The sequence below is a fragment of the Halichoerus grypus genome, chromosome 6 (assembly GCF_964656455.1).
Source record: "Halichoerus grypus chromosome 6, mHalGry1.hap1.1, whole genome shotgun sequence".
Taxonomy (NCBI): domain Eukaryota; kingdom Metazoa; phylum Chordata; class Mammalia; order Carnivora; family Phocidae; genus Halichoerus; species Halichoerus grypus.
In genome coordinates this window covers 77119024-77242673 of record NC_135717.1, presented here as the reverse complement: position 1 = coordinate 77242673, position 123650 = coordinate 77119024, and the positions used below count along the sequence as shown (strand labels likewise).

The window sequence follows — 123650 nt, the reverse complement described above, 5'->3', positions numbered from 1 at the left end:
CTTCCAGGACAGGCAGGAAGCTGGCCCCAAGCAGTGAGACCAGGCTGAAGAGAAAAGGGGGTGGGGAGCAGAGGGTCCCTGGGCAGCACTCCAGGGAGAGACCTCTAGGTGCCTTCTCATGGAGGGGGCAGGAATCCTGGGAGAGTCCCTTAGAAGTCCGCTGTCTACCTCACCTGCAGAGGTGGGGGCAGCCTGCAGCCTGCCTGGGTCACATCCACCCCAGCAATGTCAGAATGAGCACCTGGCTTGGCAGCCACGATGGGGGCGGAAATAAGTCCCACTTATTTCCGAAAAATTACAGAAGCTTAAATTTAGAATTAATTGTTTGGCCGTATTCCAGCAATGCGAGTCTCAGAACCTGGCCCTGTCATTAAAAATACCGGGGCCCGCGCCAGCTAGAGCAAGGTTCTGGAAGCAGGTGCCGAAACATAGCAGTGTTCAGCTAGGAGCCCCGATGCTAAGTCCTAGGGTGGCCACAGGCGGGGGGAGAGGGGGGAAAGCAGTGAGGGTGGGTGGTGAGCGCGGCTCCTGGCAGGGAGTGCAGTGTTTCCTCAGAGAGCCAGACCGGGTACTGTGACAAACACCTGGTCCAGGCTGGAAGTTTGCTCAGAAATTGCAGCTCGGAGCTTCCCAGGGACGGCATTCCAGAAAGGCCAGACAGGGCCTGCGAGGGCCCACTGGTGGCCAACCTCCCGGGGTTGGTGCTCTCCATGGCAAAGCAAAGCGAGGAGACCCTGCAGGAGCCAGGCCTGCTGTCCAGGGCTTTCTTGAAGCACTCTGCAAGGAAAGTATTGGCTCACCAATGGCACTGCTGTGGGATTGAAATGAACCCCACTGACCTTAGGCAGTTCTCATCTACTTCATTCTGAGTGGGGAGAACTCATGAGTCAGGCAAAGCTTTGTCAATTTACTCCGGTCAAGAAACTGAATGAAGTGCCAATACTCAGTGAAGAGTAACTTGCCCTCATTAATGGGTTCTCGCTCCACTGGCCAGCCATCCTCCAGAGGGACAGTCCCGTGCCTTGCCTTGTGGAGCTCATGTTCCAATTCACAGCGCCCTTGGGAATACCTCACAGGATCGGGGAAGGGGCTTCTGCCTCTACATTGGGGAAACAAAGTCACAGAAGGTCAAGCGGCAAATGAGAGTTGGAACTGCTCTCATTTGGAGGGAGGCGGAGCCCTAAATTTCCTCCTCAGTAGAATGAAAGGTAGTGATACTTGCCCTGCAGGTGTCGGGAGGATGTGAGATGATGCGCTGCCTGGCAAGTGCTCTCTGAGTCCTGTGGTCACCACGGTGCTCCATGTCATTGTCACAATCCCCATACCCCTGGCCATAGTCCGTGCTCAGTCACCCATGATGCAGGTAGGCGGTCTCATGGGAAGCCTGCAGCACATCCCTGGGGTGGGGGTGGGTGACATCTGTGCAGTCTTTCCTCTGCTGGCGTCAGCAACTATTCTGGAGCGGCAGAATGAGCGCTGGGGGTGAGGAAACAAAAGGCAGTTATTGGTTCTGATGAATCCCCAAAGCATTTTTGGGGACCTTAGCTAGAGCTACGCACAGCTAGAGGTTCATCCCTATAAGCATCAGCCATGTTCTCATTTCTGAGAGAAAGAGACAGAGAGAAAGAGAGAGAGAGAGAGAGAGAGAGGAGGTGCAGTGGGAGGAAGGGAGGCAGATGGGAGGGAGGGAGGAGAGGGACCAGATGGGCTTGCTGATAATTAGGTGTGTGTTCAGGCTCACTTGTCCATGACCACTGGCCTCTGGGTCTCTTGGGTCTCCATCCTTTAGTTTCACAGTCTTGCTTTCTTCCTTCATGGTCCCCACGAAGAAGCCATGCTACACACACTTTTCTCTGCAAATGGTCCTCTGGGACCCCACTCCTCACTTTCTCCCACTTCCCTAACCCTCCTCGATTTCCTCTCTTTGCCTCCCCATTCTGTTTCTCCTCTTTTCCTCTTTCTCAATGGCTCTTCGTGTCTTGCCAACACTCAGCAAACCTTTCCTGAGCACCTAGTATGCACCTGGCGCTATGCAGGGCCCTGAGGACTCAGAGCCACGAGGATGATGGTAATTTCTTGCTCCGGAGGAAGCTCACAGGCTGCTGAGGAGGCAGACACAAAAAATTCCAACCTAATAGGGGAGTGTGGGGACCCAGAACTGGAGAAGCTAACTCTCCCTGGATCTTTGCTCTTTGTTCCACACAGCCCACTTTATACTGCTGTGGTGGCAGATGAAGTCTAAGAGCAAGCCCAAGTGTATCCCAAATAGCTGGTGGTCTACTAGGCCCTAAGAGTGGAGAGTAGACTCTGCCTAGCTCCTATCTTCAGGGAGCTATTGGAAGGATGTCCTAAATATGCTCAGGGTATGGGAATGGAGTGGACATCAGTTAGTGCTTTTGGCCAAAAGTAACAGAAAACCCCTATTCAACTGGCATAAATGATGACAATTTAGTATCTTACAAAAGAACTCTAGATGGTTCCAGAGTTGGTTAATGCAGCGGCTCAAAGATGTCACCAAAGATCCAAGTTCTTTCCATCATTCTTCCCTGTCATCCTGTTTTTTGGAATGTCCTCAATCTAAGCTCCCTTCATGGTCACAAGATGGCAGCCATTGTTCAAGGCATGACGCTCAGACATGATAACATCTTGAAGGAGATGAAGGACTGGTTTTACCTGGCATCTCTTACCTGCGAGGCACATTTGCTGCAGAAATCATCCAGCAGACTTTTATTTTTCAACAGCCAGACTGCATTCCAGGCTCAGGCCCTGAAGGAGCAATGGGCAAGGGAACGGGGACTGCTACAACTGGCTTAAAGCAATCTTGGCTCCCTTCCCCGCTGGGGCTGGGACCCACCTCCCCAGAGGAACGTGGGCACCCGAAGGATACACAAAACACTGAGGTCTGATAGGATGCGGGAAGGGAGTGGTGGACAGGTATTGCGTGATCAACCAGCGAGGTGTGGGTGCTGAGCGTGGGCGGCGGGGCCTGCCTCCAGCTGGCGGGAGGCCTCCGCACAGGTTTGAGGGCTACTGGTCTGGCGAGGCATGCTCTGGGTGCAGCCAGCGGGTGAGAGGCCGCCAAGACTTAACAAGTAAGGGAGCAGCAGCTGTGTCCTCGCCTGGCTGCTCTTCACCTAGAGTCCCCCGGGGCTCACTCCTGAAGCTCCTTCAGGTCCTTATTCAACGCTTGGTTCTCACCAAGACCCTCCAGCAACCCTGTCAAAGACTGCGATCCTCGTTGGGAACCTGCTATTCTCCTCCTCTGCTTAATTTTCCTCCTTGGTGTGTGTCTCTCTCTCAAATATTCTGTAGATTTTACTTGTCTCTCTTGCTTTTTATCCATTTTCTCCTTGAAGGAGGGAACATTTGTTTGCTTTGTTCACTGCTTTATTCCCAGCGCCCAGATCAGTACCTGGCATTAGTAAATGCTCAATAAATACTTCGTGAGTAAATGAAACCTGGGTGTATATAGAATCATCTAGGGAGTTTGTGGGAAATGAAGGCTCCTAGGCTCTGAATCCAACTCTCTGGGGTGGGAGGCCCTGAGTCTCCTTAGGGGGCCCCAGTGTGCTGTCTGGAGGTTGGGAGCTGTTCCCCCTGGCTCTCCTGCATTGATACAAGAGAGCTCAGCTTCAGGACAGAAATACCTAAGCACAGGGGCGCCTGGTTGGCTCAGTCGTTAAGCGTCTGCTTTCGGCTCAGGTCATGATCCTGGGGTCCTGGGATGGAGCCCCACATCGGGCTCCCTGCTGAGCAGGGAGCCTGCTTCTCCTTCTCCCTCTCCCAATCCCCCTGCTTGTGTTCCTTCTCTCGCTGTGTCTCTCTCTGTCAAATAAATAAACAAAATCTTAAAAGAAAAAAAGAAATATTTAAGCACAAAGGAGTAAAGGTTAACACATCCTAGCATCAGTGGAGTGTGGAGAGACGGAGATTCTGTAGGACGATTTGCATGTTATCAAGTGTGAGAACGCAAGTGTCCTGGATCGAGTGTCTTCCAGCCCCCACAGTGCAGTCATAGGACACAGGAGGGAATGCACAGAGCAGCGGGGGGCTGTGTGAACAAAGTATGGGAGCACATAAGTGACTTATATGAGAATATACAAAGAACAAAGACAAATCAATATGGAAATGCAAAAAGGCCAATTAAAAAATGGGCAAGAAACCTGATCAGGCACTTCACAGAAGAACATATATGACTAGCCAATAACCACATGCATGGCATATGTACCTAATCCCCTTCACTATCGAGAAATGCAAATGAAAACCACAATATGACACGACACACACCCACCATGTCACAGAGGGGACAGCCTACTATCCTATGGCCTTTTTGTTTGTATGTGTCCTTATAAAATGTGTAGTTTTGTATGCATGCATTTATTTTTTAATTGAAGTATGACAGACACACATTAAATAATGTAAACTCTTAGGAGTACAACTTAGTGAGTTTTATAAATAACTGTGTAAGTGTGTCTGGATCCCCCACCCAGACTAAGATATAAAAACATTAGCATGGGTCTCTCATGGCGCCCAGAAAGACCATCATTCTGACTCCCACCATCACAGATCCCTTTCTTGAACTTCATATAAATGGAATTATGCAGTATGCAATCTTCACAGACGTTTTTATCTGTCTTCTTCCACTCATCATTATGTTCATTGTTTAAAATCTCTGTATGACATTCAGTCATGTGAACTTTGGAGTTGTTGGACCTATTGATAGACCTTCGAGTGTTTCCAGTTTTTTGACTCTTCTGAAAAAAGCTACCATGCACATTCTTGTGCATGTCTTTTGATTTCTTTCTTTCGGGTATACACCCAAGAGTGGGTCATAGGATAGTAGGCACGGTCCCCTACATGTCGTTTGACACTTCCTTCGACAGCATATGTGAGTTCTAATGGATACCCACCCTTGCCAACTCAAGATATTGTCAGTCTTTTATTTTCAGCCACTTTGGTGGGTGTGTGTGGAGTCACACTGCGGGTTTAGTCTGCATTTCCCTGATAATTAAAGGTGTTGAGTCCATATGGACTCAAGAGGATGGTTGTGGGGGCCCGTTAGGAAGGAAGGGACTGGAGTGTGGTTTGGATATAGGAGGAAAGAAATGAATAAAACAAGAAAGAGTTCTTGTCCAAACCAATAATGAAGGTTTATAGAAACTAAAGAGTATGATTAATTCAATTTTTCTGTGTGCCCAAGGTAGAAAGAGACAGAAGTGGACAGAAAAGGTGGAAACAAGAGAGCAACAGTAGCCGTGTAGTGGAGGCAGGTGAGCTTTAGAAACTTGAACCTAAGTGGGCCCTGGGAGTCTCTGCAGTCAGCAGGCAGTGGGCCGCTGTGGACACTGTCTCTGTCTGGGCTCATTGCCAAGAGCAGGCTGCCTGGTCTGATCAACGTCAAGAGTGGAATCCAAGACGGTGACAGGTGCAAGCAAGGCAGAGTCCACGTCTCTGGTCACTCAGGGCAAAGCTTCCCACGTCCAATGTCCTCTCTGGCAATTAAACCAGACCAACCCTGAGCTGTGTGTTTAGCAATGAGTACATATACACCAAGGCCAGTTTAGAAGAAACTCATACAAAGCTATGTTTGCGTTCTCCAGGTAAGGAGCCTCAGCCGCTCATCACTGGGTCATAAGCTCCGTGTCTGAACAGGAACATTTCTCATGCGAGTCACTCAGGTCGCCAGTGACAGACACTAATTAGCCTAGGACCCCTGGTTTCAGTGCTATGGTTGTTTTGGGTTGAACCGTGTGTTCCTCAAATTCGTATGTTGAAGTCTTAGTACCTAGTACCTCAGAATGGGACCTTATTTGTAAATAGAGTCATTGCAGATAATTAGTTAAGACAGGGTGATGCTGGAGGAGGGTGGGGGGCCCTAATTCAATGTGACTGGTGTCCTTATGAAAAGTGGACCCTCGGAGGCAGACATGCACACAGGGAGGAGAACATCATGTGAAGATGAAGGCAGAGCTCAGGGCACCAAAGAATGACAAAGACCGCCAGCCAACCACCAGAAGGGAAGCCGGGGGCCTGGAATGAATCCTCCCTCAAGGCCCTCGGGCTGGAAGGAACCAACCCTGCTGACACCTGGATCTCAGCCCTCTCTCCTCCAGACTGTGATGAATACCTTTCTGTTGTTACGGCCCCCAGGCTGTGGGACTTTGGAAGCTGATACAGTGGCCAATACTGGAGTGCCTTCCTTCTTGGTCCTGGCCTTCCTCTCCAAACCCCTCCCACCTTAATGGGAGGGGGAAAGGATTATTTCTGCACAGCGTGGGAGAGGAGCTGAAGTGTGCGGAACGTTTAGGAGTGGATTTTGGGAAGAGGAGGGGTGTGGGGTGAGGGTCCTATGGGGTGAAGGGACTCTCTTACCATGGAGCACCCACTGGGTACTGCTGGTTGGGGGAGACCACAAGGGAAAAGGCTCAGGGAGGCATCAGAGTTGCAATCAGGGACGGAGTTAGCAGAGGCTTGCAGTGGAGGATGCTAGAAAGCTTCTGGCAGTGGGCTAGGTGTGTGTATGTGTGAGGATGCGCGTGCGTGCATGTATGTGTGTGTGTGCACATGTGTGCGCATATGTGTGTTTATATGAGTGCACACACGTGTGTGTATCTTTATGTATGCGTGTGTGTATGTGTGCACACCTGTGTGTGTGTGTGTGTGTGTACTGAGGAGAGTGAGAAGTAAAGAAAAAACAGGGAGAGGCACCCAGCAGGAGAAACTGGTTCTTTAAAGAATCCCCCACAAACCCTTCCTTCCCTCCTGGGCTTGCTGTGAACCTTCCTTAATTAATGCCTGTAAAATGCTCTCAGATGCTGGAAGGAGAGCACAGCTTTATAAATAAACACAGACTTCTAAAGGTTGACGAGGGCCTGAGTCCTTAGGGGGAGGAGAGAGCTGCGCTGTGCTGGGGGCAGAGGCAAGTGCAGTCGAGGGGACAGCCCCAGCAGAGCAGCCAACATTGTGGTCCTGCTTTGGCTGTCCTTGGGCAGGGCAGAACGTGTCTCTGGGCCCCATCTTCATCAGTAAAATGAGCGCATCGGATTATGATCTTATGAGATCCTTTCTCATGCTCACATTTGTAACCAGTGAGCGCCCTTGGCCAAGGTCACAGAGTGCATTTGAGAGAAATAAGCAGGACCACCCCCAGGGTTCTTGAAGGGACGCTCAGAAAAGCTACATAACTTGCCCAGCGCCTCAGATCTAGTCAATGGCAGAGCCAAAAATGGGACGGCAAGGCCATCCGTCCACACTTCAGAGCATCCCCACCCTGGGCATGGAGGGGACCTGTCTCCGGGTGGTAGTGGAGGAGGGAAGTGATGGCCATTCTACCCTCAGGACCACTGGCCACCTTGGCCAGTGACCTCCCCTGAATTTCCATCTTTACCAAAAAGGAAGGACCCAAAAGGAGCAAGGGAGCCAGCTGCTGGAGCTGGAGGAAACCACGTTTAGTTCAAACCCTTCATTTGACAGAGGCAGCTGACATCACCCGGCTTTCGTGCCACACAGCAAATTAATGACAGGGCCGGGCCAGAACTCAGCCTCCTGACTCCAGGGCTGCCTGTCTGCAGTCTGATTTCTTTGAGGTTTAGTCTAAGGCTGGCGCTAATGGCGTGGCCGAACTAGGGGATCTCTGGCGATACACGTGGGGATCATTTGTCCCCAGGATGGTGCAGTTCCTGCCTATGGTTTGGTGTGATTATTAATAGTTCCCTGACCACTGGGTGACACTAAAGAAGAGAAAGGACTTGAATCTGTGGAATCCTTGGCCTTTAGGTCGGAAAGGACCTCCGTTCACCACAAAATCGCTCCAAGAGGTTCTGCAGGCTTGGGGCTGTTATGGAGATCCATTCTTGACTTTCTCCCACTGCAGTGGAGTGTGGTGGAATAAATGAAGGTACCCCAGTATCTGAGTAACCCCCCAAATCAGAGGCAGTCCCCACTGGCTTACCAGTTGCCCAAAGTCCTCAGGCACAGAATGGCCACAGAAATACGGGGTCGCTGAGTCTGGAACTGCAAAGAGCTCCTCAAATGTGAGGCATTATTTTTTTTATCATGTCTAATCATCTTATTTTATAAATAAGAGAAACTGACATCCAGAGAGGGGAAAGAGTCATGGAGCAAGTTCATAGCGAAGCATGAACTAGAGCCCGGGTCTCCTGGGCCTCGCTCTCTCTTCTGCATGCCCTGGCTGTTGGCGTTCACGCGGGGCAGCCAGGCCTGGGCAGTGGTGGGGAGAGGGGAGCAGTCCCCTCAGCATCCCATTTCAGCCCATTAAACCAGGTGAGTAGCTTCAGGTGCCAGTGCAGAGCGGCTGTTGTCTCCCCCAGGTTCTCCAGGAGGGAGTGATGGCTGGAGTGGGAGGACGAGAGCCTCCCTGGGCTCCTGAGAGGCCCACCTGGGAACCACTGCCAGAGACACAGCCCCCTCTGCCCAGGGAGGTGGGAAGCTGTCAGGGGAGACTTTGCTGAGAGCCACAGACCACAGGAAGGCTGTGGGGGCCCTTTGCTAATGCCCTGGGACAGAATTTGGGGTCAGCCCCTGGGAGATGGTCAGTCTGGGCCCAGGGGACCCAGATGCCCTCATTCCTGTGACCGGCCCTCCCTGCTCTGCAGCCATCAGCTCCAGGAGGGAATCTGGGTTTGGGGACGTACATGCCGTGGCTTCTCCTTTCCCCGAGCCTGGGCTAGCCTGCCCACACGACCGTCCCACCTCCCGTCTCCCATGGCCGTGTTCAGCTTGGGACAGCGGGGAAGCGCAGTTCTGCCTCTAAATGGATTCAGTAAAATGATCCAAGTAAGAAGAAATTCAACTTCTTTGAATTTCAGTTTCCTTAGCCATAAAATCGGGGATACTTTGCAGGATTCAGTGCAGGACAAATAAAATAATGTACTAAGTGCTAAGAAAAGTGTTTGGCACAGATGAAGAACTTAATAGGTGCTATCTGCTAGTATTAGTATTATTATTGCTACTACTATTATTATTAACTCTAGCCAGCATTTCCTCATTCAGTCTCATTATCATCCACCTAGTCAACCAAGCTGGAAACCTGATTTCTTCTCCTCTACTCTCTACAGCTGAGTTATTAATCATCTTAGTTATTACCAAGTCTTACTGATTTTGTTTCCTAAATATTTCTTATAACTGTCCCTACTTTTAAAAAAAATCTCGACTCCCCCTGCCTCGGATCAGGTCATCATCTTTTCCCACCTGGACCACGGCCACGGTTCCCAGCGGCATCCCCATTGCTCATCCTATCTTTCCTGCACAACCCACGCCCCTTCAGCTGCCAGGGATGCATGGAAAATGAAGATCTGACCATGGCCCTTCCTGCCCGAATCACCGAGACTCCCTATTGTCCACAGAGTCCAGCCTCGGCTTTCTCTAGCCACATCTCTCTAGCTCTTCACTGAAGTTCCAGCAACACCAAGTGGCTTGTATTCTACCTCCCTCCTTCCCATCCAGCTACACACCATTGCTGCTTCTGGCCTTTATATCTTACACCCTCTTTTTTTGCCCTGAACACCTGCCTCCTCCCATTTTGTCAACCCTTACCAGTCCTTTGTGAGCCAGCTCAGGCTGGAAGCCTTCTCTACACTTCCCATTTGCTTTAGGTGTGCTGGAATATCCCATGCTGTCAATGACTACCCTGACCACTTCTTGTAATTAGTCTCCCCCAACGTGTACTGTGAGATCCCTGGGGGCAGGACTAGATCTTACTCGCCTTTGTGTCTCCCCACACAGAGAGCTCAGTCCATGTTTACTGAGTGAATGAATGCAAGCATACATGAATGAAGTGGCCCCAAAGTTGGCATGTGGAAAAGAGTTTGGGGAAGAGCAGCTCATCTCCAAAGGATAGGAAAGATGGACATGCTTTCTGGATATATGAAGCTGAATGAGGCGCATTCATCGGACATCTCCCAGGGAAAGAAGGCTAAGAGGGAAGGGAAAGCGCTGGGGAGGATGATGTTTTTCAGGAATCCGAAATTAGGTGTAGCTGTCTTTTTAGCTGCCGTTACTGTGTTTGGCCTGGGAACGACAGAGGCATCTGACAGGTGACAGACGTTCACACATAGGCTGGGCATTTCACCACAGAACAGAGCCCCTCACCCTATCAGGGTCTGAGATTTATGGATTTTCTGTCAAGCCACAGTTTCTCAGCCTCTGGGCATGCTGGGTGAGCTCCTATGCACACAGCAGGGAATAAAACTTGAGGAACTCACAACCCTGGGGAAGTGCTATGGGCAGGAAATATGAAAGCATCAAAAAGAATTCTGGACAGATCTATGATGGAGCCATAAATAGCAAAAAAGAGAAGCTGGGATACACCTAACCTTTGAGGCTGATGGGAGTGAAGAGTAAGCTCCTCCCTTGGCACGTTCCCTGGGCCTGCTGTCCAACAGAAAATGACACTGTGGAGCATGGGTGGCTCTGACCCAAAGTGACAACTTCTATATTCCCACAATAAACACACAGAACATGAATTTTTCCCCGTTACTCTCTTGGTTGAGGAAAGAGACAGGAGGTGGTGGGATTCGAATCCAGAACTATTTGGTTCCAACTCTATGTTCTTTGCACTTTGCCATATGGGATAAGATGTTCATGGCAGCCTAAATGGTGGGAGTGCCATGTCAGTCTTTTGAGCCCTTAAGTTGATTGTGCAGTTCTAGCTGTGCTGAGAAAAGACATGGTTGGCATTACCTATCAGCCTGGTGGCAGGAAGTGAGAACAAATCTCTCGAAGGAGCTGTAGCTTCTTTCACTGGGTGTGTCTTCCATAGACTCATGCTTGGACACAGCTGGATGGGACCTGCAGCTTCCGTCATGGGGCCACGGACAATATGCAGTCTTCTAGACCAGTGGTCTTATTGTTGCTCAGCATCGCTAAGCTGGGAACACCCACCACCTCTCTTGAGCGTCTGTTTCAGCTCCTGTCAGCCTCCGTGTGTTCTTTCTACCTTGACTTTCACCTAGATAGTTAGTGCCTTCCGTCTTGGTCCTTAGACTTGCAGAGAAATTCTCAGATTTTGGCTTATAACGGTTGGGTCTCCCGCCCTTTCTCTTGCCTCTTTATGTCCTTCCTGATGTGCCCTTAGTTAACTTGTCCTTACCCGGCTGCATGGTTTGGTCTGTGCTAGCTGGCTCAGAGCCACGGCACCTGTCTGCACTGCCCAGCCCCTGGGGAACATTACCAACAGTGCTCTGCCTGCCACCTCCCCGCTGAGGTTTTAAGACCACAGTCTGCACATGCAGTTTTTATTTGTGTACTTTTCTCAAGGCTCTAAGTTGTTGGAAGGCATTACTCATAACTCAATTTGGGGAATATCTATCTAGATACTCAAGGTTGAGTTAAATATACCAAGTATTTGTAACTGCCTCTCTCACTATCCTAATTATAAGAGGGAGGGGGATGCCAAGCCTTTGAAACCTGAAATCAAGTATTCAACAAAATGCTGGGGAGACCCACCAATCTGTGCAGCCAGGCAACTTTACATGTCGAAGTGTTGCTACAACCTGCTGGCTGCAAATGATAAATTTAGCCTGAAAGATGGCTCAACGTTCCAAAGCCTAGGAAGCAAGCTGACTGCTTTGCACAGGGAGAAGGAGGCACACGTCTGAATAGAGCAGGAGCTAGGAGGAGCAAGCTGCCAATTTGTCCACAGTCTGGAGACATCACTCCTAACCCTGCACCCTCTGCCTCCACCCCCACCCCCCAGCGCTGCCCCTGCCCTGCCCCGCCCTGCCCTGCCCAGCAGAACAAAGAACTGTCTTCACAGTTCAATTCAGTTGAACCCAAGTGAAGCCTGGTATTTAGAGGTCTTTGATGTGACACCTCCCATGTTTAGTTTTACACACCCAGGGGCGTAGGCTCTAACTGGTGTCAACTGTTGGTTTTAAAACCCGAGAGAATTGAAGAGGGCTAATGCTCTCCAATAGTTGGGGTGTCTTTAGGAGGACAGGCACCTTCTTCTCTGATTAGCACACTTCTCATTCAAAAGGAAGCAATTAGAGTCCTGTCTGCCAGGACATAAGAAATGTTTGTGGGCTAACAGTGTTTGAGGGAAGGATGAACTTACCAGAGGCAAACAACCTGTGCCTTTATGGGAGAGCCTTCAGCCTAGAATTTTTTGCCTTGGGCCTACCTTTTGAAAGGTTTGGAAGAAGCCAGTTGTGGGTGTCAGCTGGATTGGGTACGGAGACTAGGAAATTCTTAAAGATGCTGACGAAGGTTTCTCTCACTTTGCGATTACCTCCATGCCTGGCTTTCTAAATAGGGAAACTGAGCAATGTGTGTCTTTTCGTAAGTCCAGGGACTACAAATTCTATTAACGGCACTGTCTTCTCCGGCTTTACAATTAAAAGGTCGCTTTGCCCATAAATGCAGGGGCAAGAACACTACTATCGTGGGTTACACTGACGTCTTTGTCTTAGAGAGCTCATGACACTTCCTTTGGAAGGGGCAAGTGTTACTGCTTTCATTTTACTGATAAAAGGTGAGAAGGTGAGAAGAGAGTAAAGTGACCACAGATACATAAGCGGCAATGTAAGACTCAATACTTAGGTCACAGTGGATGACAAATGATGGCAGATGAACTTCCCTCCAGCAGCTGCAGGCCTCATCCCAACGGCCGGGGGACTGAGACAGAGCAAATGACACGGAGGGGGCAGGAAGGAACTCATTACTTCTAGAGTGTGTGGCACAGAGGAACTATCTTCCATAAATTGCTTCCATCTAAGGACCCTGTGGGGTGGGTATTCCTTTCATTTTACAAATGAAAACATTTCATCTCGGAGATGTTCACTTGTGCAGGAACCAAAGGCAAGTCTGTCTGACAAAGGCTATGTGTTCTGTCCCCTACACCAGGCAGAACTGACTTCCATAACTTCTTCAAGGTTGAGATCCACTGCATCGGATGACACTGGCTTAGGAAAATTATCTCAGGGTTCCATCTGAAATTCAATTAGCTTAAAACTGCTGCTTGGGAGCCAGTGACCCCTAGGAGTGGCATCTGTGATGGTCTCAGAATTTGGGGTGTAGAGTGGGAAAAAGAAAAGTGAATTTATCTATGAAATCTAATTTGGGGTGCCTTAGATAACCCTTTTTATCTCTTTCTTGGCCTCTCTAGAGAAAGCTCTTTGTACAAAGAAGCTCTCCTCTGCTTTGCCACATAGAAGGGATAAGCACTCAATCACCAAGCGTCCTTTCAAAGGGTGACTTAGTCTTTGGTTGAAATGAATTGGGCCTGTCACTTTTAAAGTGATTCATTCCAGTAAAGGATGGAGAATTTATTACTTTTCAAAACAGATCACTGTGGCGTTGACCTAAAAAGGCCCCAGTGAAGCCTGCCGTGCAGGTCTGACCATGCTGGGCTCAGGCTCTTCCTTCTGTCACACAGCGCAGCGCGCCTTTGCACGGGGGGGACCGCAGCTGAGGTCTCTATTCTGGTTATTCAGTGCTGAGGTTCAAAAATAAGTATTTCAGAAATTAGCCATTTTCTACCCCCAGATATATTAGCAACATTTAAAATGGAATTCATTTCTCCCTAGTTCAAGAAGCTACTCTAAACATGTAATTAGGAGCAAAGAAAGGTTTTTAAAGAAAAGGTTGGCAAGCAGTTAAGTGTACCATTGATTTGGCTCCAGTTTTAGTACGTGTGTTGCAGAAGTGAGCACCATCACTGATGTCGGGATAACAGATCCACGTGTGTGTCTCTCCTTGCCCCATTCTCCTTATAAGAATGTGGAGATATTACATGTGCAATTATTAATGTCAAGTATTTTGTTAGAGCATCACATGGGTTTACATCTGTGTGAGACGATGGAGGAGATGACAAAAAAAAATGACAGAAGTCGTTCCTTCCTAAATGTAGGAGGGTAACAGCAGACTCCTCAGCCTAGTGGACAGCACATCACGAAGGGTCAGTAAGAGTCCAATCCTTTCCTGCCCACCTTTTCTCCGTAGAAGAGAAAGCACGCTCCTGCGGGAGGTGCGGGAGGTGGTATGCCGAGAACACCGCTGATGGCGTGCCTGCACGAAGGCCCAAAGCTTGAAGCCCAAGTCAGAAGCTGCGAGGAAACCTACTTTTCCCATGCCTCCTGGATGACCTATAAAATGAGAATAAAACCTGTCTTCCGTGCAGTAAGCTACAGATTTTTTTATGATCTAAGAATAAAAAGAGTTATAGAAACACAAAGCTTTATTTATTACTAATACTCAGCAGGGACTAATTCCCATATGGACACTTTGAGGCCTTAACAACTTGGCAAGGGCTCTTCTGTCTCCCTCCAAGATTAAGCTCCTCATCTCTGGGAACATAAAAACCAATCTGCTATGTAGCTTGAAGAGTCCTTATCCATCAGGCCCCTAAACAGTCTACTACCTCTCTTCAGAGGCTAAGAAAAAGCTTTAAAATCTTCTGTGACCTTCCTCTCAGCATGTTTGGCTGAAAATGACAAAATGTTCATTTGGAAGCACAGGCAGGCGTATTCTGCTGGTCAGGTCCAAAAGAAATAACAGGAGCTGGGATAAATGAAGTGTTACTGGAAATCTGGGCCACCTGTGGACTCCTAGAACAACTATCCTCTAGAAACTAGCTATAAATACCTTTAGAAATAATTTCCCTTCAAAGGCCCAGGGAAAACATGCCAACTGGATTTTTACAAATGAAAGGTTTACTTTGTCTGGTCAAAGAAAACCTTGACTTCCAAAGGCTCGAAGGCTTGAAGGCTCGAAGGCTCGGGCAGGGCTGGGTAGGTTAGTCTGTGGGGTGACACTGCCACCTGGTGGCTAACACGCACTATGGCATGAGGAGCTCAGCAACAGGGAAACCACTCCCGCGCTCAAAGAATAACCAGAGCTATTAATAAAAAAGAAACCAAGTTTCCAGGAACAGCCCTTCCTACTGAGAGGCTAATTCTTGTAGAAGTGGCCCCATACATGCAAGGAAAAAATAATTTAAGCTTGGGATTTACTGTGTGATATGAGCAAAAGACTTTTTCTATCCACTGGATTCTTAGTACCAAGTGTACTGAAGGATAGGATTAAAAAAAACCATCTTGACTGAAGAAAATTCTGAAACATTTTACTTCATATTATATATACTTTTTTTTAAAAAAAAAAAGGCAGAAACATTTAGGGTAACGCCATTGACGTGAAAGAGCCTTGAGCCACAGGACCTTGAAAATCAGTCTTAAAATGTTTTGCTTTACATCGTCTTTTTCATGGCTGCTTGTGTCATGCTGAAGAGATAAGCTTCATAGATGATATTTAAGAAGTTGTCATCGTTCTGGAAAACAAAATCAAAAGACCCAAGGGAATGTGATTTGGTTGGCAGAAACCAAAGGAGCTGAACTGGCGTGCTGACCCTGGACACTCATCTCTACCTGTCTGCTCCAACGGCTGGTAGTTCTTCACTGCATGTGTGAATTTTTTTTTTAAGATTTTATTTATTCATTTGAGAGAGAGAGAGAGAATGAGTGGAGGACAGCGGCAGAGGGAGAAGTAGACTCCCCGCTGAGCCAGGAGTGTGCTGTGGCGCTCCATCCCAGGACCCTGGGATCATGAGCTGAAGGCAGACGCTTAACCATCTGAGCCACCCAGGCGCCCTGCATGTGTGAATGTTAAGTGGGACTGGAGGCAAGTGCCAGAGTCAGCTGCTGGTTTCCAACAGTCAATAGAAGCAGCAAGTGCTCATTACATACAGTCCAGATGGGTGGCCCAACCACATGGCAGAATGGAATGAGGTTCACTCAAGAAAAGCCTGGGTCTGTTGTGTGAAAAGACACAGGTCCTAACAGAAGGCTGGATTGGGAGGCAATGATCCAGATCAGGGGTTCTCGAAGTTTGGTTAGGAGATTGCTGGTGCTTCTTAAGGGTCCACCGAAGTCTCCCACAATGTGTATACTTTGCTTTTGGCATTAGTTAAGATTTATTTGCAATATGCTGCATTTATATCATCAAAACCAGCATAATTCTCCCATTAGTTACAGAAAGTTTTTGGTCTTGGCAAGCAGGCAGCCGTGAGACTGGTAGTCTCTGGGCTCCTCTGCCTGGCTAAGGGCTGAGGGAGAATCACGGGTCTAAACAGTGGTGCTCTTGGTTTTTAATTCTAGAGACTTCTCCCTCCCACTCAAATCCTTTAAAGCTTTAGCAATTCACCCACATTTCACATTCCCCCTTCATTCCCTCTTGGCACCCCACGCACAGAGCTAGCATTATTCTCATGCAATGAAAGACAGCGATGTTATCCCAGTTTTTCCTTATCCCACAAAGTCCCTGTGCGTGAGATTGTGTCCTACCAACAGGCGAAGGCTAAAAACAGATTGCATGAGTGACTTCCAAGAGTTCACCAGGAAGACGATGTCTACAACACTGGGAAAAGTAAAGCGAATGCAGAGAGTGGAGGGAACATAAATGTAATTTTCTACCTAGCAATAGACAGGGCCTGCTCTAGACTTTCAGAGTCTTGGCTCCTATACAAAGATCTATGGAACCATGTTTTTTAAATGGAATGAACCAGAGGATTTTTTCTTTATTGCTCATAGAAAAATGAAGCTTAAGATGTCCTAAGTCCTCACAAACTTATCACGAATGGGTTGACAAGGTGGGAAATACTTTTATCCTAATTGTTCATGAATTAGTATGGCCACCCATTTGTGGTTGATCTTTACTGGACTGCTAATCTGCTTTCACACTCAGACGCTCGTTTCCAGCCCCCTCTCCTTCCCTTCTCTCTAAAATACGTGACCTTTAAAAAATGTTTTTAATAATAGAGACCACTGTCTTTTCAACCAGGATGAGACAAGTGCAAAGTGCTAGCCAGCACTCTGAAAGTCAGCTAAAGCTTAAGTGAAGTTCTACAAAAATTTTCTTAAAGATTGTATCTAAAGGACACCTAGCTTTGTTCACTGAGGTGCCTGAAGTCTGTCTGGTTGGAAGTGCCCCACTTTTCAAGGCCTCGCATCTATTTTAAGGGTGTGCTTCGCTAGGTGGACGGCCAACTGGCCTCCCGGGGCCTGGCCCTCCCACTCCCGTCACTACCGCGGCCCCCAGTCCGGCGCAGGGGAAGGAGCATTCTGCAGCCAGACTGGGGTTGAAGCCTAGCTCTGCTATTTACTAGCTGTGACCTCAGGCCCGTCACTTAGCCTCAGTTTCTCTGTCTCTAAAACAGAAAAAAAAAAAAAAATAGGGTTGTTGTATAAGGATAAAATGAATTAATGTAGGTAAAGCATTTAAAACAGCGCCTGGCACAAAGGTCTCCGCAAGCGTCAGCTGTTACGTTGTGATCACCTCCCAGAGCCGAGTGAGACACATGGCTGACAGAGAAGTCCTGTCAGTCTATCCTGTCCTAATTAGCAGGTTTCAGAATTATTTGTAAAATATGCCCTTCGTAGTCACAGTCATGACTCCTTCCCTGTTCCCTCCTCCTTCAGCAGTCCGCCGGAGCTGTCCCCGAAATGCCGCCGCTTGCTCAACGTGGCTCTGACCTCTATTGCCCAACGGTGAGCTGTCTGGGTGCCGCGCGGCACCCGGACTCCTCCCAGGGGCTGCTAAGGATACAGCGCATGCTTCTTTCTTTTCTGGCAGGTGACAGCCTGGAGGACTCAGGCAGTCCTCCATGTTACAAAATCCTTCATGTCGTGACACACCCAAAGCCACAGCTAGTCTTCCGAATCTCCTCCAGTTAACCAAGCACAGAAACCATGGGCCTAGTTTAGGTCGAACTGTTACGTGGTCTCCTTATTCTTGGGGAGTACTTAGCAGGCGTTAGCTAACTGACGCTTCCTCTCCTACAGCCCACAGGTCGGCAGAGCTGGCAAGGGCAAGAAGGGAGACGACACGGCCCTCCTACCTGAATGAGGTACAGCAGTGCTTCCTGAAGTTGTGGCTTGGTAAGTGGGCTGCTGGTGATCACGGGGGGCTCCGGGGTCCGCAGAGGCAGGAGGAGGCTGGCGGAAGTGGTAGCTGGTTCTTGGCTTCCCAGGGGCAAGAGCCCAGCATCCCTCTCCTTCGGTGGGGCACAGGTGGGTTGGGTGAACACCATGGGGGACATGAGCAGAGAAGGAGCCCATGTGGCAGGGACGCGCGGAGGCGAGGTGCCCTGCTCACGGCAAATACACACAGAGGGCAGTGGTAAGTAGCGGCTCACCGAACACCGAGGGAGAGGGAGAGAGACGCCCGTCACTCGCAAGCGTGGAGAGAAGTGAGGCTCAATAGGAACTGTTGCCAGTTCTCTTGGTGGGCAAAGCCTGTGGGAGCCTGATTCCTGTTCGCTTCTCCACTTGCACCTGCTGGGGGCACACACACATTTCCTCCACATGGAGGAAGCTTCCCAGCCTCTCTCTGCCTGCTCACTGACTTCTCACTGGGATGGAGGCAAGCTTATCGGGGTCACCCATCTTGGGTCCCCCTTCCTGAGAGGATCTGCCCGCTTGCAGACAGCATACACTCCTGGCGTCTCCGGCTCAAGTTTTGGGTGCAGGGAGGGCTGGTCCTGCTCAGCACTGCCAGTGACTTGACTGTCCTCACGAGTATGTCTACCTCGCTTGGCTACAGACCTAAAACCAAGTTTTCCAATAGCCTTTCCAGTTATGCAAGTGACATTCTGATCTTCGTCTGACTCCTACGGCTAGCTCTCATTTGTTTCTAATGCAGGCGAGAAAAAAGAATGTTACTTATCAGCCTTCTAATGCCCCAAAAGAACTCACAAGAAGGGGGACATAAGGCCCACAGTCTAGAAGCTGCTGTGATTTCACTCCCTCAGTATCTTTGTGGGCAGAAGGAAGCTTGGAGGAAGGTAGGTTGCTTGTTTCCTTTAAGTGTCCCTATCTGCCGTTTGGAGCCGTTTGGAGCCGAGGAGCTAGAACGGATGCCACCCCAGTGGGGGTCCCAGCACCCGCCGTGAGGAAGAGCGCATGGTCCACACATGTGGGTGCTCAAGAGAAATGGGAATTGTGTCCGCAGAAGCCGATGTCAAACTACTAACACCGGTTTTCCCAGTGTCCCATCTAGTGTCCTAGTTTCCCTGGTGTCCCATGCCACCAAGAGAAAAAAAGCAGGTATGAAAGAGGGGACAACACGCACTGAAATGGGGATGCGGGAGGCTAACAACCGTTCCTCTGTGACTGTAATAAATAATGAACAAGAACGCTGGGACTCAGGCTCTCACATACACAAAGACTTATGCTACATGCCCAATATCTTTGTTTTCAAAAAAGTGAAGGCTTGTTGAGGACCTGTTGTAAGCTACTTGCCAAAACATGACAAAAGGGCCAATGATGACATCTGTAATAAACAGGGAGAATGTCCTAATTATTAAACCCAATGCCTTTTCAATGCATTTGTACCAATCCAAATGGGAAAAAAAAATCAGATCTCCAGATGTTCCTCATAGGCCATGAAATAGCTGTGGTTTCATAGCTGTTCCAAGTTACTGATACATAGAGAGTCACCTTCGTTGAGGGACAGAGTGTTTCTAAAAGTCACAGTATTTTCCCCTGACTGGTACTCTGTGTGTGTGGTGGGGGGTGGGGGGCGGGGAGTCAGGTGGCATACTTACTTACCCCTCTCTCAATCTTCATTAAGCTACAGTGGTGATAGAAATAAAAACAGCCTGTACCTTTGAGGAGTTGATGTGTTTTTCCTGTTGACTTCAAGCACCCCCGGGACCATGGGCCCTGCAGAGGTGTGAGTATGTGAGCCTCTTCATGAACAATGAGGTATGTAACCTCAAGTAGCACAATGCCTGGCATGGAGTAAGTGCTCAGAAGTATGTACTGAATAAATAAACAGTAATGATTTTAAAATAATAAGAAGAGGTCAGATGTCTGGTATCTCAAATGATTTCAACGCGGACAGGAAGTGTTCTCAGTCAAAGATTCGGGGGTTTTCCTCATGTCTCTGTTGTTTCCCGTGTCCATGTGCTTGTCTCAGACCTTATAACACCATGCCGATTTAACTCGACAAATAAAGTACCTCTAAAAGGAGGGAAGCCCCCAGATGGCTAAGCAAAGAAAGGCTTGTCTCTCCAGGCGTAAAGTTATGGGGATAATCCGATGCGCAGATGTGGCTTGTGGCGCCCCGTTCTGCACAGAAGGGTCCCCAGAGCACCGAAGCTGATTCTAGGTCTCACCGAGTATTCACGAAGTACTAGAGCAGTACGACTCCCCCACCCCCCCACCCCCGAAGATATCTACCTGAAAAAGAGGAGTCTGCTTTTCTGCGCCGGCTGTGCTGTGCATCCAGGGCTCCAGCACCTTCCCCGTCCCGGAGCCCTGGGTTACCGCGGGGAACTTGGCTGCCAGGGCCGGTCGGTTAGAGGCATGCAGCTGCTGTTCCTGCTGTACCATCTGAAGCTCCCTCAGTAACTCCTGAGGGGAGATCACTCCGGAACTGCTAGTCTGACTGCCAGAGACAGGGAGCGGGGGTCTCGGGTGTGTGGACTGCTCTTTGCCGCGAGCCTCATGTCCTAGTGGCTGAGCTGGAAGGGAGCCATTGAAATACCCCGCTTGTGCCTGAGCCAGCCCCTTTACTGGGGCGCCAGGGGTGGCCGCGGGGGGAGCGGAGCTGAGGTTTGGGGCCGCTGAGCTGGCAGGTGCTGGTGTGCTAGGGTCATACTTATTTGCTGGCCTCGGGGCACTCTGAAGCTTCTCCAGCAGGCTCTGAGTTCTGGAAGCACTCTGTACACGCTGAGAAGTCCCAAAGCTATGGGGAGACCCTGGCTGCACAGGTCCCAGGAAAACTTCCCCAGCAGAATGGGTACTGCCGTTTCTGCAGGGCCGGTTTTCGGGCAGCTCTGACAAGGGGTGGAGGTCTGCGCTCCGGACCATGAGTTTCTGAATGGCTGGACAGAGCTGCTTCTCGATGGGGGGCGAGTGTCTTCTGGGTTCCTCATAGGAGAGGGAGCGTACGACCCCCTGCCTTATTGGAAGTGGCTCCTGGTGCTGTTGCTGGTGGATGGTCTGTGGGGACCCCACAGTTTCCTGACATGTAGATTTGTCCTGCTTCCCAAAGAGAGCTGTCAAGGACAAGTGTTGAGGTTCAGGGTCTAAGGTCTGGAAAAAATAAAAATGTCTGAAAATGCGTCTACATACAATTTGGTTATATGGCAGGCTATGAAACATTACTAACCTAACTGATGATTTCTTTATTTACATAGGATCAATTATAGAGGATGAAAAACCTATAATTCTAATCAATTTTACAAATTTAAGATCTCCTTTCCAGGTAAAAAATTTTCACAGCATTCTTCACTCCCACCCCCAAGACAGCAGTTATATTTTAGCATCTGCTGATTGATGAAATAGCCCTTGATGGGCCTGGGGTTCACAGACTGGGGACCACTGTGGCGTAAAGTTCTAGATACTGAAAGGGAAATGATCTCTTCAACAGGAAGTCCGCCTACCCCTGCAGAGTGTAAGAAGATGCTGAGAACACACAGGAATATGAGGATGTCAGTAGCTTTTCGTAGAATTAGAGAAATTTAGGATAAGTCATTTAAACTAACTTGATCCTTTCAACTATATACCAGTAGCTTTAAAAAAAAAATCATCATATGCAATCTGCCCTGGCCTAGTCAGTCACAAAGCTACCTCCTTCCTGCCCTATAGCCCCTCCTGCTCCTTCTGGGGCTTTCCGTGTTGTTGGGCTAAGAAAACATGAGCTTCCTTCTAACATCAACATATTCCAGTTTCTTTATTAAAATAAAAAATTTCCATGGAAGGCAAAGAATAAAAGCAAGCTAAAAGATAATTAGAAAAGACTTATTTTTTCAAAAATTCAATACAAGACTTTCATTAGGCAGTCTTTTATGTCTTTTGGTTCTATGTTTATTTCCAAAATTGATTTAAATGAATTCCTTTAAAAAAACCCAAACCCTTAATGAGGAATAACCATAGGAAGTGGAAATAGCTATACTACATTGACAGTCAATAATGGGCCTTGCAGATGAACAATTTTGTTAATGCTGCACTATTTTGGAAAATACATATACTCATACCAAAAAATGCTATCATTTTCATATATTTAGATGCAAATACAATGATAACCCAGCAGGTCTACAGGGGAATTTTATATCACTCCTTAGAACAGGAATCCCATTCTATACACACCATGCCTAGCACTGTACCTGGGACGGAGGAAGTGCTCAGAAATGTTTAACTGAGTGTTGCCTTGGCTGTCCTTCTCCCAGGCCTTGGGAAACCAGCCACCTACCACAGAAGAATGCAGGCCTGGCAGGTAATATTCCTGTCAGCTCTGACAATGTTATGAGTTTGCTGTTTTTAAAAAATACATTATCCTCTAAGAAGTTCAAGTCCACAAGAGATGAACACAGAATACGGTAAATGCCAAAATTAAAAATTTCAACCCCCTTCTAGGAAGAATACATTATTAAAATGAAAACAATCTTGAAGTTGAAATCTCTCTTTCTTGGATTTACCCTGAAGCATCCTTGAACAGCACCAGGCTCTCCCTTGACTATACTCTGGGTAAGACTTCTTTAACAATCCTTTAGAGACATTGCAAATGGAAAGCAGAGGACTTCATACCTGGCTGGGCCGAGGTATGCGCTGTTGCTGGTTTTCACTGGGCTTCACTGGAATTGGTTTGATGAGATTGGGGTTGTCATAGATGGCAGATGAACTCGTTATCTGTTTTGGCTCAGAACAGGTTTTACACTGAAATGGAAAAAAGAACCTAATTTTTAGTGTAAAAGAAGCTTTAATCTTTTTAAAAGAATGTAACTTCTCGCTCTTTATTTTATCTAATTGGTAGCTATTTTTTGATAGACTTTCATGCAAAAAGGAAAATTACTTACTCTCCTCTGATATGAGCTATATTTGAGTATAAATCAAATTCCAATTTAATTTTTCTTAGTTGCACAATTTTGGTGCCCTAAAATATTACCAACAGCATCAGCCTGTAAGACCCAGAGGCTCTGAGATACTTGGATATTTGAAAGGCTATAGATAGGCTTAAGAAGCAATTGTTTTAAAAATATGGAGTCTAATGCTTTTCAGTGATAAACAGTGATAGAAACAATTCTTTAAATGCCATGTCTGGATTACAGTATGGTTTTATTCACCCATTAGCAGTTGACTTAAAATTGGAGAGTTGCATCACCAAAGCAACTGACCCTTTTCGGTCTACAAACCAAAAAGTAAAGCTGACTCAAACCATTGACTTAAAAGTTACGAACATCATCTTTATTTAATAAATGACTTTTAACATAAACAGGATAATTCAAATCTGAGTGTTCTGAGCCACTCACTACAAATTAGAACCTCACAGAGAAAGAGATGAGAGACAAGACTCATCATTTCAAATACTGAATCATTATCATACATTAATCTAACCAACCATACGATTGCTAACACAGTAGGATTCATAACACAAAGAACACAGCGATGATGGCAGTATCTATCTTGTTAAAACACCAAATAAAACTGAATATAAAACCACTGCTTCTATTCTATACTCTCTATAGCATTGCTAGTTTCAACTGTCAAGGCCTCAGGTAGGAAAATATTTCACACTGTCCCTGACATGGAATGAGCTATAAACACAATCTCGTCCCCCAGGAACGCAAGGCTTCCAATGTATTTTACAGTTATCGGGTTGTATTTTCTAATTCGAGGATGTAGGAGTATGGGGTCAATCACCACCATGTTCACTTGGGTTTGTAAAGTTAATTGTACAAAAGACTAATCATTTTCGACCGAGAATTCTATCAGTAATTTGGATATCTGGCACTAGATTAAGTGGGATGTGAAATCCCTTTATGAGTCATAAAATGCTACTTCTAATTCTTAGGTGAATGCTGGTGGTTAATGGTATGGATGCATGCACCAACTGGCCTGGCTTTCCATGGCCATAACCAACACAAGACGAGAAGACAGCCTAAGATAGAGTCACTTACAAAATTTTAGCATGAATTTCTGCTTGCTATGTAAAAGAAAGTGGATGCTCAGATTACATTCGCTGAATGACACTCTCTGTACTTTTTCTTTTTCTTTTTAAAGATTTTATTTATTCATTTATGAGAGAGAGAGAGAGAGTGCAAGTGCGGGGGTGGGGGCGGAGAAGCAAAGGGAGAGGGACAAGTGGGGAGAGGAGCAGAGGAAGAGGGACAAGCAGACTCTGTGCTGAGCGCGGAGCCTGATGCGGGGCTGTATCTCACGACCCTGAGATCCCAACCCTGAGATCACGACCTGAGCGGAAATCAGAAGTTGGATGCCCAACCGACTGAGCCACCCAGGCACACCCCTACTTTTTCACTCTCTATGTTCAGAGACCTTGAATTTCAAACAAAGAAAAACAGATTTCCCCCCACCTTCGCTATACACATATCTACCTGGCCTGAGAGGCTGCTCTGTCTCTTGCTATGTATAAGCCCTAGATAGCCTTTCTAAGTAAAATTGCTAGAAGCTGTTTTCTGTGTCACTATCTATCACTGAAACCTTGCTTTCATGTAAAAATTGCTCTCTATCAAATTGCTCAGAATTAAATATCATCTACCTCAATAGTTTGTAGCTCATTTTCCAGCTGTTTAATTTTCTTTAAAAAAAAATTTTTTTTTAAAGATTTTATTTATTTTTTGACTGAGAAAGAGAGAGCGAGAGAGGGAACACAAGCAGGGGGTGGGAACACAAGCAGGCTTCCTGCAGAGCAGGGAGCCCGACGCGGGGCTCGATCCCAGGACCCTGGGATCATGACCTGAGCCAAAGGCAGACACGTAACGACTGAGCCACCCAGGTGCCCGCAGTTGTTTAATTTTCTATGCTTCTCCTGACCCAAGTAACTTTAAGATACTTGGAAAAAAACACAGAGTTGGAAAAAGTGTATAATGGGTTCTCCATAGAGATCCCGAAGCACTTCTTTAAAGCCTTAAAAATTATGTCACATGATCTCATTTTCTCACACAAAACACAAAAACATATGTACTCATGCCAAGAGAAAAGTCTGGAAGAAAATACACTGAAAGTATTAAAAGTAGACATCTACTTTTTTGAATTTTCTCACTAAGCATCAAAAGACATTTAGTAATTTCTTTAATTTTATAAATAAATCACAGTATATTAAAAGAGAACTATTAATTCTTGCCTTAAGCCACAAAACACAAAATAATCCACTTCTGCACACTCAGAACTCAACTATGCAGCCAAAGACCCTTTCTGGCCCTGGTTCTTTCTCTTACTGAGAGTTGGTGGTCTTATTGTTCATTTGCATCTCAACCATGAGTCTAATAGGGAGGAGGTAAAAGGACGTGAAGTTCAAATTAACATCATGCTACTTTATAGCAGATTCACAGAAAGTTGTTTCTTAGGGGAAAAAACATAAAATATTGGCCAAAATAAGGTTTTCAGATTATTTTATTAACTTCATGTAAACAGTTGCATCTGATGTCACTAGGCTTCACTTTACCAACATCATATGTCACCATATGTCACTTCTAGCTGAAAAGTTTTCCTCCTCTTACTTTTTGGGATTTTCATAAACTGAAGCATTTTAAAGTTGGAAAAATCTCAGAAGTCACTGAGTTTAGTCCCTACCCAGAGAAGTGAGATTTTTTTCCTAATACCCCAGTATGTCCTCATGCAGTTTCTTCCTGAATACTCCTGGTGATGGGACAGCCACTTCCTCTCAAGAATTCCCAGGGAAATCTTGTCTTCTTCTCTTTTGCTTCTGTCTGTGTTCCCCCTTTCCCGTACCTCAGAGCCATTTTACTCAGATCTCCACATCTTCTGAAATGTCTGTGTGTGGGAGAAGAGGTAACACAAACACAGGCAAATATAAAGCAGGTTTGCACAATGCAGTGGAAGTTCACGGGGAAGCATATACATCTGGTTGTGTAGATCAGAAATTACAGGATGGACAAAGAACATTTGAAATGGGCCCTGAATGACTGATCATACGTTGACAGGTAAAGAAGGAGAGGGGACAGCAAGGGAAGAAGTCCATGAAGGCCCTTTGAGGAAGCAACACTGTTACTCAGTTTGGCAGGAGTTTCAAGTATTTGTAGAGGGAAGTGTGGGGAGAAGGTAGAGACGTTAAGAGAATAAACTGGGGCTATGTTATATAATCCTTGAAGAGTCCGAAGTTCATATGCTAGACAATGAGAAACCAAGAAGAATTTAGACCAGAGAAGTAACAGGATCACACAGGTGCTCCTAGAAGGTTACATCCTCTGGTTGTTAATGGCAGAAGGGATAATTTCTTCTGTTGTTTATCACACAGTTGGAGCAATTAACATTATGTATATAACATGTATTTGATTATATAGAAAAGCAAGTCTATATACCAATGAAACATCTGTACTTCATGTCAACATTGTAACAACCAATCTGGGGGGGGGGGTGTAATGATGAACAGAACACTGTTTTGACCTCAACAAGTTTATAGTGGGAGAAGTTGACCTAACTGTAATAAATGAGGAAGAGCAAAATAAATTCCAAATAGTAACAGACTGGTGAGTTCAGTGGGAAGAATAATTAATCTGAATGAAGAGATCTGGGAAAACTCCATGTAAAAAGTGGAATTTTAACTGGGCTTGAAGAATATGTAGATTCTGAAGGGCAAATAAAGTGAGGGGGAAACACTGCAAGTTGTAGGTACAGTATAAAGTGATGGCTTAATTAAGTCTCCGAAACCACATATGAGTGTTTCTGTGTGTGCGTGTGTGTATTCTGTGTTCCTTTATTAGACAGTCAGGTGCAGCTAGAGGGGAGACACTGGAGGGGCTCAGGAAACAAATATACTCATAGGTCCTATAGTAACAGGAGGCCAGATGGGGAAGCCTCAGGATGGGCAGGAGACAGAAAGCAGGAGCTAGGGGAAAGTCAAGGCTAGAACCTCTATTGGGGTTTATGCACTTTAGGATTGGCTAGTTTGGATAATTTTCAGTAGGCTTTAAACTACAGGGTGGTCCCTAGTCCCCGACCTGAGATGATTAAGGCAGAGGAGTATTGCCTCCTGGGGTGCCGGGGGCCAGATGGAGAAGGGATGGCTCTGGATGGCTAGTTTGCATGGCAAGGGCAGCCTCTGGCTAGGACCTTGGCTAGCTCTAAGAATTAACTAGCCCAGGGGAACCTGGATGACTCCGTTGGTTAAGCACTCAGCTCTTGATCTCAGCTTGGGTCTTGATCTCAGGGTCATGAGTTCAGGCCCTGTGTTGGGCTCCATGCTGGGCGGAGCCTATTTATTAAAAAAAAAAAATTGGCTAGCCCAGGGAGGAGGATTCTGACCCCAACCAGAAGACTTTTAAGACGTCAAAACATCATAAAATAAAAATAATACAATATGTGTGTGCGCTGAGAGGAAGGAGGGAGAAGAAAGAAAATAATTTTTGTTCAGTATTTGCATTTATTATTTATTGGCCATTGTTATGCTGTCCTCACAGAACCTAAGTTCCTGGAGAGCAAAAATATCACCATTTAAGATTGATCTTTAGGGCGCCTAACATAGTACAGTTAGGTAAAGTATAATTAATTGATAGTTGCCAAGTCATTAGGATGTCTCTTAACAGCTGCTGAAGAATTAAGCAAAATGGAAAACTAATACAGAAATCGTTGTTACTGACCGCATCTGGGATTAAAGTGTCTCTGTCCAGGCCCTCTGGTTGAAGGACAATGAAACTGTGATTAATTCATATTCATATGCATTCAGTCAATCAACAACCATTTATTTAGCACACATATGCCAGGAACATTGGAGACTAGGCTTATGAAGATGAATACAGGGTGTTCTCTGTGCTCAAGGAGCTCACAGTCTACCAATCAAGGGTAAGCCAACCATCAGGTCAAAGGCATGTTGGAGAAACTTGGCCAGTTGTCCTTTAGCATGTCCCACTTCATTCAGGACTTTTCTGATTGCTTCCTTGTGGTGCCATTTAATTTGTTTTCTGCCTGCCCTTCTCCCCTCTTCTCTTTCATTTTCTGTAAACTATTAAGTTTAAGAAAGCTCACAATGGGGATGGAACTAGAGGGTATTATGCTAAGCGAAATAAGTCAGTTAGAGAAAGACAAATACCATATGATCTCACACATAGGTGGAATTTAAGAAACAAAACAGATGAATATAGGGGAAGGGAAGGAAAAATAAAATAAGATGAAAACAGGGAGGCAAACCATAAGACTCTTAACTCTAGGAAACAAACTGAGAGTTGCTGGAAGGGAGGTGGGTGGGGGGATGGGGTAATTGGGTGATGGGTATTAAGGAGGGCACTTGATGTAATGAGCACTTAACTAAACTGAATTTAGATAAAAAAATTTAAAAAAGATTCAGGATCAACAATATAGATTTCAAGGTGGAACTACATAGTTCACATTATATCACATTAGGAGACACATGATGTGTGATTATCCAACTTTTAATGGTGCTGGTCAGTGGGCTCATGTGGTGGTAGACTGACTTCCATGGTCAAGTTTCCATCATCCTTTCTCATAACATTTACATTACTAATGATCAATGCTTGAATCACTTATTTGACTAGTGTGGCTTTAAGTTCTACCATTTCATCTATATTTAATAGCTGGAATTCTTCGGTAGAGAAGAACTTTCCCTCATCAACCAGGATTATATGGTTATTCTGAAAAATTGTCTCTACTGGTCAGGCAGGATAAATGCTTAATTCCTTCCCATTAACTACTAATTTACAGAGGAAGGAGTTGGTGTCTTAGTACCTCTAAGCATAGCCAATAATTACTTTTTTGTTCTGTTTTATATTTTTGGTCTGCTTGCTCACTCATCACCATGAATTCACATATTATATATGCTTAGTGTGTTTCAATCCACTGTAGTCTTTCTTGTTGATGTCAGAATTTGATGTTTTAGTCAGTGGTCCCTTAAAGTTGACTACTGTGCCCCATTCACATGACCCTGTTTGTTTGATTTTCCTATCCCAGACATGGAATTGGGAACTTCTTTAAACAGCCCTGATACCCGGCAAAGAAGAAGTCAAACTCTCACTCTTTGCAGAGGATATGATACTTTATGTGGAAAACCCAAAAGACTCTACCGCAAAACTGCTGGAACTCATACAGGAATTCAGGAAAGTGGCAGGATATAAAGTCAATGCACAGAAATCAGTGGCATTCCTATACACCAAAAACAAGACAGAAGAAAGAGAAATTAAGGAGTTGATCCCATTTACAATTGCACCCAAAACCATAAGATACCTAGGAATAAATCTAACCAAAGAGGCAAAGAATCTGTACTCAGAAAACTAGAAAGTACTCATGAAAGAAATTGAGGAAGACACAAAGAAATGGAAAAACGTTCCATGCTCATGGATTGGAAGAACAAATATTGTGAAGACGTCAATGCTACCTAGAGCAATCTACACATTCAATGCAATCCCTATCAAAATACCATCCACTTTTTTCAAAGAAATGGAACAAATAATCCTAAAATTTGTATGGAACCAGAAAAGACCCCGAATAGCCAGAGGAATGTTGAAAAAGAAAACCAAAGCTAGCGGCATCACAATTCCGGACTTCCAGCTCTATTACAAAGCTGTCAGCATCAAGACAGTATGGTACTGGCACAAAAACAGACACAGAGATCAATGGAACAGAATAGAGAGCCCAGAAATGGACCCTCAACTCTATGGTCAACTCGTCTTCGACAAAGCAGGAAAGAATGTCCAGTGGAAAAAAGACAGTCTCTTCAACAAGTTGTGTTGGGAAAACTGGACAGCCACATGTAGAGAATGAAACTAGACCATTTCCTTGCACCACACACAAAAATAGACTCAAAATGCTTGAAAGACCTAAATGTGAGACAGGAGTCCATCAAAATCCTAGCGGAGAACACAGGCAGCAACCTCTTTGACCTCAGCTGCAGCAACTTCTTCCTAGAAACATCACCAAAGGCAAGGGAAGCAAGGGCAAAAATGAACTATTGGGACTTCATCAAGATAAAAAGCTTTTGCACAGCAAAAGAAACAGTCAACAAAACCAAAAGACAACCGACAGAATGGGAGAAGACATTTGCAAATGACATATCAGATAAAGGGCTAGTATCCAAAATCTATAAAGAACTTATCAAACTCAACACCCAAAGAACAAAGAATCCAATCAAGAAATGGGCAGAAGACATGAGCAGATATTTTTCCAAAGAAGACATCCAAATGGCCAACAGACACACAAAAAAGTGCTCAACATCGCTCGGCATCAGGGAAATCCAAATCAAAACCTCAATGAGATACCACCTCACACCAGTCAGAATGGCTAAAATTAACAAGTCAGGAAACGACAGATGTTGGCGGGGATGCGGAGAAAGGGGAACCCTCCTCCACTGTTGGTGGGAATGCAAGCTGGTGCAGCCACTCTGGAAAACAGTATGGAGGTTCCTCAAAAAGTTGAAAATAGAGCTACCCTATGACCCAGCAATTGCACTACTGGGTATTTACCCCAAAGATACAAATGTAGGGATCCAAAGGGGTACGTGCACCCTGATGTTTATAGCAGCAATGTCCACAATAGCCAAACTATGGAAAGAACCAAGATGTCCATCGACAGATGAATGGATAAAGAAGATGTGGTATATATATACAATGGAATATTATGCAGCCATCAAAAGGAATGAAATCTTGCCATTTGCAACGATGTGGATGGAACTGGAAGGTATTATGCTGAGCGAAATATGTCAATCAGAGAAAGACATGTATCAGATGATCTCACTGATATGAGGAATTCTTAATCTTAGGGAAAAAACTGAGGGTTGCTGGAGTGGGGGTGGTGGGAGGGATGGGGTGGCTGGGTGACAGACATTGGGGAGGGTATGTGCTATGGTGAGTGCTGTGAATTGTGTAAGACTGTTGAATCACAGACCTGTACCTCCGAAACAAATAATACATTATATGTTAAAAAAAAAAAAAAAGAAGATAGCAGGAAGGGAAAAGTGAAGGGGGGGAATCAGAGGGGGAGACGAACCATGAGAGACTATGGACTCTGAGAAACAAACTGAGGGTTCTAGAGGGGAGGGGGTGGGGGGATGGGTTAGCCTGGTGATGGGTATTAAAGAGGGCATACTGAATGGAGCACTGGGTGTTATACGCGAACAATGAGTTATGGAACACTACATCAAAAACTAATGGTGTAACGTATGGCGATTAACATAACATAAAAAAAAAAAAAAAGAGCCCTGATACCTTTTGCGGGGCGGATAATAATAATCTGGGAGCCAGAAGTGCTTGTTGCTGCTGCATTGTCACTTATTTCTAGGTCTCTTCAGGGAAAAAGTCAGTAACTACGTATTTAAGAAACATTTCCACTTAAAATTTAACATTAAATGGCTTTAACTTAGTATTTTTCTCTTACATTGAAGGTTTTGTTCTGACCACATAAACATACTCATTTATTATATCCACAACAGCTGAAAACTTACAATGCCAATATTACCATTAACAATGAAACCACAGAATGACGTTTATAATTTCTTTGCAGTTCTTTTTTTCTAAGGGTGCTCAGTCCAAATATGGGGTTCTGAAGTCACTCCCCAATTTCTTTTCTAAGTAATTATGTCATAATATGATATTCAGTTATGTACACTTATTTCAGCTAGTTTACAAATTCTAGGTTTTAACTGTCTTTTTTTCCTTAATTTTCTTTTTTCCCATATTTCTAGAGAGTGTTAATCTTTTACTTCTCAATTCTTACAATAGCAGTTTATAAAATTGGGAAATTCACCCTCCTCCTATTACTTAGGTACAAATATTTCTCAGTTTTATATATCTTTTCACTTTGCTTGTGTTTTTTTGAACCAGGCAAAACATTTAGTTTTTGATTATTATGTAGTTGAATTAATTGCTTTTGGGTTTTAAGGCAGAGTTTAGAAGATTTCCCCTTTCCAGATTACAAAGAAATCCATATATATTTTCTTCTGGTATTTGGTTTTATTTTTAATATTTAAATTTCTAATACATTTGGAATTTATCCTGGTATAAGGTGCAAGTCCAATTTTCTATTTTTCCAAATGGCTATCACTTGTCCCAATATCATTTATTTAAAGATCCACTCAAACAGCTGATTTGAGACTTTCATCTTTATCACATCCTAAATTTCATATACACTGGGGTGTCATTTGGACCTTCCCACCTGTCCTATTGGTCTGTCTGGCTGCTTATGCACTGATACCATCAAAGCCATACTGTTCTAAGTGCTTAGGCTTTAATGCCTTAATATCAGATATGTAGAGCTTGCTCCCCCTTCTCTCCCTTCCAATATTGCTCTTGTTCGTCAAGGTTTTCCCGCTATTCTTTCTTGTATATTTCTCCATATGAACCTTATATTCAACTTGTGTGGCTCCAGGAAAGAAGAAACCAGTCTGTATTTGTTTAGGAATCATCTTAAATTTGCAGATTAAACAGAAGTGAGAGTTTTAAGTTTTATCTTCTTATCTAAGATCAGGACATTTGTTCAAATCTATTTTTATGCCTGTCAGGAGTGTTTAAAAGTTTTCTTCATACAGGCTTTGCTCATTTCTTGCTAATTTTATTCCAAAGAATGTTATATTAATAGTTGCTACTGTAAATGGGGTCTTCTACTTAACCTTCTGATTGGATACTCTTTGTATATAGGAAGGCTGCTGATTTCTTAGGCTATGTTTTAATCCACTTAAAACAAATGGTCTTCATTAGCTTGCTAAAAGCAAATAGAGATTTAATTTTTCATTCGATTTTGTTTGGTGGAAGGAATAGCACTCACCCTTTTTCCACAAGCATATTACCACTGTAGGATTTAAGTATGTTTCACAAAGGAAGACAAAAACTCACCTTGGTGTATTCATCTTTGGCCTTGGTGAGCATTCGTAAGATATCTACTTCCTTGCCCTCTCCTGAATTGAGGATCATTGGGGAGTTTCCTGCTCCACCTCCCTGATGGGCTTTCAACTGTTCATATTGAGTTAGGCTAGAAAAATAGAGGGGAAAATCCACACAAGAAAAACAAACTCAATACAAATGGCTTTTAAAACCATCTAATTCCCACCCACTTGATTTTATCTTTTTTTTTTTAAGATTTTATTTATTTGTCAGAGAAACAGAGAGAAGGAGAGAGAGAGAGTGGCAGGCAGAGGGAGAGGGAGAAGCAGTCTCCCCGCTGAGCAAGGAGCCCAATGATGTGGGGCTCGATCCCAGAACCCTGGGATCATGACCTGAGCTGAAGGCAGACGCTTAACTGACTGAGCCTCCAGGCATCCCCACTTGTTTTTATCTTGTTATAGTCATGGTAGAAGTAAGACTGCTTAGGAAGTGAAAGAAGAAAAACAAGAGTTGAAGTCCTGAGTATAGTGAGTACATGTACGAACCCAGAGGAGGGGTGGCCAAACTATGTTCTGCAGGCCAAATCCGGCACACCATGTGTTTTTGTAAAGAAAGTTACAAACAGCCACACTCACTGGTTTTTGTATCATTTACATTTAAGGCCGGCTTTCACACCATGACTGCAGAGCTGAGTAGTTGTGACACAGACCTATGGCCTCGCAAGGCCTGAAATACTGTTTTTTGGGTTTTTTTTCAGAAAAAGTTTGCCAACTCCTCATTTAGAGCATTTGAAAGGACTCATTAATTGCTAAGGAAACCCAATTTAGAGTTCTCAAACATTGAGCAAACCTCATGGCAAATCGAGATTCCCCCCTTCCTTGTTTCAACGTGCCTTGTAGTCAAAGCAAAATTGATCTCAGCAACTCAAATCCTATAGTCCTCTGGCAATTTATAAACAACAAAGATTCCATTCCAGAAGAGGGGGCATTAAAACAAACAAACAAACAAAAAAACCCAAAAACGGAGCAATGAAGAGTGTCTTCTGTTTTCCTGAAAAAAATACAGGAGGGAGACCAGATGGCTCCTATATGGTGCCAGGGGACATTAAGAAAAATACTTTTTCCTTTTGTGTGCTTTGACTTTCAGCTCAAATTTTTATAACGGCCATGCCATTTATGGTAAAAGACATCTGAGAACTTACTGGGAGATTTAATTCTAACTGAGGAAGGGCTCAGAATCCACACATATCAGCTGCTTATTGCTAGTCAACAATCAATTTCCTGCCCCAGCTGTTAAGTAATTACTGCAGAATGCTAACAATTTGAGCACGGTCTCTTGGCTGAGCCACAGGGTATTTTTTCATCTATATGAAATCCTGCTATTATTATCCGTTGTACAGTTTACAATAACATGAATGTGTTAGGAACTAGTTGTTATGGGGGTAAATACCAGTTTGAACACACTTAATCACCATCTGCAACGTGAGCTGGTTACCTACAATTAGCTATCGCAAGCTAGATTTTCAGAAATCTATTTATAAAAAAGTGTCCCACACATTTCATTTTTGGGGGTCACTTTTTAGTCATTTCATTGCCCCAGGATTTAAAATTGGAAACCAGTCCTTTCACAGATGGAGACGTGTTGTCAGATTTGCGTGGGCAGAAGCCATACTGTGTGTCTGGCGGAGCCCAGTCACCGGCCGGGACACGGCATGTGTAGGAAACGTATTTCATTCTGAGGCTCTAAACCGTCCCCATAAAGCAGGGAAATACTGCGTCACAGGGAGCAGCCTCGGGGCTCAAGAACTGATCAGGGATTTGACCGGTCACAGAGGAAACAGCACGCTTACCTGGGCCTCCCTTTCAATGCAGTCAGGGGGCCAAGAGTAGGACAGTCAGACCCTGATTTAAGTTTCCCAAAACGCAGGTGAGACAAACCACAAGGTATCAAGAGATTAAAAGAAAAAGAGAATAGCAGCAAAAAAAAAAAAAAAAAAAAGGGACTGCCTACCAATCACTAAACTAATATTAACTCCAAAATTTCCAGTAAGATTGAAAATAAAGTCTATCCTAAGTACTCACAGCATTTGAGATGTGAGGAAACTCTGAGCTTCCACAACCATGGAAATGCAGTTAAAGGAAAGCGTTTAGGGTGGGAAGGAAATGAAAGATTTTAGAGAATGTGTAGCAGCCTTTAAAATGTTCCGAATGTTCTTTTTACTGAAAGCTATACTGATGACTTTTCAGAGAAAAAAAGCCCCGCTAATTTACAAATGAGGAAAATATTGAAGAAAACTGCCATCTGGAACAATTCATATTATAGATATTTCACCCATGCAGAACAAAAATGAGGTGAACTATTCTACATGATAAACCTTACCTAGTGAAAACGTAAAAAGTTGTGACTATGTTTATTTTTCATTTAAGTAATAGTAAATGTTTTCCTAGCCATGGAGGAAAGGGCTGCTGTAAGAGATACAGTCTGCTAAAAATATAGTGGAGTTACTCTTGAGAAACACAAACAAATGCATCACGTCCAGAAAAATACTTAGCCTTTCAGCACCTACTTTTTCATAAGCTCTGCAATTCTTTGGCATTCTTCCTTATCGTAAAACCAAATCCCATAAATGGACACTGCAAAAAACACATCAAACAAATTATGAGCACCTTTGAAACTACAAAATGGAAAGAAATTCCCTTTCCAACTTGAAGAAAATACATACTTATGGATAAACAAATCCAATCACTGGAGTTTAAGCTTGAAAACCTAGTGTTGGAATTGTCTAAGCCCACAGAGAACTCTGGAGTGGTCTTATGCATATGTGGGGACACATATGCCCCCCAATAATCTGTGCTATCCTTAACAATATAGCACCTGAACGTAACAGGCACTTGGCAAATGCTTCTTAAATGAATGAATACAGATTGACGTGAAATCAGAATTTCTAAACTCCTGGTTTTGAAACGTCACTGTGTCCAGGGAGTCTGGGTGGCTCAGTCGTTAAGCTTCTACCTTTGGCTCAGGTCATGATCCCAGGGTCCTGGGATTGAGCCCTGCATCGGGCTCCCTGCTCCGTGGGAAGCCTGCTTCTCCCTCTCCCACTCCCCCTGCTTGTGTTCCCTCTCTCTCTGTGTCTCTCTCTGTCAAATAAATAAATAAAATCTTAAGAAAAAAGAAAAGTCACTGTGTCCAGACTCCAGTTGCACATTTATACACATATTTCATCTTTATTGTGAAGTATCCAGAAACCTGATGCATGAAATTAGGCCTAGAAACCTCTCTCCCCCCTCCCCTTCCTCCCAGGAATATGTTCACCGAAAAACTGGCTTTGTAAGCTGTAAGTTAGGACACAGTGCAGGAAAAAATAAAATTCAGTAACAAATCTCTGACTTCAAAATGCCTGTATGGAAAATTTATAACTGTTGAAAGATGAGATGTGACCATGACTTAATCATTTAGTAATGAAAGAAAAATGTGGTATAATGGAGCTATGGATTCATTTAACAAGTTTCAAAATAAATTGTATACTTTAGTATGTGCCTATCTACATCATTTTTATAGCAAAGGCTAGACAGTTCCAAAATACATTTATAATGATCGAGTTGAGGATCTGGTGGTAGTAATCATATAAATAATGCACTAGCTACAGATACATTTTCAAACGCTTCATTGAAACCAGCAGCAATGTTACGATAGGGCAATGAAAAGCAACAAAATATATTTTTTAAAGGAAAAACTTTTTAAAATTTGAACATTCAAAATATTTAATTATCTGAATATTATTTGGTCATTAAAACAGCTATGATGCTTTGACAACTTCTTTCCCCACCCACCTGACCAATGCCTCAGTGTGAGATTTCTGCTTCTTGTCAGTAGTGATTCAGATAACAAAAGCTTCAGGAAATGTCTTCTCAGTGCTATTTTAGGCAGATATTTTTAAAAGGAACCCCATAAATCTGAATTACTGACTTGCCAAAAGGTGGCAACGGGGTTTTAAACTTTTTGTATGATTAGTGTGCCAGGATATTTTACCAACCTACATGTGAAGAGGGGAAAAGAAATGGAAAGAACCCTCCAGCATTTTCTTGAATAGGACCATCTTATCCTCTTAAAAATACATACACATATTTCTCTTTACTACACTGATAATCTTTTGAAAAAAGAATATCTTAGTTCTGAAGCCTATGTGCTGAGAGAGCCTTACTATCATAAAGAAATTATTTCGTCTCAAGGTCATTAAATGTGTATCTTAAAACTTTTCATTCAAGATTGTTAGCAGCCCGTCCACACTAACGTCCTACTCTGCCTGCCTACACACACTGTGACACACTAACCCATCTCGGCTCGTGTCCTTGGAAGCACAAGTACATTCAAAGACAATAAATCTGAATACGGTTGTGTCTTACGGTGGTTTTAATCTTAGTTATAAAACTAACAGCTCAGTCTGCTTTTTTGGTTACAGTGATAACTTCCTTTCCTGGGAGACTGGGTTTTCCAAAACTATCAGAAAAGAAAGGTGGTAGGTAGCAGGGGGAAAAAACACAGCATGACTAGGAACTTGCAGGCCCAGTCGCAGCGGGGAACCAGCCATTTGTACCTCATCTGTAGGATATATTAGTAGAAATGCTCTGAGTGTCATTTTGTTTGTTTGTTTGATGTTACACATTTGTGGCATTTGACATAAGGAATTCGGTTTTCGGAAGAGCGGGATGCCAAGGAAACTGTTGATACAAACAGAAAAGCAGTTTGACAATGTCATTACCATGAGATAAATGAAATGTAGATTTAGGGAGGAAAAATGCTATGAAAACATCTTTCAGATGTCAGCGCAGAATGAAGGGAAGACCAGGTTTGTCATGACTATTTGAGACATTGTGGAGATTTCTTTAGGACCTGACCATTTATCATTAAAACAACATGACTTCAAGCATAAAATGGGCTCATTTTGAAATAGCATTTTCATCCCAGTTAATATTTGGTTTGAATGTAAAACGTAACTCGTCAGGGGAGAAAAAAACAGATTTACCAACAGTCCTGGCTACTGAAGAGTAGCACCAAGATAAAATGTTGAACTGGGCCTAAGTTTTTTCTCCTTAAAATAGTTTTGCGGCTTGCGTTACATTCCAGTGGGAGAGGGGCCGCGGTTCCATGAACGTGCACATTCCAACCGAAGTTTTCTGCCTCTTAGGCCCAAGGTCTCCCAACCCCTGGACAAACCTATCACTTCCCGCACAAGAGGGTATATCAGAGCAGCTCGTGGTGATATATAAAAACCAGAGATCATCATGCCTCAGGGAGGTGATGAGCTGACAGGCTGACAGAAACAATTAACTTCACATTTCAATCCCAGTTTTCCTGTAAAAGCCACTGGGTGAGGGAGGCAGTGAGTGCGGCAGGCAAGGAAGAAAAAACTCGGTTGAGAAGAACCCAAAAAGAAGGTGTGGTTTTTCGAATTCTAAGCCTGAAAAAGTAATCACTGTGACCTGAATTTGCAGCGATGGTGACGTGCCGTGTGGGCCTGCAGAACGCTGAAACGTTATTGTGGGAATGACCTCTGGGCTTTAAGAAATTACAAGGAGGGAAGCTCGCGAGGAGGCTATTTATTTACTTGAAGACAGTGACCTCATAGTACACATCTGGAGGTTCCCCATGCTTCGAGCCTTCGGCCAGCCCTCCGCGCCTGCATACCAGCCACTTCCCCGTCACCCCGCCCCCGAAGCAGAGGTGAAGTTTAAGGGCACTTTGGTGCATGAAGCTCAACTCAACTGGTTCTACATCCCTCCTGGAGGTAAGAAACCCCAAAATGAATAGGAAGAACAGGTTGAAATGTACTCCAAAATATTCTAATGACGTCTAGAATGTGTGACATAAGGACTCATCTTTTTGGCAATCCTCTTCGTATTTAATACAGGACTTTTCAGCAGCACAGTTGGGAAATTCTGCCTAAAATTGCACTGTCGTGGTCTATCTCATGCTTTGGAAATTCTCAATCAGAAACAAAACCAATGTTTGGGGCAACAGGCAAGGTAATATTGCCTTTACATAGCTATTGAAGCATCAGTCTTCCCTTTTCCTTTTAAGTCTGCATGGATGATTAAGGAAAGCAAAATCTCCCTATTAGATTTCATGTCTGAATGTCATAGGTACACACAGATGACAGACAGAGCAAGCTGATTGTATCTGATAATGGTATTTTCTTCTTTTTTAATTTCTTCAGCAGAAAAATCTAAAGCTGGTAAAATGTTAAGAGGCTAGTTAAAAGGTCATCAGAGGCAATATCAAAATGTCCTTAAATCACATTCATTTAGAACTCTTGGATTCTTTTTAGCATGGAGCATTCTGGATGTTCTTTGGGGATTTACCTCATCTAGTTTATGCTCCTAACAAATATTTCTATACAATCTGTTCTTTTAAGATATTTATCATTTGTTCCATATTTTACCCAAAATATCTTTCAACTCCAAATCATGAATGGTAGCTTGCAATCTTTTAACAAGGACTCATGCTAATATTGTGCAACTTTAAAATATAAGGCATATTTCCATGCAGTTAGGAAGTAGATAATACATAATTACATAGGTAAAGTTTAAATAGGCATGAGAAGGATATCTGATTTGGCAATGCTCTCCTTTCTCTCTCTCTTTAATAGTAATTTCACTCGAAAGCATAGGGATATATATTTCTTAGTCAGAATGCAGCAAAGAAGGCATTTAAATTCTCTTTTTTTTCACCAGGAAAACTATGGAAATGTGGCAGTGTAAATTACACAAATCTCTTCTGCGCACTTAAGGATAAACCAAAATTTTAAAATTTCTTCAAACCCCATTCGTCTCATCAAGTCTTTCCCAAATGAGTGGAATAATAATCCCAATGTAAGAACCAAGAACATCTAAACATACATTTGATGTAAACACTTGTTTTTGAGATTCGCTCAAATATCATATGTCTTGATTTATGGTACCATTTATCTATTTCAAGTTTCTGTAAGATTGACCACACTGAGGATGACTGGTTACTGGTATTTGGTAGTAAGCATGCACACACAGCTACTACCCCCTGAAAGATCACAAGGTAGCTAAGAAATTAGAAACTTAGAACCGTGAAGTTTTAGAGCTGGAAGGCAGCTGAGATGTGGGTAGTTCAACAGCCTATTTCACTAGGAATGTGTGGTCTCACAAGGTGAAATGACTTAGCCAATGACATCTTGACTGGTTCCATCTGTTTGCTCTGAAATATGCTCCTCCCCCAGCCTTACAAATGAAGTAAGACGGAAACAAGTTTTACATTTGACTGAGTTGTAGGCTTGGTTATAAGAGACGGAAATGAGCCTTTTCTAAAGTCAAGCTTCATATGGAATCTCAAGAGGAAAAAAGGCGAGAGGGAAGGGAGGGAGGAGATGAGTGTGGACGGAAAGGAGAGGGAGGAAAGAGAGAGGAATCTGAGATTTCTAGTATTGGCCCTACTTTGATGGCAGTGAGTGCTAGGACAGCAATCACTCTGCCCTTGTCCTGGCAGCCATAGATGGGAAACACAAGCTATGTTTGGCGGCTCCATGTTGACTCTGTACTTCTACCCCATTTGGAATGCTTTGCACTAAAAATGTTTTTCTTCCTCATGTTCTTTAATGCCTTTAAAGTAATGTTCTTTCATTCACCTACTGCCTTAGCTCTACTGACCAAACACGGACACGATCTTGTAAAACAAAATCTTCACTGGCCACAGAGAGCATCTACATAGCACTGTTATCTTTGGCCCCTGGTCTGGTTCTTTTCATATGACATAGTTTTACTGCACCTCACAAATCAGTGATCCCATGATCTCAAAATATTGGAAAGTTCACAGTAGATGAGAAGCAGTTTCTATTTTATGGGTGACTAATCCTCATGAAACATTTTGGGAGAAACAGTAGAAAACCTAAATAAATACTGTGAAGTATAACAACCTTTTTTCTAAATAAGTTAACTTCATTAGAAAGTTAATGCCATAAACAGCAACGACAAAAACAATCTCTCAACTAAAGCATTAAACTAATTTGGGTTAAATTAATATGTATCTCCAACTATAAACTAGCATTTATTATTTTGAAAGAAAAGGATGGATTTATCTTTTAAGAAGTTTTTATTTATAACAAATGCATGTTATGTCATTAGGCCTTCCTAATCTCCACAGAGGTCATTATCCTCCCAAAATGAGACCCCAGAGGTCTGCGGCTGGCCTCAAGTTCATGAAAGGCCAGGTGGAATCTTTTTCATGATACACTAACTTCCTAATTTTATTTATTTCAGGGTAAAGTTCCTTTAATCTAAGAGATTTAACAGAGTAAATAACCATTTTAAAAAACATTAGGAAGAGAAAAAGTCTTCAGTAACAATAAATATAAATAGGAACAACTTATTCTGTTTTGTTGGTCATTTAAATTTATATTTTCTTTTTGTTCATAACCCTGCTGATAAATTTCAAAATCTCCTAGACCACAAATAACAAACATGGGTTCCCCAAAGTGTCTTTCCCCCTCTCTGAGCTAACAGTCCTCCTGAAGACTCAGGTTTTCCCATTCCTGTAGGGATAAATAGCCTCAACTTTTCTGTTGTTCCCATAGTTTTTTTGTATATCCTTGCGCCAAAAAAAAGAAAAGAAAAAAAATTGAGCACACATTATAATTAAGTATTTACACAACTGTTTCCTCCACTAGACTATGAGCTCCAGCATAATGACAAGCACGTGGTTGATATTCAACAAATATTTGCTGAGTTGAACTGAAATCAGACTTTAAGATCTTATAGTATCAGTACGCCTTGTAATGCTAATATTAATAGTTACCACTATTCTTGGCTAATTACACATCACAGACTAGATGTCCTAGATCCTCTGTATTCAATGATCACAACCTCTACCAGGGATTACAGCATGGGGATTCTCCTTACAGTGCTCCTTTATTTCTCCTTCTAACTGGAGTTTATTTAGCTTTAAACATTTGGTAACCTTAGGCATCAGTAATGTTGATGGGATCTTGTCACTAAGGGACAAGCTCCTTAGGATTGTATATTTCTATTGATCCAGCACTATGCAAGCATTAATATATTCATTTTATGTGTATTTATTATTACAACAATTCGACCATATACCAGCCTTCCTGATTGAATACCTGTCAGGCCCTGGCAACTAAGAGCTCAAAGAATGCAATTAATCTGCAAAATCACATGCATTTATCTTCAGAGTATAACTAATAGTACTTCGATCTAGCAGAAAAAAAGAATTCAAATTCCAGTCATGTCTGATAATAGTAATCTGAAGCTTACATATACAAGTACCTAAATTATCTTAAAAACATAAGATTTATATGCAATGTCAATTATTCCAGCAACACACTGAAAACATACTATTTGAAGTGAATCTCAATGTAGTAAAATAAGTCTTATCTCACAGAATTGTAGTTTGCAAAAAATACATGTTTAACCTAAACATAAAAGAGTATTTCTACAAGTCAGAACTTGTTCCAATGAAAAGCAGACTTCTTCATATTTGAATCAGATTATTTAACCAACTGTTTAATAATTATAGTAATAGCTTTACTGAAAATACCCTACCTATAAAGTATATGATCAATGAAAAATTTCTAAGATTTTATATAGCCGTGGCCTACCAAGAGGAGCTGAATACTACTTCTTGATTGAAGGAAAGTGAGCCAGAGTTTCTGTACTTTTTCCAATTTGACCTTAATCTATAATTACAGATATAGGAGATACTACTTTTCCCAAAGCCCTTTATGTTATACACAGTTGAATCATGTTTTGGTCCCACTTAAATTAAATTAGAGCTCTAAGGCTGTATATAGGATAATTCTAATATAAATTCTTGGCTAAAATTGTTTTCTTTTTCCAAAACCCATAAGAACATGAAGATTTGCAATTTTTCCTTCTGTGGGTTAAAAAGAAAATTAATCCAACAGTTTCAAATTGGTTATTTGAAACTATTTTCTAAATGATTTTTGGACAAAAATCAGTAATATAAAAGATAGACTCTAAAAGAACAGATATGAACACTCAGTGTAGCCATAATGAGCACTTACTATATGCAAAGCACTGTGTTAGCGTAGGAAAACTGAAAGATGCTTCACACATTAAGCATTTCAGAAAGTGTTTTGGAATCCAGTTTTTGCTCTGCCAAGATTTAGACTCCTATCATGCCAAACTGGGCTCTCAGAAACAAAATATAAAATACAGTCTATCTCCAAGCCACAAATGTAGTGTATGAATCCAAATAGCATCACTATGCAGATGTTTCTTTGGTAGAAGTTGAGAATCTCAAAAGTTCTTAAAAATCTTATGGTTCATGGGGCACCTGGGTGGCTCAGTCGTTAAGCGTCTGCCTTTGGCTCAGGTCATGATCCCAGGGTCCTGGGATCGAGCCCCGCATCGGGCTCCCTGCTCTGCGGGAAGCCTGCTTCTCCCTCCCCCACTCCCCCTGCTTGTGTTCCCTCTCTCACTGTGTCTCTCTGTCAAATAAATAAATAAAAATCTTAAAAAAAAAAAGTGTTTATGGTTCAGGATAAAATAAAAGTGACTTCACTTCAATTTCATTCTCACATAGTATCTGTGTATCACCTTTGCCGCATGGGTTCTTCATCTAAGCACACCAGATTGCTAAGTCAATTAAGTTTAGATATGCTTATACAGTTTCCCATTAAATTCATGTGACGGTCCTATATCCAGTGAGTCCCCTAATAATATATGATGAAAGTCTGGAGGCTGTGTAAATTGGGTGGTTAGGTGAAGAGAAGTATTGTTTATCTAGCTCGTGTGTGTGTTTCAAGGAGCTACCAGGTATCACAACACAACACAGTAAAAAAACAAAAACATGAAACCCAGATGTACCATGTGGCTCACGAGTGAAATTTTGCTTTACGTGAGGCTTTTCAGAGCCTTCTTTAATTGATAGGATGCCAGTTATTTAGATTAATAGTCTCCTTTAGAGTTTAGATCTTTTCCTTTCAGCATGAACTGAGCATTGACAGAACAAAAGAGTGATTCTGGGTTAAGGTCAGAGTGACAAGTTTCATCACTCAAGTCACAGTAGATGTATAACCCTTAATCATATATTAAAACACATTAGCTTTCTGAGCAATGATGCATAATAAATAGATCAATTTTTCAGTTAGAATGGCAAAGGAGACTTATACAGACACAGAGTAAGATTCAGTGACCACATTATAATTTTTAAATTTTGGTGGTCTTTCTTTCTCACTAAGAATCTTCCAGCTGGTAGAAAGAATCCTTGGTTCTCTAGTGCAACCAACGGTGCTCTCATGTACAGTAGAGGACAAGACTGTATAGGTTACCTATTCTAATTGCATATGAAATGTCAAATTCCTTGTCTCCCATCCCATATTGCACATGATTTGAATGAATTTACTTTAAGGATCTTATATCACTGGACAGATTCTTAATAGAACATTCTCTTCTTATTCCTGTGAATACTAAGATTCTGCCTAGCAAGAATGTCAAGTATTTTTGGCCATATAATTACTTTAAAGATGTTTCTTGACTCTAGAGGGCTTCAGGAGTTCAGTAAAATCCCTAAAGTTGTATGCATGCAAAATGATGTGTAAATATGCAAATAGACATGTTTGGAGGTAGGGAAGTACAAAGCATAGACCCCCCAGAACAATGCCTGGCACATAACAGGCAATTAAAAAATATTGCAGGGGCAGGCAGGAAGGAAATTCCTCAGATTCTCAAAGGGATTTGTGACCCAAAGAAGGTTAAGAACTACTATTTGAGGATCAATACACCACTAAATACCTTAGAATGGAAAAATAAACTCTCAATTATCTGTGGAGAGATAATGTGACTTTCATTTTCTTAGTAATAAATTTACACAGAGTTCACTTTTAACCTTTCAAATTGCTTTTGTAGTAATTGCCTGAACTGATTCCAAGGTTAAGAAAATAGATGATAAAGTCTTGAGGTCTTAGAATTTGTTAAGCTGTAAGACCTTTTATTCCTCCACGTGGCCTGAAGTCTAGGAGAGGGCTTAAAAAGGAGACTTCACATCCTTAGCCACAGCAAGGGTGAACCACACAGTTCAGCTTCCACTACTGTTTCGCATTATTAGCTTGAGAGGTGGGATTTTCTTTCTTTCTTTTTTTAAGTAGGCTCCATGTCCAGTGTGCCCAACCTGGGGCTTGAGCCCTGAGGTCAAGACCTGAGCTGAGATCAAGAGTCGGACACTTAACCTACTGAGCCACCCAGTAGGTGGGATTTTCAGTCTCTACCATAAAATGGCCAACAGGGAGGAATTTCAGAAAGCTGAGCTACTTTTTGGCTCTTTCTCAATTACCCCAAGCATAACGTCTTCAAACCTGGACAAAAAATTAGACATACGTCCATAGGGGACAATTCTAGAATATAAATGATTTGGGAATTACCTTAAGTACATTGTATGTGTCTATTTCTTATCTAGATCTGTTCATTTTCGGTGGTTATTTGGTACCACAGAACAAAATATTAAGATGTAGTCTCTGCCCTCTGTAATTTATTACTCATGCCACTGCTTTCTCGATAGCCTAGATAATCAATAATCAACCAATTAATGCCAGTATAGTGAAAGAGAAAACATTTCACAACATGCATCAAAATACAGTGAGCAATGTTGTTTCCAAATTATGACCTACCTCTGTTTGCAAATTTGGCTTTCTTACTGCTATTATTTATGATGGCTATGCCCAAGTACATTTCAACTGGAGCTTTGGAAAAAATTAAAGCCCACACCTCGTTATATGCTTTCTAATAGCCATCAAGAAAAACCTTATTAATTGCTCACCATATATTAATGGTTTACTATATATTAGGACTGCAGAAGAAATGCTAGGGCTTCTCTCTGCCAGAAAATTGACTTTAAAAAAATGACTAAAAAAATGTCTTCTTTGATAAGGTCCAATTATTTCTACTTTTAAAAATTGAACAATACTTTATATATGATAGAAGGCACAGAACTTAAAGTGTTTTGTTTGAAGAATTTTGGCAATAATACACTCTCAGGTAATCAACCACCCAAAACAAGACCTAAAACACTGTCATCCCTCCTTTTCAGGCAACAACTATAGCAGTTCCACCACTAACCCAGCAGACACAATCGTTTTCTGCCTTCTATCACCATAGACTGGTTTTGCCTGTTCTTAGACTTCATATAAATGGGATCATACAGTATATACTCTTTTGTAGACGGCTTCTTTTGCTCAGGATATTTTTGAAATTCATCCATGTTGTTGAACCGATTGGTAGTTCATTCCTTTTTATTGCTAAGTAGTATTCCCTTATATGGATACACTGAATTTGCTTGTCCATTCACTTATTGATGAATGGACATCTGGGTTATTTCCAGGGCTTTTTGTTTTGTTTTGTTTTGTTTTTGGCTATTATAAATAAAATTGTTATGAACATTTGAGTAAAAGTCTTTGTGTGGACATGTTTTCATTTCTTTTAAGTAAATACCTATAAGTGGAACCTGTTGGATTATATGATAATTATGTTTAAGTTTATAAGAAATTGCCAATCCATTCTCCAGTAGTTGACCATGTTACCCTCCCACCATCAATGTATGACAGTTTCAGTTGTTCCACATTCACATTAACACTAGGATAATGTCAGTTTTTAAAATTTTGGCCACTCTACTAAGTTATGTGGTATCCTCATGCAAGTTTTAATTTGCATATCCATCCAATGTGCGATAAGCATATGAAAAATTGCTCAACACAATTAGTTATTACAATATGCAGATTAAAACCACAATGACATATCACTTCAGAACTCCTGGAATAGCTCAAGTTAAAAGGAACAATGTCAAGTGTTGACAAGGATATGAAGCAATTGGAACTCTTATACATTATTGGAAAGAAAACAAATAGGCACACAACTTTAGAAAACTGTTCAGCAGTATCTATTAAAGCTAAATATTTTTATACTATATATAAAGTGGTTGGTAAATACTCAAAACAAGTAAGTGCATATATCTACCTAAAAACCATGGGCCAGAATCTTCATGGCAACTTTACTCACAATAGTTCACAACTAGCAATAATTCAGATACCCACCATTAGGAGACTAAGTTAATAGATTGCACTATTCTGATGCTACTGTAATACTACACAGCAATAAAAAGGAATAAGCTATTGCTACAAACAATAACTTGTAAGTTCCTGATGATTATTGTTGAGCATCTCTTTATTGGCTATTCATATACCTTCTTTTGTAAAGTGTTAAATATTTTGCCGAATTTTTAAAAAGATTTATTTATTTATTTGAGAGAGAGACAAAGAGAATGCAGAGGGAGGGGCAGAGGGAGAGGGAGAGAAACAGACTCCACTGAGCACAAAGCCTGATGTGAGCCTCGGTCTCAGGACCTTGAGATCATGACCTGAGCTGAAGTCAAGAGTTGGACACTTAACTGACTGAGCCAACGAGGCACCCTAAATATTTTGCCAATTTTTAAATTGGGTTGTCTGTCTTCCTATTATTGAGTTTTAAGAGTTACTTATATATTCTGGATCTAAGTTCTATGTCAGATATATGCAGTGTGAATATTTTTTCCCAGTCTGTGGCTTGCCTTTTCATTTTCTTTTTTTTTTTTAAAGATTTTTTATTTATTTATTTGACAGAGAGAGACATAGCGAGAGCAGGAACACAAGCAGGGGGAGTGGGAGAGGGAGAAGCAGGCTTCCTGCCGAGCAGGGAGCCCGATGTGGGACTCGATCCCAGGACCCTGGGATCATGACCTGAGCCGAAGGCAGACGCTTAACGACTGAGCCACCCAGGCGCCCGCCTTTTCATTTTCTAAAAGGTATCTTTAGAAGAAGAGAAGTTTTTGATTTGATGAAATTTTTCCTTTTGATGGGGTACAACTTATCATTTTTTTCTTTTATGGTAAATGCTTATAAGATTCAATTTAAATCTAGTGTTTGGTAATACTACCTGGTTTTTTTTTTTTTTTTTTTTACCATTTTTTGATAAAGTGTTATAGATTTGGTTGCTTCTACAAACATGGAAAAAAGGATTTCTTATTTAACTCTCAGATATATCTATAGTATAAACCTTACTGTTTAAGCCATATGATCGTGGTTTAATAGGGCCATTGGAAAATAGGAACATGACCTGTTTTCATGTATCATAATTAAAATACCAACTTTGGTATAAAGTGAATAAACTTAAATATCAAATCAGAATGTCTCAATAAAAGTAAAACAATTTGAAGGAAACATTCTATAAAATGTTTTTTAAAACTTAAAGTTTCATGAAGAACTTTCACATAAGATTAAATTAACATTTTCCCACATTATATATCTCTTCTTAGAATTATTAAATTTCTCAAGATGAGGATACATGAATTCTCACAACTTGCAATAATTTCTAGGAAATTTTAGGTAAATGCTACTATTATCTATATAAAATCAACCTTGAGGAACAGAGGAATTCCTATGTAAGCTGCTGAAATTGTTTAGTATTTTCAGTTTCTGTCCGGGAACCACCCAGAGCTTTAAGTTACGTTTACTGTCTGCTAGATAATGTCCCAAAAGAAAAAAAGATTGAAGAAATAGTTGTGAAATTGTTGGTTAAGCTTTATAGGTTGCCTTGAATAAAGAAATCTAATAAAAACAGTTCAGAACTCATTGCAAATATTTAATGGTACACATTTAATGCAAAGAATTAAGTGTTGCAGGCGAGTAGGATACCTTGCCTTGTAGGAGCTTACACTCTAATAGAGAAACTAAGGCATATATATAAGATAAAATATAAGTACTATTAAGTGCCTGTTGTATATTTCCAGCTCAGCATTTAGATTATTTTGAATATTTATATTTATTTTTCTGTCTTGTGTGCTAGGATAGTAAACTCTAAGAGGGAAGGAATGTGTCTTATTCATTATTGAACCTCGAAACCCAGCACAGAATCACTATCAATAGACAAGTGCTCAATAAATACTAACAAAAGTCAAGGTAAGAGAGTATATGTTGCAGCAAGAAATCACAGCTAAATAGAGGAATTATAAAAACATTAGGGAGAGGTCCAGTTTCAGTTGGGTTTTGAAATATGAGAATTTATATGGTAGAGATTAGTCAGGGTGAGGGAGAGAATTCAAGGAGGAAAAATGAGAAGCATGTTTAAAAGCATGGAGATAAGAAATTAAAGAGTATTCTGGGAAAGCATATAGTTCTGTCTGGTTAGAACAGAAGACAAGTGTGTAAAAGTAATGGTGGACTAGGCCAGATAGGTAAACTGGGACCTGACTATAGCAAGCTTTAAACACCTGGTGAAAATGTTTACTTGGTAGGCATTTAAGATTTTGAGCAGGAAAATGACTTGATCAGTCTTACGCTTTAGGAAGATAAATCTAATAGTGGTTTTGGATGGAGGGGATAAGCTGATTGCAAATTATAAGGCTAATGCTATATCATCCTTTTTATATGTTTCTGGGCTCAATTTGCTAGTATTTTGTGTATGTGGTAAAATACAAACAACATGAAACTTACTATTTTAACCACATTTAAGTGTACAGTTCAGTGATTAAGTACATCCAGGATGTTGTGCAACCGTCAGTACCATCCATCTCCAGAACTTTTTCGTCATCCCAAACTAAACCGCTGTTATCCATTAAACACTAACTCTCCATTCCCTCCTCTCTCCAGCCCCTGGTCATCACTATTCTACTTTCTGTCACTATGAATTTAACTATTCTAGGTACTTCATGCAAGTGGAATCATACATTTGTCCTTTTGTGTCTGGTTTATTTCACTTAGCATAAAGTCTTCAAGGTTCATGTTATAGCATATAACAGAATTTCATTCTGGTTGAATAATATTCCAGTGTATGTATATACCACATATTGTTTATCCATTCAGCCACCACTGGACATTTGGGTTGTTTCCACATTTTGGTTATTGTGAAGAATGTTGCTATAAACATTATTTTGTTGATCATTTCTTATATCTATATTTATGTGAGATATTGGTCTATAATTTTCTTTTCTTGTAATGTATTTGTCTTGTTTTGGTATCAGGAGAATGTTGCTCATAAAATAAGTTGGGAAGTATTTCTTCTTCTTTTTCTGGAAGAGATTGTGTAAAATTAGTATTATTTCTTTTTTGAATGTTTGGTAGTATTTACCAGTGAAACCATCTGGACCTGGAGTTTTCTTTGTTAGAAGGTTTTAAACTACAAAGTCCACTTATTTAATAGATATGGGATTATTTGGGTTATTTACTTCTTGAGTACATTTTGGTGATTTGTGTTTTTCTAGGAATTAGTCCATTTCACTAACCTGTCAAATTGATGGACATGGAGTAGATCACTGTATTTCCCTTATTATTCCTTTAATGTCTGTAGAGACCTACTCTTTCATTCTTGATACTGCTCATTTGAGTCTTCCTCCCCGCTCCCCCATCAGTCTGGCTTGGGTTTTATCAGTTTTATTGACTCTTTTCAAAGAACCAGCTTTTTGTTTCACTGATTTTTTTCTATTGTTTTTGTTTTTTGTTTCACTGATTCCTGGGCTTATTTTTATTTTTTCCTTCTTTCTGCTTCCTTTGGGTTTAATTTGCTCCTCTCTTCAAATTTCTTAAAGTGAAAGCATGAAGTATTCATTTGAGAGCTTTCTTCTTTTTTAACCTAAGTATTTGATGCCATAAATTTCCCTCTAAGCCCAACCTCAGTTACATCTGACATATTATATTTTCATTTTTATTCAGCTCATATATTTTCTAATTTGTCTCCCTCTTTGACACATGAGTTATTTAGAAGTGTGTTGTTTAATTTTCAGTCATTTGGGGGATGTTCCACATATCTTTCTGTTATTGATTTCTGAGTTCAAATGCTTTGTGGTCAGAGAGCGTACTTTGTATGATTTCAATTTCTTCAAAAATTTTAAGGTTTGCTTTATGACACATGATGAAGTTTATCTTGGGGAATGTTCTATGTGCACTTGAGAAGAATGTGCATTCTGCTCTTGTTGGATGGAATGTTATATATATGTCAGTTACATCAAGTGAGTTGATAGTGTTGTTTGGGTTTCTATATCCTTGCTGTTTCCTATCCATTTGTTCTATCAATTATAGAAAGTAGAGTACTGAAGTCTCCAAGTATAATTGCAGATTTTATTTCTCCTTTTATTTCTATTACTTTTTGCTTCACGTTTTTGGAAACTCTGTTATTAGGTGCATATTAATGATTGTTATGTATTTTGGATAAACTAACCTTTTTATCATTACATCATGTCCCTCTTTATCGCTGGCAGTTTTCTTTGTTCTAATGTTTGTCTGATATTAATGTAGTCATTCCAGCTTTCTTTTAATTAGTAATTGCATGGTATATCTTTCTCCATCCTTTTACCTTTAACCTATCTGTATCATTACATTTAAAGTGGGTTTTTAAATAAACAGCATAGGGTGCCTGGGTGGCTCAGTTCGTTGGGCGACTGCCTTCGGCTCAGGTCATGATCCTGGAGTCCCAGGATCGAGTCCCACATCAGGCTCCCTGCTCAGCAGAGAGTCTGCTTCTCCCTCTGACCCTCCCCCCTCTCATGTGCTCTCTCTCATTCTCTTTCACAAATAAATAAAATCTTAAAAAAAAAATAAACAGCATATTGTTGGGTCATGATTTTTTATCCAATCCAGCACTCTCTGTCTTAATTGGTATGTTTAGACCATTTACATTTAATATATCTAATATGGTTAGATTTAGATCTACTGTTTTATGTTTGTCTTTCCTACGTTTGGCTCTGCTGTTCCCTCATTTCTTGCCTACTTATGTATTATTTGAAATGTTTTTAGTATTCTAATTTATCTATTGGTACCTATATCTCTTTGTATTTTCTTTTTTTAGTAGTTGCTCTAGGAATCACTATATATATATATATATATATATATACACACACACACACACCTAACTTTTCAGAGTCTACTAGTTTTCATTTTACTACTTCAAGTAAATGTAAAGGCTTTACACCTATATAGCTCCGCTTACCCTCCCCCTTTTATTATAGTTGTCACACATATCACATCTACATACACTAACTCACCTCCTAACAACATTACAACTTTTGCTTTCAATAATCCTGTGCATTTTAAAGATATTGAGAGGAGGAAAAATAACTTTTATTTACCTATATATTTACTATTTATGTTGCTCTTCCTAAGGAATCCTGCAGTTCCAATTTCCCCTTTGGTGTCATTTCCCTTCAGTCTGAAGAACTTCTTTTAGCATTGATTTTAGAGCAGGTCAGTTAACAAAGAGTTCTTTTAATTTTTCTTTCTCTGAGGATGTCTTTAATTTCACCTTCATTCTTGAGAGATATTTTCACTGGAGATAGAATTATAAGTTGGCAGTTCTTTTATTTCAGCACTTTGAAAGGTTGCCCCACTGTCTTCCAGGCTTTATGGTTCTGAAGAGAAATCTGTGGTGATTCAAAACATTGTTCCTCCATATGTATCATTTTCCTCTGGTTGCTTTCATAATTTTTTTTTAATTTGTTTTTTGGCAGTTTGATTATGATGTTTAAAGAGGCATGGTTTTCTTTGGATTTATCCTGTTTGGGGTTCATAGAGTTTCTTGACTCCATATATTTGTGTCTCACCAAGTTTGGAAAGTTTTCAGCCACTATTTCTTCAAAATATTTTCTAAACAAGTCTTTTTCTCCTTTTGTTGTACTCCAGTGACACAAATTCAGACCTTTTGATATTGTCCTACAGGTTACTGAGGCCGTTTTTGTTTGCTTGTTCTGTTTTGTTTTGATCTGTTTCCTCTATATTCTGCAGGTTGGATAATTTCTACTGATCTGTCTTTGAATTTGCTGACTCTTCATTCCTCTGTCATCTCTATTCTATTAAATAGGCTATCCAGTGAATATTGTATTATTCAGTTCCAAAGTATTCATTTGGTTCTTTTCATACCTATTTCTCTGCTGAGAATTTCTCTTTACATTAATTTTAAGAGTATTCAGTTTTACCTCATGGAGCATAGTTATAATAACTGTTTTGAAGCCACTGTCTTATAATGCCAACACCTAGATCATCTCCAGGGTAGCCAATATTGACTGGCTTTTCCCTTGAGAGTTCATCAGATTTTCCTCGTTCTTTGCATAATTAGCAATTTTGGATTGTACCAAATGCCCAACATTTTGGTTACATTGTGAGAATCCAAGTACTCTTAAAACTTCCCAAAGAATGTTTATTTTGTTTGAGAAGGTGTCCAATTCATTTAGATTTAGATAGGAAATTCTCTCTTGCCTTTCATGGGAAATGGTTCCCATGTCAGTTCCATTTCAAAGCTGTGTCTGCCCTACATATATACCACTTAGGATGGTGGTTTATTTTGTAGGTGAGTTCTCAAAGCCTTTGTTATGTTTGTCTTTGTTACATGTATGTGAACCTCACAGGTGAGACCAGGACTTGTGTCAGTTCATAATCAGAATTAGGAGATCTTATTCAGCTTTCTCCTCTACAATCTCCCCAACTCTCCAGCTTGACTCAGGGGCCCTTTTCCCCAGACCTCTGGTTATAAAGTCAGCATATCTCTTGAGTTTTGGCTTATCAGAGTCAGGCAGTCTGCATAGTTTGGGCTGCTCACAGGGTGAAACAAAGGAAAGATAAAATATATAATGGGAACTCCCTGCTGTCCCTGCAAGTCTTTAGACCACAGGGGCCCTGGTTTCCAGTTACTGTGGCAGAGACAAGCTGTTTCTTGGGATCTTTAGGTGACTGTGCCACCACCATCATTGCCACAGCGGCAATTCAGCTTTGCACTGCAACTGGTTTCAGGGTAGGGCTAGGAGAGAAAAAAGGGGGAAACGGGGAGATTCTTTTCATACTTTGTAGTTCACAGGAGTCCATTTCTCCAATTACCAAACTAAAAGGAGAGGTTTCTCTTAGTTTTTGTTGTTCTTGTCCATGGTTCTGCAACTTGGCCCACTCTTGAGTCACCATCAGCAGATAAGAAAAGAATGAAATGCAGAAATTCACCACCATACTGGTTGTTCTTCAGGTTTTGATTTCCCTTCCCAATATACCTTTTGTTTACCTTCAGAATCTTCACTTAGTTGCTTTTTGTATTTAGAACTTTTAGTTCTAAACAGTGAGAGATGTCTGATAGTGAACTTACTTTTTTGTATTTTGGCTAGTGCTGGAAGCTTAATCCCTTTTTGTCATAAGGAGAGAGCAGCAGAACCACTACTGAACTAGGACTTAGCAATTGTCTGAGAAAACTTCAGTTAACTTTACTATTACCAAACATGCTAAAATATAATTTATATGAATATTTAGCCTTACAAATAATCTGTTACTACAAATGAGCACTACAAGACCTCTGCCCTGCAGCTAAGGAAGTTATACTTTTGGGGATATATGTAAGTTTCACTCTTGAGTGAATTTTCCTACAGAAATAATGCTATACATGCTAGTGCTGTATTTCATACGTGCACCATTATAATGTTACCGTGCGACTCTTCAGTATGTGCACAATGGGCTAAAAGACTCATGAGTTGACTCACGGAGGAGTTGACTCACCACCAACTAAAATATTTTTTCTATGAATGTATTCTGCTATCCAATTTTTAAATTTTTAATTATCAAAATAATACATGTACATAATTTAGTCATATACTATTTATATAATTTAATTATTATAATCTGCAGAGCCATATAGTGTACTATAATTATATTTCCTTTCTTTTACAATATTTTGTTTTCCCAGGAATTAAGAATTGCCTCCTTTTGTTGTACTTTTCCATCCCTCTCTCAGTTTTCAATGTTTCTATAGCATCACCAAACTTTCTTAACAAGAAACTATAAATGTCCCGATAGACTCAAGGTATTAGTTGTAAAGTTTTTCTTGGACACCCTTCCTGAAGCCCTTTATCCTTATACTTTAATTTAGACTGACTGATCTTCCGTTGCACAGGGGTCATTATGGGATTCCTTTTGACCACTGTTCTCAGAATTCCTTTACCTCCATCCAGTATTTGGATCCCCTTTTTCCTGGATGGCTATGTATCCATCATAACAGGCCCAATTATGCTTCAGTAACAGATGACCCCCAAAATCTCAATGGCTTTCAGTGATAAAGATTTATTTCTTGTACACATTACATGTCCATCATAGGTCACTTTTACCTCTGTGTCATGTTATCTTCATTCCGGGACCCAGGCTGACAGAGCAGCCTCTGCCTAGAACACTGCTGGTCATCATAGCAGAAGGAAAAGAGAATGGTGAATCATGAACTAGTTCTTAAAGTATCTGCTCAGAAATGACACAAAACACTTCTACCCACATTTTACTGGCCAAAGCAATTCACATAGCCATACTTGAGTTCAACAGGGTACATATCCTACATATCCTACATATCCTCCTGGAGGGTGGATCAGTGGGAGGAGGAACCAAATCATGTAGTCAAGTCTGACATCAACAGAGCAGAGATATATAATCTTCTGCAGGGAGGCAAAGTTAATACATTATGAATAATAAAGCTATCATGGCATGCCTTCCTCTTTCTTGTTTATTCCATCTTTTTCATGAAATGCATCCTCCACCCTTGTAGGTTTATGTCTCTTTTTATTCCTTTGTTGTCATTTCAACAGTTTTAGGAGAACAACAGGAATGTATCCAATATGCCATGTTTAACCAAAGTCCACCAATTACTTTAAAAGGGAACTGCTAGGACATGGCCTATTTGAAAGAAGAGGGCTGTCTGTAATTATCATTTTCATTTAGTGTCCCATATTCCATTATTTATAGCAGTTTTTCCCAGATCCTACAAATGTCAATAAAGGATTTAAACTGTATTTCTTTCTGAATACAAAACTATCCAATATGGTAAATTCACTTTAAAACTGAGGCGGAGTTTCTAAAACAACTTTGATCTTAAATATCTTGATTTTGCCTTTTATCATTTCCTCTAAGCTCCAGGTTTATGTCTGCAATGAAATCAAGCAGCTTAAAAGAATTTCATTCTACTCCTGTAGCCACAGACAATGGTATATTCAACATGTTGGTCTAACTCTGAAATCTACCTGCCTCTGCTGTCTGTAACTTATCTTAAATCTTATATTTGGGAAAATACAATCTTATTTAGTTATGAAATGGAAAATACAGAAAATGGTTGCTAAAGGGCTCTAATAGAAAAGAAACGGTCAAATTCAGCTTTTTATTACATTAGTTTTTATTTGATATTCTCCTAATAACTGAGATATAAGAGATTTTCAACTTAAAGAAAAACTTCCTTTTTAAATTTTGGAGTGTGCAGTAAAAAGATTAAGTATTTCTTAAAAGGTAAACCTTGCTCAAATGCATCACTCATATGTGTTAGTACTATCACTGCTTGGGCCTGGGCTTTTAAAGTTAGGCTTTCTCAGGGTGCCTGGATGGCTCAGTCAGTTAAGTGTCTGCCTTCAGCTCAGGTCACGATCTCAGGGTCCTGGGAGTGGGGAGTCTGCTTCTCCCTCTCCCTTTGCCCCTCCCCCTGCTCTTGCATGCTCTCTCAAATAAATAAATAAAATCTTAAAATAAATAAAATAAAAAACAGTTAGGCTTTCCCAGTTCCAATGCTATTTCCACCTCAAAATTGTCATGGACCCTGGTAAATGACTTAAATCTCTTTAATCCTCATTTATAAAACAAGTTCCTCATTTATAAAACAAGAATAACAGCATTTCCAAGAAAAAGTTACAAAAGTTAAATCACCCATATAAAGCCTTGACATAGTGCCTGGTGGACAGTAAATGCTCAGTAAATGTTTGTTGAATAAATGAATTTCTGTCCTTAATTGACAGCTATCTTATATTTAAAGTTTATATAAGCCAAGTCCAATTATAACCAAGCTTAAAAACTATAAATCCTTTAATGTAATAAAACCATATATTTTGTGTTTGGTCAAGTTCAAAGTTACTTATTTATTAAACATCTTTTTTTTTTAATTAAATGAAGAAATTTTAAGATTTTGGGGCGCCTGGGTGGCTCAGTTGGTTAAGCGACTGCCTTCGGCTCAGGTCATGATCCTGGAGTCCCAGGATCGAGTCCCGCATCGGGCTCCCTGCTCAGCAGGGAGTCTGCTTCTCCCTCTGACCCTCCCCCCTCTCATGTGCTCTCTCTCTCAAATAAATAAATAAAATCTTTAAAAAAAAAAAAAAAAAAGAAATTTTAAGATTTTTACTCCTTGATTTTGTTTTTCTAAATTCATCCAATCCAAGACTGGGATAATTGACTCCCTAGGTACTAATTTTTTTTTTAACTTAGTAAATCTAAAACACTCCATGAGAAAACTCACCACAAACCTAAATCAACTCTACCTGTTGACATGTCCAAATACGGCCTATGACATACCTAGGCCAAGTGAAATGCCAACGCTATACAGAGAGGTTCTTAATTATACAGGTCTTGAGGGGTACAGAGTCTTAAAAGCCATTCTTCAATAAAGCTGGCTTCATTGTTCAAAGGACAATCTGTATGTTATTAGAGAATATGTAAACCATATAGGATTATTACATAAAGTATTTGAATTCTTTATAAACATCTGAGAAGTATCTGAGACTCTGAAAGCAACCTGGGGTAAACTCTCCTGTGAACCTTTGATGACAGAGACTGAAAAGGCTTTTACAAATAAACTAAAACCAAAGACTATGGCTGCAAAGGCAATTAGTACCAGATATTAAGGACAAAATCAAAAGCAAATAAACCCAGAAAGGTAAATAGATCCATTCCCTTCCACTCTTTGCTGTTCAACTGATTTCACTTCTTTCTTATGGAAATTCATTAGAAATATTTTGTTATGCATCCAAAAGGCTGCTTTCAATTTGCATTCATGTTTAATAGTGCAGAGAATAGTACAGATGATGTAGAAAAAGCAAAAAAAAAAAAAAAAAGCAGAATTTACAGGTTTCTGTCAGGTCTGTCATCTCATTGAGCCTACTTTTCTCATCTGCAAAATGACAGTGAAAATGTCTGCCCTACAAAGTTGTGATTATGAAATATGGTAAAATAAATGAAAATGCCTAGAACAGTGCTATTCGATGGAAATATAACGTGAACCACAAATGTGACCACACATGTAATTTTAAATAAAAAAATTAAAAGAAGCAGGTGAAATTAATTTTAATAATATATTTTATTTAACTCAATAGATTCAAAATATTATCATTTCAACAGATAAATCAATATAAAATTATTAATGAGACTTTTTTTTACATTCTTTTTTGCTCTAAGTCTTTGCAAATCAGTATGTATTTTACACTCACAGCAGAGATCAATTCAGACTGGCCACACGTCCAGCACTCCATGGCCACTTGCAGCTAGGGGCTACCATATTAGACAGGCGAGGCCTGGAGCCAAGGCGAGGCTTGATATGTTTACTACACCCAAACACTATTTCCTACCAGATAAACCCTGTGGGGCGTAGAAAGCTATTTTTTAAAATCAACCACATTAAAGAAAGTTTGTATTTTTATATTTTTGATATAGTATGTGATATGATATATAATATGTAATATTGTGATAAGAATTTAAAATAAAATACTATCTATACTGACTAGACCAAGTATTTAACCAAAATAAGAACAACCAAAAATGGCTATTATAAGTCACTAATATTCATTTATTTTATATTTATTTTTGTGATATTATTAGGATTTGAATTATATATTAATTTGACATAGACTCTAATAATCTAAAAAAATAAATAAACCTGACATAACTATAAGCACACAAATAATTCAAAAACTAACAACTGATTTAACTACACTCCTAGCAAAGAAATAGAGGAGAAAAGAACAAAATATTTCCCTATATTACTAAATTTTTATTTCACAGGACTTAGCACTGGTAAGTCATGTTACAGTTTTAATGGCTTTTTTCTCATAAAAACTTAACTGTATTCTCTACTAAATAACGGATGACCACCTATCGTGACAACTTGATTATATGTGACTATAATTATAAGTTAAAATGCTATATTTATTTCAAAACAAAACAATTCACTGGAGTTAAAACATTAAATATTATTTGTATTACATTCATTATTAAAATTACACTGAATAGTATACAGTTGGCCAATTCTTGTATCTTGATCTCAAAAGCAGGGTGGAAAATGTATGGAAAACATTTCTTAACTGCCAGGTCTTCCTTAAAGTTATGCACAAAGCACAGATCACGTGCACACACATACAATTTATATTTAAGTATGCTCTCATTTTCTGTGTATGGAGATGCTCCTGCAGTTCATATATTTTTCATCAATTTTTCTCTGTGCTGCCCAGTAGTCCAACACAAGTGGTCAGATAATCACAAGAGTAAAATGGGGACAGAATATTGGATAGACGATTGCTACACCTCACTTCAAATCAGGCAAGGACTATTTAGTTACCTAATATAACTTCAACATTACAAAGTTTACGAAATTCTAAATGACCAAAACTCTTTGGACTTTGGTTTTTCATTTACTATGTGTTCAAAAGATGGCAATCTAGAATATAGGCCCTCTTCCTCCAATTTCCTATGTGGATGCTCAGTCTGAAGTGATGCACAAGGAAAAAGTACCACTAGCTAAATCATTCATTCTGTATCTGTAGCCCTGCCCATGTGTCTGTCCCTCTGCAGTCTCCTGACCAAGAATTCGCCTCATCCAGCCCTACCCAGGTTTAAAATCTACGATGGGTTCACACAAACAGGGCTAGCAGCAGAAAACAGGGTTCAAATACTTACATTATCATATTGACATCATTTTCATTGAAACTTTCACGAGGAAGAAGCGATTCCCTCAACTGGACATGCGTATTTCCCAAGTTAACTGACGCTGACCCTAAGAGTCACTGATACTGAACACAAAGACATCTACTATACAATTTTAAACACTTGGCCAAACTGCAGAAATAAAACTACCCAATGCATTAAGAAAGACTCACATCTGGCATTTCTGTAGAGAAGGAAAGGATCCTGGAGCTGGAAATCCAGGTCTTTAGTAATGGGTTCTGTCCTGTTTTCCATGCTCAACCTATTCATAATGGTGAACCCATGCTTTGGAGAAGCAGACCTAAAAATCACAACGGGTGGGGAGGATATCAAAAGACAAATTATTCCACAGAAGTACACTTTAGTAGAACTACTATTCGAACGTGTCTCTCAACCTTTTTGTATGTATAGAGAGCTTTGTGCAAGCAGACTGTACACATACAAAGCAATGATTCTTTACTATTGGCTAACAGTACGAATGTACTAATTCATGTACTACTTCATATGTAATACATCCAGCATGACTGCCCTTGCTGTCCCTTTGGCACAAGTCCTACCTATTTAGCTATGTGTATATAGATATCTTGCTTCCCTATCTAGGTTGTAAATTCCTTTAAGGCAGAAATATTAACCACTTTAAAAAAAATTACTAACAGATACTTTTAAAGAATCTTGATAGTTAATATAGAGTGCACATCACAATCATACAAAGAAATTTTCCATAGAAAATATTAGTGTTGGTTTGAAATTGAAGTTGTAAAATTTCTTAGAGAAACGATGCCCCTCTGGTCAACGAACCTGTGATGAGATACAGTATAATTAAAAGATCACAGAATTTAATTCAAGCAGCAGCTATTTATGGGGTGCCTCAATGGCCCAGTCGTTAAGCGTCCGCCTTCGGCTCAGGTCATGATCCCAGAGTCCTGGGATCCAGCCCCACATCGGGCTCTCTGCTCAGCAGGAAGCCTGCTTCTCCCTCTCCCACTCCCCCTGCTTGTGTTCCCTCTCTCGCTGTGTCTCTCTCTGTCAAATAAATAAATAAAATCTAAAAAAAAAAAAAAAGCAGCTATTTTGTTTTCCTCATAAAGGAAACAACTTCATAGATAAACTACTATAAAAGTTTTTCTCCATAAAAATGTGTCATTTAGTGACTTTTTATTTTTCATTTCATTGAATAAACCTTCAGTGCCTACTCTCTGTCAGGCAGAAAGAGCCCAAATTACACAGAGTGTAACTCTAACAACTACGTGTGCATTTGTCTACTCTTGGGTGACAGCCATATAGTAATCCAACTGTGCAACTTCTGGTGACAAATGAAACACCAAATGCTTCTACGCTGAAACTGAAGCAAGCAGAATTCATTTATTTACTTTAAACTAGGGCAGCAGGGTAACCAACCCACAGAAATGTTCTGAGCAACAGGAAGAAAAGGTGTTTGTTTTAGTTTTATTTCACATTAACCCTTTGATGCTACTAAAGAAGTAAAATACAGCTACAGTACTACTTACAGAATTTTCTTTTGAGACTTCCAATTTTAAACTTGATGGAAGGCAATCCTTGCCTAACTTATTTTACGAAAAGGTAAAGCAGTGGTGGGCATATACTCAATACTAGAAAGCATCATGATAATCATTTCAACTTAAATTCTGAGGAAGAATGAAAAAGAGTTCCCAAGATCTCTAACAGAGGGTCCTCCGGAAGTGTCAAGTTCAAAAATCACCAGTGGGTGTCTCTGAACTCTCTATTACAGAAAGCAAGCCATGGGAGGAAATAAAGAAAAGAAATAATTTTTTAAATGGGATTAGGTGTTTTTATACAGAATCAGAATTTGATTCTTCAAGTATTTCATTATCACAACAGGACCTTACCTCTCTAATAGTATGGTTACTATACCATCTCATAATTTATAAAATAGGCTCAGGGGATGAATGTGCCAGTTCCTCTAAAGCAATATCTGTAACAGAAGTCAAAATATTATCACCAGCAGCTCCATTACCTGTACTAAAAATTCCCTTCTGACTTCTTTGAGCTTTCTGTCATTCTCTACTGAGGAAAGACCTCAACATGCTAGAATCTGGCAACTATCTGACTGGGGGGGGGGGGCTGGCCCACACCCAGGGAAGGGTTGGGGGTGGGGGTGGGGGGAGATGGGAAAAGCCCCTATTCTTGAGGAGTTAGATTTGGGGAAGAGATTAAGGAACAGGGAAAAGAGTTGTTCTCAGCCTACTGTTGAACTGACAGTTCCATTTGGAACTCAGAGTATATTAAGAAATACTTGAAAATGCAAACCTACATTTGGTTTGGGCACAAAAGAGAAAATACTTGCATAATTTGTTAATCTTCTGCAGTCAAAAAAAAAAAAAAAAAAGAGAGAGAGAGGGCCTACTAAAAATCCCTAAAACAAATCATTAGCATATATTAGTACATCTTTTCTTTCACATCTCAAAAGAGTAATACTTGTATGAAATGAATGAGAAATGCACTCTTTGTGTGTGCTTGGAATAAGTCAGAGGTCATCTGTTTGGTTTTCTTTTCACACTTCAGAATTCTCAAGAGGAGTTTATACTCACTTGGCGGTATGCTCTGGTGCTTTTGGAATGTTTGTGAACATAATGTACACTAAAGTAGCCAATGGCTCTTAGGCACTCCCACCACTTTTCTAATAAACCAATGTCCTCTACCTACTCCGATGGCCTTGCTCATCCATTCCTTTCTTTCCACGCCCACTGTAGCTTCAGCCTCCACCTACACACTCTTCCGCCATGCTTGCACTGGGCCTGCAACTGGGCTCTCATGTTGCTTGTATCTGTATGGCTGACTCTTCTCTGTATCTCTGGGCCCCAAAAACTCAACCACTAGCCCTCATCACTTTCTTCTCCTTCAGAGAACACTTGTACTCTCATGGCTTCAATGACCAGTTTAAGGCAGATGACTCCAAGCTCGGTATCTGCATCCCTAACCTGTCCTGAGGGACCTGACATCTTATTTGAATGCCCTGCTATTACTCCAAAATCATTATTTCAAAATAAAATTATCTTCAAACCAGATTCTCCACCTCCTATCCTTTCATACTGCTCACGATTCTGTCATTCGTCTTCTATTTAAACATCTTAGTTTTTTTTAAATATTAACATTTCCTCTATACGTGCAATCTTTCAAGAAATTTTTTCAATCTCAACTTCTACCATTCTAGTCCCATACTCCCATCATCTCATACCTATTCCCCTGCAATAATCTTCTCATTGTCGTCTCTAAGCCCAACTTCTTCTAGAACCAGTGCATCCTCATAATGCTAATACACTGACTTTCCCCACACGTTTTGCTATAACTCTATTACTTCCCTGTTTATAAACCTTCAGTGACTCCCTACTGCTAAGAAAATAAATTTCAAAATCCTTGGTCTGACATTCTAAGCCAGCAAAATTTCTTTACCCTTACTGTCTTCTAACTGATATAAACCAGTATAAACTCTCAGCAGCCAAAAGTAATTTTCCTTACTGTCCCTTCACCAGACTAGGTCCTATGCCTCAGCTTCCGCCATTCTTCCTGTCGAGACAGCCCTTCCCCTCCTCTATGCAAGTTAAGTGCTACCTTATTCCTGAGGCCTACTCTGGACGCACCAATTCTATACAGCCTTCCATAATCACAGCAGCCCATTCATTGCTTATAACTTTTCAACTGGCCCTGAGGATAAGCTATCTATTGGGACTTATCTTTATTTTTTTATTATTTTTATTTATTTGGGGGGGTTTATCTTTAAATGTGAATGTCTAAAAAATATATGTGTGTGTGTGTGTGTGTGTGTGCATTTTCTGTCTTCCCAATCAAGCTGTTAGCTCTAGAAGGGTTTGTACTAGGCCTTTGTATTTTATCTTTGTCCTCCCAGTGACAATGGACAGTTTATGTGAATGTTTATGTGAATAAAATGCTTAAGTATTAAGACAATATACATACTATGTGATATTAACAATTTCTGATACAAATGACAAAAAACATGAATTTATTAAATTTATCCGGAGATATATTCTATATTAGCTATATAATGGAGGACTCAAAGATATCTTTAGTTTTGGAGCACACGTCTTTAAAGAGTCAAAGGCAGGTGAGTGGGGAGGTGACCAATAAAACCTTTTTCCAAATAGTGATTAAAAAATCTAATATTCTTAATAGTGTACTTCTAGCTTCTTGCCAATGCATTATATTCAAGGACTCTGTACCATTCATTTGAATTAAAGGATAAATATTTATTTATTTATTTATTTATTTTTTTTAAGATTTTATTTATTTATTTGAGAGAGAGAATGAGACAGAGAGAGCATGAGAGGGTCAGAGGGAGAAGCAGACTCCCTGCCGAGCAGGGAGCCCGATGCGGGACTCGATCCCGGGACTCCAGGATCATGACCTGAGCCGAAGGCAGTCGCTTAACCAACTGAGCCACCCAGGCGCCCTAAAGGATAAATATTTAATACTGTTTTAAAAAGAACACAGAGATTTAAGCTCACCAATACTGGAGTTTAAATTACATTCTGAAATTAGTATTCCTCGTACTATACCAGGTGACATTATTCAGTATTCCCTTCCTTATATCACTAATAACTTCAAACTAAGATTCAGGATTTTTCACTTCTCTTTGAAATAAAACTACATTTGAAGAAGAGTGACACAACTGAGTTAAAATATTCTTTCAAAGACTGTCAGTTTCTTCATAAAGGTAAACACTCTTACCTTGTGTAAACAAATAAGGTTCCTTCCACATCAGTCTTTTCCTAAAAAAAAACAAAAAACAAACAAACAGCAAAATCTGTATATTCTCTTCATTAATAGTGACTTGCACAGAGGTTAGAGAACATTCAGTTTCAAGTAAGGCCAATCCATGTAACAGGAGGGATTATTCTTAGGGAAAGGAAAAAAGCAGTTTCTTAGCCAGGTTGTGGCTCCGCTGATTAGGCAGCAGGAAGCAGCCATTCTCCTTTTGTCATTCACGAAATAAACCATCATTACCTCTCTTTACCAAAGACAGAGACAGCAACACACCTCTGGCTAAAGTAATACAAAAACAAATACGCTCCATGGATTTCCTTTGAAAGAGGAGATGCTAAGTGTGCTGCCTTCTCCTCTACCCTGTGACCTGGGTACGTGGCTGCGGCAGTCGCTGGTGTTCGCATTTCATTATCCCTCTCTTTATTGTCTGGGTTCATTTTCTCTTGCCATATCCTGTCACCTAGGAGAGCAGATGATCTGTCAATAATCCTACTTTGACTACAACACAGAAGAGAGCAACAATGCTGTAGTTTTCAGACAAATTAATCACCAACGTGGTGTGGAATATTTAGAGTCTATTTTGCATCTTTGAAATCAAGTTAGAAACATTGCCAAGCTTGGACTCAAGAAATCTGCCTGAGAGAAACTGGTTAAATGGTAAAGTGAAAGTGATAAACTATCATTTCAGTTCATTTGGAAAGGCTCTCTTCCATCTCTCTGAAGACAGGAGCCCAGGCCCTGATGAAAATGTTCGTCAGTACAATGCATACTAAAAAAAAAAAATGTTTTGTTTTAACAAGTAATCAGATTATTATAATTTGGAATTTAAAAGGTACTTTTGCTACTTACATGCTTTAGTTTCACCATTCTATCTAACCTCCTAATATTTTATTATTAATCTCTATTACCAAAATCATTCAAAATTTAAGTACTCTATAGTTTTGGGGAAAATACACTCTTTAAGAACAAGGGTATAATATTAAATGGTAATTTTTTTAAAGGCACATAAAACATTGGAAGCATGATCCTCTCACATGCTCAAGTAATTTCAGCAATTCTCCTGGTCACCTTACTTCAGTGGGTCTTAAGGCATGGTCCCCAATTCAGCAGTATCAGCATCACCTGGGAACTTGATAGAAATGCAAATTCTTGGGCTCCTCCCAGACCTACAGACTCAGACTGTGGGGATGATGACCAACCTCATGTTCACTAAGCTGTCAGGTGATTCTGATGTATGCTATGTGAAAACTGCTGCCTTTGCCCAGAGAACTGTACTAGGAGTCCTGAAGTCAAAATCCACGATGTCCCAAATTGTGTCAAACATCACCAAACATTGTTTTTTAAGAGCAAATGGATATTAAGAGTAAATCACTTAGCAACAATGAGGATTTTAATCCTCATCATAGAATATGCAATTAGAAATAAAGAATTTATAACAGTTAAAAACAATTTTAGTCAGTCTTTTCTCTAATACATAAACATTGGGAAGAAAGTTAGAGTTCATCCTTAAAATGAATTTATTATAAAGTTCGTATAAATCACTACAGCGTCCTGTGAAAAATATCCTTACTTCTCAAATGTGGCCCTTTTCCACTGTGCTTTGAAAAATACTGAGTCAAAATAAAAAAAAAAATACAGAAACATTATTACTTATCTTTCCTTGTGTAAACAAACAGGGTTAATTCTTATTGGTTGAGAAATCTATATCCTGGGTGCACTTTAAGTGCTAAGAATTACCTACAGACTTCCACAATATTAATCATTGAGAAAATGGCCGCTATAGAACAATAAATACTATCCAAACAAGTCTAAAAATTTGTGGGCATTCCTAAAGTTCAACTGGTATGGTTGGCAAGTATTTACAGTCCACAGAGCCTTCAAGAAAAAATGTGTAAAAATGAAATATTTGGTATTATTTATTACATTGATAAGAAGCTGAAACAGAGATACAGATTAAGGAACTGGAGAAGAGTCTAGGTGCATCGTGAGGACCACTTGCTCCAAGGCCAAAACACTTTCCTGTCTTCCAGTATTTGATCTTAGACTGTTTTATCTTAGCGATCCAAACCTGCTTCTATGGATCAGTACACATATAGCTAATAGCTTATGACTGTTTCCCTTCTTCCTCCATGAAGTAGCAATGGAAATTACCTTTTCTTAAAAAAAAAAAAAAAAAAAAGACCTTAATGCCCAATTTTAGTTTTGAAAAATCCAGAATCAGAAATGTAAAAGGCATGTTTCTCCTGAAATTCTCCTCCAACTTGTAACAAGCCATTTTTTTTTTTTTTTTGATTCCACATATTAGTGAGTTCAAACAGTATTGGTAACTTTCTCTGACTTATTTCACTTAGCATAGTGCCCTCAAGGTAATGGACCCCAGTTTTTGATTGAAAAGTGTGAAAGAATTTGTGGCCATCTTCAATTGCAACAGGTCTTTAAATAAAGTTTGAACTTCCCCTGACTAGCTAGGGGCCAGACTCCCACAGCCCAATACCACAGACCCGGTCTCCCTGTACAATGAACATCAAGCAACATCTTTGGAGAGTTTTCCTTGGGATCCAGACCCATAACTGGGAAAGTCTGCACCAAACAAAATCCACTCCGTACTTTGCCCACCAGGAGCATTGTCATCACCACTAAAGTGTATAGGGGATTTCTTAAATCCTGATTACGAATACCTGGAGTGGGGTTCTTGCCAGGTCATACTGGGCTAACTAGTTTATTATTCTATGTCTCAGTTTCTACACTGAAAAGAGGTAACTAGCCTATACCACTGTGATCTTCTGATTAAAAAAACAAAAACATATTTTAAGTGGTCTATTACACATGGATAAAAGGGGCTTTGGAAATGTAAATTCTGATCTATCAAGGCTGAAACAGCTCACATTCATGCATTTTCCTGGTGCCTCCAGATCCAAGGGTAACCAGATTTTTTTTTTCTTTCTGGGCAAAGCTCAGGGTTGGGGTTCTGCGGTATAGTTAGAACAAGATTTTATTAGATCCTCCTTAGGTCCTCCAGCCAAGGAGGACTTCTTTGTTAAATTATTAGTTTATAGTTCTGGGGAATTTTAGCTAAAATTTTAAAAGTACAATTCAATGATTTAATATTACACTCTATTATAAAATCTAACATGTATTAAAAAATTAAGCAGTTCAAAATTTAAAATAAGATGATGGAATATAAAATAGTGCTAGTTGGCAAATTATTGGGATGGCACAGTATTTGACACTTTTGAAACAACCCAAAGCAAGCTCTATATTACTAATTATCTATGTTAATACAATGAAAAAGTAGGTCTCCATTTATCCCCATAAACCTTTCTCTCTCAATCATGCACATAGCATCTAAGTCACCTATGAAGCCTTTAACAAACAGCAATGCCTGGACTTCACATCCAGAGATACTGATCTGGCAGGTTACACTTTTCAAAACTCCCAAGTGATTTTGATACACAGGAAACTTAGAACACCAGCTAGAAACAGGACAATAGTCACACTAAGGCAGTTTCTCAAGCTCAGCACTTTTGACATTTGGGACCAGATAAATCTTTGTCATGGGGGCTTATCCTATGTGTAGGATATTTTACAGCATCCCTGGCCTCTATCCTTTGGATGCCAGTGGTATGTTCCCTGTTAGTGTGACGACCAAAAATTTTGGTCATACTGCCAAAAGTTCTCTGGAGACAAAATCAAAACTAGCTATGAACCACTACTCTAAGGACTAAGAAGTGAAAATATATTCTTCAAATGACATGTAGGTATTTTGGGGGAGAAGTCTCCAGATAATGAATGGGAAGTAGTTCTAGATCTTAAATTCCTATTCCGGTCATGACATAATCTTTCTTAATCCTTCCTTCAAGCACCTCATTTTCTGTCTACCCTTCATTCCTAGTATCTCCTGCACCGATGCCTGAAGTCATTCTTCATCTATTTTAGTGTAGTAAGAATTCCCCTCCTTTACCTTCCATCTGCTTTCTTGCATATACTTTCACCACCAATCTCAAGAATGTTCTTTATAATTCAGTAGGTTTATGTTCAAAAGGCTCACATCCAGAGGCCCTGAGTGATGGCATATGGAGACGGTGGTGACAAACTGTTTACCCTCAGCAACTGCTCTGCATCTAACTAGGTCTCTTTTTTCTGGCTACCACAGCCTTGAAGATTAGTACTTTGAAAGAATGACCTTTTACTGAATGAATTATGCCCTGTCTGAAGGCAACAAGTCCAGGAAGCAGGAAAACATAACTCCTGTAAATAATGCATTGTGACACTTCTGCCTTTTGATGAGGCTTTAGAAGGACTTCACTGGCTATCTAATAAACCTCTAACTATTTGAACAGGTATCTATCACAGAGATCCTGTCAAAAGCTTATAGGAGACAATTGTTTTCCAAGAGGAATTCTTTCCTCTACATGTTAACAATTTCTCAAGATTCTCCAGACTCTAATCCCACTGTCAAGTAGGCTCACATTACTGTACATCCCTGATCCTTTATCTCCTACAAGATTACCTTGACAGAATTAACACATTATGCCTTTGGCATTTTTTTTGTAGAGCAGTATAATAGCAATACAATATGTAGAATATCTTTGTATTTTTCCTAAATTGCCATTGATGAAATCATCCAGTATATTGCTCAATGTCCTTTATATAAAGACCCAGGTGACAAATTCCCCTGAAAATTAGTAGGAGATAACCTCTCTGCTGACCAAGTGGTATACTTTCTATTACATAATGGTGAATACTGAAGATATCTCCGTTTTCCTTTTCTGCTTGACAACTAGGAGTACAGGCCGAAATTCCTTGCTCTGTTCTAGCAAATTTCCTCACTTAAGAACTTAGGGCAAAACTATTTTCTTCTCTCCCATTTTAGGACCTCCTTTTTAATCTTTTTATTTTTGTTAATGATTTTCAGGTGAATTTTTTATTACAGACTGCTCAAGGTCCACACTAGACTAGAGAGACAGGCTATGTAAATGTTAAAAAATATATGAATTTGTTCAATATGCATGTTTTCCTTGATTGAATTTTGATGTCTTGGAGAATACATTAAAAAAAAAAAATCACCTGAAATCCATTCATCCACCCTCCGTTCTTTACACTGTTTTCGAACTTATTTTAAAATGATGGATGGTTATATAATGGATGGATTATTATTTGGGACAAAAATCATTAACGAGGAAAAGAAAAATTACATCTCTCTCTATTCAAGTGGGTGGGTTACAGAATCACACGCAGTAATTCCTGCAAAGGACTCAAGTGTCTTATGCTCCTACCCCATTGTAATTGTGAGGAAAATTAAATTTCATCCCATTGCTATTTATTGGGTTTCTGTTTTGAGAAGTGCACTAAATAATTCGGCTCCCAAATGGACTCAAATTTCAAACTCATTTTGGTCTTGGTAGGCTGTAGTGTAATGACCTTTCCAAGAGCGTCAGCCCCCTTCGAAGTGTTAGACCCAGCCCCCATTTTGTCCTCTATTTCCCGATGTTTGCTCTTTTCTTGGTGTATTTCCTGAGTTCACAAGTTCAATTTCTTCCCTTCTATCAAGGTTTGACTTCTCTTCGTCCCATCTAAGACTGATGTTCCAGAACCATAACTCGGCTTTTTCATTCCTCCCTACCCCGCCTCCCCTGCAGCCACGTTTCACTGTAACAGAATCCCGCTTTACTTTCTCGGAGTACATCAGTCTTCCGGCCTCAAATCATCAAGCCCCCTCCTTCCTTCAGCTCTCCGGGTCCCGTCCCTGATCGGCCCGGTCTCCCCACGTGGGGTATCGTAGATATTTAAGTCCTTTCCCCAACTTTAGGTGGCTTCTCAGAGCGGCCTCCCTCTTCCCCCAAACCCCCGGCCCAGGGGTCCAGTTGCCACAACTTCGGCCTCAGGCCGCGATCCACCACCATCCACCTCCATCCACCTCCAGGGCGTCACCGTCTCCTCCCCCTCACTGGGTTCTGGAGCCCCGAGTCTGACGACCCCGTCCCCACCCTCCCCCTGCCTGCACGGCCCCGTCGCGTCCGCACGCACCCACTCGTTGGCCCGATGGCCGAAAGTGTACAGAGCCACCTGGCTGGCCACGTCCACGATGCGGTTGATATAGGGGTCGTGGCGCTGCAAGGCCGCCAGGCTGATGTCGCGCCCCTTCCCCGCCAGGCCGCCCGCCGCCACGGCCGCCATCTTCCCTCCCTCCCCGACATCAACCCAGGGCTGTCGGAAGCCACTCTCAATAGATCGCAGAACGAACGAGCCGCCTCGCAACCGAAAACACGCGGCGACCGCAAGTCCGGGGAGGCCTTCCTTCTCCAGCCATGCCCCCGCCCCCACGTCCGGTGACGGACGCCAGACATTACTAATCGATGGCCGCACTCCCTCCCCCGACGATCGTTGCCGGGGGCAACCGCAAGCCCGGGCTGGAGGTCTGAATCCGGGTCCTCCTCCCCAGACGCTGTTTTCTTCCTACGCGAGCCTTGGAGCTGCACGCGCGACGGGGTGTATCTCTTGGATGTGTTCGACGCTTTGGAGTGTCTTTTCTTTGACGCTCAGTGATCAAACCTATAACAATAAACTTCAAGAATTAATTAACTGAAGAGAAGGGGAACCGTGATTTCTGTATGTACAAATACCCAGTGGTTCTCAAAGTGTGGTTCTCGAACCCCCTGAGAATTCCTGAGACCCTTTCAGGGGTCTACCGTGTCAAAACCATTTTCATGACCATGCTAAGATTTATTTGCCTCTTTCACTGTGTTGATGTGTGCACTGATAGTGCAAAAACAATGGCGAGTAAAAGTTCAGGCGTCTTAGAGTGATTCAAAGCGGGGTACCGCGGTAAAAGCGTCACTTGAGAGTGTTCTCCATAAAGCAGTAAAAATTATTAGTTTTATTAGAGTTCAGCTCTTTGGTTCACTGTTTAAAGATTTATTTTTTGGGAGCGAGAGAGCGAGTGCGTGTGTGAGTGGAGGAAGGACAGAGGGAGAGAATCTGAAGCATGACTCCGAGCGGAGCCCAGAGCCGGACCTGCCTGGGTCTCCCCACCCTGAGATCAGGACCTCAGCCGAAACCAAGAGTCGGTGGCTCAACCAACTGAGTCACACAGGGGCCCCACACTTTTTAAATTCTGTGTGAAAAAAAATAAAAATATAAGAAAAGATAAGATAAAAAGATAAATATAAGAAAAAAATTAAAAAATAAGAAAAAATAAGCACATGTGCTGAATACCGGAGTACCATATATTTGTCTCTAGGAAAACACTTCTGTGCTTGAGTTGCAAGCTGAACTAGTATTTTTATTTTCACGGGACACTATTTTTACTTGAAAGAAAGATGGACAAACTATGGTTATTCAGACAAGTATTCGATAGACATTTTTTCGAAAATAAATAATGTGCATCTGTCACTTCCAGGAAAACAAGGACAATTATTGTTGCCAATGATAATTTTTGAGTTTTCAAGTGAGAAATAGAAGTTTAGAAAACATGTATCCACTAGCAGGAGTTGGACAGCTTTTCAGTACTCAGTCTTTTCTGAGTGAGATCAGCGGGCATTTAGAAAGTCCGTGATGAGGGATTTGGTTTTTAAACCTTCGGAGAATGGGAATGTTGTCAGTCTAAAACATGCATAACTGGATGTACATTTTTGTTAAAGTCTTTTAGCAAACGTTTATCATTTCTTTTGTAAAGGAATTTACCTTTGAGTCTTGGGTCCTATGGGCAAAGTCTACCTTTCCCAATATTTCAGAAAACATAGATACCCTAGTTGGCTCCCTAGTAGTTAGTCCAATGCCTTGTGAATAGAGATTTAGTAAATGCTTATTCTGTTGAACTACACCATGAGTTAGTTGAATTTACTCATTTAATGTCTTTTTTTTTTTTTTTTAAGAGCTTGTGACATAGAATACTGAAATCCGAGTTGGGATAAAAGAGCATACAATAGCAAGTCCTGATCTTTCAGAATTTACATTCTAAGGAAGATAGGAAAAAATGGAAAGTTCTTTTTTTTTAACTTTCTATATTGTAAGAAAAAAAAGGGAAAAACCTTGAGGATTATAAACCACACAGAAAAAAAGATACATAACGTCGCAGTGATTTCAGCGTTGCCATATTGTTCATCTCCTGGCCCACAGAGCTTTGTTGTCTTTTTAAAAAATTATTTTTCCCCAAATTCTTAAAGCTCCATCCTTCTAGGATGAAGACAGACTTCTGCCTACTTTCTACTTGAATAACCTGTGTAAAATCATGTCATTATTACTTATCCAAACATACTAAGTTGCAGGCTCTATGTTAGTAAAAGACCATTTACAATAGGCTAATTCTTATTTAATCCACATCACATTAACTTCCACTGGCTTCCACATTGCTGGCATACTTCCACTGTGTTTCTGGAAGTCTCATTATGATACCTTGAATAGCTATTCATGACTTTGGGGTTTCATGATGATTTTATAGTTGTCATTATGAGATAAAACATGTGCTAACACTTGGTATTTAAAGTTGTATACCAGAATTTAAAACAAGTTTGTAGTATGATAAAAAAAATAATGTCCAGGTCTATGATTTTTATACCATTGCAATGACTAAGATAAAATTCACCACCTAATCCATCAAGGTAATTGTGGGAACATGGTATGCCTCAGTTGTTTGAAAATAGGGATGTAACTGAAAAATGTTTGGTTTTGTAGCTAGGTATGAATGCTTGTATACAAATATAAACTGACTTCTTATGGCATAACAATCTGAAACATAAATACACAGTCTGCTTTACTAGTACTCTTTTGTTTGTTGTGTAAATGACCTCTAAGATTTGCATTTGTCCTAGAGTAGGATGTGTTGAAATGGAGGGGAAAGAGGAGCTTCCAGGATGCACCCTAAGAGTTTGTGATTCTAAAACGACTTAAACAACCTCTGATGGTTTGCTTGTGCTACCTGTATGAATCATCCTTTTTGCTAGGAATTTTGTACTAAAAGATGATAGAAGTTAAGAATTAATGAAAGCCCTTTTTCTCCTAGTGGCGGAAAATGGTTTGAAGCTTCTTATCAGTTGTTTTCAGTGCATGGTTCATTTCTTTTGTAGGCAGCAGTATACAGTGGAAGAGTCACCCTTTAGAAAGGGAAACCACTTTAACCTCTTTTTATCTATGTGACCTTCAACAAGTGACCTCACCTTTAACTTGGGGATCCTAACTTATCTGTCCTACCAATTTTGTGGGATAAATGAGATCAAGTTAGAAAGCGAACTTGAAAAAAATTTGCAATCTATCAAATGTTTTGCAAATGAAAAAACTTATTATTATTATTATAACTACATCATCATTAGCATTTTCATCATTGTTATTATTATTTCTTTTTTTTTAAAAGATTTATTTATTTATTTTAGAGAGAGAGTGTGTGCTTGAGTGGGGGGGGCGGGGCATGGGGGGGGTGGTGCAGAGAGAGAGAGGGAGACAAGCAGACTCCCTGCTGAGTGCAGAGCCCAACACGGGGTTCTATCCCAGGACCCTGAGATCATGACTTGAGCCAAAACCAAGAGTCGGATGCTCAACTGACTGAGCCACCCAGGCGCCCCTGTACTATTATTTCTAATAGAAGCCCGGAAGGATCCTTCTTGTCCAGTTACCTAGCCAATGCTCAGTTCACCTCAACAAAGTTCTGTGTGACAAGGAGCTCATTAATTCCCAAGGCAGTTCATTCCCAGGATTTTTATAAGATGGAAAATGTGAGCTAAAACATACTTATCAGAAACTTCACAGAGGAAGAAATAATATAGGAGACAGAGGTCTGTGTTCCATGAGATTGCAAAGCAGTTAAGATGTGAAACAGCCATCAGAGAGCCTTGGAGCAGAATGAGAAGGGGCAGATGTGGGGAAGAAAGGGGCCTGTTGGGTGAGCCTTTGCTCAAGCCTGAATTTCTCCAATCTGGGCCCAGCTGCTGCCTGGATTAAGCCTCTGCTAAACTGGCCTGGAGTGGACCTGGGGTCATTGGAGCTCTTTGGACTGGGGAGACCGCAAATATACATTCTTTTCTAATCTCACTTTGCCTCTTTCTGCCAGTCCCACTAAACCTATTCACTTTACCTCATTGTCAGGCTTAGTGGGTGTAGAGGACCTCTACACGAAACATGTCTTTCCAGTTGCTTCTCAATGCCTGGAACATACTAAAACATGAGGAAGTGCCTTTAATTCCACATGAAGAGATTATAGGCTTAAAATACAATGACCACTGTGATAACTAAAGTCTGTGAGTCTCAGCACCTGAGCGCTAAGAGGGAGGGGGAGCAAGATGTGGAAAGGGCGCATTGGGATGGCAGAAGACAAATCTCCCTGTTTACAAGTGCGCTGTGGAAGGGACCATGGACGTTGCATAGACCATCTGCCCTGGCTCTGCAAACACAGGCAGCTCTGCATCATGTGATTCAGGAAGCTGTTATCGGATGTGGCCGATTTCACATAAAGGAGTTTTGTCCTGGGGCAGAGTGGGGGTGTGGGGGGTTGCTAGTGGATTGCACATTAGGACAGCAAAAGTTGGCTCTCACGTTACCTAGGTGTGTGTGGTGCTAGCCGGTTCACTGTGGTAGCAGCAACACCATAGAGGGATGACCTCAGGATTATTTGATTTGGGTAGAGTCCACTGTTCTAGGCAAGCCACTTCACTTCTCTGTGGATAAAGTGATTGAATTAGAAGGATGCTTCCCCATTCCAGATTGCATGGCTGTCTATTGAACCACCTCCATTCATCTCAAATGCAGCTTTCTTTACAAACACGTAGATGAGCCCAGAAACAATAATGACCAATCTGTTTGATGTGCATTGAAATTAGGTCAAAATAGCAGCCCATTAAGGACTTATAACATTATGTCAAAACTAAGGGCTGAATGTTTTAATCAAGAAAGAGAAAGGGTGTCTTCCTTCATTCATTGTGCTCTTTCCTTCTCAGAGGGAAGCAGTCACTGTTGGGAGGAAGGGATGTTTATCTTTACTACCCTTTAGGTGGCCTACTGCCAGGGGTGATCAGCTCTCCCTGCAGATTTTTAATCCAGGTGAAATGCATATTTCAAGTTACCTTGATGATTTACATGGCAGTCTATAGGAAGCGGTCAGAAAAAAAGTGTCCGGGACTCCTAGATGGAATACAGTTGAAGAATTTTATGATTACTTATTATCGATGCAAGCTACCATGTCAGCTCTTCACTTTGTGATTGATTTTTCTCTTTTTAAACTGATGTGTGAAGCCCCAAAGGAAAATGAACAGCAAAATATTGTGCTGAACTAAACTGAAGTCCAAGGTAAGAGGCTTTGGAAAGACACTTGGCTTGGTCAGGAGCTAGGACTCTAAAATGGGCTAGAGGCCAGAGGGGAAGCATAGAAGCTGCTGATAGAATGCTGAGATTTCAAAACATCTCCCAGCCTGGACCCTCAAGCCTATCTTATATACTCTGTATTGAGTTGACAAACTATAGCCCACAGGCCAAATCTGGCCCTCTGCCTGTTTCATAAATAAAGTTTTAGTGGGGCACAGTCAGGCTCAATGTATTGATAGACAGCCAGAGGGCTGCTCGCACCTTAAAACAGCACAGTTGAGTGGCTGCAGTGGAAACCAGATGACCTGCGAAGCCTAAAATATTTACTCTCAGTTCTTTTTCAGGAAGTTTGCTGAACGTTGGTATATTTGTTAAACAAATCAGTAAATAACTTATATCAGTAGGCACCCAGTTTGTGCACATTATCAGCACATAATAAATTAGAAAGGGCAACAAAGTATGAAACCCAGTTTTATTCTTAAGGATCTTAAAATCTAATTGAGACAAAGCTAAGCATACATGAAAAAATGGTGAACAATAAAACATAATATATAATCAAAGGTTAAATTGTGATGTAGAGACAAGTACCAGAATTTGGAGAAAGGGAGGGAGGATCCAGGAGTCCTCTAGTAGTTGGAACGGGCACTGTTCAATATAATAAAGTTCCAGGGTACCATAAGAGCTTGGATGTTCCCTTGAGATCCTCTGTAATTGGATTTGACCTGTATTTCTACTCTAGTATCATTTAAGTCACTGATATTTTTGGCCCTGTGCTTTGGGGATACCTTAATGACCAGAAGTATTTCTGAGTAACTTTCACTGACTGATTTTTCTGGGATTTGGGATTCCTTCAATATCCCTAAACTACAGAGAATTTAATTCGGTCATAGTGGCATAATGTCTTTCTTTTTTGGAGAAAATATAGTATAACGACGAAGAACGAGTATTGGAGTCAGAGACTCCCGGATCTAAAATCTTGGTCTCATCTCCTCCTAGCTATGTAATCTTGGGGGTTCTGTTAAGCTCTGGGCCTCAGTTTCTTCACCCACAAAATAAGGACAATAATAGCACGTACCTCTTCAGGTTGTTGCGAGAGCTAAATCAAATAATGCATGAGAAGTGCTTAGAATATAAAGTGCCTGGTACAAAGATGGGGCTCTATCAATGTTTTATCATTGGCCATTGCTTTTGATAAGGGCAAGATTTATGCCCTGGACAAGAGTCACACTTACATCCAGAACAAAAATTAGTACTTTATCATTCATAAAGGCACCTTGCGTTTGGTAAACAAATGTACTAATGCAAAGTGCAGAATTATTTCTCCCCCTTTTTAGTTTGCTAATGATTGTGATTCTTAATTTTTAACATTATTGCCATTGCCAGTCCCCTAATTTATTTCTAGGATGTCCTTGGGAACTCGGGGACAGGGAGCACTATATAAAACATGCAAATACAGATCTACACTCTGGTGTACTGTAGGAGTCTTGAGTGCTTTCAGGGTCTGTACTGACTGCCTTGGGAGGTGAGGCAGGTTGGCAGTGGTACTAGCCTTGTGGATCAGGGATCAGCATCCCTAGGTTTTCACCTATTTCCGTGATTATGGGAGAAATCATGTAGAAACCAGACCAGTTTTTCTTATTTGTCATAGAGGATAATGACGTTTAGTTTTGTAACTGCTGTGAGTATTCCTGAAAGAGTTCTTTGAAACACTTTAAGTATTTTGATGTAATCATAACATATGAGGTTTTAAAATCAGGAGTGTCTGAAGAAGACTCTGCTTCCTCTGTGGATAAAGCCTGATGATAGCATTGCTTTTTGTTTCCCTTGAAGTAATTTGAAGATTAAAGGGCTGGGTGTTTTCTACATTTCTTGTTGGTAATAAGTGGCCTTCTACAGGGCTTTGACCTTCACTGCTGTTACAGACTCCTAGGAGCAGTGGCCATGACCCCAGCCAGCCTGTCTCACACTGTGCCGGGGTCGCTGCCTCGGAGGGCCTTAAGTTTTAATACATTTCCAAAGAACTGTAAACACTGAATCCATTGTTTGGTTTTAGTTGCTTTTGTTAGGAATTATATGGGCTTTATAAGAAAACAAGAAAATGTCAGGAAAACAAACACGTTTATTTAACCCAAATAAGCCACAATTAGTCTAAACTAGGAGAGCTCTTGTACTAAGTGGGGCAGTTCCTGTCTCCTAGGTCCCTGTGAAGTAGGTAGCAAGGATTGCTGTATTCAGTTGTCAGATAGCCTTTGCATTTAATCATGTATTCACTCAGTGAACATTTAATAAGCTCTTATAATGGGACAGGCACCGGGCTGGGAGCTGAGACATTACTGCAGTGAACAGGACAGGCATGGCCTGCCCCTCTGGAGTGCAGAGTCGACCTGGGAGGATGTCCCGAGAGGACAGACTGTATTCTCTACTTCTTCACACTTGTCACCCTGAGGCAGGGCAGAGGACCCGCTGTCAGCTAGGAAAGGGCTTGTTTACTAGTCAGTAGCCTCTCCTATACCCTGCCCTTCTCCCCAGGGCTAAACAACCCATCTCCAAGTAGGGCTAGCAAGGTGTACTCCTTGGGCTACATTTATTCTTTCTTATTCTTCCTTAGGAGCTACACAGCTTTTACTCCTTCACTGCATTTCATGAAGTACACTATAGTGCTGGCTTGTCAGAGCCCCAGTTTCCCTTCAGTAGGGGCTAAAAAATCCAGGAGAAGGATGGCTGGAAGTCCACATATGGGGATCCCAGGAGACCCTCTTTGCCCTGCCTGAGGTTAAAGATGGATGAGGGACAGGGATAATTCCTAGGCATTCCAGCTTGAATTATCACCAAGATAAGTAGTTTCAGCCACTTCTTTGTAGGGAAGAAAGCTAAGGAAGTGGCTTTTCTGAGGTTACATCAGTTAAGAGTAGAGAGAGCCTAGAGCAGACGTTCTCAAGCCTGGCTACACATTATAATTGCTGGAAGGCCTTTGAAAAGACATACCAATGGCCAGGGCTCATCCAGACAAGTTAATCAAACTCTCAGGTTGGGCCCTGGTAAATCTCCTTAAAATGAGTCTAACTGCTGCTGGGTTGGAGAGCCACTGGACAGCCTGGTTGGCAGCCTTGTGGCAAGGACAAGCTTCCTGGGTTTGAATGTGGCTCAGCTAGTGTGGGCCATTCCTTATCCCATGTCAACCTCAGTTTCCTTCTCTATAAAATGAAGTTTCTAATGAATCTGACTTTGTAGGATTGTTGTTGAGGATTAAATACGAGTAAAACATCTGAAATCTATCAAGTGCATAATAAAAAGGGTAATGACAGACCAGGACTAGACCAGGCAATGCTCTGTCCACCGTGATCATTTATGAAGGCCTGTGGTGATCAGTTCAGTGGCAAATGGGCTGCTCCATCCTTTAAAATGATTCGCTTTATTAAAAAATGACATGAATGGCCTTGTTTCTCAAATAAGGAAGAGTATTCCTTATTTTAAGCTTCTTAAACCTTGTTCTGTTTAATGTCTCCCTCTTGGTATAATTTATTTATTTGTCCATGCATTTGTTCTTTGATTTGACAAACATTTGTTGTGTTCCTATTAGGCTGCCAAGTACTATCTAAATATCATCAATATGACAAAAAATTAAAAACAGACCCTGCTTTCCAGGAGCTTAAAATTTGATGCACGAGATACACAAAGACAAATCACTGTACACTGTCTTTACTATGACAATAGGTTTATAAAAATAAATAAGTAACATTTCTAAGAACAGTTTCTGGTCCTCCAGGCAATCTGGGTGACCAAAATACTATTACAGTTTTGGCATTACTTAAGGTATCAGATGATAGCTTCAGCCCAAGACATTCTGATTTAATTGATAGATATGTGACCTGAGCATCAGGATTTTTAAAAGCTCCCAGATGATGTTAATGTATGTTAAAGTTTGGGAATCACTGATTTAGGAGATTCCTACTCATCAAGGATACAACTCTAGATAGACTGGAGCTGCATGCTTAGGAGGCTTCTGGACGTGCCAGACTTTGGGCTTGGGAGTTTATTCTCTAGGCAACAGGCTGCAATTGAAGAGAGAGGTGACATCTGATTTGCAGAAAGATAATTCTGGCTACAGTGTAGAAAACTGGTAAGGCTGGAGACAGGATAACCCACTGGGGGAAGGAGATGACATCGAGGGCCTAAATTACACTGGGATGGTGGGACTCTGATACCAGGTATCAAAACCCTGGGCACACAGGGGAAAGGAAAAGGGGTCGGAGCAACGGAAATATTTTGCTTCTGCTGGTTTTCATCTTTGAAATTGAATTACCATCTTGGTAAACATCTAAAGAATTCAACTGATACTTCATAGGTTGGTCTTTAAATGATGACAGCTCCTTCAAGAACTCTCAAACATTTATGGATTTCAGAATGATACAGAGATGGATTTTCACCCTTAAAAAATAAAAGGATGCAGATTCTGTAATTACCCAGTTAATTTTGGCAAAGTAGATCATTAAGCTCCCAAACAGACTTTTTGGAGGGGAATGGAGAATGGTCTGGCTACTTACATTGATCCAATTACCTGGATAATTGCCAAATATCCACTTACTATTGTGATGTGAGGATTTGTGTGTGTGTATGTGTGTGCCTTATCTAATGCTTCTTGTAATCAAAACATATTTTTACTGTCATTGGGTCTGTGGAGCTAATGTGACTCTGGTGGCAAGATGATTGGGTTCATTTGCCTTGTGCTTCATGAAATTCAGTTGTCAGTCAAGTCTTAATGCCAGACTCATCACTCTCAGGAAGGAGGTCGAAGAAAGCAAGAAGAGCCCAGCTGGAGGTTCGCATCTTGGCTGGAAGACATAGCACAACAAATCAGAAAGACCTTTGATTGCCTTCTAGACTGACACAACACAATATTAATGTCTCAAACAAAGTGACGTTCTGAATATTTTTCACAGCCCTCTAAAATATAAAAAATCATTCTTTTCTCAAGAGTCATACAAAATCAAGCCCCTGGCCAGAGTTTACAGACCCCTGGTCTAAACAGTGCACAAAACAACACATTGAAGACTGATATGTAGCATTTGCTGATTTCCCTGCCGTAGATATCTTACTCTGACTTGATTTCACATAGCAACACTAATGTCACCGGCTGCAGAGTAGGGAAGAGATGCTCAGTAGCCCATGGTTTTCCACCATTCAACAGACGTAAGTAACTCCAAGAACAAAGATAATGGTAAAATGTAGTAAAGTAGTTAGGAAGTAATGAGGTTTTGACTGTCTCTCCCCTTTGTTTTTGATGTAACTTATTTAATTGTAAGTTTACATAATTTGATACCTGCTATGTTTAACAATTGGTTCACAAAATTTCTGAAAATTTAACAATCTTCTCTCACCAGCTGGTACAAGCTGGCTCCTGCACACCACTAGTAGGAAAAGGGAATGTAGAGTGTTGAGAAATGGCTGGGGTAAAAGTGAAGGAGTGAGGAAAGATGAAATTCAAGGCTGTGGGCAAACACTGGATCCATCGATTGAGATGTAGCCAAGCTTGGGCATTGCACAAGACAGTAGCTGATTTTACAGAGCTAATTTGGCCTCTCTGTCTTAATAAGCATGACTCAACTAATTTGGGAAGAAAACTCAGTTCAGTTTGACCAATACCTGGCAGAGACAGAACTCGATTTAATACACAGCAAATCTGATTTAAAAAACACAGTACGCGAATTTACATGTGAGTAAAACTGTGATGGTAAAACAAAAGATCGAGCTTTTCCCTTACCATCATGTTGGGTTTCCTCTCCCAATCCAGCTTTCTTACAAACATGCACATGTACTGAAACCAGCTAAAGCAGCAGTCCCAAGTCCCTAACTAAAAATAATAATAATAATAATAATAATAATGATAATAACAACCCTCCTTTAATCATTGCCTGATGAGGGAGTAAAATTTGTCACTCTCCAGTGAGAGATGGAATTCCTGATTTCTGTGGATGCTGCTGGAGGGAAAAAAGTAGACGTCAAATTGGGTGGTTCCCTGAGTCATTACTTGGGCTCTAAGCTGTGTGAGTCTTTAACTGCCCCAGAATGGTGCAGAATGGATGGGTTGGTAGGAAGGAAGGAGGAAGGAGAAAAGCAGAGGTTGAGATGCTTGAGGATGGAAAGTAGAATCCAGATGGCCTCTAATGTAACATATTATTTTGGGGAGGAGGTACTGTTAACGACAGTTAGAGTTGTTCACAGATCGATTCAGTTTTGTGCCCATACTATGTTAAATATTATTTAAAACAAACTATGTAACTACACATATTTAATATTTACCACCTAATGGTATCCTTAAGATACCAATGGTAGATGGTTTTACGTTTCTATTGATTTCTCATGTTCTTTAACTCTCTGTAGGGAGGAAGCATTTGTTAAATTTCTTCTTATGTTTCTTACTATACAACATCATGGCATGAACCTGGTGGGCCATCTTTAAAATAGTGTTAAAGACAAACATTAAAAGGTATATGATTCTTTCTGAGAGCTTCTTTCTCTCTCTCTCTCTCTCTCACACACACACACACACACACACACTTCTCTTAGAAGCGGAAGGAAAGGCAGGAACAGAATCCCATCAGCAAACACCCTTTGATGGACATCAATAAAAGTACTTCCTTCACTGAGGACTCTCTGTATGTCAGATACCATGCTAAGCACTTTACATGCGTTACATCATTTAAATTTCAGAATAACTCTGTGGAGTGGGTACTAATATTATCCAGATTTTTCAGATAAATTAATGAGGATCAGGAATATTAAGTAAGTTGCCCCGAGTCACTCACTGTAGTTGGGAGAGCTGGTTGGGGTGCCTAGGACTGCTGTTCTCCACATCTCTGCTCTGCACCTTTACTTCCTCGTAACTTCCTTCCCAACTCATTAATCAGGGTAGGTTTCCTGAAGTCGATTTACATGGAGTTAACTTCAGAATGAAGGAATAAAAATAGAAGGCACTGGGGGATGGGGAAAGGTAGACTCCTTAAGACATACAGTAGAAAAGGAGAAGAAAAATTCTAGATGCTTTAAGCTCCCCGAGTCTATAAGTACACTTGGCTGGAATGAAATGGTTGAAGGGGAAAGAAGGGAAGACAGAAGGGCTGATTTGGTGGAAGGCCATGGAAGAATAAAATTAGACATTGTAGTTACAGAATAGAAACACTGAAACTACACTGAATCTACAGCATCTCAGGAATGGAAGAGAACTTGAATGCCATCTGCCTAATACATAAATTTGCTCTGTGTCTTGACAAGATGGTTGTTAAGCCTCCTTGAATGCCCTTGAAGATGGAGAACTCATTAGACAGTCTCAACAGGTGGTGTATTAGAAAGTTTTTCCTTCTGTGAAACCCACAGATGCCTTGTGTGAAACCCAATAATTTCTCCTCGATGGCCAGGAACTGACTTCTTAGGGCAATACACAACAAGTCTCAGAATAGTCCCTAGGGGAAACACAGAAATATCTACCCATTGACTACTTTTTTCCCAGTAGTAAAATTATTCCTAGATACTGAGTTCACAGATCCTCCCTAACCACTGTTTATCATTCAGATCATTTCTCAATCAACTGGCTTCCTCCTAGGTAATAATAATAATAATAATCATAGCTGATAATAGCTGATTGGGTGTTTATATGCCAGGAACTTTATATGTATCATTTCCTATGCTATTATTTCTATCTTATAGCTGAGGAAATTGAGGCTCAGAGAGCCTGAATAACTGGCTCAGGGTCACCCAGCTTACAGACAGAGGAGTTGGGATTTACATACAGGCAGCTTGGACCCCGATCTAGAATACCCAATAAATAAACCACTCTGCCTGGTATAAAAAGAGAATGTTCTGGAAAGTAGGGTCTACCCAGGGCTGGCTTCATCGATGTGCAACTTGTACATTCTCCCTTAGAAGGCCTCTGAGCTTGGTTTAATGCTCTACTGTCCTCGTCTTAAAATTCCTTGTATATTGAGGGGCACCTGGGGGGCTCAGTCAGTTGAGCCTCCGACTCTTGATTTCAGCTTGCGTCATGGTCTCGGGGATGTGAGATCGAGCCTGCATCGGGCTCCTAGCTAGGCGTGGAGCCTGCTTAGGATTCTCTCTTTCCCTCTCCTTCTGCCCCTTCCACACTTGTGTGCATGCGCCTGCATGCTCTCTCTCTAAAATAAATAAATAAATCCTAAAAACAATCCTAATATATTGGGAACAGGGAGCCCTGCAATATCATTTTACCCTGAGCCCGGAAAATTAACTGGTTCTGAGCCCACCATTGAAATCAAGCTGACAAATAAACCACTCTTTTTTTTTTTTTTTGGCGGTATGGTGCATCTGGTGTTCTGTAGTTCTGAAGGTTAGTATGTTTTGGAGTAACCGGGAGATCCCATTCCCCATTCTGCCCTGATCTCAGTGCCCTGGACAGCCCCACTGCAGCTGCAGGGGTCTGGGTGCAGTGTAGAGATGGTTTCTTTCCTTGTGGCTTCAAAGCTATGCATGGAGGATGGGCTGAATTCTGGCCAGGATGCTTTTACATTTTTGGTTTTTGTTACTTTCTACTCCTTTGACATCGTGTTTTCTGTCAAATGAAATTTATGGGCACATTATAGTGGTTGACAGGAACAACAAACCTCCAGGATTTCCCTGGGAGAAACTTCCACCTGCTGAGTGAGAGCTTCCTCCTTTTGGCTAATGTGGGAGCTCTCCTCCTTCCTTCTTCAGCCTGCTGTAAATGCCAAGGAGGCAGACTTCACAGGAGGGGGCAGAGGTGGGATGTGAATTGCAGCTGGGTCTTTCAGTTATTGTTCCAGGAAAAGTCAGCTGGAAGTGGTCAAGTCAGCGCTCCTCGGATGTCTGCTTTCAGTTGTCTTAGAAAATCCAGTTTAACAAAAATGTGCCTAGGTGAATGTGGCTCAGCCCATGACTGCCAATTAAGAAGAAGGACCAACAACAGGTAATAACACACATCCGCCCAACACCTTCTTTATAACATCGGTTGCCTGATACGCTATTTCGCTGCTCATTAGTCTTCATTTAGACTGTGGATTCCTTCAAAGTGGCGGGAAGGTACTGAGAGCCCTCATTGAGAGTTATGAAAGCTGGGTTTCTGCCCAGTTTTACCTGTCCCGATTCGGTGAGGGGGTTGCTGTAAGCTATTGCCAGGTCTGGCTCTTCCTATCCAGCCCAGGACTTTTATAAGGCTTCATATTTGGGGAATGGACAGACTTTGAGCTTGCGTTTCCTTTTCCTGGCTCAAAGCGCATAGGCTTTCCATTAATGAAGACATCTTTTCTGAGGTCTGGAAGGCAACCCCCCGTGGAATTTTCTCCTGACAAGCCCATTTGCCTATACATAGCACTCTGATGCTGTACTTGTTGCATCTCTGTGGGATTTGTATTTCTGTGACTATGGGGAAGGGACACCGGCCCCTTTAGGTGGGAAGAGTTACTTCCTACTTACAGTCAGAGTGGAAACATGACATGTTCTGTGGGTCCATGTTCTGGCAACAGCTGTGGATGCTGACCCCAGGTAGTGGTGTCTCAGCAGAGCAGGGGCAGTTCTGTGTGACCCCCTGCCCCAGGCCAACAGCTGGTAGGCGAGCAAAAAGGGGCATTGTGGGGTGCACAGGGACTCTAGAAGTGAATGTGGCTGTATGCTTTTCCCATCCTAGCTCTGTGCGTTCGGCACAGCGGAGGGGCGGGCATTTTCTTGTGGAGGACTAGTTTACTTGAAGCCTCCAAAATGGTTCTTGGATTGCTTTATTTTTAGCCTCCAAACAAGGCTGAGCCTTCTTCCTGCTTTTCTTTTTTTCTCTCACATTCCAGCCTCCTAGAAGGCAGTTCTGTCTTCTGTATTCTGATTCAAATCCTCTTCATCCACGGGAGACTCAAATACCTCCTCTTGGAGAAGCCCTCCTGCAAAATACCAGCCTCTGAGTTGTTTTGACCTTTGTTGTTTTTCCCTCATATTTCTTGTATCAATGGACTTGAACTATCACTGAACCCCATTGTTAAGTATTTAAACTTCACACATATTTGTCTTCCTTTCTCATGTACGTTGTGAACACTTGAATTCTTTTACTTCTATATTTAACAGTCGTTTAGTAGTCATTTATTGGGGCCTGGTACTGTGCAAGGCACCAGTTATGCAAAGACAAACAGTCCCCCTCCTAGCACCTGCATGAGAAAACTCAGGAGGGGGCGCCTGGGGGGCTCAGTGGGTTAAGCGTCTGCCTTCGGCTCAGGTCATGATCCTGGGGTCCTGGGATCGAGCCCTGCATCGGGATCCCTGCTCGGCGGGGAGTCTGCTTCTCCCTCTGCCTGCCGCTCCCCCTGCTTGTGCTCTCACCCTCTCTCTCTCTCTGTGTCAAGTAAATAAAATCTTAAAAAGAAAGAAAAAAGAAAACTCAGGAGGGGAGGCAGTTCCTGGAAACAACAACAGAACAAATGATTACTTACTAGAAGACATATGTGCAAATGCTTTGAAAGATGAGAAAACCAATGGCCTAGGAATGCTGGAAAGTCTCATGAAGGAGCTGACATTTCTAATGGCCTATCAGAGGGAAGAGGAGTAGCACTCGCTGGCTGAGCAACACACGAGTGTGACTGACTATGTTCCACCGTTTGAGGGAGGTGGGAGTTGGAGGTCTGTGCATGCTTGCATGGGCAAAGGGAAGATGAGCAGGAGAAAATGCTAAAAAGGTGAGGTGGGCAAGATGGTGAAGTACTTATGGGCTCTGCTAAAGCGTTTGGATTCTCCCATAGGGAATGGGGACCCCTGGAAGCTCTAAGGAGGGGAGTGGCATGGTCACATCCGTATACTGGAATGATGATGTAGGATTCAGCGTGAAAAACTGATTGGGGTGGGGAGGAAGACCGGGGACAGATGGGTCTGTTCGATACGAATTCCTGCTGGAGGACAGCATCAGCAAGAAGGGGTGAGGAGAGACTAGGCATGAATGAAGGGAGCACATCTGCGAGACGTGAGGATGACTCGCTGGATGTGGAGGAAGCCACAGGCGCCAGAAGCCTTCATGTCTCTACGGAAGCCATGTCTTACCTCGTAGCTGATAAATATCAAGTGACTTTTAAACACTGCCCACAAGCGATGTATACTCTTGTGAACATTTAATTTTTGACGTTAACGCCTAAGATTAAACAATATTGATATTATTATTTTTTAAAGTTGATTATAAGCCTTTCATGTGAGCTTACCGCATAAGTACAAGATTTTGTGATGCTGATGATCAGCCTATTTGGTGGTCAGACTATTTTCTTATTAAGTACCCTTTGTGACATCTTGGGGAGTGCACAGTATACATTCTGGGAGTACATAATCAAAATGTGTTCCTGCTATGTTTTAAAAAAAAAACAAAAACTGCAAAATGTTTCTTTTACTTCAGGTTTTATGGGTCTAAAAAAAAAGTAGAGAAATAGCCTTCTAATTCTTTCCTGCCATTCCCCAAAGAAAGGTACTGTGATGTTTTATTAAATTCAAACAGTGGGGTTGTGTTTGTTTGTTTGTTTCCTGCTGTCAGGCCAGCAATCTGAACCATGATGTTGGGGGGAGGAGGGGGGTTGAGAAAAGGAAAATGTTTCCTGGTATAATCTCTCTTCTAGTACTAAGAAATGCTTTGTCCCTGGGGTGGTATATGCCACCCAAATGGCAGAGCAAGGGGGTTTAGGAATGTGTCTTTTCCTTTTTGTCTGGTGTTGCCCATAACCACATAATTGTTTTTAACTTAATTGGTTCAGATGCTGCATTGTTTCTGAAGGAGATCCATCTTTCTCCTCTCCATCTCTCTCCTGCTTCCCCCCTCATTTGTTAAGCTCCTGTGCTCTAATGCCTAGATACTTAACAGTGTATCTGCTGATCCCCTTAGCTCCCAGACACTGAAAATAAATTATCTTTATGTTTTGGCTGCTATTAATAAATTCCTGTTTGTCTTGGCCTCTGAGTTATGGGTAGCCGTCTGCCTTGAACACTGCACCATACCAGTTGTATAACCTCTTCCAAGCACTGCAGCAAACTTGGATTTATAAATGCCTGTGGAGTGAGAGGGGCTGACTTGAGCATGGACATTTGCAGCAGAAGTCCCCTTCCCTGGAGGTCTCTGTCAGCTGATCTTTACAGAATGACTATGAGAGACTCAGACTCTCCTGGCATTTCTTGCCCAATTATTCATTGACCAAGTTTAATTTCAGGGATTCAGCAAGATGTCAGGATGAAGTTTTATGAAGAATGAAGCGGTACTGTCTTGATTGATGTAAAACTCTAATAAATGATCTAGCTTCATAATTTGAGACTTTTTAGACAAAACACACAGATTCCGAATTGAACAGCTTGTCTCCCTAGAGGGGTCCGTTGGGCTGGTAACATTTAGCAGTTAGTTTAAAGGGACGCGGAGCTTCTCAGAAGGCTGAGATTTTGAACATTTTTATATTGGCCTGGGGTTACATCCTTGGAGGGATCCCACTTGCACCTCTTACCTGAAATCTTCACCAACTCTCTACGAGGACACCAATTCAAACAAATATTTTCGAGCAAAGTGACTAGAATAGTTTCCCCACAGAGTTAAACAATGCCTAAGGATTCGGTATTGAAATTAAGATTTTTAGGTTTTATTTTCAAAAGAACTGCATGAGTTTCTATTCAAGTGGATCTCAAAATGTGTTCCACAGGGTCACAGGGATTCCAAGAAAGTGTCTCAGGAACTGCTTGAGGCATGGAGAGAGGTTCTGCATTCTTCCTCTGCCATGTTCATCCAGGATAGCTCCACTCTTTTATCTGCTTTGTATATTGGCCTTCTAAGTAAGTTTCATTATAAGAATGAGTTCTGCTGCTTAAATAATTGGAAAACTTGATCTAGCCCAACTTCTCAGTTTTACAGAAGAGGATCCTGAGGGCCAGAGAGATTGTGAAATCTGCCCACAGCCACAAAAGCAATGACCAAGGTGGATCTAAAACATTGATCTCCTGTCTACCAGTCCAGTGCGCTTTACTTTTCCTAATGACTCTTGGATTCCTCAGCGCAGCCGGGACCAGCGTGGGCCTCTTAGCACCAACCTTAGGGCTAAACCAGAACCTAAAAGAAATTAGATTCTGCCCACGGAGAGGCCGTAGAGCACAGAGGTTAAACATATAGGCGCTGGATTTGGACTGCCTGGGCTTGCATCTCTCCTCCACCCTTGTTAGCTATATGACCTCACGTTAAGCTCCTTAGCCTCCCTCGTGCTCTGCTTCCTCTGATGGAAAGCAGCTGTTGCGCAGGTGAAGTAAGTCAGTGCACACACAAGTACTGCCAACAGCACATGGCAAGGAGTAGAAACCCAATAAATGTTAGTTGTTATTTAAGAGTTTGTATCACTGGCTCTCTGAATCCTGGGCTTTCTGTAACTTGCCCTGGGATGCATTGTAACCTGTCAATGCTATTACATTTGGAGCTGAGGATGACCTCGTTTGTGGGTGTGTGTTCCCTCCCGGGGTTAAAGCCATTATCGTGGGGCGGGAGGAGTGATAGGATCGTAGGCTAGTTGGACTGGAAGCTTGTCTTCTGCTATAGGTAACTGAGTGAGAGCTGAGGCCCCCATGATCAGAAATGACTTGCTCAGTCTTCTGGAATTTTCCAAATTGTGACATCTGACACAATCCTGGGGAGCCTGCAGTCTACCCTAAAACCACTTCTTATTCTTTGCATCACTATGTTTATGTTGCAGTTAGAAAAATTGTTTTTTATTGAGGTAAAATTCACTTAACATAAAATCAGCCAGTTTATAGTGTACCATTCAGGGGCATTACATACATTCCCAGTGTTGAGCAACCAACACTTCTATCTGCATTCTATAGCATTTTCATCACTCCCAAAGTAAACCCCGTACCCACTGAGCAGTCATTACCCATTCTTCCCTCCTCCCAGCCCCTGTCAACCACTAATCTACTTTCTGTCTTTATAGATTTACCTATTCTGGATTTTTCAGATAAATGGAATCATACAATATGTGAACTTTTATATCTGGCTAATTTCACTCAGCCTAACGCTTTAAAGGTTCAGCCACATTGTAGCATGCATCAGTATTTCATTCTTTTCTGTGATTTTTATATTGCATTTTGGTAAAAGGATCCCATTCTTCTTTTCATTTCCTAGCATCCCCCTGAAGTGAGGCTAACTGAAGGAAACACAGTTTTCTGTTTTTTCCCTTCCACTCCAAACCTCCATCATTGATAAGACACTACACTGTGGTCCCTTTCTTACTACCAACCTGTCCCTAGTTTCTCAGGACAGGAGCCCAAGGGCAGAGAAAGCTCACCACCTGCTATCCTTTTTTAAAAATTATTTATTTTATTTTTTTAAGGTTTTATTTATTTATTTGAGAGAGAGAGAGTGAGAGCACAAGCCAGGGGAGGGGCAGAGAAGCAGACTCCCCGCCGAGCAGGGAGCCCGATGTAGGACTTGATCTCAGGACCCTGGGATCATGACCCGAGCCGAAGGCTGACGCTTAACCGACTGAGTCCCCCAGGCACCCACCACCTGCTAGCCTATCTGGAGTCTATCTGTGAGATGCCCCTGCCTGATATTTGGACACGTGCTTGTGCCCAGGTATTTGTGAACTCTGAGGACCAGGGTGGCAGTTCTACCATAAAGAAGGAACAGACTTCAGAGGCTAGACAATTCAGCCCCCTGGATGATACTGAGGTTCTGTACAAAACCCACGTGGCCGGGGAGAGGCTCCCCCCTCATCAGTGCTGGCTCTGCCCGCTTATTGTCCCCGCCTGAAAGAGGAACCAGCTAACACGTGGACCCATTGGTTCTTGGCAACAGTGCTATAATGCAGGTTACCAGAGCAATAAGTCAGTATCATTTCATGATGTTGAGGTGTTCTATTTGTTAACTGGATGAGTTCCTTGTCTGTAAGGATGAACATCTGAACTCAAGAGGAGAGATTTAAAAAACAACATCACCATACTAATCAGGCCCAATAATTCCTATTTTAAGGTTGGATCTAACGCTGAAGAATCTCTGGCATCCTTCCTTGGAATCAATTACAGTCAATTTCATCACATTTTACATCAGTTAAAGGAACATTGTCAAGATAAAATCTTGCCCAACATAGATGTCTTTTGTTTTCATTTCCTTACTCTCATAAACCAAGAACTTCATAGATTATTTTGCCAAAAACGTATTTTTTGAGCCAGATTTTACGGCTCCAGTCTTTATTTGGGCTGAGGTGAGGAAAGCAGCAGCCTCCTTTTCCTGATCCCATGCTGGTTAGCTGTCCTGCTCTGGTCCTTCTCCGTGAATCTCAGGTTGGCCCTGGGGTCTGCCTTCTGCCTGCATGCCGGGGCCTGTGTCCTGTTTCCTTAGGTGCTTGTGAAGTTGTGCCTGTCTTGTTGATGGAATGACTTGCACTCATCTTTCCAGAGGACAGGCACGGGCCACAGCAGGGCAGAGCTGCCTGGAAGGGGTCAGGGCAGGTGGCCAGAGATCTGGTTAGCAGCAGAGTGCAAGCAGGCACAAGGCCACGCTCCACAGGTCTGAAGCCGTGTGCAAGCCAACCTGTAGGCCCAGGCACCACTCAGAGAAGTTGGACTCAGAGTGGCCGAGGCAGAAAGGATCAAATGTGGACTTTTATACCACAGGTGAGTTAGGTAGCCAGCAAGAGGACCAACAGCAGGTTGGGACCCGGCCTGTGAGTTTAGGTTCCAAAGCAGAAGCAAGATTTATCCTGACCTCTTTGACCTTCTCATTTGTTCCCTGTGATGGGCAAGAACCCACAGTTGTGTGCTTGCTGCTGGATGGCAAGACAGTTCTCCATAGGTGAAACTTATCCCTGATTAAGGATGGACAGAGAGGCCTAGAACTTGTCATAGGTCTCCTAACATGATTTTTAATGAGATTTTGTTCTGTTGTGGCCAAGGGATCTGGAGACCTTGCTGTATAACTACCCATAACCATTCCTGGCCCACCCACCAGGCAGACCCTCTCCTTGTCATCAAAATTGGGAATATCCAAAGGGTCGGACACCTCTTCACTCTCTTAGGGGTCCAACCTGGATTCTTTCTCATCACTATGATCTCAGTAGGGGGGAACTCAAGAGCTTCTCCATGCTTTCCCTTCCCTGAGACTTCTGGTGTCTGGGTGAGCTTGAGCTGGCTAAATGGTGGGTCAGGTTCCTTAGCACACATGTGGGCAGCTGGTGAATATGGAGTTGGGCTGAGTTCTTCAGGCTAAACCATTGGGAAGACAGTGCTTTCTTGTCTCCTATCCTTCCTTCCCTGTCCCATGTCTTTGGGCAGAAGAGGATTGAAGAATAAGTTTCTTTTTATTTCCACCCTTCTTTTCTTTTCTCTCTCTCTCTTTTTTAAGATTTTATTTATTTACTTATTTATTTGAGAGACAGGTCGAGAGAGGGCATGAGCAGGGGGAGGGGAGGAGGGAGAAACAGACTCCCCGCTGAGCAGGGAGCTTGATGCTCGGCTGGAGATCTTGACCTGAGCCGAAGGCAGACACTTAATGTACAGAGCCACCCAGGCGCCCCTCCACCCTTATTTTCTATGGAAATAGTGTTTGAAAATAAGTCTGCTTGAGCCTCTGCCTCTTTTCCTCTCCTGCTTCCCCTTCCTCCAGAGCAAAGGTTCTGAATGCAAAACAGAATCACTGGGAGACTTATAAATCCCGATGCCCAGGCTGCTCTCCTAACTGATTTATTTATTTATTTATTAAAGATTTTTTAATTTTTATTTATTTGACAGAGTGACAGAGAGAGAAGGAACACAAGCAGAGGGAGAAGCAGGCTTCCTGCGCAGCAGGGAGCCCGATGCGGGGCTCGATCCCAGGACGTTGGGATCATGACCTGAGCCGAAGGCAGACGCTTAACAACTGAGCCACCCAGGCACCCCTCTCCTAACTGATTTAATCAGCACCTCTGGAGTGGGTCCAGGCACAAGCTGCTTATGCTCTCCCAGTAGGCAGGTGCAGTTGGGAACCCAAACCCTAGTGAAACTTCATGATAGTGGGTTGGCCAGGGCGGTCTTGGTCAACCCAGGCATGGCTCTGCTTTCCTTTTCTGGACAGAATCAGCAGGACATCAGGCTTTACTGCAGGCTCAGTTCAGCATCTGAGGCAGCACAACCATGCAGAGCTTGGCTTCTAGACCTAAGTCGCCTCGCTCGCAATCCCGACTGTCACTTACTGTGCTGTTTCCTCACCTAGGACCTGGGGCTGGTAGCTGTCCAGGCCATGTAGGGTGGTTGTGAGGATTCTCTGAGTACATAAAAGGTTTAAAGGAGCATGTCCCATAGTGGTGCTAAATAAGTATTATTATCTTTTATAGAAAGATTTGTTTTCATAAAACTTTATTGTTGGACATAAACCTTACTTCTTGGTGGTTTCTCTTTTGTGTCGTGTCAATTTCCTTATCAAAGACAAAGTGCCCCCTCCTTCATTCTCTCCTACATCTTTTCTTTTTAAAGATTCATTTATTTTAGAGAGGGAGAGGGGCAGAGGGGGAGGGAAAGAGAGAATCCTCAAGCAGGACCCTCCAATCCCCCGTGATCCGGGAGCCCCATGCAGGGCTGGATCCCATGACCCTGAGATCATGACCTGAGCTTAAATCAAGAGTCAGATGCTTAGCCGACTGAGCCATCTGGACGCCCCTTATCTCTCCTACATTCTGAAGGTTCCAGAGTGTGGAAGTTAATTCTATCTCTGTGGTAGACAAGCTTTAATATCTCCTTGGATTTTCTTATATAGCTAAAAAAAAATTTGGTACCATTTGGACTATAGATGGCTCAGTGATTTTCTTTTCTTATCTTCTTCTTCTTCTTTTTTTTTTAATTCCCTTGAAGAGTTCAAGTCCTGCTCAACCCTTCCTGAGAGTGAACAATGGCAGGCTCAGGGGGAGAGAAGGCACTTGTGTTTAGTCTCACCATGAATATGTAATCAACATGTTTGTTTGCTATTTCTTTATCCTGGAGACAAATGGGTTCTCCCTCTCTCTCTCTCTCTGTATGTGTGTGTGTTTTGTGGGGTAAGAAGGTATAGCCCCTAGCTCCCATCTGGACCTCCTCCTTGCTGCAAGGTCTGTGAGCGAGGAAAACTGTGTGGTGGAGTCCTGGAAACTGCAGATGGAGGGCATGCTTTGGGGCACCACCAGGGGGAAGTTCCTGTGGTCCCTAACACCCATCCCTCTCGTGTGAGTTTTTCCCAGCGTTAGGTTTCATCTGGGTGTCTATATCATAATGACTCCCATTGACCTCAGTGTCACAGACTGTCCCTAACATGAACATCAACCTGTCACCTTCCACTTCTTGGGCCTCCTCCAGGCAGGAGGCTCAAGCTCGTTCTTATCAGCTGTACACATTGAGAATGGACTCTGATGCTCTTGAAAAAGATTTTTTTTTAAATGGACTTAGCATCTTAGTTTTTCTTCCTTTACTAACTCAACCTAGCATCTTTAAATGAAGTCAAAGTTAGGACCATTGATGTTTCAGAATAATTGACAAGCATGCAAACCTGCTGGAAACAGGTTTGTAGGTGTTCAGATGTGAATTAAACCGATCCATTACATTTGCTTTGGTGTTCATTGGGGCTGTAATATTTTTATGCAGGAGCCGTGAAAGGAGACACAGTTCAGTGGTGTTTATTAGTGACCTTGTCTTGTCCTCTGAATTATGGACAGGCAGCTCAGAACATCAGGAAGTGGTGCTAACAATTGCCCTGTTTTCTGTGTATTCTATATCCATGAGATGTTGCTGCCATCTCGGGCTTGGATTCTGAAGTAGAGAAAGTGAATGTGGCTTTTCAAATCAGAAGTATTTATAGAACTAGGTTCTGATTTAACAATAGCTGAAGCCCTTGTGCTGGAAATAATAACACAAATCGGGAAAGGGAGAGAATCTCCCTCCAGATAAAACACCTCCCCCCAGCCCCCGCCGACAGTGTTTACTTTTGGGGGGGTCCTCCTTATGACAAATTAAGGGTTGGCTAATCTGATCAAAAGGGTTTTGAACTGAAGATGGGGTGGTGGAAGAAAATGCCAAGCCAGCCCTGTGGCACCGATAGGAGTATTGGGTTGGCATGGTAGCTGAACTGTCCCTGAGTGTATCCTGCTGGCCTAGACTGCCTCTAGAGAGGGGGTGCATGGGATCCCCAGTCTTTGACTTATGAGGAAGCCTGGGGCATATGTGGGCAGCCCCTCCCACAAGTGGAGCCTCATCTCTGTGTCCAGCTGGCTCCTCCTTCTGGCTCTTGACACAGGGGCCGCATTATGCCCACTCGCACCCCGTTAGCCTGCTCACACAAGCAGACGCTGTCTGGGCTGCACATCTGTCCTGGAATTCTGCGTGGGGCTCAGGCCCCTGACCCCTCTGGAACCCAGAACGTGGATCCCCTTTCCCCTCCAAATCCAGGCTACTTTATACCTTAAAAAATACAAAAATCTGACTATACCCTCTTTCCTGGAAAATTGAGCTTTATTCCCACCCTTCAACGCTAAATGTCTCCTGGGATCTTACTGTCCTTGAGAGGTCAGGGGCATTAGCTCCAGGGCCTCGAGTGTTACTCATACTGTAATTCTCAGGGTAAACGTTTTCTAGCAATCTCATGCTAAAACAGATGAGGAAAACAACATTACAGCCCACCCCCCATTGTATCGCACCCGTCGCCCCCCAGTCAGATCTCCAGCAAGCATTTTACCACAGAGAGGAGAGTAACATGGCCAAAATGTCCAGGAACTCTGGAAGATGCAGTTGCCAAAGAAGCTAAAGGAAGCATCGGCACCACGAAGAGAAGTGTGATGTCCTACACGAAGGCGGTTATGGTTTGTGCTTCCCTAGTCCCCACTCTGGGTGATAGCTCAATCCTGTGGCCTGTTTTGGGAGGAACACTGATAGAGAAGGAGATAAGGATGGCAGAGGATGCAAAAGTAGCTTATGTTTTGGCTTAGAGAACAAAAGATTGACGGAGAAGGGAGGAAGATTTTACATATTAGTTAATATATTATCTCTATTATCTCTCTATGTTAATGATCTATATTCTAATATTTATTAATAATAATAGGATCACGTTAGGAATATCTGCTATGTCTCAGACCCTTGGAATGTGGGGACTAGTCTCAGCCCTCGTGACAGCCCTGTTGGGTACGGATGATAAAACTGGAGAGGGTAAAGGACTTACTCAGACTCCCACACCTCGTAAGTAGCAAAACTAAGATTCACGCCCAAGTCCTTCTGTCTCCAAAGGCCAGGTCCCATTTTCCATGTCTCCCTGGTATGTCAGAGATAGTACGCTGCCAGAGCCACACGGAACACACAAGAGCAACAGAAGTTCAACTCGACATTAGGAAGGACTTTCTCAGAGTCAGAGGTGTCCAGAGATGAAATACATGACCCAGCTGCACCTGAGTTTCTGATTGCTCAGAGGTCTTCACTCACAGGCTGAGGGGTGATGTTGAGGGTACCATGAAGTGTATTTAATGTTATAAGGAGTCACCAGATGACCCCTAATGATCCTTCTTATTGTATTAGTCTGTGTAAAGTAAACCCCACAAACACACAAGCTAAAATAGAAGGTCAGTGTAATATGCTGGACCAATAGCCAATTACTTAGAAATAATTCAAGGACTAATTGTGCCATCTAGTGTTATTAAAGCTTGTAGTTTCTCATTCACTCACTCATTCATTCATTCATTCATTCACTTACTCAACAAATATTTTTCTGAGTCCCTACTATGTGCCAGGCCCTAGATAGATATATGGTCGTGAATAACACAGAGTCCCTCTCCTCAAGGAGTCTCTAGACCACAAAGTCAGAGAGACGTGTAAAACAGGTGCTTTTAATTCTATGTATAATTAGGGAATTACAGGATGCTGAGGGATACCAAACGCAACTAAGTGGAAACAACTCAGGAACTAGCAAGGGGAAGGGGTGAAGAAGAGAAAGAGGTCTAGGCAGAGAAAACAGCACCTGTAAAAGCCCTGGAGACTTGAGAAACTATGGCCTGGATCAGGAACTCCAAGCCCAGTCGTGCACTTCAGGTGCGAGCGCCCCCTGCTGGTCCAGGTGGATCTCTGCGCCCTTGCAGGGTCGGGTCTCCCCTGGCCTGGCGGGTGCAGGTGACCTGCTGGAGAGGACGCTCAGGTCTGTTCCAACAGCCTTCCAATGTCTCCTGCTGCTCCAAAACTTGCACGTTAAAGTCCTGCAAAAGGGCTGTTTGCTCTGAAATTTTCACTAGGCCGGAGCCATTCTGAATTTTTCCACAGAAGTGGGACGACCATTCTTTCTTGTGCTTTGTCACTGGGAAACAAAGCAGGGCTGCTTGTGTTCCTGTGTTTCTTGGAGTCCCTTGGTTCCGCTGGTATCAGCTGAAGTTCATTAGACTCTTATGGCAGGGAGTGGGCAGGGTGATGTTATAGGGGGCCGGAGGGGAGGAGGGGGAGAACTTGGAAATTGACATCTCTATATCTCCCAACTCCCTTCTTTCTCCCCAGAAACCCCAGCCCAAATCTCTTCCATGAAGACACCTTCCACCTCATGTAGACAGAGCACTGTGGGCCTTCTACCCTCTCAACAACTTGGACACATCTGAATCCCAGTGGGGGACACGGCCCAGATTCAACCTGGGATCCCCATGATGTGTGCCTCTCTTTCCAGGTGTGATTATAGAACCCCAAAATGTGACAGGTGAGGGGACCATCTCATTATTTTCCTACCTCCAAGGCAGGACTGTACTTAAACCATCTCAGACAGATGGTTAACTGTCCTATTTTAAAAGATCTCTGGGGAGGACGATTTCACAATTCCCCGTGGCTGTCTGTTCTAGTATTTAATCATCTTCATTACCAGCGAGTTCTCCTTTATGCTGCATCTAAATCTCTTTGGTTGTGATTTAAGTCTTGTTCCTTGAGGGTAGATGCTGTGGATCTTCTGCTTTAGGGGAGGGGAGGATTCTGGTCCTAATTTTGCGGCCTTGGGAATCATCCATTCTATTTTAACACCCTTCTTTGGGGTTTATTTATTTTTTATTCATAAACATGAGGGTTGAGGTAGGGCTGATTCCCAAGGAGTCTTCTACCTCTAAAAGCTGTGACATCTCAAACTAAAAGTGCTGCACAGGTATCCCATGTGATTTAATACTCTGTGGAAAAAATAATGCTTTGTTGCATGAAGAGCTTGTAGCTGAAATTTGAAATGATGCCACATAGACCGAGTCCAGAAAGCCATCTTTCCATTAGTGACATAGAGTGGGACTATAGGAAGGAATGAACAACGGAGGGGCTGCCACCACTCAAAGTTGGACCATTCAGGGTCACTGCAGGGTAAGCAACCCAGTCATCCATGGTCACATTTTGTGGGTGTTGCACCAGCCTCTAGCCCCTGACAGCTGAGAAAAGTGAACACCCAGAGGAGGGCAGTTGTATAGTAGGCTAGATTTTCACCCTGCCTACCCCTTCTTATCTAAAAAGTCAATGCTCTAGGAAGGATAATACCTTAAGCCATTATCGTGTAACTCTACTGATCTGAGAAAGGAGCTGTCACCGACTCTGTTTGGTGCAGAGAGGCAACGGTTAGTATGGGAGGATTCAGGATGCCTGAGGATGGAGGTTTGCCAAGAACAAAGACAAAGGCTCCCACACAGAAAGCAAGAGGATGCTGAAGACAAAGTTTACTTATTTCCCATTTTTTTCCCAAACGTTCTTGTCTGCTATCTTTGGTATGCATGTCCAGAGGACAGCTTGCTTAAGGCTGGTATTAGTTAGCTCACTTTAGGGAAGAGTTGTCAGGCGCAGTTTATCCCAGGCAAAGTTCCATCAACTAAGCTTGCTCAGCTTCTGGCCTCATCCGTACAGATCTTCCTCAACTTATGATGGGGCTATGTCCTGATAAGTCAATTGTAAGGTGAAAATACCATAAGTCAAAAATGCATTTAATACACTCAACCTCCCAAACATCATAGCTTAGCCTAGCCTAACTTCAACATGCTCAGAACACTAACATTAGCCTACAGTTGGGCAAAGTTATCTAATACAAAGCCTAATTTATAACAAGGTATTGAGTATCTCATGTAATATATTGAAAACGGTACTGAAAGTGAAAACCAGGATGGTTGTAAGGGTACAGAATGGTTATAAGTGTATCAGTGGTTTACCCTGTGATCACGGGGCTGGCTGGGAGCTGAGGCTCATTGCTGCCGCCTGGCATCACGAGAGACAGGATCATATCGCATATTGCTAGCCCAAGAAAAGATCCAAAATTCAAAATTCAAAATCCAAAATTCAAAGTACAGTTTCTACTGGATGCATATCACTTTTGCACCTTCCTAAAGTCAAAAAATCATAAGTTGAACCATCTCAAGTTGGGGACTGTCGGTCCATAAGAGTGAACGCAGCTTCGGCCAATGAGTGGATCACATCATGAGACAGATTAACCTGCCATTCACTAGTATACTCTTACCTCCTCAAGCTCTTTAAAAGGATACAGAAATAAAGAATTCGTTGTTGGGTAGGCATGCGAGGAATTTTAATCTTCTGCAAATGTAAATATGAGATTGTAGAATTTCTCTTGCTTTTATTACTAGTATCATCAAACATAGCACTGGACTCACTGTCTGCCGACAGCCATTCTTGTATTAGTATTTCAGAGTTAGCTGGGAGTTAAAGTATATCAAAGACCCAACTCAGTCTTGAAATTGTTTGTTAAAAGTCATAGGGTACTTAGGCAGCTACGTACTGTATGATTCCAACCATATAACATCTGGAAAAGGCAAAACTATAGAGACAGTAAAAAGATCAGTGTTTGGGGTGGGGAAGAGATGAACAGGTGAACAAAGAGGATTTTGAGGAAATACTGTGGAAATACTCCGTATGATATTATAATGATGGATATAGTCATTATACATTTGTCCAAACCCACTAAATCTACAATACTGAGAATGACCTTTCACGTAAACTATGGAGTTGGGGTAATTATGCTGTGTCAATATAGGTTCATCCTTGGTAAAAAATATACCACTCTGGTGAAGGATGTTGGTAATGGGGGAAATAGTGCATGAGTGAGGGGGTTGGTATATGGGAAAAAAAAAATCTGTGTTCCTTCCTCTTAATTTTACAGTAAAACTAAAACCGCTCTAAAAAAACAAAACAAAACAAAGTAAAACAAAACAAAATAACGATAAACAAAGTCATTGAGCACACAAAAATTTGCCTTGGGCCTCTGAGGGGGAGGGAAAGGGCAGGATGGTCCTACCTGAATTTGAGTCTCCTGGGACGGGGCGTGTGCAGATTAGGTGGGTGGGTATTGCAGAACTGGTTCTTACTGTTGTGCAGAAAAGTCAGGGAAGAATTTAAATTAGCTCAAGATGCTAACCATTCCCCACCCGATGAATAGCACAGAGTTTTGAAAATACCTGAGCCTTCTATATAGCCTTCCGTTCCTCAAAGCTCAGGGACTGGCAGCATCAGCCTCCCTTAGGAGCTTGTAAGAAAAATGCAGAGTCTCAGGCTCCACCCCAGATCTATGGAATCAGTCTGTATTTTAACAAGATCCCTAGTTGATTCCTATGCATATTAAAATTTGAGGAGCACTGGAAAATATGGTGCTTCCAGGTGGATTCTCAGCACATTGATCCCAGGCAAAATTGTGAAGCGGTTCTTCTTTGGGTCCGCCAGTCTACTTTTTTGATAGTCTTTTCTCTCATTGAAGTTTCCTTCTCCCTCTGTTCCCTTCCACTCTCATCCCTTCCTTCCTGGAACCCCCTCCCCCCAAAAAACCCAGACAGAGGGACATATAATAAAGACTGTACACTCAGTATGACCCAGGTCCCTTACATACAAGACAAAAAGAGACATGAAAAGATAATTCACATTAAATTATTAGTGACTTTGAAACTTGAAGAGTTCTTTTTTTTTAAGATTTATTGATTTATTTTAGTGGGGAGAAGCAAAGGGAGAGGGAGAGAGAGAATACAGTTAGACTCCCTGCTGAGCACAGAGCCTGACATGGGCTCCATCTCATGACACTGAGATCATAACCTGAGCCCAAATCAAGAGTCCATCACTTAACCAACTGAGCCACTCAGGCACCTGGAAGAGTTCCTTTTCATTGGGACACTGTTCTCTAGAATACTTGATACTTGGGGCGCCTGGGTGGCTCAGTGTGCACATGTGTGCATGTGCTCTCTCTTTTCTCTCAAAAAAAAATTAAAATAAAATAAGATATTTAACAAATCATTATTTAACCTAACGATTGTATTTCTGTTTGTAGAGATTGAGTCACTGTGGCACTCTGATGGAGACTATAGATATCTGGGGGATAGGGTGACTTTCTTAATCACTCATTTGAACCTTTGTGGGCAACCACTTAACTACATAACAGACTGACTCTTACTGAAAGGATGACCTCTAGGGCTTCTCAGACCGGTAAGTCCTCATTATTGCTCACAGACACTAAGTTCTTAGTGCTGCATCTCAGATACTTCTGTCCTATCTGTATTATTTTGATGTACTTGGCCACTTAAGATACAAAATCCAGCAATGGATGTTAGGAGGGTTTTGTTAAGCCGAAGAAACCTCAGAGAATTCTTAGGGTGCCTGGCTGGCTCAGTTGGTAGAGCATGCGATTTTGATCTTGGGGTTGTGAGCTCAAGCTCCACAATGGGCCTAGAGCTGACTTTTAAAAAAATGAAAAAAGAAAAAAGAAGAGAATTATTGAGCTATGATTCCTGGAGCTAGCTGGACCCATGCTTTTCAGGGTGCTAGTGGTTTGCCAGACAGCTTTGACATGTGATGACTGTTAATATGTTTTGGTGTCCCTATTCTTTCCAGTTACTGTAGGAACAGATCTGACTTGCATGATATTCTCCCTTTTTATTGCTTGATCTGATTTTTCTCTCATTTAAGTCACATTCTGGAGATGCATTCCAACATCACAGCAGCTCCCTGACTGTCCTGGGCTCAAACGTTTTCAGAGGTGAAATCCCTAAACATGAATTTTGTCAATGTGTGCTGGTAAAAGACAGACACTGGGAAAAGGAAATGGATAAGTCCAGGCGTTACAGATGGGACACTGGCAAATGCAAGGATTGCAAATGTTATGTAAGTAAATACAGCTTTTATAGGTAGGAAATTGCAAAAGACAGATGCTGCGAGTGAAGGTCTCTGGGGTCAACAGTCAGCCCCTTGCATGTAACAGGGGCCTCGTACTAGAAAAATAAGAGCCAAAATTTGCACGCAGAGTCCCAGATCCTTAGAAGAGGGTCTTTTTTTAGCTAGGTAGCCCATTAAACAATGATGAGAGGACAAGTGAAGCAATTTCTCTTTAAACTAATCTCTGTGGGTAACCTACCAGGGAGCTTTGTCAGGAACATTAGCTACCAGCTCAAGGCCAGCCTTTCAAGTAGATACTTTTGTGAAATGATTGAGGGAAGTAGGGCAGGTCTCCTGGTCCCAAAATATCTCCTCTACCCGCCTGCAACATGCCTGAAATTGCACCATTAGCAATATATTCCTTTGGATGAACTCCCTACCATATCCAGAGATTGATAAAACAATCACTCATTCATTCATCAAATGTTTCTTAAGCACTTACTATGAGCCATTCTTGGGCATGGAAATTTAAATGCAAGTAGAACATGGCTCTTGCCCTTGAGATGCTCAAAGTCTAGTCAAAGGGACAGGAGGTAAACAAATAACTCAAATAAACAAATCATAATTAGCAATATAACCAGTGCTCTGATAGAGGTAACTGCAAGGTTTTATGGGGGACAGAGGAAGAGGAGTCTCACCCACCTGAACAGGTCTGGGGAGGCTTCAGGACATGACTCTTTAGCTAAGTCTTATAGGATGCAAAGGATGCCAGACAGATGCCAGACAAGTGCCAGCAGATGCCAAGGATGGGGGATGGCAACTTGGATGTGGGAGAGAAGGTATAGGGGATGGTTTTGGACCATGAAGCCTTGTAAGTGGGAGGGAGCATCCCTGTATCTAGGTAGGGGAGTATAGACCTTGGGTTCCTATGGAACATCATCTAGGTGTTGGATGCCCATGTGTTCAGAGAGTGCTTCTGGAGATGGGGAAGGGGGGGATATGGCAGGATTTATGCCCAGAGATGGAGAATGGCAGAGACCAATTTGTCTACTTGGTGTTGAAGGCATGATAGCACCAGATTTCTCTTTCAAGTCATCCCCTCTTCATTTAACTTTTTGCCACTCACATGCTGTTTTCCTATCCAGTGGAGTCTCACCGCATGACTTCAGCAATGAGAGGGTTAACTGGCAGATATTTTTTTTTTTTTTTTTTTTTTGAGGTTGGATACTCCATCTTTTTATTATTTTTTTTAACGTTTATCATTTGGGCATTTAAAAAACTATTGAATATGGCTTAAATGAGTTCTTTGTGTAATGGGAAATGTTCTAAGCTCCATGTTTACTAAACTTCTGTAACATTGATCAGTCCCAGGAAATGGGGCTTGCTCTGCCATCTGCACAACAATCCATCTTGATGGGACCTTAGCTAAATGCATAAACTTGACAGCAAATAATTTAGTTAATTTAACTACTCCCCTTACAGGATTTGCTTTCAGAGTTTTAAGGGAAATTTTCAAGCAGAAAATGGTTACTGGGATAAAACCGTTGAAATTTAATTTGCCTTTCATGAGAAATTTGGAAGAATTTGGTTATCAAGGTCCAAGTGTAGGCTGAGTAGTGCGGAGATGTTGAATACTCTTGACTTCTGCTGCTGAAGAATTGGTTTCAAATATCTTCTCTTCAGATAGATAATGAACAAGATCTTACATAAGAGGTAGTGGCCAACTGTTTCCTTTTTCCAAAAAAGGGTTAAAAGACAAAAAGAAAGGACTGGAATTGTGCTTAGTGATACTTAGGTTGGACCAGAAGTGATTACTTGGTGCCACCACAGATCGTCAAAAATGATTTAAAATTCCATCTTCCCGGGGTGCTGGGTGGCTCAGTCGGTTGAGTGTCTGACTTTTGATCACAGCTCAGGCCTTGATCTTGGGGTCTCGAGTTCAAGTCCTGTGTTGGGCTCCACACTAGGCATGGAGTCTACTTAAAATAAACAAACAAATAAATAAATTAAATAAAATAATTCCATTTTCCTAGTAATAAATACCCCGTTATTTTTCTGCTTTTACTCACCACACATTTTCATATTAATGTTTTGTTTTATACTGAAAATCCTCTCCTTGGGGGTTTCCCAGTTTGTGGTTGAGGGAACCAATACTCAAAGAACATAAGAGATGTGGCTAAAGTTACACAGCCAGGTGGGAATACATAACAAGCTTTGAACCCAGAGTTCATTCTAATACCTAACCCTTTTGGCTCCTAGACTGTAAATGAAAATATGGCAGATTCAGGTCTGTTCAATAAATCCTGACTGAAGGCCAGAACTGAGAGAATTTCTTCTGAGGCTGAGAAAATCCAATCTCAGGTTGTGTAAAGGGTAGACACAGGCAGTGAAGTTCCAGGGTCTGCTCTGTTGGACCTTTATGGATTAAAAACATACTTGAAAATTGAACAATTCTGTCATGGAATAAAATACAAATAATCTGGGGTCAAAAAGACTCGAGAGTGTTTGGATTGCCATATTCCAAAGGATGTTCTCTGTACTCTCTGGGATAACCAAAGACATGACCGCATGACACTTAGCATTTCTTTCTCTAAGCATCTCAAGATTAAAAACCTTGAGATGGGAGGCAAATTGCTCTAGATCATGTTGGGGATGGATGACAGAGTGAGAGTGAGAAATCAGAGATGTTAATTTGTTTCACAACCACGTGCTTACACATGAGCGAGCGCCTGGGATTGGTAGCCTGCCTCTCCTGGAAAGCAGTGAGCGCCAGTGTTCGGAAGCAGGGCCAGCCCTTCAACTGGCCGCCCCGCTTGGGCCTCCCAGGGTCTCAGCCTGTGCTGAAAGAGGAGTCCCTACGTTGTTTTGCTTGCATATCCCCCAAAAAGTGTTCTGAAAATGTATGTGCCTCATTATACATTTTCAAGTTCATATCCAAAAATTGTCACGGTAAGTTTAAATGGTTGTAAATGATGCAATCTCTGGTGCTTTGTAGATCTTGACAGTTTAAAATAAAATAAAATTGTTGCATCCCTCTTTAAAAAGTTTCCAATGATATATAAACACCATTGCTATTTGAAACCTTCTATTATCCATTCAAAAATATTATATAAAAGCTTTTTTTAAACAAAGATTTTGCTTCATTTCTTTTTCACCTTAGAAACCTATTTCCATCCCATTTCCTCCATAAAAGTTTACCCTGATGTAATATATTTTTATGCTGAAAAGTCTTTCTTTTTTTAAAATTTTTTTATTGTTATGGTAATCACCATACATTACATCATTAGTTTTAGATGTAGTGTTCCACGATTCATTGTTTGTGCATAACACCCAGTGCTCCATGCAGAACGTGCCCTCTTTAATACCCATCACCAGGCTAACCCATCCTCCCACTCCCCTCCCCTCTAGAACCCTCAGTTTGTTTTTCAGAGTCCATCGTCTCTCATGGTTCGTCTCCCCCTCCGATTCCCCCCCTTCATTCTTCCCCTCCTGCTATCTTCTTCTTTTTTTTTTTTCTTAACATATATTGCATTATTTGTTTCAGAGGTACAGATCTGTGATTCAACAGTCTTGCACAATTCACAGCGCTCACCATAGCATATACCCTCCCCAGTGTCTATCACCCAGCCACCCCATCCCTCCCACCCCACCCCCCACTCCAGCAACCCTCAGTTTGTTTCCTGAGATTAAGAATTCCTCATGTCAGTGAGGTCATATGATACATGTCTTTCTCTGATTGACTTATTTTGCTCAGCATAACACCCTCCAGTTCCATCCACGTCGTTGCAAATGGCAAGATCTCATTCCTTTTGATGGCTGCATAATATTCCATTGTATATATATATACCACATCTTCTTTATCCATTCATCTGTCGATGGACATCTTGGCTCTTTCCTCAGTTTGGCTATTGTGGACATTGCTGCTATAAACATCAGGGTGCATGTACCCCTTTGGATCCCTACATTTGTATCTTTGGGGTAAATACCCAGTAGTGCAATTGCTGGATCATATGGTAGCTCTATTTTCAACTTTTTGAGGAACCTCCATACTGTTTTCCAGAGTGGTTGCACCAGCTTGCATTCCCACCAACAGTGTAGGAGGGTTCCCCTTTCTCCGCATCCCCACCAACATCTGTTGTTTCCTGACTTGTTAATTTTAGCCATTCTGACTGGTGTGGTATCTCACTGAGGTTTTGATTTGGATTTCCCTGATGCCGAGCGATGTTGAGTACTTTTCCATGTGTCTGTTGGCCATTTGGATGTCTTCTTTGGAAAAATGTCTATTCATGTCTTCTGCCCATTTCTTGATTGGATTCTTTGTTCTTTGGGTGTTGAGTTTGATAAGTTCTTTATAGATTTTGGATACTAGCCCTTTATCTGATATGTCATTTGCAAATATCTTCTCCCATTCTGTCGGTTGTCTTTTGGTTTTGTTGACTGTTTCTTTTGCTGTGCAAAAGCTTTTTATCTTGATGAAGTCCCAATAGTTCATTTTTGCCCTTGCTTCCCTTGCCTTTGGCGATGTTTCTAGGAAGAAGTTGCTGCAGCTGAGGTCGAAGAGGTTGCTGCCTGTGTTCTCCTTTAGGATTTTGATGGACTCCTGTCTCACATTTAGGTCTTTCAAGCATTTGGAGTCTATTTTTGTGTGTGGTGTAAGGAAATGGTCCAGTTTCATTCTTCATGTGGCTGTCCAATTTTCCCAACACCATTTGTTGAAGAGACTGTCTTTTTTCCATTGGACATTCTTTCCTGCTTTGTCAAAGATGAGTTGACCATAGAGTTGAAGGTCCATTTCTGGGCTCTCTATTCTGTTCCATTGATCTATGTGTCTGTTTTTGTGCCAGTACCATACTGTCTTGATGATGACAGCTTTGTAATAGAGCTGGAAGTCCGGAATTGTGATGCCACCAGCTTTGGTTTTCTTTTTCAACATTCCTCTGGCTAGTCGGGGTCTTTTCTGGTTCCATACAAATTTTAGGATTATTTGTTCCATTTCTTTGAAAAAAGTGGATGGTATTTTGATAGGGATCACATTGAATGTGTAGATAGCTCTAGGTAACATTGACATCTTCACAATATTTGTTCTCCCAATCCATGAGCATGGAACGTTTTTCCATTTCTTTGTGTCTTCCTCAATTTCTTTCATGAGTATTTTATAGTTTTCTGAGTACAGATCCTTTGCCTCTTTGGTTAGATTTATTCCTAGGTATCTTATGGTTTTGGGTGCAATTGTAAATGGGATCGACTCCTTAATTTCTTTCTTCTGTCTTGTTGTTGGTGTATAGGAATGCCACTGATTTCTGTGCATTGATTTTATATCCTGCCACTTTACTGAATTCCTGTATGAGTTCTAGCAGTTTTGGGGTGGAGTCTTTGGGATTTTCCACATAAAGTATCATATCATCTGCAAAGAATGAGAGTTTGACTTCTTCTTTGCCGATTTGGATGCCTTTTATTTCTTTTTGTTGTCTGATTGCTGTGGCTAGGACTTCTAATACTATGTTGAATAGCAGTGGTGATAGTGGACATCCCTGCCACGTTCCTGACCTTAGGGGGAAAGCTCTCAGTTTTTCCCCATTGAGAATGATATTCGCTGTAAGTTTTTCATAGATGGCTTTTATGATATTGAGGTATGTGCCCTCTATCCCTATACTCTGAAGAATTTTGATCAAGAAAGGATGCTGTACTTTGTCAAATGCTTTTTCTGCATCTATTGAGAGGATCATATGATTCTTGTTCTTTCTTTTGTTAATGTTTTGTATCACGTTGATTGATTTGCTGAAAAGTCTTTCATTGATTACACAATCATAGTACTCTGCAACAAAAGGAGGTATATAAATTTAAATTTAAATTTAAAAAAATTTCCTGTGACTATAAGTCTTGGTGCTACAAGTTTCTTCTGGGTTGAATTATCATCACAAATATTATTAATATACAATTGAGCAAAACAATGTAAGTACCTTATGAGCTTTTTTAAAAATTCAGGTGTAATTAACATACAGTGTTACATTAGTTTCAGGTGCATGATATAGTGATTCAACAGGTCTTTACATTTCTCAGTGTTCATCAAGAGAAGTGTACTCTTTATTTCCTTTATCTATTCCACCCATTCCCCCTACCCACTTCCCCTCTGGCAAATACCACTTGTTTTTCTATATTTAAGAGTCTGTTTTTTTATTTGTCTCTTTTTTCCTTTGTTTGTTCATTTGTTTTATTTCTTAAATTCCACATGAGTGAAACAATATGGTGTTTTTCTTTTGCTGACTGACTCATTACACTTAGTATTATATCCTCTAGCTCCATCCACATTGTTGCAAATGGCAAGATTTCATTCTTCTAATGGCTGAGTAATATTCCATTGTATATATATATACCACATCCTTATCCATTCATCTATGGATGGACACTTGGATGGCTTCCATATCTTGCCTACTGTAAATACTGCTGCAATAAACGTAGGGGGACATCTATCTTTTTGAATTAGGGTTTTTGTTTTCTTTGGGTAAATACCCCATAGTAGAATTACTGGATCATATGGTAATTCTATTTTTAATTTTTGAGGAACCTTCAAAAGCCTCCGCAGTGGCTGCACCAGTTTGCATTCCCACTGACAGTGCAAGAGGATTTCTTTTCCTCCACATCCTCGTCAACACTTATTTGTTGTGTTTTTTTATTTTAGCCATTCTGATGCATGCAAAATGATATCTTATCGTGGTTTTAATTTGCACTTCTCTGATGATTAGTGACATTGAGCATCTTTTCATGTGTCTGTTGGGCATCTATATGTCATCTTTGGAAAAATGTGTATTCAGGTCCTCTACCCATTTTTAATTGCATTGTTTGTTTTTTTGGTGTTTGGTTGTAAAATTTCTTTATAAATTTTGGCTATTAACCCCTAAATGAAGTAATAAATGAATAAAGTAATGATTAATATAAAAATTAAATATCATCCCAAATATATCTCTTATGAAGATGGATGGCTGAAGGGGTATGGTGTCTGATTAAAGAGGCTTTCTGGACACCAGTATTTCAAATATCTCCTTTGGTTCCCTGGTGGTACTCATATCTCAGGAAAATGGACCATGGAAGGATGTGTGGTGTGTGCGTGTGTGTGTGTGTGTGTGTGTGTGTGTGTGTATGTGAAGGTGTGCCTTTCTTTTGTGGTATGAGAAAAGGATGGCTGTGAAAAGTCAGAAGAGAAAGGGAAAGTGGTAGGCAGCCTCCAGCCTCTGCCCCACATTGTCCTCCAACCAGTGTTAAGATTGAGTGTATATGAAAGTTGAGGATCTGGAAACTGATTCCATGTACCACAAGGGTAATCCATACATCAGTTTGAAGATAACCATAAACTACTCCAAACACTTTCCAAACCTGCTTAGGAAACTGTTAGCATTTCTTGATTCAGCTAGACAACAGTAGTTTGCATAAACTATTCACTATAATGCAGGCATTACTTCAGCAGATTTTAAGAGAGAAATATGTTTTGGGGGTATTTCATCTACAGAATCAGTTGAAACGGACACTGTCATTGATTTATCTAGAACAAATAAAAGCTATTATATGCTACATAAATTATAAATGCTCTCGATATTACTCCATCACAAGATCATTATGGTTACAACCTACCCTCTTATGAATTAGAATCATTGACTGATTTTATGCTGATTGGAATGGAAACCAACTCCACTAATCAGAACTTGGCAAAACCCTAACACACATGGGTCACACACACACATACACACACACACACACACAGATGTTGATTTATACTAGTCTGTTAGTCAGGACAGGCAATGTCATATGTTGGGGATGACTTCCAAATTTGGGGGGCTTAATACAATAAAGGTTTATTTATTGCTTATACTACTGTCCATAGGGGGTTTGTGGGAGAGGTTCTGCTACACAAAGTCACTCAGGGATATTGGCTGATGGATGCTTCTCCATCTTGTAGCTGCACCATCTGGATTATTTGTCAGAAGAGAGGAACAGGAACATCACAATGGGCCTTTCATCACTTCAACCTTGAAGTGACACATGTCATTTCTACTTACATTTATTGGTCAGAACTAGTCCAATAGTGTGTCCAAATACAGAGTGGTTGAGAAGTACACTCTTCCATGTGCACAGAAGTGGAGAAAAACAGAATATTATTGGAATTAAACCATAGTAGAAGTTGATATAGGTGTCACTTCATAAGCAGCACTAGTCATCTTGGAAAAAAAATGATTACCAAGGGTTGGTGATGAATAATAAAACAATACAGTCACATTCATTGCAAAAAATGATTATAGAAACAGGACTGAACATGAGAAGAAAAGAAAATTTGAATCTGATGTGAAAAAAGGCAAAACTGGCAAACTGTGAAAGAACGAAACTTGTCTTCAAATATGACTTTGACCTAAGACCTCTCTAGTAGGTAAGGTTAGTTCTTCAGGGTCTTACGAAGAGATGGTTGTGAGTGTCCTGTCACACTTGAAAACTCTGCCAAGTTCTTGATTCTACCTGGCTCCACCTGGTTGCTGAATGGAAGTCATTTGGCAAGTTCATGATAGTCACCATTAAGAAGATATCCTTTTTGTGGACCATGAAAGCCCTTCAACTTTGCTTTGTCTAAATTGTTACCTAGATGTGTTATGGGGCATTGACCTCGCTGTAATGGTGAGAATGTTCAGCTATAACTTCTCCATCTCCTGGGATTGAAAAGCACTTTTCAAGAATTTAGAAGATAAAGTGACTAAGCCAGATCTACTATCAAGCATAATTAGTTATAGGAAATTTGAGTTTACTTTCTGAGAATTTGGGATTATTCCTATCTGTATAGCTTATACTAGTATTCTTTTAGATTTAGTTCAGGGATGGGACTGCCATGGGTTGAACCACGTGTATACTTATAAAAGATCCCTAGAACTATAGTCACAATAGAGGGCCATCCTCAAAAAGATGTCTTAGGGAACAAACATCGTTGGTTTTTTTTGGTTTTTTTTTGCTGTAATAAGGTACCTTTCCCCCAAATGTCAGGCAAAGGGTTACCTGACCTATGTCAGGTCAAGAACCAAAAATTTTCAAGGCTTTGAGAATTCTAGTCTAACATGATTTCTGATCTTGTAGGGAAGCAAGGTGGAACTTAATGCCATGGAATTACAAGAGGGATAGATGAAAAGTTAAAAATAGAACTGCCCTATGATCCAGGAATTGCACTACTAGGTATTTACCCAAAAACCACAAAACCACTAATTCAAAGGGATACCTGCACCCTTATGTTTATAGCAGCATTATTTACAATAGCCAAGATATGGAAGCAGCCCAAGTGTCCATTGATTGACGAATGGTTAAAGAAGATGTGGTATTTATATAAATAATGGAATATTATTCAGCCATAAAAAGGATGAAATCTTGCCATTGTGGAGACATGTATGGAACTAGAGAGTATTAAGCTAAGTGAAATAAGAGAAAGACAAATACCATATGATTTTACTCATATGTGGCATTTAAGAAGCAAAACAAATGAGCAAAGGGAAAAAAGAGAGAGAGACAAAACAAGAAACAGACTCTTAACTACAGAGAACAAACTGATGGTGACCACAGGAGAGGTGGCAGGGGGATGGGTGAAGTAGGTGATGGGGATGAAGGAGGGCACTTGTGATGAGCACCAGGTGATGTATGGAAGTGTTGAAAGACTGTATTGTACACCTGAAACTAATATTACACCATATGTTAATTAACTGGAATTAAAATGAAAATAAGATTAAATTTCAAAAAATTCTAAAAGAAAAGGAAAACATTTTTTATCTAGCACCAGGGAATACTTTTGGAATTGGCCTGGAACAGTTAAGAAGGCAAAGAGGTAGGGAGGCTGGGTAGCAGAACGAGCTGTGGGGTTTAAAGTCAGGTCCAGTCCTACCCAGCTGAGTTGATGTGGCCAAGTTACTTCTCTAAGTGTTCAATTTCTTTAATATAAATGTTTAACCCATATAATGTTTATATAACCCATATAATGTTTAACCCATAGAGTTGTTATAAGTGTGAGGTTGAATATTGAGGGAAAGGAGTGCCATCTGTAGTCCAGCAACTGTGCTGGATTTATTTGCCACTTATTTAAGTCCTGGCATATGCCCATAATTTTCACTTTATAAATGAAGAATTGAGTGGGGCGGGGGGAGGAGAGAGAGGGGTTGCCCAAGTTTCAGTAACTACTAAATGTTGGACTTGAGACTGAAATGAGAATGGGTGCAGGGATTTAGTCTAAGTTAAGGTAGTATATGAGTTGAATGGTGGCCCCTCAAGATATATGCCTACGTCTTAATCCCCAGAAACTGTGAATGTTATTTGGAAAAATGCCTTTGTTGATGTAATTAACTGGAGGATCTTAAGATGAAGACATCATCCTGGATTATCCAGTGAGTCAACGACAAATGTCCTCATAAGTGTGAGGCAGAGGAAGATTTGCTGCCAGGAGAGGGGAGACAATGTGACCACAGAGACAGAGATTGGAGTGATGTGGTCACAAGTCAGGGAATGCCAACAACCACCAGAAGTTGGAAGAAGCAAAGAATGGATGGTCCCCTGGAGACCCAGAAGGGAGCATGACCCCACTGGATTTTTTTGACTTCTAGCCTTCAAATCTGAGAGAATAAATTTCTGTTGTTTTAAACCACCCATCTAGTGGTAATTTTTTATGGCAGCCCTAGGACATTAATACATGCGGGAATGGCTTCCACCCTGTGATGGTCCTTGATGTCCACATCAAACATGGACACAATATTGGACTGGTTCTGAGATTTGAGTCAGGGGGGTTCCTTCCAAGGGTCAGCAGGTCATCCATATGAAACTAACTTCCTCAGAGCCTTGATAAGTAATTAAGAAAATCATTTACTGACTTAGCTTTTCTTTTGGTATCAGCTTTTCATTGAAAAGAGCCATGAGAAAGGAGGCCACTAGGCCCCATTTTACAGATGGGGCAAACAGGGGAACAGTCTGCTGATGTGACTTGCTGAGGTAGAAAGCAAGTGCCATAATTTGAACTCATGTGTGATGTATGAATTCTCTGCCAAGGATAGCTAGTCCTCAGGGTCAGGCCATCAACCATCTTGCTGCTTTCTGCCTTTGGGGGTTAAGTATTTTTGAAAGTCACAAGGGTAGGTATGTTACCACAATGTTATCCCTGCTATATGAAGCTGCTGTAGGATGAGGATTGAATTTCCCCTATACTCCATACACTCTGGCCTCCCCTTGGGATTGAAATTTTGGGCTGAGCTGTCAGGAGAGCTCTCCTTAAATGCAATGTATAAAGACAACCCAGTGGGTTAGCTGGGATCTGTTCTGTCCTGTGGCTTCTAGACAAGTAGGCGAGGAGGAGGGATTTCAATGTGATATAGGGAAGAACTCTGCCACTAGAGGTTCTTCAATACTGACATGGGTTATGAAGGCAGCAGGGTTATTATGGGTCTCTCAGAAGGAAGGAAGGGGTCACTCTGTACCATTCTGTACCACCTCTGTATCACTCTGTACCCTCTGCTCTCTGAGTTGTGAGTGGGGCAAGTTTTCCTGAAGCCTTCCATTTTAGTTCTAGTACCTGAATTGTCTTGTGTAGTAGAGTGGACTATGCACAGCCTCTGGATTTGCATGGACTTGGGTTTAAATCTCAATTTTACCACTTACCGACCAAGAAATCTTGGACAAGAAAGTTAATCTCTTAGCTATTGTTTTATATTTTTAAATGGGGGTGGTTAAATCTCTTTGGCAGGGCTGTGGTAAAGTCACATATTGGACACTTGGTGAGTCTTTCTTATGGGGATGAAGGATGATAACAGAAAACGTTAAATGAGCACATTGCACACAACTTACCTGGATTTTTAATTCTCCCAAGCTCCCTAGAGAGGTAGGTACCATTGTTAGTTCCATTTTGTAGAAAGTGGGCATTAGGAGGTAAACCAGGTGTCCACATTCCCACAGCTTATAGAGGGAGAGCCTGGTTCTGTGCTTGGCCAGTCTCCAAAGACCAAGTACTTAACTGTGGTTAAGTGGTACCTGACACTCACTAAGTATTATTAAGTGATGGTAATTAGTATGAATTCAACAATATATATCAAGGGCACCTATGTGCCAGGCACTATCTCTTATTTGCTCATGAGCACATCCAGGCAAGTGACCTGGGAAATACCAGGATGCATCAGTTAGGTTTGATTGAGGAAGTACCCCCATGAGTGACAGCGGGCAAGGGATTGGTCGTAGGGCCGAGACCTTACCCAGTGATGGGTCTGAAGTCGCTGTAGATCAGCAGGGCCAGAAGTCTGGAAGAAAAGTCAGATGTGAGGTGGGAGAGAGTGAGGCCAAGGTAAACCACCAAAGACAACTGCAACTTTTATTTTTCTCTGGCCAATTCCAACCTTGACTTTGAAACCGAAAGCTGGTACTCTGTACCACGGACCCAGACATAGCTTTGCTCCAGGCTCAGAATAGCTGAAGGGGAAGATCTGGCAGGAGCTGGGGAAGCTGTGGGCCCACACCAACAGGGAAAGCGCCCAGATGGACCACAAGGTGTTGCAAGTTTGAAGCAGCCGTCATTGCCATGGGCTGACCTTGACAGCATGAGAGTTGCTGCTTCACTTCTACCTCCCAGGTGCTCCACGAATATCTGTTGTGGACAATCCTGACCTGGAACCACACAGGGAAGGTAATTCTGGGAAATACAGTTCCAGCTTGGTCAAGGTGGCCCAATACAAAGCCACTGCGCTGATGTTCCAGTGGTTTCCACCGCACTGCTGTAAATGGCCCTGTCGAGGGAAAGAGGGTAACCTTTGGAAGGCACATTGAAGCAGAGCCTTCTGACTCACCTCTCCCCTGGCAACCTGGCTTTTGAAGCCTTGGGTCAGACAGAAAAAAAGAGAAATTTACCTATGATCCTACCTCCCAAAGAAAGCTTTTGTCAACATTTTGGTGTGAACCCTATGTCGTCTTTTTCCTAGTTCAAATATACACCTGTCTTTAAAAGAAAAATGGAATCATAGCATCCATGATATTTTGTAACCTGTTTTTCTTTTAGTGTAAATAGTCTTTTTCCATGTCACTAGCATTCTTCCTTAATATTATTCACATCTGTGTAAGGATTTCATGGCATGAATGTACCTAGTTTATCTATAAAGTGGTTAATAGCATAGACTCTGAAGACAGACTGCTGGGGTTCAAATCCCAAGTCTTCCAACCTTTACTAGCTGTGAAAATGGGCAAATGAGTTAGCCTTCTGTGCTCTTAGTTTCCTCACCTGTAAAATGGGGCTAATAGGGCTTCCCTCGTAGGGTTGTTCTGAAGAAAAGATGACTTTGTATATGAGGATAACCTCCCAATGATAATATTTAACCAACCTTTTCAATGGAATATTTAGATTGTTTCAAAGCTTTTCACTTTTACACACACACCACAATTAACAAATTTAGTGCACTCTGAATTCCTTCCAAAGGAAATATTTGTGGTCACATTAGAGAAATCTTTTCCAGAGTGAATCAACACACTCAATGTACACTGAGTGTCCATATGTACAAAGTGTTATGCTATAACAAAGATAAATGAACACAGTTCTCTTCCTTAAGACTTTTAAAAGGTAGTGGGGGTTAGAGCAAGGCACATTCATATACAAATATAATACTATGTAGAAACATACCAGCACATAGATAGAGTGGCACAAATGAAGAACTCTGGGAGAGGAGAACACCTTTTGCTGGAGAATCAGATCATGCAATCAAAGAGAAAGAAAGACTTCATCCGCTGCTCCTACCGCCTCCCAAATCCCCAAATCAGAATTCAGAATGGTTTCTGTTTGTCATGTTGAGAATTTGTTACCTCCAAAGAGAGCACCAAGGCCGTGTTCCAAAGTTGGGAGCCGAGATATGGGTGTACAATGCAAGACCAAATATTTAGGAAATACCTTTTTCTGGAAAGGAAAGAACACATTTCACAGCTGAAAAGAGAAGTGAAAAATGAAACGAAAGAAGCATGAAGGTAATATTTACTTGCTAGATTTATACAGTGCCTACCTTTAGAAAAGCCTGGCTATAAATCCAGCATGTGCCCCCCCCCCACACACATACACTCTGTTCTGTTATCTGAATTCTCTGAAGCACATTTTGAGGGCATTTTTACTGTCATTTTAAACTCTTCATCCTTCTACCCACCCCAGATCACCCTCAAACAGGAGTATTTGAATTTTTTGAAATTTAATCTTATTTTCATTTTAATTCCAGTTAGTTAACATACAGTGTAATATTAGTTTCAGGTGTACAATACAGTCTTTCAACACTTCCATACATCACCTGGTGCAAGAGTGGATGTTTGGAGTCAGACACTCCTGGGCTAAACCCAGGCTCCACAGTTTTCCTGCTGGGTGACCCTGGACATCTAACTTAAGTCTCTAAGTCTCAGTTGCCACATCTATAAACTGGGGATGCTAATAATAACAGCTACTTAATGGGGCTGCAGTGAGGATTACCTGAGTAAGGCCTGTGAAGCCTTACCACAGTACACAGTAGCGCAGTACACATTGCTCAGTGGTGTTAGCTACTATTATTTCTGTAATACAGTGTGTATAGGGGATGCAAATCAATTTCAGTATTAAACAAATAACCAGGTACGTAGGCCTCTGAAACATAGGACTATAATGCATCCGAAAGCTAAACAAAAGAGATATTTGGATTTCTGTCATTTCTAATTTTTTCTATTAGATTGAAAATTGAATATGAAAACACCAGAACGGTAAATAAGTCAGATTTCTCTTGTAACCAACGAAATCTAGACTGCTTTTCTAAAGGTAGGCACTTGTATAATCTAGACTGTTCACAGTAGGATGAAGATGACTGATAAAGCTTAATGCCTTTCCCAGGAGCATTTGCATTTTCCAGTGGGGCCAAAAACCTTGGCCAGAGGATCGAAGCTGGAGTGGAGAGGTTTCAGCTATCAAGCAGGGGACAGAGGGAGGCATTTTGGTGTAGTGAACTGTAGCACTGCTAAACCATCTCAGGTACTCATTCATTCATTCATTCATTCGACACCTATTTATTAAGTAACTGTTGTCTGCCAGACATTGTTGTATGCACTTGAGATACAATGGTGAACAGAATAGACAAAGATCCCTGTCCTCATGGGTTTCACGTTTTAGTGGGGCATACAGACAATGAACAATACAATTAATGAATAAGTAGGCTATACAGTATGTTAGATACGGATTAAATACCATGGAAAAAGTAGAGAAAGGGGGAGATTAGCAGTGGGGGGAGGTGTTGGGCAGGTTGCAGTATTAAATATGGTGGTTAGGATGAGCCTCATTGAGAAAGTGACATTTGCCCAAAGTCTTGAAGGAAGTGAGGGAGTTCACCAAGAGGACATCTGAGGAAAGAGTGTTCCTCTGTGGGGCAGCTTGAACAAAGGGCTCAGGGTGTGTGTGTGTGTGTGTGTGTGTGTGTGAGAGAGAGAGAGAGAGAGAGAGAGAGAGAGAGAAGACACAGGGGCGGGGGGCAGGAGGAAGGAGGTGTGGGAGAGATCATTCCTGCAGTGCTTGGGGAATACCAAGCAGGCCGGTATGGCTGGGAGAGCAGTAGGAGATGATGAAAGGTGCACACTGTTGTTCATGTGGGTCCTTGTCGGCTACTCTAAGGACCTTGGCTTTTACGAAGTGAAATGGGAACCCCTGGAGGATTTTGAGCAGAGGAGTGTAGTGATGTGACGTTTTAAATGGATCACTGTGACTACTGTATCAGGAATATACCAAAGGTGGGGAGGGGAAGGCACACCAGCAAGATCAGCTACTGCAGAAACTCAGGTGAAGGATGATGTTGGCTCAGACCTGGGGGGTAGGGGGCAACAGGGGAGAAACTGAGATGTGGACACTTTCTGGACCTATATTAAGGTAGAACCAAAGGGATGTCAAGAATGACTCCAGATGTTTGGCCCCATCAACCAAGATGGGAAAGGCTGTTCGAGGAGCAGGTTTTGCACAGAACATAAGGAATTCAGTGTTTGGATATGTCAGGTTTGAGATGCTGTCAGATTGCCAAGTGGAGACTGAGGTTGGCTGTGTAACCTGGCACTCAGGAAGGGAGGTCTGTGCAGGAGATACAAATTTGCTATAGACAGTTGCTTGAAGGCACGGGGACAGATGGGATCACCCAAGGAAGAAGTGTGGATGGGAGGCGAGGCGGTCTGAGGACAGGAAGGTACAGGTCTTCCCCCAGGAAACCGTAGGCTCCCTGGCTAGGGCTGATGAAAGCCCACTCTAGAGCAGCCCGGGCCTGCAGGGGGTGCCCTGGAACTCGCTGTGGTTGCAGAGTGATGGAGAGAAATGTTTGCTTCTCCGGGAAGGAGAGGCGCTCAATAGATTCCTTCGGGAGTGGCAGAAATAATTAAGAGAAGTAGGTAAGGATATCCTAGTAGCACACGTGCTCGGCTGCCTCCAAGGAATTAGAAAACCTGGGTCTATTAATCTGTTCAGACATCTGGGCACCACCGCCTAGCCTACGAGGCCCCGCCTCTCCAGCCCTTTCTCTCTCTCTCTCTCCCCTCCCCTCTTCCCATCCTCGCCTCTACATGTCACTTCTACAACCGCTCTGATTATAATTGATCAAACAGAATCACGGAATCACGGCTCATTTTGCTGTTTTGTTCGGTGGCCCGATCTGCAAAGAGACTCTGGTAGTTGGGCAGATTGTATCCCCCCCCTCTTGGAATTCCGGTCACAGAGGCCTTCCCGACGTGGTCGGCCGCGCAGGGACGCGCGGGGGCCGCCCAGGATTACGAGGGCCGAGGGCCGGGGGCCGGCGGGGTGGGGAGGGGGGCGCGGCGCCGGCGGCCTGGCGCGAGGGGGTGTGTCCGCACCCCAGCCCGCCCGCGCCCCCCGCCTTCCCCCGGGGGCGCCCGGCGCGGCTCCTCACCCCCGCCCCTTGGCCGGCCCGCCGCCTCGCCTCGCTCCCCTTGACGTCATGTGGGCAGCAGGCTGGCTGGCTGGCGCGGTCGAGGGCCCGAGCGGGTGCTCAACTTCGGGCTCAAGTCCGCGCCGTGCGCCCTGCGCCGTGCGCCCGGCTCCCCGCGCGCCGCCGCCGCCGCCACATCTGGAAGCGTTCAGCGCGTCTGCCTCCAGCGCGCCGGGCGGGCGCGGGCAGGGGAGGGCGCGGGCGCGGCGCGGCGGGGCTGGGCTGGGCGGCAGTGAGCGCGGCGCTCTCTCGCGCGCCCGGTGTCTCCCTCTCCCTGCCTCTGCAGAAACAGCTCCCTGCCAGAACGGCGCTCGGCGCGGCGCGGCCCGGAGCGGCGGCGGCGCCTCTTCCTGCCTGCTCGCCCTCAGGAGTTGCTGGATCTTTTTGACAGAGAAAAGCCGACAGGGGCCTCGGGGAGGACTGGCCACGAGCGGGCAGAGACGTTTCAGCCCCCCTGCTGGCCGGGCGGACCCCTCTCCCTCCGTCCGGGGGTCCGCCGCTCCCCCACTCCCCTCCTTTCCGCCTCTTCTCGCTCTGCCTCTCTAGATTTATTTTTTCAAATGGTGTAGCCGCCAGAGGTGCGGTGCTAAATTCTTGGAAGGGGCCCGGATGTACTGAGGATGCATTACAATTTCACAAAAGGAGGCAGTAGTGGAAAGGAGCAGTTTTTGGTGTTTGATGCAATAATGGGAATCAGGTAATCATCAGAAGGGAAGAAGAAATACTGCAGATCCACGGCTTCCTTGAATTTTGCACGAAAGCCGACCTCGGAGGAGGGATTAATCCAGACCCGCTTGGGGGTGTTTTGCCATTTCTTCCTCTTCGTGGCTTCTCCTTTTAAAACAATTTTTGGTCAATGGTCAATGAGAACACGAGGATGTACATTCCAGAGGAAAACCATCAAGGTAAGGCTGGACCCCGCCGCCTCGCCGGGGCTCCAGCCCGGTCTCCCCGCCCTCTCCACCCCTCTCCCGCTCTCCCCCGCGCGCTCCCCGCGGCCCCCGGGCCGGTCTCTGCGGAGTTGGCCCGGGCTGCGACCGCGAGGGGCGCCCGGCGGCGGGGCGCCTCCGTCTCGCCCGAGCGGCCGGGAGCCCGGCGGGACCCGGGCCGGAGCCGCCCGCGAGCCGGAGCGGAAAATTCCCGCCCCTCCCCCTCCCCGTGTCCGGCTTCTCCAGAGCATGTGTTTCCTATGAATTTCCAGGCGAGGGGGAAAAGTTCCCCAAGTGTCTGCTCTGCCTCGCTTTCTCGCGTTTGCTTGGAAAGCCCAACTGCCCGGCCAGCGGCGCGGGGGGTGGGGGGGAGGGGGCGCCGGCGTCGCCGAGCCCCGCGGGCTGGGGTCCGTCGCCTCGCTCCGGGCGCGGCTGGGAGCGCGCGCGCGCGCACCCCGCCCCAGGTCGGCCTCGCGCCCCGGGCCGCCGCCGGGCATCCCGCTCGCTGCCGGACGCCCCTTCTCCCCGGCAGCGCGCTCCAGGTGGCGGGTGGGGGCCTGGGATGCAGATGTGAGTCTCGGCGCCTCTCTCTCCCTCTTTCCCCGTCTCCCTCGCTCCCTCTCCCTCTCTTCCTCCCTCCCGGCTCCCTTTCTCCTCTCTCTTCCTCCCTCCCGGCTCCCTTTCTCCTCTCTCTTCCTCTCTCCCGGCTCCTTTTCTCCTCTCTCTGTCCCTCTTTCCCCAGGTCTCCCTCTCCCTCGGCTCACCTACACCCGCCCACCTCTCTACTGCCATTGACCCCAGGTGTACCCACGCCCCGTGTATTCTGATTCGCACCCACATGTGGGCTAGCACCTGAGGATGTAAGCAGTTAGAAATCGGGCGGTGTGTGGGCTTTGCTTTTTCATGTTTTAAGGAAATAATGAAAGGGTGTGCCGAGCTCACAGGGCTCCACACTGTTGCCCAGTGTTTTCCCAGCATCTCCATCCTGGGCACAAGTGTCACCAGCTCCCCCCAGTGAGGGGGAAAGGCTTTCAGGTAACTCCCCACTTCTTGGAAACTTTCTCCCTCCCCCCTCCCCCCATATTAACAAGTTATTATGTTTTGGCACTGCTCAGCAGCTCAGGTTATGATGGAGTGTGGAGGGATGGTCTTGCTGGAGTGTGGCAGCCTCCAGCTTCATCTGTCTTGTCTCCATGGCTTTCTCTGCCTCTTTTGGGTGTAGTCTTCCCTTTTTCTCTCCCAGTTTCCCAAGCCTCCCTGTTTACACTCCCTTTCAATTGCGTCCTCCTGAATACCTGTCGCTGTTAGTGGTGTTACTTCGTGGGGTACTTTAAGTGATTCTCTGAGGACCCCAGCCTGGTGGAGGGGTTGCCTCCTTGTCTCTTCTTTCCAGCCTCCTCCTCCTTCTGCCCCCATCTCCATCATTTGGGGACAGATCCCCTGTCCTTTAGAGCTACCTGCCTGGTCTCTGTCCATCCTGAAACTGATTTGGGGGCTAGCTGTCCCTCTACTGTCCAGCTGGGGTGGCAGTGTGGGGATTTTGACCCCTCAGTAGAGAGAATTTTGTCAAGGGCCATGGGTTCTAGGGTGAGCCAGGGCTTTGTCATAAGGGAGGCTTCTGTCCCTGGATTTCTCTATGCCATGACCCCATCTGTCACCTGTTCCTCCGGTCCCCTTCCTAGCAGATGGAGCAGTGGATGCATTAGGAGGTTGAGGATGAGAGACACAAAGGAAAGGGTGATATTTGTGAAGAGTGGGGATGGATGTCTCCCCTCCAGGTTCTTAACTCAGCCTGAGCAGCCTCGAAGAGGAGAGCTTAGTAGTATTGTCCTTACTGTCACTAACAATGGCAGTATGCCGTGGCAAGAATTATTATTCACATAAGGATAATCTTCAGTAGTTTACCAGGTCCCCTCTTAGTGCGGGAGAAACCCCTCTTAGCCCCTTTCCTTTTTTTTGCCCCTTTGTCCCCCGGCATCCCCCCCCTCCCCCGCCCCACAGAAATGCAGGGAGCAGACGTTAAAAGTAGGAACACTGACCCTGGAGAGGTTTGTGAGAAAGATGGAGGGACAGGAGCGAGTGAGCCGTGGCCAGGAGCTCTGCCTTTCCAGCAACATGCCAACAAACACTATGGCAACCTGAATTCCAGTTCTCTCCCTTGAAGCTGCAGTGATTATATAATTCACAGGAGCAATTTTGCCTCCATTCCTGGATGCGGTGCTCAGGTGAAAGAGCACCAGGATCCCTGTCTCTCCTCCATTGCCCATTCCCCTGTCCTCAGTCACTGGCATTGCCCAGGGTTTTTTTTCAGGGAGGAGAGAAAGAGGGTGATGGAGGTAGGGAAGGGAGACCTGGAAAAGCACGAATATTTACAAGGAAGGGGTTGTTGTGGTTTAATAACTGAAGGGGTGATGAAACGTAATTGGGGGTTAGAGTTTCAGAAGAGAGAGAGAAGAGAAGCCAAATGATTACCTCAGATCAGTGATGGTGACGAACCAAAGAGTGGAGAACCGAAAAAGTTGCCAGTGCAGGGATTTACATTCTTCTCTTCCTGACAGATTTGAAGGCACTGAATGCATTGACCCTTTCTCCCCAGCTTTTTGGTGGTGTGTGTGTGTGTGTGTGTTGAGGGTTGGGGTATGGAGACCTGATCAGTGCACTGGAACAGTCTGAAGGTTCACTGAAGGACTGGCTTTTGACCCTGGGTTTCAGGCTGGGAGTGGCTCATGTGGGCCTCGTCTTACCTCTAGTGCCCTGTCTGCTCTGGTCCCACGCCAACCTCCCACTTTTCTGTGCTGATTTTCCATTGCAGGCTCCAGCTAGCAAATGAGTTTCTTAATAGTCAACCATTTAGCAAATAAAACATCAGAATGTCCCTTATCTGCTGGAGACAAGGCAGAGGGGAGAAACATGTGTTCTGGGAGTGGAAGACACGCTGTGCTTTTCTTTTTAACTACTTAACAATACAGCAGAATAGTAATCATCATAATAAAATAATAATAATAGTGATCACAGTTAACTCTCTTTACAAATGGTCATAGAACAGTGTCACTTGCACCTCAGCTTGTGCAGGTTTTAGAAAGTGTGACATTAGCTTCTCTTTCTCCGGATACTGCATGAGGAAACCGGAGGAAAAGGGCTATTGAGGCTCTAAATTTCATTCCTAGTATTGCTCTGATACTTTCTGGTGTATCAGAATAATACATAATAGACTATATTACAAGAACTATGAAATTCTATATTATTTCTATAGAGTACACACTAAAAGTATTTAAGTCTGTGCGCATGTGCATACACACACACACACACACACACACACACACTGAATAAGGAAAAATATATTTTAGATTACACAAAAGATTAATGCACGTTGGGAACAACTCAGCAAGTTGTGGAGAGGAATATTGGTAATGCAGTCCCCTGAAACTGTTTGGACATTTCTACCTCATGTGAAGTGGAGAATTGTTCTCTACTGGTAGATGTTCTAGGTATAGTAGTTTGCAAATGAAATGGTGAGCCATTAGCCCCTTCAACCATCTCTCAGTCTTGGTGATGACTTGAACTCTTACTGCAATTTTTTCTTTGACTTAAAACTGCCCTAGGTGGGTTCTTCTATGTATATAAGACCTTGGACTTATGCTGAAGCATGCTGAATGAGGATTTCGAGGCCCTGCTGATCTTTGTGTCCTCACTTCTAGCACTGGTTCCCGCTCATTCCAGGCCCCTAATACATGACTATATGAATGCCTGCCTGTCTGAACGAATGAATGCAGACGCAGGAAGACCTGAAGTGGATGTGCTTTCTGCCTCTCCCAGTAGGTGGCGCTCCAGGGCTTAGGAGTCAGGAAAGGGGCACTCCCATTAGGTTTGGTGAGGAAAGCTATTGGGAGGGTTTGGAGCGAATTTCCTGTGTGCTGTGACTCTTTGATTATGCCCACACCTGTCCCAGTGCAGAGAACCCCAAAGACCAGTGTGTGTTCCCATACCACCACACACATCAGAGGACCCCCAGGGTGACTGAGTCCCTCAGGGACCTTGCCACCCTCTGGTAATGCAAACCCACTCTGGATTTCTCCCACTCTTGCACACTCTTACCTCAGACTTCTGTTTAC

General features: G+C 42.2%; 2 protein-coding genes across 11 annotated transcripts in view; one reads left to right on the top strand and one right to left on the bottom strand.

The window, feature by feature from the left end:
• Positions 1 to 14179: 14179 nt before the first annotated feature.
• Positions 14180 to 70560, bottom strand: DCP1B (decapping mRNA 1B). Of its 2 annotated transcripts, XM_036103045.2 has the most exons (9): positions 70311 to 70554; positions 64248 to 64288; positions 59696 to 59823; positions 35328 to 35394; positions 32774 to 32909; positions 22548 to 22676; positions 20196 to 21053; positions 17852 to 18100; positions 14180 to 15286 (listed from the first exon to the last, which is right to left on the bottom strand). In XM_036103045.2, the coding sequence occupies exons 1-9, from the start codon at positions 70458 to 70460 to the stop codon at positions 15206 to 15208; spliced, it is 1839 nt and encodes a 612-aa protein (XP_035958938.1). In that variant the 5' UTR covers positions 70461 to 70554; the 3' UTR covers positions 14180 to 15205. The 2 variants fall into 2 exon arrangements, with proteins under 2 accessions (XP_035958938.1, XP_035958939.1); XM_036103046.2 differs by lacking the exons at positions 14180 to 15286; positions 17852 to 18100 and adding an exon at positions 19273 to 19676 and having other exon boundaries at positions 70311 to 70560.
• A 48306-nt stretch (positions 70561 to 118866) lies between these two features.
• Positions 118867 to 123650, top strand: part of CACNA1C (calcium voltage-gated channel subunit alpha1 C) — a 649893-nt gene continuing 645109 nt past the window's right edge. For all 9 annotated transcript variants that reach the window (XM_078075431.1, XM_078075429.1, XM_078075427.1 and 6 more), the window contains exon 1: positions 118867 to 119514. In XM_078075431.1, the coding sequence (XP_077931557.1) occupies positions 119466 to 119514 (49 nt within the window). In that variant the 5' untranslated portion in view covers positions 118867 to 119465. The remainder of the gene's footprint in view (positions 119515 to 123650) is intronic.

Excerpts from the sequence above, each read along its gene's own strand:
- DCP1B (XM_036103045.2), bottom strand. The coding sequence starts at position 70,460 with ATGGCGGCCGTGGCGGCGGGCGGCCTGGCGGGGAAGGGGCGCGACATC. Across the intron at positions 35,395-59,695 it reads TCTCTACAGAAATGCCAGAT|TGTCCATTTATGGGATTTGG; the intron begins GTGAGTCTTTCT and ends TGTTTTTTGCAG. Across the intron at positions 18,101-20,195 it reads AGCAGACTCCTCTTTTTCAG|GGCACCTCGCCTCCGCGCGT; the intron begins GTAGATATCTTC and ends TGCCGTGAGCAG.